This window comes from Pituophis catenifer, unplaced genomic scaffold (assembly GCF_029215685.1).
Source record: "Pituophis catenifer annectens isolate HBS135680 unplaced genomic scaffold, rPitCat1.0.hap2 SCAF_3, whole genome shotgun sequence".
Taxonomy (NCBI): domain Eukaryota; kingdom Metazoa; phylum Chordata; class Lepidosauria; order Squamata; family Colubridae; genus Pituophis; species Pituophis catenifer.
This window is the reverse complement of record NW_027256883.1, coordinates 68,120,763-68,247,488: the sequence shown is the minus strand read 5'-3', so window position 1 is coordinate 68,247,488 and position 126,726 is coordinate 68,120,763. Positions and strand designations below refer to the sequence as shown.

At 37.2% G+C, this 126,726-nt stretch overlaps 5 protein-coding genes across 15 annotated transcripts in view; 2 read left to right on the top strand and 3 right to left on the bottom strand.

The window, feature by feature from the left end:
- Positions 1 to 22,984, bottom strand: part of GFOD1 (Gfo/Idh/MocA-like oxidoreductase domain containing 1) — a 48,086-nt gene extending 25,102 nt beyond the window's left edge. Inside the window, exon 1 of the mRNA XM_070942496.1 lies at positions 22,732 to 22,984. Coding sequence (XP_070798597.1) covers positions 22,732 to 22,984 — 253 coding nt within the window. The remainder of the gene's footprint in view (positions 1 to 22,731) is intronic.
- Positions 22,985 to 39,865: 16,881 nt separating this feature from the next.
- On the bottom strand, positions 39,866 to 50,153 carry LOC139314805 (transmembrane protein 14C-like). The gene is made up of 5 exons (XM_070940706.1): positions 49,908 to 50,153; positions 48,074 to 48,150; positions 43,696 to 43,797; positions 42,704 to 42,791; positions 39,866 to 40,658 (listed from the first exon to the last, which is right to left on the bottom strand). The coding sequence occupies exons 2-5, from the start codon at positions 48,147 to 48,149 to the stop codon at positions 40,601 to 40,603; spliced, it is 324 nt and encodes a 107-aa protein (XP_070796807.1). The 5' UTR covers position 48,150; positions 49,908 to 50,153; the 3' UTR covers positions 39,866 to 40,600.
- A 2,702-nt stretch (positions 50,154 to 52,855) lies between these two features.
- PAK1IP1 (PAK1 interacting protein 1) lies at positions 52,856 to 66,281 on the bottom strand. Its single transcript, XM_070940696.1, has 10 exons — positions 66,132 to 66,281; positions 63,811 to 63,973; positions 62,565 to 62,685; positions 61,905 to 61,979; positions 59,920 to 59,972; positions 57,287 to 57,432; positions 57,101 to 57,198; positions 56,491 to 56,590; positions 53,402 to 53,531; positions 52,856 to 53,314 (listed from the first exon to the last, which is right to left on the bottom strand). Exons 1-10 carry the CDS (start codon positions 66,192 to 66,194, stop codon positions 53,160 to 53,162), a joined length of 1,104 nt encoding a protein of 367 aa, XP_070796797.1. The 5' UTR covers positions 66,195 to 66,281; the 3' UTR covers positions 52,856 to 53,159.
- Positions 65,940 to 82,902, top strand: CUNH6orf52 (chromosome unknown C6orf52 homolog). 9 transcript variants are annotated; one of them, XM_070940698.1, is made up of 11 exons: positions 65,940 to 66,048; positions 67,749 to 67,912; positions 72,089 to 72,149; positions 72,358 to 72,475; positions 73,016 to 73,092; positions 73,185 to 73,306; positions 75,189 to 75,365; positions 77,032 to 77,151; positions 78,202 to 78,601; positions 80,393 to 80,435; positions 82,523 to 82,902. In XM_070940698.1, exons 5-11 carry the CDS (start codon positions 73,063 to 73,065, stop codon positions 82,657 to 82,659), a joined length of 1,029 nt encoding a protein of 342 aa, XP_070796799.1. In that variant the 5' UTR covers positions 65,940 to 66,048; positions 67,749 to 67,912; positions 72,089 to 72,149; positions 72,358 to 72,475; positions 73,016 to 73,062; the 3' UTR covers positions 82,660 to 82,902. The 9 variants fall into 9 exon arrangements, with proteins under 9 accessions (XP_070796799.1, XP_070796802.1, XP_070796798.1 ...); XM_070940701.1 differs by lacking the exon at positions 65,940 to 66,048 and adding an exon at positions 66,523 to 66,590 and having other exon boundaries at positions 73,188 to 73,306; XM_070940697.1 differs by lacking the exon at positions 65,940 to 66,048 and adding an exon at positions 66,523 to 66,590.
- A 4,169-nt stretch (positions 82,903 to 87,071) lies between these two features.
- Positions 87,072 to 125,845, top strand: NUP153 (nucleoporin 153). 3 transcript variants are annotated; one of them, XM_070940693.1, is made up of 22 exons: positions 87,072 to 87,181; positions 94,286 to 94,499; positions 96,460 to 96,708; positions 97,177 to 97,316; positions 97,397 to 97,525; positions 98,400 to 98,516; positions 98,637 to 98,681; positions 98,766 to 98,819; positions 102,097 to 102,243; positions 102,875 to 102,927; positions 104,073 to 104,196; positions 105,122 to 105,259; positions 107,555 to 107,638; positions 107,790 to 107,880; positions 108,227 to 108,331; positions 109,000 to 109,632; positions 110,490 to 110,684; positions 112,006 to 112,836; positions 120,749 to 121,129; positions 123,114 to 123,392; positions 124,122 to 124,275; positions 124,749 to 125,845. In XM_070940693.1, the coding sequence occupies exons 1-22, from the start codon at positions 87,077 to 87,079 to the stop codon at positions 124,828 to 124,830; spliced, it is 4,350 nt and encodes a 1,449-aa protein (XP_070796794.1). In that variant the 5' UTR covers positions 87,072 to 87,076; the 3' UTR covers positions 124,831 to 125,845. The 3 variants fall into 3 exon arrangements, with proteins under 3 accessions (XP_070796794.1, XP_070796793.1, XP_070796795.1); XM_070940692.1 differs by having other exon boundaries at positions 124,746 to 125,845; XM_070940694.1 differs by lacking the exon at positions 108,227 to 108,331 and having other exon boundaries at positions 124,746 to 125,845.
- The last annotated feature ends 881 nt before the right edge of the window (positions 125,846 to 126,726 follow it).

Here is a 126,726-nt window from a genome sequence, read left to right as displayed (position 1 = left end):
GTGCTGTACCCAGGCCTGAAACCCAACTGGAACGGATCCAGATAAACCGTTTCATCCAGGTACTGGGGAAGCTGTCGTGCCTCCACACTCTCAACAACCTTCACCACAAAGCGAAGGTTGGAGACTGGACGATAATATGTTAACACTGCTGGGTCCAGGGAAGGCTTCTTGAGGAGAGGCCTCACCACCGCCTCTTTCAAGGTGGTAGGAAAGTCACCCTCACTCAATGAAGCATTTATAATCCCCTGGAGCCAGCCTTGTGTCGTCTCCCGAGAGGCCAGCACCAACTAGGAGGGACACGGGTCCAATAAACATGTGGCTGCGCTCAATCTACCCAGAATCCTGTCCACATCTTCAGGAGTCACAGGATCAAACTCTTCCCAGATAACATTCTCAAGACCTGCCTCCATCATCCCTCCTGAATCTACCCAGTCAGAGTCCAAGTCTTCCCGAATCTGAGCGTCATACAAATGTCATACATTTGTCATACAGATACTGCACAAAGTCCTCGGCCCTGCCCTCCAAGGGGTCCTCCCACACTCCCTGGTGGAGCAAGGAGTGGGTCACTCTAAACAGGGCAGCCGGGCGATTATCTGATGGTGCAATGAGTGGCAAAATAGTTTTTGCCGCTTTTATCGCCACTAGGTAAGTCTTAATATGAGATCTTACCAGTGTTCAGTCGGATTCAGAAAGGCTGGCCCTCCAACTGCTCTCCAAGCATCTTTTCCAGCGCTTCATCTCCCTCAGCTCCTCGATGAACCAAGGAGCCAGGTGAGACCGGCACCGGGTCAGAGGCCACAAAGGCACGACCCGATCCAAAGCTCCAGCAGCCGCCCTATCCCAGGCGGTCACTAGGTCTTCAGTTGAGGCGTGAGCCAGAGCCTCAGGTAATGGCCCAAGCTCCGTCTGGAACCTATCAGGTTCCATTAGGTGCCTGGGGCGGTACCATCTCATTGGTTCCACCTCCCTGCGGTGGGGGAGGGGGTTCAAAGGTCAAAACGAAGGAGGGAGTGATCTGACCATGACAAAGGCTCAGTCGCTATATCCCCTATCTCAAGATCACTCAACCACTGACCAGAGACAAAAAACAAGTCCAGCGTGTTTTCCCCCCTTGTGAGTAGGGCCATGAACTAACTGGGTCAGGTCCATAGCCATCATGGAAGCCATGAACTCCTGAGCCGCCTCAGACGTCTCACCGACGGATGGCAAGTTAAAATCCCCCATGACCATAAGCCTGGGGGTATCAACCACCACCGCGGCTATAACGTTGAGCAGCTCGGGCAGGGCTGCCACCACGTGGCAAGGAGCCAGGTACATGATCAGCACGCCCATCTACATAAAACATAAATTTTGGGCTCAATTGTTGTCATAAAACGAGGAGTACCTGTATAGATCTTTACACATGTAGCTTTTCCTGGAAGTTGGATTGATTTCAGAATGGGATCAGTCCAGTGGTGAAATCTAAAATTTGTTACTATCGGTTCTGTGGGCGTGGCTTGGTGGGGGGAGGTGTAATGTGACTGGGTGGATGTGGCCAATTTTTTTTTTTTTTTTACTTTTAAAACCATTTTTTCTACAATGAAGAGTAGTAACCTCTTGGGGAAGAGGTTGTAGAAAAAATGCTTTCAAAAGGCTCTGATGATCCTAGCTGAGGTCCCTGATCGGCAGAGGCTCTTTTTCTTTTAAAAGCCTGTGACGATCAGGCAACTCAGCTTGGATCGTCAGAGGCATTTAAAAGAAAAAAAGCCTTTGTTGATCAGGCAACTCAGCTTGGATCGTCAGAGGCATTTAAAAGAAGAAAAGCCTCTGCCAATCAGGCAACTCAGCTGGGAACGTCAGAGCCTTTTGAAAGCACTTTTTCTACAACCTCTGAAGAGGTTGTAAAAAAAATGCTTTTAAAAGTAAAAAAAAAAGCCTCTGATGATTGTGTGGCTCAGCTGGGCATGGGGGGCAGGCAGGGATTTTTGCTACCGGGTGATCCGGTCCAAACCGGGAGCATTTCACCCCTGGATCAGCCGCCTCAATGTTGCTGGTTCTTGACTTGATAGAGACACTTATACATCAATCAATCAAAATCATTATTAAGGTCATAGGCCATAGGAGGGCCATAGGAGGGTGAGATACAAAGAATTATAATTTTTTAAAATGCTAAAATTATTAAAACAAAACACAAAATTAAAAAAAAAACATCAATTGACAAGCTCAGTGTCTTAGCCACTGAGCCACATACAGTTCTCAAAAATTTGCTTTTATGTTTTTGAGACTGCCATGACCTTATTGTGAAAGTCCCCTAGAGTGATTTCATATGCTATAAATACTCCTGAGGAAGTTGCTGCTTTCAATCACTTGTCTTTGAGGACTAAAAGCTATTTGCATATTCTTTCAATAACAGTTGCTACCTATAATTATTTCATCTCTAAAATACTAAATACTGAAGCAAAACCAGGCTGTAATGATGTGGCTAGAGATCTCCACTAAACTTCAGAGATGACGCTCTTTCCGCCTATGTACTTCAGGGATATTTCTGTTTACCTAAGAAGATTTCTGAGAGCAAAATTAGAAGTGAAATCCGATCAAAAGAAAAGAAGAAATGATACCATTTAGATACAGTCCTAGTTCCCCACTTATGCTGATGGAGAGATAACTCAACAAGAGTTTCCCTGAGAGGACAAGTACAGGATTCTAATGTACTTAGGTTTATAAATTCCGCCTTTATTCACGATGCAGGTAGTTCTCAATTTATAACAGTTCATTTAGTGACCGTTCAAAGTTACAACGGCATTGAAAAAAGTGACTTATGGCTGCTTTTCACACATACAACCGTTGCAGCATCGCCATGATCACATGAACAAAATTCAGATGCTTGGCAACTGAGTCACATTTATGACGGTTGGTGTTGCAGTGTCCCGGGGTCATGTGATCCCCTTTTACGACCTTCTGACAAGCAAAGTCAATAAAGAAACCAGATTCACTTAGCAACCGTACTGACTAATTTAATAAGTGCGGTGATTCGCTTAACAACTGTGGAAAGAAAAGTCTCAAAATGGGGCAAAATTCAGTTAACAAATGTTTCACTTAGAAACAGAAATTTTGGGCTCAATTGTGTCGTAAGTCGAGGACAATTCACAACATTTCTGCTTTAGCCTGTTACATATAACCCAGGCTTCTTTCAAGTAATCCTGAATTATACAAAGTAACCAAAAAATGATCTGCTCAATCCAGTATTAACATAAGATTCTGGAAACACCTGTTCCTTGTTTAGGATTGATAATGCCAATTTGTTCTTATTTAACATCCATACCTCCTCTAAATAGAACTTAAATAACAGAATAACAGAGTTGGAAGGGCACAAATAAGCTCAAGTCTTGAATTGAACCGTGAATCACGTATTTTTAATAATGATTGTGACTATTAAAATGGACATTAATGAACACCATTAACAAGCAGGATTTTTTTAAAAAAAAAATATTGACCAATATCTGATTTTCCTGAACCTAATGTATTGGCTGTAATTCTCCCCAGAGACATTTTCCATTATTTGCCTAGCAATACATAGATAATCAGGCGTAAGGGAGATATTTATTTCAAGGTTATAAAGATGAGACAAGTCCAAACTATAGACATTAATGTTATAGCTATAGACAAGCTACAGAATTAATGTAAAAAAAGGCATTTTACATCTTTCTGAGCAGCAGTTCATACGAAGAATATACAAGCGTGCTATTTTGAGCAAGCAGTCATTTGATGATAAATTAAAATGCATGTTCTGCTCTTGCAATTTTGCAGAACAGCTTCTGGGAGCTTAACAGTGAAGAAGCTATTAATTTCTGCAGCCACCACACTGAATATATATATTCATCCAAGAACATATAAGGAAAAATAAGGGTGCTTTTTACAATGACTCAATCTGCGTTTTTTTCCCAAAATTAGGAAGGAGTGCTTAGCTTTGTTTTCTCCTTATTCAAAATCCATGGGACAAATCTACAGGATGCATCTGGGGTGAGCTATGTCCGTTGATTATAAGCACATTAAAAGGCAAACAATAGCGGTGCCTAAATGTGTTCTTTCTTGAAAGGTACATTTCTGTTGCGGGTAAGGCTGGCACTCTCCCTTATCTCTCAAGTACACGATTTTCCTTTCATCGTTACAAGGATGAAAAAAATAGGTTGCTGAGGTTGCTGAGAAAGGTGGAATTTCCACTAAAAAGGATCGCCTTCCTGAAGAAAAAACAATATGAAGACAAGGCCGACTCACGATGAGTGGCAGGGAACACTTTTATAAAAATGCAATTTAAATACTAGCTGCATACATGACCTTATTTAGAGGAAGTCTATGCAATATGTGAAGGCTTACTCAAAGAAGCCCCGGGGAACTGAGATGGATGACAGCTGCATCTAGCTGTCTGATTAGCAAGCCTTGGTGTTAAAAAAAAAAAGGTAATGTTTGGTGCAGGCCAAAAAGAGTGTGAGATACATCATACGATGCTGTCTGCAAAGTTGAGGATTTATCTTGTGTACCTATCACACAATTAGAAGACAGCCTTTTCCCCTACAATGAGTATAGGTCGTCCTCCACTTACGACTGTATTTGACCCCAGAATTAAGGTTCTAAGTCAGTGTTGGTGAACCTTTTCGGCACCAAGTGCCAAAACGGGAGCACATGCGCGTGCCAGAAACCAGAAGAGCAGCTGGGCAATGATCTTCTGGTTTTTGGTGTGCCACCTAGTCTTCTGGTTTCTGGCATGCATGCGCATGCGAAGACTAGCTGGCCAATGAATGTGCACTGGCCAGGTGGTCTTCGCACACGCATGTGCGCCAGAAACCAGAAGATCATCTTCCAGGTGCGCACACGTGCACCGGGTGGTGCTCTTCCGGTTTCCGGAACTCCCGCACGCATGAAGAGCAGCTGGCCAGCGCACTGGAACCCGGAAGAGAAACAGGCAACGGCTCACGTGCCCGGAGAGATGGCTCTGCGTGTCACTTCATGCCCATTAGATAACACATCACGGTTCTTAGTCATAGCAGTCATTAAGCAGGTCATGTGATCATGCTCTGCAATTTTGCAACCATTTAGATTATGGTTGTTAAGCAAACACAAGGGTTGTTAAGCAAGTCTGTGTTATCCAATGGGCATGTTTTTTTGCCAAAAACCACTGAAAATCGTAGTCTTGTGACTGTCAGGAGTTGCCAACAACCATAAATGTGAGCCAGTTGCCAAAATAAAAGTGAGCCAGTTGCCAAAATGTTTGCCAAATGCCCAAAATGCAGTCATGTGGCCATAGATGTGTTTGCATGCAGTTGTCCTAACTTTGAAATTAGGCCGTAAGAAATTGGGATGTAAGTGCCAGGGCAATGGGGGAGGTCTGTCATAACTTTGAACAGTCGTTAAGCGATTAGTCTTTAAGTGAGGACTACTTATATGAGGCATTTCTAGTTCAAAGGTCAGAAAGGCCAGTTTGTAGCAGACTCCTACCTCATCACTCTGATCAGAACTATATCTTCTTTTTCAGCCCCATTAATTCTTCCAGCTCTCTAATCTCTAATCCTGCACCCACTGCCAAGCCTCTATCTCCCAGCATTAGAGATTTCTTGGGAAAGCTGTTGAAGTTCTGAAAAGAACAGGCACTCTCTCCTCCAGTACTGATTGAAAAAAAACATATATACACCAACATAAAAAAATACTGCAAAACTGTCTTTAAATAGTCTCAAATTGAAGTATAACAAATAAAGAGAAAAATAAAGAGTACACAAACTTAAGGGGAAAAAAGTAATGAAAACATTCATGGATAAATTTAGACATATAAAAGTTCTAACAAAATCAATTACAGGTAGTCTTCCACTTAAACAGTTCATTTAATGACCATTCAAAGTTACAATGGCACTGAAAAAAAGTGACTTACGTCCATTTTTCACACTTACGACCACTACAGCATCTCCTTGGTCACATGATCAAAATTCGGATGCTTTGCAACCAGTTCATACTTATGACGGTTGCAGTGTCCTGGAGTTTTGTGATCAGCTTTTGTGACCTTCTGACAAGCAAAATCAATGGGAAAGTCCGATTCATTTAACAAACATGTTATTAACTTAACAACTGCAGTGATTCACTTAACAACTGTGACAAGAAAGGTCGTAAAATGGGGCAAAACTCACTTAACGAATGTTTCACTTAGCAACAGAAATTTTTGGTTCAATTGTGGTCAAAAATCAAAGTCTACCTGTAATGGCACTCAGATTTTATTATAAAAATCCATACTTAATCTATGTTGATGATTCATTTGTAAATTGCTAATAACATCAATTCTGCAAGTCGCTGCTCAGTTAGTTAGTGGTCTGCAGAGTTTGTGTTATTAGCAGTTTTATATTTTTCCATTGACAAGCAATATATATATTTTAGCTGTATAAAAGGCATATGAAAATCGAATTTGTGGCACCTACTTTAAAAATGCATTGCCATTAAAGTTCAATTTTGAGGGCGGGGGCATACAAGGTAATCCTTCACTCCTCAACGCTGCCTGTGTCTCAAAAAAAATCACTGTCCAACAGAACAATTAGACTTTCAATTAAATCTTAAGGTTTGTCAAGGGAGTATCTTTTAAAACTTAATTTCTGAATTTGGGTGTGTTTGGGTGTGTGGTTGTGGGTGGGTGTAAATGGAGAAATCATGTGAATGAAGACTCTGTCTGCAAATTCTGGCCAATTTGTCAGGGGATACATGCATACTATCCTGGATTTTGCCTCACCCATTTTAGACAGTGGCTCTACACACTGTAGTTAATGGCATTACTGTTTTCAATTGATGACATCTGTTCAACTTATACTTGCCTTCAATGCCATTTATTTTTTACATGATAGTATGCCACGGTTCAGGCATTTTGTGCCACATTTTCATTTAACACAGAAATATACATTCCAAGTATATCTGTCAGGCTTGGTTCTGCTAATAACAGCTTGGGCTTTGGATTCTGAAAGTTATAATATTTATCTCATTCTTTAAATCTTTAGCTGCATATGCAGGCCCATGAAAATATTATGCAAGTTTGCTACACTGAATTTGCCAGATTGGTGGTTCATTAAGCTAAGCTTTATTCAGACATTCTTGGATTCCACAAACAGCTGAATGTGGCTTAATGATTAATGTATATTATAAACTCCACTAAGTCCAAATGCATTTCCTTTAGAAAACTACAGGCTTGGCAGCCTCTACAAAGGATTTAATCTATAAATTGTGGGGTTTCCTTTGAAATGGGGAAATAGGGATACATAAAACTGTTAAATACATTTGGGGCAAGACTATTGTCTCTTATGAATTTATTGTTTGTTTTGTTTGTTTTTATTAAATTTATATACTGCCCTACTCCCGAAGGACTCAGGGCGGTGAACAGGCACAAAATAAAATACATAGATACAAAATTTAGAAACATAATTAAAACCAGATTAAATAATTTAGCCTGAGACAATTAAAAATCCCAATAATTTAAAAACAATTAAAATTTTGATTTAAAAGAATTTTAAAACAGGGGAGAAAATTAGGCCGGTTTGCTGGAATAGAGGGTCTTAAGAGCACGGCGGAAAGTGCGCAGATCTGGGATCCTCCGTATCTCTGGGGGGAGCTCGTTCCAGATAGTGGGTGCCCCCACAGAGAAGGCCCTCCCCCTGGGGGCCGCCAGTCGACATTGTTTGGCTGACGGCACCCAGAGGAGCCCCTCTCTATGAGAGCGTACCGGCCAGTGGGAGGCTGTTTGTGGTAGTAGGCGGTCCCGTAAATATGTTGGTTTGAGGAGAGAATAACACGAAACAGTTATATTTTTAAGCTTTTGTCCTATACTATTGTGTTGCCCTTCATTGGCATTACGGTATATTGACAATCCAGAAGATTGAGAGGGCGGAGTACAAAACTAACAACCAGCAATTTCTGCCCATTCCTCCTTTCTTAACAACAAATGAGGAGATGTTTTGGAATCTTCCCAAGCAAGTCATGAAATCAAGAGTCCTCTCATCTGGCATTCACCACCCCTTATCCCCAAGTATTTGCATATGATTCTAGAACTGAAAAGGCATACCTTCTTCTGTCGCAAAGGTACTTTTTCAAGAGGCAACTGGACTTTCTGGTTTTTCTTTGAAGACGTTTCACTTCTCATCCAAGAAGCTTCAGCTTCTTGGACGAGAAGTGAAACGTCTTCAAAGAAAAACCAGAAAGTCCAGTTGCCTCTTAAGTACTTTTGGGACAACCATGACCTGGATGACTGAGAATCTCCATAGACATATACCTTCTTTTAACATGATGGAGATTATCATTTACATATTAAGATTGGGATGTATGGGACTGATTTTCTAAAGTTGCTTCTTACTTTGCTATGTCTTTTGATATAGGTCCTAATCAGTTCAATGCTTCCACCTTGTCACCAAGCCACACCGGAGACAATATTACATTCTCCTCAGCTGTTCTGAGTTAAAGTAGGTTTTTTCCCCTCAAAACAAACCATGGGAAAGAAAAGAAATGTAACATTTTTCCAAATCCTTATGTTTCACCTAATGCTGAACACACATTGAATGCATATCAATCTGGAAATGAAACAGCACCAAAAATTAATAAAGGTATAATTCTTCTGTCACTGGGAACTATCCATTTTTATTCATCTGTTATCCATTTTTTTAAAAAAAATATGTAAGTCAGGGGTCTCCAATTCCCGGGGGGGGAGGCAAGTGTGCATGCACCTACTGCTCACATGGAACTATTTCCTCTTCCCCACCCACCAGTCCACAAAACTGGAAAGGTAGAGGACCACTAATGTAAGTGAATGAACAAAAGTCAAGTCTGGTGTGGACACACAAGCTTTTAGAACTGATCAAGAAATTTCTAGAATGGCTTTCTCTTCTGAGATTTTGAAATGCCATTTGAAGAGAGGAGAGGAGGAAGGAAGACGTTTGCTCAAGAACTTATAGTTAATGTCCTACGAAAAGGAAAATTAAAATAGAGGCAATACATGTTACCATGACAGTTCTTCTAAACAAAAGTATGCCTTTATTCAGTGATATTTCAGAGGGAAAGAAAATTAAAGAGAATCTCTTCTCCTTAGTCTTAGGAAGATAGATAGGTAAATATGTACAGGTCCACACAACAATTCCAGACTCTCAATGCCCATAGGTACTATCATAGCATTAGATTCAAAGATTGGTTTTTCTGGGTCAAAATAGCATAAAGAACGAAAGGAGAACAAAGGAAGAAAAAGAAAAAAGGAAAGAAAAGGGGGAAAGAAAAAAGAAAAATATAAAACAGAGTGTGGGACGTCCCCCCCTCAAGAAGAATGAAATATTTTGGGGAATATTAAAAAAACAACAGGATATTTTATTTCCCCAAAGGGAGAAATGAAGAAATGTGCTCTTAAAGACAGAAAGCAGACTCTAACTTTCTTAATAGCGCTCAGCAGATATTTTGTGCCAATTAAGAAAGACTGGGCCAGTCTATTCACAAAACAAAAGACCTTTACCTCCAGGGATGGGATTAAAATTTACATTCTCCTCCACCCAAATTCTAAGAACAGGACATGACCCTTTAGGACATAATAGGATTAACCCACTACCATTTAGCAATGGTAGTGCTCACTACATTGCACAATCTCCTAAGAGCATTTCAAAGATTGCACAACCAATCACAGCCAGCAGCATTTCAGAAACTTGCACTCATCAAGCTAATTTGTCAGCTGTCCCAGAACTGCATGCTGTGTGTGTGTTGGTTGTGCTCATCAATAACCAGACCTTTCTTTCTTAAGCAGCCTCCATTTTATTCCCAGTTTAGACTGGATATTTCTTCCAACAAGAGTATAATATACCCCGGTGTTGGCAAACCTTTTCGGCACCGAGTGCCGAAACGGGACCACACGCGAGTGTACGGGGGAGCACCGGAAACCGGAAGAGCAGCTCCCCAATGTGCACGTGTGGGAGCGCTGAAAACTAGAAGAGCAGTTCCCTGGCGTGCCCGGGCACGCTAGGAAACTGAGCTACTGGTTTCCAGCATGTGCGCCAGTCACCTGGTCTTCTGGTTTCTGGCACGCATGCACGCATGAAAACCAGCTGGATTTCAGCTGGAAAACCAGTGCATATGCGCACTGGAACCCAAAAGAGCAACGGGTGATGGCTGGCATGCCTGGAGAGATGGCTATGTGTGCCACTTCCGGCACACATGCCATAGATTCGCCATCACTGATATACCCATTCAGTATAGTATAACATATCTAAAGATGAAGCAGGCACATAACCAGGGTGGACAAAAACCAGGAATTTTGCAGACGACAAATACTTAAGTCCAATTAATCAATCTGAACCCACAATAGTATTTTAATTTGAGTAGAAAATAAAGATGAACATCTTATCCTTGTTGTTCTAACAGTCTTCCACGTGTTTGGAGCTGATCATTTATAGGCAGGCAGAGGTCTTTTCAATTCAGAACTTTTAAGTTACCGGAGATGCTACTGAAGAAGAAAAGACTTAAAGTTATCTATCAACAAACACAAATGTATTCTCCAATACAAAAAGAAGAATAGGGGAACGAAAGGAAGAACATCAGTGATGCTAGAAAATGAGTAAGCAGTTATGTTTATTCTATTTTACTTATGTTATCAAACAGTTATTCAGTCATATCGTTTTATGTTTTTATACTGTATTCTGCTTTTTATCTTGTTTTTAAGTGTTGTAACCTGCCCATAGTCATATGTATGTGAGATGGGGAGTTATATAAATTGAATAAAATTATCTTTGTTTAATTTTGTCTTTCCTCTCGTACCTTTGTCTGATGAATCATGAAAGATATAAGTCCTTACTTGATAAACCTTGTTCCTAAAGTCAGAATCAGAGGCCATGGCTTGTTCTTGACATTTAATCTAAGCTTGTTTGGGACAGACAAGCTAGGATGCTACTTTTGCATATCACAGTAGGGAAAGTATAGAATAATTTTTCCTGTTTAATCAGCTGCTTCTCCCTGACCAAAGGAGCTTAATAGAAATGATCCACAGGATGCTTTAATATATTTGGTCATTTTTAGTAAGCCAGGATGCTGGGTAATTCTGATTTACCACTACATGCAAAACCTTATGAAATCAGCTACATTTCAACTACAAAAGCTGGCAGCGTGAGCCAATTTTTATTCATAATATCATTGCTGCTCATAAAAAATGCATAATCAACATTTGCCTTTTATTTTTCATTCAGCAATGTGCCAGTTTTCAGTAAAAACCAGTTCAATCCTCTAATGGTAACTCATCTATTCTGGCAATGGAATAATTACAGAATTGTGGTTCAATAGGCTCCTGGGGTTATAGACCTCAACAGAAGGAAAAAGAAAGCTTAGTATTTTGCCTCATTAGTGCTTCTATTACTGTTAGTGTTTAATATTTCATATGACATCAGCAAGAACACATAGCAGTGGATGATATTATCTAGCAAGACAATCACCCAATTTGCTTGTCAAAAGGTAAAACAAAAAATAGAGGTACCGTATTAAATCAATTAACAGAAAAGTAATTGGAAGTAGATATATATATCAAATCATTAGCCCTCCAGCCTTGTTCAAAACACTATTAAATTTTAACTATATTCAATTGTGCTTTTTCTGTTAAGGGCATTACATTATATTTGAAGGGCTTTTAAAAAAAATCAAAGTTTTTGTGAAAGTTTAATAATGTTGCAAATGTCATAGGCCATATTTTAAGTCATAGTGTGAACAGAAAATAATCTTATTTACATGAAATCTCAGCTCTTTCTGCAGGAAACATATACAGGTAGTCCTCAACTTACAGTTTATTTTAGTGGCAGTTCACTGAAAAAAGTGATTTATGACCATTTTTCACACCTACACTAACTGCAGCACCCCCATAGTCACGTGATCAAAATTCAGATGGCAATTGACTCATATTTATAATGGTTACAGTGTCCTGGGATCACTTTTTGTGACCTTCTGACAATGGAGAAGCCAGATTCACTTAACAACTGTGTTACTAACTTACAACTGCAGTGATTCACTTAACAACCGTGGCAGGAAAAGTTGTACAATGGGGCAAAATTCACTTAACAACTGTCTCACTTAGCATCAGAAATTTTGGGTTCAATTGTGGTCGTAAGTCGAGGACCACCTGTATTGTTGAACATATACATAAAAGCCCTCTCTTAAATTGTAACAAGGAGAGGGTCAACAACGCTATGATTAGGCTGAATTTTAAACCGGATTATTTTAGATGCTGTAAGCCACAAAATGGGAGTGAACTGCATATATTTTAAATAAACAGCATATAAAGTAAATAAAAAAAGAAATCTAAATCAGTGAAGTAGGAGACCCGTATTGAAAAAGATTATGGCTTGCTTAATTTTAGCCAACTGAATTCAGAACTAATAAACAAGATGTTTGGCTGAAAGCTTCGAAACAGAGATCAATTAATTAATTTAATGCATTAGAATATCTCACTTAGTGGTGAAATCAATTATGATACATGGCAGCTCTGAATCCATTTATATAGAGAGCTACAAAACTGTTACACAGCTTTAAATTATGCTTCTAAATAGTGTAACTCAATCAGCATGGCTTTAAGAAGTACTGGTATACTGTAATACCTAAGAATACAAACTTTCAAACTGTCATTCAACTTAATGTCTATGGAGATTCTCAGGTGCTTTTTCATGAGGTAACTGGACTTTCTGGTTTTTCTTTGAAGACATTTCGCTTCTCATCCAAGAAGCTTCTTCTGCTGTTATAGTTTCTTGCATAGGGCACCCTGGGAAGAAATGAATCTCCACCATCCAGTCAGAGCTGAAGAAGCTTCTTGGATGAGAAGCGAAACGTCTTCAAAGAAAAACCAGAAAGTCCAGTTGCCTCTGGAAAAAACACCTTTGGGACAACCATGACCTGGATGACTGAGAATCTCCAGGGACATTTAGCAATGTCATTCACCTTGCATATAATGTCCACAGAAATAAAAGTCTGTGATACTAAACTTTACAGACATTGGGGCCAGATAGAACACTATTGTCTTTATGCATTTTAAGAATGGTATAAACCATCATAAACTATCTTTGTAGTAGAAAATAGGAAGCCTCATGGACAGAGAAAAGAGACCCACAACTCTCTAGCATTAGAGCTATTCTCCACTATAGAGTTCAGTGATCCCAACATTTGAGATAAAAATATCTAAGTATTAAGTATTTCAAAGACTACAGTTTCCAATCAAAGTTAGAATATAAATCCATAGATTTATTGCAGAACAAACAGATTTCAAAATTCTTCCACATAGTTCAAGAAATGAACAACACTGATTTTGTTTTTCTACTTTCACTTTAACTAAAACTATTTGGTTAGTATTTACTAGGCATATATATAAAAATGTATTCTTGCATGAGTTACATCTGAACTGGCATGCAGTTATATCCCCAAACCAAATTAATATTTTTGCATGCTTGCTTCTGAATGAGTCTATAGAAAAAAGACTTAGGTAAGCTTTCCCATATAAAAAGAATGTATACATACATAGCCTATATTTACTAAAGCAAAAATTTACTGCCAAATCGAATTCCAGCTTCTGGTATAACATTTTGAAAGGTCTCCTTTTGGGGCTTTAAGAAATCGTCTCTTGTAAGTCGATGCCCAGCCCAGAATATTCTATTGCTTTTAAAGTTATATTTTTTTATAAATGTTAGATAACATTCAGCAAGAATATCTGAACTAGTGCTGATCAGTGTTGTATTTCTCTTGTTTGTATACTGTAATAGATCAGCACAACTAACAGGGTTTGGTTAAATTGTCTGATGACTTGGTTTTCTCATTCTCATATCTGCAAGAGGCAATAGGTAAAAAAAAAAATTAAAATGTTTTTGCCCAAACATGGAAGTTAAAAGGGGAACAGCAGTCAAAACTGGTAATATGGTAAGTGCAACTTCATTGCAATAGCAAAGATCTGTTCCTCAAAGACATCCTTTCAGTAGAATTCAACTCCTGGGAATTTCATATTTTTCCTCACTCCAGTATAGAAGCTGTTGGAAATTCCTTCATTAGAGATTTATTTTTATTTCCCAATCTAATCTACAGGAATCTAATTTCTTGTGGTCTCCCATCTAGGTGTTATCCAATCCCAGTTAGTTTCTAAAATCAGTTAGATAGAATACTAACACCTCATTGTAGCTGAGAATTAATTCAACCTTGGGAAAGACTAATTAAAAAGAGTTATATCCTGCAAAAAAAATTAATGGATTTTGCTTCACATTTAAGTGATTTTACAGATATTAAAAATGCATCTCAGGGATCTTAAATTATTACAAGCCTCTTCCACATACACAGGCTGTTTGACATCATTTATCTATTATGGATTTTAGACATTTGTAAGCTGCCCAGTTCTATAACAACTCTCAGAAGTTTTATTTATCCTATTTTTGCCTTGATCTGATTGGTACGTCTAAGTTATAACAAAGGGCTACACCATAGCAACTGCACAAAATTATTACATAATTTGGAAGCTGGACAAAAAAAAATATTGAGGAAAAGTGCTCTGTAAGATAATTTAAACATTACATTTTTATTCCAGGAAGTATATCCTAAGAATAATAAAATATTACTGATTCTTTTTTCCTTGTCTCTAGCACAATAAAAATAATAATAAATAAGTTCAAATAATAAATAAGGGAGATTTCATATTACTTTTTAATTAATCATAAAGCAAGAGCTGGTTAGAACAGCAATGTTTGTACATCAAGAGAAACTCATCTGGGGTCAATTTGGGCTTGCAACGAGCAATTAAGAGACTGGACACATGAGTTCTAAGTATTTTGTGCCAGTAGCACATCTGCAATTTTGCAAACACATTGTGTTCTCTTACAAAACAACTGCCAGAAGAGATTTGTCAGTTCATAAAATAACTGCCATAGACAATATAACCAAATTACAGTATAAAAGAATTTACTCCAACTTCCTCAATCATTACCTTCTATGGGATGATCTCTATTATCTCTACTTACCTGGGTTTTTAATCAAATCATTCTTTCAAAGCAAACACTGGACAAGTTTCTCAGGATTTGTGTTTTCTAATAATGAACACATGCATCCCATTCTCAGAAATTAAAATGATGCTGAAGCCTGGCAAGTGCCAAAGAAAGTATCCACACTAGTGCTCAAGAACATTATATTGGAGTTGCCAGATACAGATAATAAGGAAAGGGAACAATGGCAGTAGTATATAGACCAGGTATGTTCAACCTGTGGCCCACATACAGCTCTGGATAGCTAATAATGCGGCCCCACAAGATTGTAAGCTTTTAACATTATCAAGTGATTTATAAACATTAACTATCTTATATATTTTACATGCAGCCTAAGACTCTTTACTCAACTCTTCCCAGGCAAACCAAAAAGTTGGACACCCATGATCTAGACACATGAGCACAAAACCCTTAAAATTCTTTCTTTTAAGATATATAGACTATGAAAATAATTTGGAGGAAGTACTCCAGACTTTACTCATGCATAGCACCTATCTGATTGATACTGACTGTGTGTCATCATGTCAGTTTTGACTCCTAGCAAGGAGATTGATGGATTTTCTCCAATGTAGTCTGTCCCCAGTATAATCCTACAGGGCTTCCAATAGTGGGGTACTTGAGTCCACTCACCTTAATTATCCTTGTCTTCTCTTTCTTTCTACCTTTCTCAAACATTACAAATTTCTCTAGAGAGCTAGATCTTCATATAATGTGTCCAAAGTATGATAATTTGAGTCTGGTCACTTGTGCTGTGGGTGAGAATATTGAGATGATTTGTTCAATGACTTGTTTTCTTGCCTAACCATGGTATATTCAGGAGTCTTCTCCAATACCAAAGTTCAAGAGCACTAGTACTATTTTTATCCTGCTTTTTCAAATTCCAACTTTCACTTCCATAGAGTATCACAGGAAAAACAATTGTCTCCACAATTCTGATATAGGAATTGACATGTCACAGAATCTGGATTATCTTTCCCAAGTCCTTCAATGCTGCTCTACCAGTGCTAGTATGTGATGTGCTTGACTGCTGATTCTTTTACTGTTGATAAAATCAATCCTAAAAAGCAGAAGCTATTTATAGCTTCAATATTTTCACTGTCATCTTAACTCTGGATGCTGGATCTGTGGTCATTAGCTTATGTCCTTTATCATAGTCCCATTTTATATCTGCTCCTTTCATTATTAAAGCTTGCAGATCATTTGTTGCTATCAGAGCAGTATCATCAACATAATATGGTTGACACAATTGAACATCTTTCTATAATCAATGAAGCAAATGCTGATTTCTTTGGGTATCCTTTGGCTTTCTCAATTGTCCAGCAAGGTTTTCCCTGTCCATTTGTGTCTGACTCTAGGGTGAGGTGCTCATCTCTATTTCTTGGCTGATGGAGCCAGTATTGTCCAAAGACATTTTCCATAGTCAAGGGGCCAGCATGGCTCTATGTCAAAGGCACACAGAACACTGTTACCTTCCTACCAAAGGTACCTGTTACCTATTTATCTACTCGCATTTGCTTGTTTCAAACTGGTAGATGGGCAGGAGCTGGGGCAAGGAACACGAGCTCACCCCGTTGTACAGCACTCAGGTCTCAAGCTGACAAGCACAGAGTCTTTAACTGCTGAGCCATCACATGTATTACCAGCATAAATCAGCAATTATGTCTCTCATTCCTCAGCCTTTTCCAAAACCAGCTTGAACATCTGTTATCTCTTTTTCATGTAGCGTTCTAATCTGCGTTTGATGATTCTAAGGATACTATTGTTTTCATGTAAAAATAAAAATATTGTGCAATAGTATACACACTCAATTAAGCCTCCTTTTTTAAGTATTAAAAAATGTAAAACAATTTCTTCCAATCTGCTGGCCACTGTGTTTTTCCACAAATTTGCTGGCATAGTTTTGTTAGAACTATTACTGTTTCTTCTTCTATTGCTTGCCATATTTCGGTAAAAATCCCACCAATTCTTGCAGTCTTGATAATGACCAAAGTGCTGATCTAATTTCATGCTTAAGTACTAGAGATTCTTGTAAGTAAAGAATATCTTCTAGCTTATCTCTAATAGAATAGATGTATCTATGACACAGAATTTTAGTATACTATTTTTATTTAATCTTCTATGAATCAGTTACTATCTGTCCACCGAAGTCTTTTAGCATAGAAACTTAAGGTTGATATTTTCTTCTGAGTTTAGAAGTCTTTTAGAAGACTTCCCTTATTTGACCATGTCTGTTTCTACCTTTGGAATCTTTATATAGGTTGTTTTAATTTCCCTTAATTTCTTTATTAAGTTTTTCCTGATATCTTTGTCTTTTTTGGATTTGGTTTCTCTCCTTTTTTTTTTTTTTTTTTTGGCAATTTCCAGTTTGTTTTGACTTCCAGTTTGTTTACTTCTGTTTCTTAGTCTTTGGCACTGTCTTCTCACATTCATTATTACCAACTTATTTGATTTCACCCCACCATAGCATTTATCTACCATTAATTAAAGTAACATTTTTTCTCAGGTTTCCACATGAATCTGAAAAAAGATGCTTTAATAAACTGAATAATTAAAATAGCACATCTTTTAATAAATTCTTAAAGTAATGGCTTTTTAGTCTGAAAGATATGCATGTTTTGAGGAACAGCAGAAAAATGCTGTGCCTGCATCCACACTCTGAATAATATTCAAACTGTGTACAGCCTTGTTCATTTTATAATAGCTATTAAGGTATAATTGTATCAAAACTATGGCATATATATATAATAGACTATTTTCAATATTTTATCCATCCTTTCCCCTCACCATTAGCACTGCCAGAAGATATGGCAACAAACTTTAAGCATTGAGACCTTTGCTTTAGATACATCCATACTGTATAATTTTCCTCCTGATAGTCATATGAATTGACAAAGACTTCTGTATACATCTTATACCTTTAGATTATCTATGGAGCACCTTTTTCAAGTCCCTTGACTCGTACATTTGAAATGAATAATTCTTCTTTTATTGTGGCAGAACCCCAGATATACAATAATTTGCCAGGAAAGCTGAAACAAGTGCTCTCCTTAATACCATTTGGGAGACAATTCAAAGTATATTTGTTTTTCCAAATCTTTTACTGCCATTCTTTTAATTTATGTGTTTGATGTCCTTTACATTTTTAATGGATCTTTATTTATTTTCTAAATAAATAATAAATGGGTTAAAGTGCTGCAAGTTTAAGCCTTGCTGCGATGCTGTGGGGCACTAGAGGCCCTATCCAATGGATATTGCCAAGCTATCCAAGACAGTAAAATCTTAAATTCCTACATATAAACATTGGTTCAGAATCCAGAACTCTGTACACTCAGTATTCTATAATCCATGAAGACTTTTACCCATGTAGAACTATCCTAAAGTTTCTTGTCTCACACATGAGGCATAAAACTGGGGCCAGTGTAAAAGGAGCAATCCCACAAACCTCTTCAATATAATCTCATGTAAATAAAATATGATGGAAATTATTTTCTCCATGGCCTAATACACAGGTTCCTTTTGATCCAGCCCCTAAAAAAACAATAATCTATATTGTATGCATGATTTGCAAAATAAAGGCTGAGGAAGGAAACATGGACTTCCTGTTAAGTAAATGGCTGTGTACACATACACTGATCCAGCCAGTCTACCAGGAAAGGTAAGAGTCATAGGAACATAAGAAGATGTCCAATATAAATCAAACCATTACTATCCTTGGCAGATTGCTGTTTGAATCTTAATGCCTTTCTGCTGAGATGGCCAAATTGACTTCTTTGATTACAGTAGAGAAAGGACAAAAAGACATTTCTTGCTGACTGGAAACTCCTTATGGACTTTTTGAGTAAAACAGAAGAAATAAATTTATGATTTATGGTTTAGATAAATAGGATAGATGGAGAGCCATCTATCCTATTTATCTTTTAGAGAAAGAGGTAAATTTATAATTGCACATATTGTGGTGTAAAGATCAGAACTCACTTTCTATTTTTTCTTTTTTTTTCCATTTTTCTTTTATTTTTTCCTTTCTTATATTTTTAGCTTTCTTTTTCATTTCTTTTTCTTTTTTCTTCTTTACTTTATACTGGTTTCTATTAGTTTTTGCCTTCCTTTTTTAAAATTTTCAATAACATAAGAACAATTATTTCAGAGGTTTTGCCCAGAATTTTTCTATAAATGGAAGGGATTCAATCTGGAACATTCAACATGCAGGGTTTTACTCCCATGTTCTGTTTAAAATAATGGACACTTCACTATCTCTGGATGTTTCGTTCATTGTCTATTCTTTATGGTAATATTCAAAATGGTTTGTTTAAAATGGAGAAAAACTCTAGAACCGGTATTTTCTTTTAATTTAAAAAATGGGGGAAAAAAACTCTTTGAAGGAGATAGGCAATTTGGAAATATACAAAATAAAATAAAATAAACATTTACTTAGGAGCCAAATACACAAGGGCTGAAGCTCAAAGAACCAAAGCATAAAAAAGATGAATAAAATTTTCTCCGGGATATATGGGATCCAGGCTACAAAGGGCAAATATTTCGTTCAAGTATGCTCCTGAACTCTATTTTAGACATAAAATGGCAGACTTCTGAAAGTCTAAGTGGAACTAATTAATAGTTAATATTAAATAGTACTTATGAGGAGATTTTGAGGGGAAGGAAGTCATGTCTACTGATATCTCTTTTTTTAAAAAAAGAATGAAGTATAATGTTTAGGAATGAATTTACTTTAAAAGCAATTATGGAGAAATAAATCATCCACAGAATTTTTCAGAAAGCCATAAAATCCCAGATTTGTTTACCATTTACTAGAAAAGAAAAGCCAAGTATAACATTAATGAATATCCACCACAAAACATGAAAAATTGTATATAATTCCTATACAATATATATTACATTTATTATATTTTTAGTTATTTTGATCGTATTACCTGGGGGAGGAACCTACACTGATATTTAGTAGAGATTCTGGACATACAGGTATTCAGCACAGTATATAATGTGTCTTAATTGCATGACTATATATATATATATATATATATATATATATATATATATATATATATATTCCAATTGTCAATTGTGTCAAATTAGATGTCTTGTGGTATAAAATATGCATGCCTTTCAGTATCACCACAGTGGTCTCCATGGCAGTTTTGCTTAACTTCAGGGAATCCCTAATTGAATTAGTCACTAATAACAATGGAAGCAATCAGTTGTTTCTTTAAAAAGAGACACACATTGCTCACTGGCAATCTTCAACTTCTAACTGCATCTTTCGGAGACACTAGACTACAATTCCTATCCTCCCCAATATGCTACTCACTCTGTTTCTTCTTAACACACCTAAATAGTATTGGGTATCAGCTTGGGGAGAATCTAGGATTTTATAAAAAGAGGCAAGAGAAATGAGAACCTAGCAAATCCACTTCAGTTGTTTCTCTCTAGCAGCAAAATAACAAAAGAAGTGAAACTCTAGAAACTTTATGATAATTTTACATCATTCATAATTTATATCATTTGCCTAATGAGAGGGTTACTAAAACAATGCAAATTGACTGAAATAACAATCTGCTTCATTTGTATTATGCAAATGATCTACATTATAATAAATGACATGATTTGTGATTTAATAGACATTTGGGAATAATGGACCCGCCCACCCTCTCTCTTGATCTGTTAAATTAAGGTTTTATTGTATATAAATTGATGCAGTCTAAGAAGGAATACAAAACTATCAGTAATTATTATGGGTCAGTGTCATTGTGGGTCAAATTCTTCATGATAATTCTTGTATAATATTTACATGCTATTTTATTTTTGTGACTCATTGAAAACAGTTTTTACCTTTGAAAAATTATAAAATTCTAAAAATTCTAAGGTTAAATCATGATTCTTAACTCTCGTCTAAAAGAACTTTCTCCAGTCTGGCTGTTCTCCAGGTAGATAAGACTGCAACCCCAATGTCCCCAGACAATATGAAAAAGCTGCTGTTTTTCTTGCTGATATTTTTTTTTTAAGAACAATACCACTGGCTATCAAGAGGAGCCAACTGATGAGAGTTGCAATCTAATACTTCTGGAATACACTTTACTTAGGAAATGTTGATCACCACTGATTTCAGATCTCCAAGGTTTTACAAAGTAATTTTCTCCATCCTTACCTGGAAATGCTAGATACTGAAAGTAGGATTTGTTGCAGTCAAAGTATGGCTTTAACATAAAGCTATATCATTTTCTCATAGAAAAATAACTTTCATAAATTCAATCAGAAATTTAACACTGGCTCTTTTTATACAACACAACGTCCTTTCCACAGAGAGTTGTTTATACTGGAAATAACAATGCTTTATTTATAATAAATATTAGCAATAGAGGGAAACAAAGTGCAATGACTATGCTACCCATCAATTTTTTAAAGACTATTGTCTTTTATATTGGACAAAAATAAAAGTGTAGCAATGGAAAGCTCTATGGCATGGTTGTCCAAGCATATGACTTCCTTGGGACACACTGAGGAATTGTCTTGGGCCACATATAAAATATATAATATAGTTAATGTACATAAGTAACAAACTTCCCTTTTTAATATATTTTTATCTTTTGGGCTGCATTGCTAGCTTTCCAGGGCCACATGCAGCTAATGAACTGTAGGTCAGACCTGCCTGGTGTATGGGGTGTTTGAAAAACACTAATTTATTTAGTGAATCAGTAAGTTTGTTTCCTACCACACACACTTCAAAAAAGCAGGGGTGAGTTGTCTGAAAAGCTAATTATGTTCAATTCAAAATGAGCACACAAATCCATTCCAAAGGGGGGAAATATTAAATTAATTTAAAATGAGATAGGCTTTGGAATTTTTTAACCCACTTTCCATCTGCTTTTGTCACACTGCTGTAGCTTGACTATGTCAAACTCAATACTGGGCATATCAAAACCTAGTCCCGTTATTCTCTGATCATACACCATGGAGCACCAGGTAGATATAAGAATTTCAGAAGGAAAACAGCTGGAACCTCAATTTTGTATTGTTTGAGTAAAATGGGCTGACCAGATCCACAGAAATAAAGTTCTCAAAGAATGATTTGATACAAAATGATAATTCAGTCACAGAAGATGCGAAATCCATGAGGAAAACAAAGGCCACGCTGGCCAGGAGAAAAAACACCAGGAATATATTTAAAAAAAATGTGGGCAGACTGTCAATTTCCTTGAAGAATAATTCTGTGCAGGTTTTTTATATTCCCTCATTTCATCACTCTGACAGTTTCTAATGCAACTTGTTTTCAGGATTATAAGAACACCTCTACAGCATATGAAGAGGGCCTTCGCTTGGCACTTTAACCCTTTCAAAAGTTACACTCCTGTAGGCAAGAAAGGACTTTTGAAGCACCCCTTAAGCAATCTGGGATTTGATAGGGAGCAGTATTCAGATTTAGGGCTTGTTATCAAGGGGGAAAGAAAGGCCCTGTGGCATAAGCAGTAATAAAAACTGAGCCTGCACCCCTAAGGATGTACAGAGCCTTTTTTCATTTTCTTTCCAATAAATAGCCAGGCAGGCTGTACATCTAATAGGAGGGCACTCTAGAGGGCATCTAGGGCAGCCAGGGTTTGGGCTTCCAAGCAGGCCTTTTCCATTTCAAGGCGCTGCCGCTTCTTCCCCGGCCTCCCTCCTCCACCCTCGGAAATCAGCTGCCCGCTAAGCTGCCGCGGAGACTCACCCAGAGTTTTCACCGCGATCTGCCTGGTGAGGGGAGGCGGCAGGTTGATGCAGACCAAATCCACATCCTGATGCAGCAGGACCTCGTCTATCCGGCTGGTGTAGAAGGGGACGCTCATCTCCTTGGCCAGCTCTTCCGCCTCTTCCTGAGTGCGGCCCCAAAGCGCCTTGACCGCGAAGCCCTCGTCCTTTAGAAGCGGGATGATGACCCGGGCGGTCAGGCTGGTGCCGAACACGCCCACCCCGGGCAGCATGGTTGCTGCTGCGGCTGCTTCTGCCTGCTTCCCTCCACCCTCACCTTTTTCCTCCTCTTCCTCCTCCTTCTCGCTGAGATCTGGATGCCCGGCGCGCCTTCCTTTCCTCCGCTTCGGCCCTTTCGCGCGGAGCCGCAAGATTATGAGCAATGCGGGGTTGCTACGCGAAGGGCGCCCGGTCCCAACTGGGAACTGCTGCTCCTGCTGCTGTTGCTGCCGCCGCAGGGAGCCAGCGGCACCCGATCCCTGCAGCAGTGGCTGGCTCTGCTCCCGGCCGCGGGCCCCTGCCGCGCGTCCAGCGCGTCTTCATCAGCAAGCGGCTTGCCCGCCCGGCTCGCTGCCGTTGCCCCTCCATGGCCGGGTCATCCCAAGCGCGCACGGCCCCGAGCTCCCCGCGCCTGCCTGCGCTGCGCACACGCGCGGGCATTCAAGGAATCCGGTGATTTAAAAAAAAAAAAAAATCCCGATCAACCCGATCGCTCGGTTTCGAAAGGTTCCAGGTCCTCTGCAAACGCCCTACTGCATCCCGGCCAGCTCCAAGGCAAGGGCACCGAAGGGCAGCCAACAAGTGGCGCGGGAGGTAGGAGCAGCCGAATCCTCAGCAGCCGCCCCGCTTCTAATCTCCATCTGCCATGTTCCCCACAATACACGCCAAGGCGTTGTGAGGATAGGAGGAGTTTTGGCTGTCACCTCGAGTGCATTTTTTCCTGCAACGCCCTCTTGAGCTCTCAACCTGTCATTGGCCCCCAGACCGGCTGAGGGTGGCTCTGGTTTACAAGGGAGGCTGCCCCGCTTGGCTTTCTCTGCCCCGGAGCTGAGCTGGCTCTGGCGAAGGAGATCGATCGTTAAGGAGTAAACAAGCACCGCGAAGCCGGGCTGGTTGTCTCCCGCCGCAGCGTCTGACCCCGAGGCCTGACCGGTCGAAAGGACGAGAGAAGGGCAGAGGGCTCCCGCTGAAGAGCACAGGCCAGGAGACTGCCTCGCTTCAGAAAGCTCCCTGATTTTGTCCCTTTCGGGAGTCCGAGCTGATACAGAACGTGATTAACCCTCCCCATCCCTCTACTCCAGGGGTCTCCAGACTTGGCAACTTTTAAGACTTGTGGACTCCAATTCCCAGAATTCCCCAGCCATTGACTGGGGAATTCTGGGAGTTGAAGTCCATAAGGCTCTACTCTGCTATACTCTGTGCTGGAAAAATCCTGATTTGCAAATAATTCCACTGTTCCCTGCCCCTACTTCAGGGCTATGCTGTAACTGTTTTTTCCTACAACCATTATTTTTTTAAAAAAACCATTTCTGTAATAGACCATGTCAAAAAGTCAAGTTGAAAAGGAGTCGGAAATGAGTCTGATTCTAGTGACTGAAAAGTTGGGATCTACAAACTCCAGGCTTTTTCCAAAATCCATGGATCTCTGATCTGAAATCAAGTAATTTCCCATGCACACCTTTTCTTTGCTCCCTTAATGTACAAGAAGGTATTGAGTGGCCTTTATAAAATTTTGTAAAATTGTAGTAGTTAAAGTATCAGATTGGGGACTATGCGTTTTTAGTTTCACTTTAGGCCCAAAGCCAGTGATCTTAGGCCAGTCATTGTCTCTCAGTCCTAGGAAACAAGCTGCTGGAAGAAATGTCCATCTGGGTTCAGTTCCTAGTGGGAAGAAAGACATTGGAAACATGGAGACTGCTTGGAAAGATGGTTTAATGGTGGACAGGCCACATGGTTTGAGGTCCTGGGCAAAAAGAGCACATGGGTAAGAGAGGGAGAGAGATTTATACCCTCTCTTGGGCTTTGAACTTGCTTCCTGTTCCTGTGGCAAGAAATGTATCCTGATTGGTTGTCAGACTCCCATGGGGCCATGCAGGGGTAACTTTGTAGCTTGTCTTGAGACCTAGGTTTGGTTGAATCTTGCTGGGTGATGTAATCTTCTCAGGTGTCATGTGGTGAGATAGGTAGAGGGCTAATCCTATCATGTCCTGAGGGTGAAGGTCTTTTGTATTGTAGATAAACTGGCCCAGTCTTTCTGGGGCTATTAGCAAAGGTGGGGGCTGCTTTCTAAGAGCATGTTTCTCCTTTTCTCATCCAAGGAGGTATAATATTCTGCCTTTTTAATATTTCCTAGAATATTTCATTCTTCTAGGAGAGCGGTGGGTGCTAACTTCCTACAGGGCAATAGTGAACCACTTCTGAAATCTTGCCAAGAAAACTGCAGGAACTTCTTCAAGACAGTAATTGGGAATCAATTTTTTTCTTGAAAGTAAACACACACACACCATGAGAATGTACACATTTTGCCTACTCCATTCTACTATGAGTGAAAAAATAACTTAGCTGTTATTCCCAATGTTAGAATCATTTTTTTAAATGAATGCATACAGAAATAATACTTTAGCATTAGTGACCTGTGAGTGGTTGACAGACTCAAATCAATGTGTGTAATTCAATACAGTGCAGCAGGGGTTTTTAATTTGATCCAGCCAAAACATGTAAGGCTTCTTCTGATCTCTCATTATCAACCATCTCTCACCCCTTTTTCTGCTTCTTGGCCTATTTCTACTTCCTTTCCTTCCTCCCCCCCCCCCGCCCCCCATGTTTCCAGTTTTGCAGCTTTTTCCACACACATATTATACTGAAAGAACATTTTCATTGGCAATAAATATTTCTCTTGCTCTGTTACTAACTGTTACTCTTTCTTCTCAGAAGTTAAGATATATCTGAACATTTTGCAGTACCTGGCTAAATGGGAAAGGGAGAAGATTTATTAAGAAATAATTTGTAAGCTGCCTAGGGTCACCTAGTAGGGCAAATGGGTGGCATAGAAATTAAGCATACATACATACATACATACATACATACATACATACATACATACGAAAGTCACACCTTCACCTAAGCCACAAGAGGGAGAGGGAGGTGGGGAAGGATAGAGAGTTTCATCTGTCTCAAATATAAAAACTCATTTTCCAGCTACATGAGAAAACAGACATGTGGGCAGCATGTGAAAATACCTCCCTTTCTCTACTTCTCACCTACCGGTAGTAGTTAAAAAGCTCTTAGCAATGATAAAATCTCCAACAAGTGGCCACATAAAACACAATTTTTTTTTAGGTCATAGCAGCAGAAATGGTGCATGTCAACACTTTGTCTCATTTTTTTTTTCACTGCCAGAAAGCATGCCCACTTGAAGAACTGCTTTCTTTACCAAGATGTAAAAATAAAAATGAATTGAGTGGCAGAGAAAGTGAGAAGAGGATGACAGAAAGAGGTAAAAAGAGGTTAACGGGGGAAAAAACATCCTGTTTTATTATAGGCCTGTTTAGAGCTATCTTTGGCTGTGTTTATCTCTGCATGCATCCCAGATAATTTTTCCTGGGGAACACAACTCTTAATATAAAAACTTGAAAGAACTTCCATTTTTTTTAACCTAAAAAAGATATTGCATACTTATTTAATTAATAACAGCAGTGTCTGCTTCCAATGCTCTGAACATGAAAACCATCACAGTTGACCAATTTACTTTAATATCTTACTTTTGTTGGTGTGGTCACCACCTTTAAAGCGCTCCATGGCATAGGACCCGGGTACCTTCGAGACCGACTTCTGCCACCAATAGCCTCCCACCGGCCAGTTCGCTCCCACAGAGAGGGTCTCCTCAGGGTGCCATCGGCTAAGTTATGTCGGCTGGCAACACCCAGGGGGAGGACCTTCTCTGTGGGAGCCCCAGCCCTGTGGAATGAACTGCCCCCGTAAATGCGTAAGATCTCCAACCTCCGGGTATTTCGTTGTGCACTCAAGACCCTGTTGTTCCACCAGGCCGGGATATCAACATAATAATTTTAAATTGGATGTTTTAAATTTTTGGGGTTTTAAATTAAGCTGAATTATTTAATAATTTTAAATAATTTTAATTGATGTTTGTCTTGTGCTTTTAATAGGCTGTACACCGCCCTGAGTCCTTCGGGAGAAGGGCGGTATAGAAATAAAATTATTATTATTATTATTATTATTATTATTATTATTATTATTATTATTGTTGTTGTTGTTGTTGTTGTTGTTGTTGTTGTTGTATTAATATTTAGTATATATTCTTAATTAATAAATAAATATGTATTATGTTATTATTGCTTGATATTAAATTCCAAAAAATGGAGATAATTCATGAAGTAACCAATTGTAAATGTGCAACAAAACTGTCATCTAACCATAATTCTGGGAGCGTGCCCAATATTATATTGTCTTTTGATTTATTTTCCTTGTTTCTGAACTAGAAAAAAACAAAGGAAAACCATAAGGATGGTGTGGCAACTGGTATAATAGGACTTCTTCTTGCATGCAAGCTGGAAGTTTGATAAGCAAACATGGATTTTAAACGCTTTATTTCAAAAGAATTGGAATTAAGAAATGAAAGATGCAACACCATTAAATAAATGTCTGTTGAAACTAGAGAGAACAAATAAGTTAACATTATACCTAGAGATTGTCTTAACGAACTGACCTTTGATTGAATTAATTAAGTTGTACATTGGGCCAATTAAAGGAAATTCATAAGGAATTTTCTAAAGGAAAGTCATTTTCATGAGTGCGCAGTTTATAAAAATGTTATGGACAGAAATTAAGTATTTTCTATTTGGCAGATTAAAGAAATCTGTAATATCCATTGCATTTTTGTCTCACATTTTCCACCTAAGCGTTATATGTTTCTGATTCATCTGGCACCTTTTTCAACAACATTTGCCTACTATAAAGTCACTGTATTTTATTTCTGCTTTGTTTTACAGCTAGAAATAAGGGAGTAGTTAGCAAGAACATCCATTAAGCAAGAAAGGACTAGAACGGTGATATTAGAGATTGCTTGTCAAACCCGTGGAAAATGTTTGGAATTCACTGATGTCTTAAATTACCTGTCTAAACAGGTCGTCATCTGTTTGTACAAAGGAATGGTGCATTTTGTGCAAACCAGTTTTCAAATGCATAACATGGGTCTTCAACAGCAGGTTCGGGTTTATGCAAGTGCGGTTTTACATGACACTAACGGTGATTCAGAGATAAAGAAACTGGTGATTCAGACCTGTCTGGTTCTCCCACACACATCTTCCTATTGAGTCACCCCAGCTCTACTGTTTGCTACATCTACAAAGGATGTAGAGGTTGAGATCTGGCGGTTTGCAGTTTTAGACGAATGGGAAATCATTCCTTTTGGAAACCTCATTATTCATTTCACAACCGCTGTAACTTCAGTTCTGTGAGAGACACCCCACAATGACCTTGTTCTTTCTTATAAAGGGCGCATTTCTAAGAGCTATGAAATAAATGTTTCCGCCTCTAAAAAGGAACCGTATTATAAGAGTCCATACCTGCAGAGTCCTGACAAAAGAAACTTATGCCAGCTCATTATTAGGCTTGTGATGTCTAAAGGTATATACTTAGCAAATGTGAACTTGTCATATATGCTAATTTTCTCATTAGTGGTTTTATTTTTCCCCTTCATATAACTGTGATTGGATAAGAGTAAAAGGATTGATTTATAAGTCAGGTGGCAATCACAGAAGGACAACCCATAGTTGATTTGCTCTTTGCCCTTCCCCTTTCTTGCTGTCTCCATGCACATACTGTATATATCTGGCTTTTTAGGATAACTATTCTTTTTAATTACGTATTTAGTTTTCATTTCGCAGTAATAAATTCAAAGAAAAAAATGAAATTTCAAATTAATGAATGTCAACAGTGGAGCATTCAATACTATTTTTAAAAAGAATTTGAAGAACTTCTTTATAGAAATACAATTGCTAGATCATATCCCAAAACATTACAGAAAATATACTGAGGATCTGTATTTTTTTTCCACATGAGTCTAAGAAAAAGAATCTTCCAAAGATTCTTATGTATGTATGACCTGAAATATAACTTGAGATTTAAATGATAGGAAAGCAGATTCCCGTTGAATATAAGAATATAAGAATAAAACCTTTCAAAAGTGAGGAGAGTTCAGTGGAGGAACCAATTACCCAAAGAAATGATGGCTTTTCTTTTGTTGAGTTGTGTTCAAAATGAGACTTGTAGATTGCATACAAAATAAGTTCTGACAGCCATCTCTTGACAATATTTTCATTTGGATTTCATTTGAAATACCTCAGTGTCCAAAAGGATCCTTTCCAACTCTTAAGAAGATAGGACTTCCTAAAATCTCCTGGGGCAAAAAAACCCGGAAGTTTCTGCTAGTGCATAAATCTGATAATATGTTTTACTACTTATCTCACAGCAGGTGGCAGCATTTGAATTAGGTTTGGAAGCCAAACTGTGTCAGGCTTATCAGTCCTTGGGTGGGAGTCTTCCAGGAATTAAGGCAATTTGTAAAGATATATATTACAAACTATTCTAAAAATACGAGTTCCAGATATATTTGTAAACAAAGAAGCAGACATTCTGCGAACTCCGGAACTATTCATCAGCCAGAGGCAGAAATCTCTGTAATGGTAGTTTAATACTCTGATGATGTCAGCAAATTTAAATTATTTTAGTTCCGGAGTTCGCAGAATGTCTGCTTCTTTGTTTACAAAGATATATATACAGTATATATATATACATATGTTGGTATGTAAGTACGTACATACATACATACGCTTATTGAAGAAGACAGTGACAATCATTTCCATATTATTGGAATGGAACCAACTAAATATCTCCATGAAATAACTAGAAGTAAAATTTGATTTGAATATTTTGTAGGAAGTTAGCACCCACCCCTTTCCTGGAAGAGTGAAATATTTTAGGAAATATGAAAAAGGCAGAATATTATATTTCCCTGGATGAGAAATATGAGAAGCATATTTTACAGACAAAGCAGCTCCCACCTTCCTGCCCCCCACCCTTTGTCAATGGGCCATTAAGGCCTGGGCCAGTCTATTCTACATAACAAAGATCTGCCTCCTTCAGGCAGAGCCATAGTAGGAATTGCCAAAGATAGGATTAGCCCACTACACAATAGCAGCAGAAACTCACCACATGTGACCTGGGAAGCACATGTGACCATCAGCCAGCAAGGCCCCCACCCCCTGGGAGTCTGACAACCAATCAGGATACTCTTTTGGGGCCCCAAGAAATGCAGAGCCAGAGAGCATAAAAACCCTAGGATTTACTGTATCTGCCCTTTTCTGTTCAGGAATTCAAGCCATGTGATCCTGTCCACCATTAAACCATCTTTCCAAGCAGTCTCCATGTTTCCAGTGTCTGTTTTCCCCACTTGGAGCAGAAGGATGTTTCTTCCAACAATTTTTAAAAATTTTCCTACATTTAACCAGTGCCTTTAGTAGGCCAACTTAAATGTTACAAAAGGCACCAGCCCTCTGGAATGAGCTGTCCCTAGAGCTTCGTCTTAGCCCCGACCTGCGTACTTTTCGCCGCGCCCTTAAGACCCTTTTGTTTGTTCCAACAAGCCGGACTGGCCTAGTACGAATTTTATAATGGGTGTATGTGTGTTTTAATTCGTGGGCCAAATTTTATATATTCGATTTTAATTGGTTTTAAATTTTATAAATCTATGTGTTTTAATATGGCTATACACCGCCCTGGGTCCTTTGGGAGAAGGGCGGTATAAAAATCTAATAAACTTCAAACTTCAAAATAGCATACAAGCATTTAGATTTTTTTTTTTTAATTAGGCAAGATAATTTTCAGAAACAGAAAGAAAAGAAATCTGGATTTGTCCTTATGATTTAAGTCCCAAGCTGATCTCAGGAGTAGATCATATTCATTGAAGAAGTCTTATTCACAGAGGGTAGCAGATTTTGAAGTGCACCCAGATGTTGAACAGCCTGCAAGCATCCCAGCAGAGTGCTGTCCATCACACATGTGATGTTAAGTTATATTAAAGTCATTTACAAAGATTCCTATGAAGAAGAAACAGGTGAATATTTATTTTCTTATTCAAAATAATAATTGGTTCCCCATTTTAGGCAAAAAAACCTGCATAAGAATAAATGTTGTTTTCATTCTTGGATAAGTGAAAAATGTAATTCATCCATAAGTGAAAAATGTAATTCAACTAGACATCAGTTGCTATATTCCTTCCTCTTTCTCAGATTAGGAAACTAGCTGTTTTACTCTAGCTTTTTTTTAATGCAGAGCAAATCCTAATATTTATCATCAGATAAGCTTATATACCTCTGAAAAAGCCTGTCCAAAAAAAGCTGACACCTTGTTTTTTAGTATCCGAATCCTTCAGTATGAAAATTAGATTTACTAAAGAACAAATTTTACTAACTTCAGAGTAATTATGGCAAGACATTGAATTAATAAACAACTCACCAGAGAGCAAAAAAAGATTGATAATGGTATGTAATATCATTAAATAATAATATACCACCTATGGAAGATTGGCAAATCAAGTTGTAGAAGTATGCATTTGTGTCAAAAACAAACTCAATTTGATAAACAGCACTGATTCTACAGTTCTACATATATATACATTTGTACTACATTCAAAATTTGGGCTTGTTTTAACGTAAGGCTTTAATACCCAAACTTTTGTTTGATTCAATGACTATGGACAGAATTCTTGAATTTGACAGAAATTTCTATTAACTCTCCTTTCTGACTTGAAGCTCATATTTTACTGACTATTGTTAAAAGTCGATTTGATTTTTAAAATGTTCTAAACTCTTAAATTGATGCAAGAGACTTTAAAGGCAGCACTAAGATAATGTTATTTCAAATTATATATTTAACCTGATCTGGCTTATAAATATCTTTTCTCTTTTTAAAATTGCATTCTTAAATATCCACTGAAACAAACAAACAAACAAATAAATAATGGTGTAGCATATAAAGCCTTTCTCCGTAGTGCTTCTTTGATAACAGTATCCCAGACCTCTGTAGCTGGGCAAAATGCCATTGTCTATAGCTGTGTCAGCAGCACTGCAAACCCACATACTTCATGCTGCTTTATGTCTGTCTTTTCAAAGAGATTCCCACCCACCCCCACCCCCGTGTCTTCCTTGCACATTCTCATCTTGGGCTCACAATCAAGGTTTGAAAAAACAATATTCAAGTAAAATGTTAGAGAAATACTTGTCTTTCCTCAATTTGATATGCTGAGCTGAGCAAACATAACATTCAAACATATTTTTATTATTTCAATTATTAGGTTAATCAGGGGAAATTATTACATAATTGGAATTACATGTTTTCTTTATAAAATGAGATCTGTTTAAAGTGAATGATTGGTGGCAGTGGTGGGTTTCAAAAATTTTTACTACCAGTTCTGTGGGTGTAGCTCAGTGGGCATGGCATGGCTTGGTGAGTGTGGCTTGGTAGACATGGTAGGGGAAGGATACTGTAAAATCTCCATTCCCTCCCCACTCCAGGGGAAGGATACTGTAAAATCTCCATTCCCTCTCCAATCCAGGGGAAGGTTACTGCAAAATCCCCATTTCCTCCCAATCAGCTGGGACTTGGGAGGCAAAGAATAGATAGGGGCGGGGCCAGTCAGAATTTTTACTACCGGTTCTCCGAACTACTTAAAATTTTTGCTACCGGTTCTGCCGAACTGGTCAGAACCTGCTGAAACCCACCTCTGATTGGTGGTTATTAGATATGGCAGCAAAGGTACAACTCCCTTTTGAGTTCAGAAACCATGTATCTCTAGTTGAAGTCAATAGAATTGCAGAAGGATACAGAGTTTTGAGTGGTTTTCATATGCTCCGTTAACAGAAAGATTTGATATGGATAAAAAACAATTGGAACTAAAACCATAAAGCACAATTTGAAATTGAATTATGCACAAATGATGAATATGTAACAGCAAATAGGTATAAACTTTTATTAAGATTTGAAACAGTAAATGGACAGGTGAAAGATTGCATGACAAAATGGGTTATTAATTTTGGATATACTGTACTTAGCAGACAATGTGGGTAACTGGTATCAAATTTACAGTATCATTTTTAAGAGAATTTTTTTAAAGAAATAAGATGTATCATTAGTATATAACACAAGATAAAAATTATGAAAAGTGTACAAAGGTATTTCAAACCAAAGTTGGCAATGGGAAAAACATGAGGGGACTAGGCATGATGGACTTGTAAGTAAGCTAAGAATTGTCTGATGACGCAAATGATTTTAAAGATAAATATTCTGAAGAAACCATAACTTTTTAATGGGGCCTATGAACTAGAAAAGATGCATGGACAGTTGATTTTTGTATATGGCGGGGTGCCAAACTCAAGGCCCACGGGCCGGATCCAGCTCCATTTTTGCTGACAGAGTGCTCAGGCCACCACAGGCATCCCTGACACAAGTGACATCAAGCTGGCCACGCCCACCACCCAAGGTCAAAAACAACCCTGAGGCGGCCCTCAATGAAATCGAGTTTAACACCCCTGGTATATGGTAACTGCAACAAGACTATATGCTCAACAATGAAAGAATAATGAAATTGTCACAGTAGAGGAATGGATTGTGAAAATGTCAGAACTTTTGCTGAGATGGCAAAGTTGATTTGTTTGGTCAGAAGGGAAAAAACTTTTTTTTCTTGCACCTTTTTCTTTCTTTTCTATATTTTCTTTGTATTTGACTTTTACCGTATGCAAAACTCTCAATAAATATAAATGAATTAAATAAAGAAACCATGTATTCCTGTTTATCAGATGCAGATTATTCTAAATTGCAAAACGAAATAGTTATTCTTGGCTTCTGAATTTTCCAGATATTATTCAATAGGTAATGACCTGCATGTTGCAGATCTCTATTTGCTCTTTATAATTGAGATTTGTTGTTATACCACAATAGCCTAGGTTTTTTTTACACAGTTATAAGATGCTTACACACTTGAGCCAGCTTTTCATGTATCACTCAACAATTTCTAATCTGGTTACTGTCAGTTACAATTGAGAGAGAGTTTTGTATAGATCTGTGCTTGAGTTGCATCGATGATGGATTGCTGAAAATGCTGGTTTATTTAAAGTTCAGGGGTATCACACTGAGATTTCCTCAAGGTCTTTACAATCAAAATAAACCTATGTTGTAGTAGAGAGACCACTTTTGATCTGAGCAATACCAGTGTTTGACTTGAAGCCAGGGAAGAACATTTGGATAAGCAAAGAGAGGTGACCAGCAGATTCTAGGGATCAAAAAATAATGCAAGGAGGAATAGTTTTTCTCTTCTGCCCTGCTGTATCTCTGATGGGATAATGCAGTGGTAGGATTCAAATAATTTAACAATCGGTTCACTGCCGTAATGAACGGCTGGGTGGGCATGGCCATGGTGGGCGTGGCCAGGGGTGTGACAGGCAGCACTCGGCCTCCTGCACCTCCCTGGGAACAAAAATTGGCCGCGGGGGGGCACTGCACTCCCCACGCCCCGTTTTGGGCACTTGCAGCCCCCTGGAAGCAAAAACAGGCAGCGGGGGGTGCACTACATCCCCCCCCCTCCGTGCCCCATTTTGGGCCTAGAAGGCCTCCCTGCACTTGCCTGGGAGGCAAAATAGGGAGCGTGGGGACTCCTGGGAGGGCCAAGGCTGGGAGGGGAGGGGCCAGCCAGCAATTTAACAACCAGTTCACCTGAACCATCCTGAACCGGCTGAATCCCAGCACTGGGCTAATGTCTATGTGGTTCAAACATCGGAATGGAAGCAACCTCCATTATTCTATTGCTGTAACTTTTTTGATATCTATAAAACAGAAATAGTTCTGAATGTAGAATATTCTTCCAATACTCCTTGCAAGACAGATGTAGCTTTACTGGGCTTGCTTATAATGCTTGAACGTATCACTATAACAGAATGGCATGGCGTTAGTTTGGCCTCTAATGTCTGTGTTTGTGAACAAAGAACATTCTTTTTCTCTACTTTTTCAGTCTTTACTCTGAATATTGATACACAGGAATATGGAAAGCATTCATCAAGCTATAATGGGCCAGGATGAAGGGACCAGTAAAACTGGCACATTCAGCAGCTCTGATCAGGAGAACACCTGTAAGAAAGGGACAGGGCTTTGATTGTGTCATCATGGTCATCACCTTTTTTTTTAATCCTTCCTGCAATCCCCCATTTCTGATACCATGTACCCTCAAGATAAATTTTTTGTATAAGATTCCTGCATTTTTGAAGAAATAGTTTCATCATTTTTTCCTGGCTGCACACCTTGGAAGAGTATAGGCCTACTCTACTTGTACTTAAATCTTCTCTACACACACACACACACACACACACACACTTAACATCAAGATTTCTTCCTTACGTTAAAATTATATTGCAATTCTCTGTCCATTTTTTAATGAAACGAATCCACAAAATCAGGCTTACAGTGTTTGCAGATCAATATGTTCCATATGCTATGATTTCTTGGAGAGAAGACATGCAACGTTTTGCTAAAAAAAATTAAGCGGCTGAAGATATTTTTGCAAACAGTTTATTTCAGCTGTCTGCAGTTCATAAGATGTCAAGGCATTGCTCAGCAGTTGTTCTTACAGATTGTAAGAACAGCAAAGGTGTCATGTTGAGAAGAGCAAATTAAACACTGGATTTACTTTTCCCTGAGTTACCCTGTCAATCTAACCATAGAGAGCTTAACACGAAGGCCTGGTTGTCACAATTGGGTGTGCGATTTAGAGGCATTAAAATTATGAAAGCAGCATTGCAATGCCAGCTATGCTGCTTTTTGCAAGTGCACAGTGACACTGTACACACAGATGAAAGGAATAGAACGTGTCTCATGACAACACAAAAACTTTGTGTTCAAAAATTTTGAACGAACCTTGAATCTTGTGGATATTCTTAAGATGTAGTAAAGTATTATGGGAAAAAACAAAATAGCTTAACTAACCTAGTCAATTAAACACCAGGCAGTTAAACTCGTCATGTTGCTTTTTTTCCAAAAGCATACAGTACATAAAACTCTTCTCCAATTTTTCTCCTGTAAAAATAGCTTGGTTGAATGAGAATGGCTGGTCTGAAGGTACCTGCTCAGCTTCCATGTAGCCAAGGTATTTATTTATTAAGAAAATTTATACAGGTAGCTCTCAATTTACAATCACTCATTTAATGACTGTTCAAAGTTACAATGGCCCTGAAAAAAGTGACTTACAACTGGCCTTAGCACTTAAAACCAACACAAGCATCCTTATGGTTGCATGATCAACATTTGGATGATTGGCAACTGGCATGTATTTCCGATGGTTGCAGTATACCAGGATCATGTGAATGCCATCTGCAATCTTCTCAGCCAGCTTCTGGCAAGCAAAGTCAATGGGGAAAGCTGGATTTGCTTAATGATGAGTCACTTAACCACTGCAATGATTTGCTTAACGATCGTGGCAAAAAGTTCATGACTCACTTAATAACAGAAATTCTGGTCTCAATTGTGGTCATAAATTGAGGACTGTATGGTTGCCCAATTCACTCTCAGTGACTCCGTGCAGGAGCTTAAAAAGATAAAAATCCAATATAAAAATAATTAAAAAGCAAAGATCGACCTAGAATTAAATTAAACCATGGGAAATCCTGGTTTCCTGCTCCTAATCCAGGGGTTGGTTCTAAATTTTTTTACTAAATTTCTGTGAGCGTGGCTTATTTTGTGGGTGTGGCTTGGTGGGGGGTTATGTGATGGTGGGCGTGGCCAACTTTTTTTTTTTACTTTTAAAAGCATTTTTTTTGCAACCTTAAGAGGTTGCAGAAAAAAATGCTTTTAGAAGCCTCTGACGATCAGGCAACTCAGCTGGGATCACCAGAGGCTTTTAAAGGCATTTTTTCGTACAACCTCTTCAGCTGAAGAGGTTGTAGAAAAAATGCTTTTAAAAGCCTCTGACGATTCCAGCTGAGCCACACGATCATCAGAGGCTTCTTTTTTTTACTTTTAAAAGCATTTTTTCGGCCGAAGAGGTTGTAGAAAAAATGCTTTTAGAAGTTAAAAAAAAAAGCCTCTGATGAGGTGGATGGGGTAAGTGAGCGGTGACCGGGCTGGGGACAAGTTTGGGGGCGTGGCCAGCCAATGTTATTACCGGTTCTCCGAACTACTACAAATTTTTACTACTGGTTCTTGCGAACCGGTGCGAACCGGGAGCAACCCACTACTGTCCTAATCCAACACTTTATCACCTATATCACTCTGACTCTCAACTTCTCGATTTCTTTCCCCTATTCTATTTCATAAACACATGATTTCAATCCCAAATTTGTTTTATTCTTATTCCTTTTACTTCTCCTTTGTCAAACTTGATCCATAAGTCATCCCGATAGCATGCAGATAATTAGTTCCATGTGCATCAGATATTCTTCTTATGGATGTATACAGTTTTTTAGCCTCCAGGCAGATTTGATTTAAGAGGACCCACTGGAATATTTTGGAGGGTGCTGTTTGCATTCTACAAGTTTTTTCTGCTTAACATTTTTAGTTCTTACATGTTTCTAAGATGATGTCATGACATTATTCAAGACTGTATGAAACCAGTTGGCATCTAAAAGAGGATCTATCTCAGAGGTGTCAAACTTAGGGCCCGGGGCCCGGATCAGGATCACCCTACTGGGTGCTTTGATCTGGCCCGCAGGGCTGCCCTGGAAACAGCGAAGGACTGGCCTGCGGTGCCTTTACCAGCAAAAACGAAGCTTGGGAGGGCCCTCCTGAGCTCTGTTTTCGCTGGCAGACAGTTGCAGGAGGCCATCGCAGTCAGAAACGGAGCTCAGGAGCCCGTTTTCACTGACAAGAGCGCTCAGGCCACCACAGGCACCCCCGACACAAGTGATGTTGAGCTGACCATGCCCACCCTGGCCATGCCACCCCCCAAGGTCAAATACAACACTGATGCGGCCCTCAATGAAATCAAGTTTGACGCCCCTGATCTATCTCATCTGATCCAGGGATTCTGACCAGAGGAGTTAATTCCAAATATGTTCGTTTGTGGTGTATTCAGTCTAACTATCTGTGAAAAGGGGAAACAAGTATGAAATTGCTTACAACATAACAGCGTAGCCTAAGTCAATTATTTAATTAACATCAAACAATGCTAATAAAATGACTTGTATGTGTTAATGTCTGCATGCATTATCTGGAACCCTTGAAGTCAAGCAAACATACACTGTGCTCAACCCTGCTTCCTGTAAAATCAGGCCGGGGTTGTAGTAGAGACACAATTAGAAGGAGTGACTGCATGGTGACTCTTCATAAAATTAACCACTTTGTGTGGTAGCTTTGTCAACCAAAAATCTTGTCCTCTAAATGTTCAAGACAGCAATAACAATACCTTTAAAAAGTATTTTTACTTTGCTAGGTTCATCGTTCCTACACAACTTGCTTATGAAGCATTGTTGCGGACACTCTACAAATCAAAGTTAGCATTTTTGTTGCTTTAGGATAATGCTTGAATGTTCTGTAATTCAGCTTGCTGTGAAATGCAGTCATGGCTTTTGAGGGGAATCACAGTATAATCCACGCTTTCTATTTGCATGTCTTAAATTCAAAGTCTAGTCCAGAATACAATGCATTCCATGTCTTCACTTAGTCAAGGATAACGTTAAGAAGTTGCCACCACCTCTATATTAGCATTTCCAAAGTGGCTGCCTTCTAGATGCATTAGTCATGCAAGGGGAAAGTTATGAGAGCTGAATCTGAAATACCTAGAGGGAGGATAACAGGCTCTGGTTCACTGTAATATAGACTCAGAGTTTCCTCAAATCACAAAATGGGTGGCAAATACGTTGTTGTTGTTGTTGTTATTATTATTATTATTATTAGTATTATTATTATTATTAACCTTATTCATTAAACATGAAACTCAGTCAACTGAACATTAAAAAATGCATCACAAATACCATTGACTGGTGCTAATTGTTGATACGTGTTGCTGCCAGCATCCCAGGTATCAATCAAGTACCTTCTTAAGATGTACGATGTTCCAAGTAGCGCAGGTTTTTTTGCAGTTCCGCTGGTGTTATTGCAGGAAGCTGTAATTTGTTGATGTATCTTATAAAATTCTTGGACATGGTACCAAGTGCCCAGATGACAATGGGTATCACTGTTACATGTTTCATCCATAGCCGTGTAGTTTTGATGGCCAGGTCGTGATATTTCATGATTTTTTCCAGTTTTCATCATCATCATCATCATCATCATCATCATCATCATCGTGCCCTCAAATTATAACCACAATTTAGCCTAACATTTTTGTTGCTAAGCAAGACAGTTGTTAAAGAGTTTTGCCCCATTTTACATCCTTTCTTGACACAGTTGTTAAGTGCATCACTGCAGTTTTTAAGTTAGTAACACGGTTGCTAAATGAATTTGTCTTCCCCATTGACTTTGCTTATCGGGTCACAAAAGGTGATCACATGACTCTGGGACACTGCAACGGTCATAAATAGGGGGCAGTTGCCAAGCATCTGAATTTTGATCATAAGACCATGGGGATGCTGCAATGGTCATAAGAGTGAAAAACAGTCATAAGTCCTTTTTAAAAGTACTGTTGTAACTTCTAATAGTCACTAAACGAACTATTGTAAATCAAGGAGTACCTGAGCCTATTCTGAGCTGACAGAAATCCTCTTTTCTTGGCTTGCAGGATTTCTGAAGCATTCTGTGGAAGAAGACCGATCTGAAGTTGTTTGCAAAACAAGTTTTGATCTTGAAGACTGCAAAGTATTTGTACATGTTACAGCAAACTCCTACAATTTCTAGACCATGTCAGAAATTTTCTTTAAAGAAATCACAGTATGATTGAAGCTTTATGTAATTTAGGAAGGTTTTAATATCATGAATAACTCATAGATAAGAACAAATTCAGTGGTTTTAACAAGGCACAGATTCATGATTAAAGATTGTATTTCAGCCCCTTCTTGTAAACAGTTGATAAACAACAACTTAAGAAGGAAGACAAGAGTACAATGTACCATAGAGACTCACTCACAAAAGACAATTTATTTTAGGAGCATTTTAGACAGGGGTAAGAGGATCTCCGTTTCTTCAGGGACAAATCAAGAGCTCAAAATTCAATCTATTGTTCCTTCATTCTGATTATCTTCCCTGCATATGGATCTGGAAATCCCTTCATTTCTAGCAACTGACCATCTTGGTTGAGAATGATGAAATGGTGTATTTCCTATAAATCAGATCAACACCAGGTTATGGTAAGCTGTTTTAAGGCAACTGCAGAGACCTAAGCATCTGGAGCACCTCAGGCAAGGGAAAAATCATTGGCTCCTTCACACTGGATATGTTTACACAAGTCATTTTGCTCCCTGAGTTGGGTGAGATAATGTGTCGCCAGCAAATAGTGTCAGAAACCTGCCCACACAACTCTATAAAAGACACAGGAGTAGAAAGGAATATTAGGTGACCCTATTTTCTCTCTCTCTTAGCTCAGCCAACCTACTTCTTTGTCTTTTTCCAGCTACTTCTCTTGTTACCATTTTATGGTAATGGAATGGAATATGACAAAGAATTTACCATACTAAACAATAGTTCCTATTGGAATGGAGAAAGAAATGCTTGTATAGAAAAGAGTGTCTATATTCACAAACACATTTACTTTTAATCTGGTCACTTATAAAATCAGGATATGTGTTTTGCTGATCTTAGCATGGCATATTTGAGCTGATGTGTGATCTGTCTTCTTAGCCACAGAGGACGTCCTGTTATCCATTGTGCGGTTTGTCATACATCTTCAGCCCAAGTCTTCCAACCATCACCAGACTTGAAAGAAAAAAAACCACAGACAGTTTATGGGAAATAAAAGGAAATGGAATATTTTTGACAGTAATGCCCTATCCCAAACAGTTTGGTTTTGGGTTTAATTAGAGACAAAAAAGGGAAAGCAAATACATTGGTGGGGGAGAATTTTGTCTAGTGGTTAAGGTATCAGGCTATAAACTGGGAGACTGTGAGTTCTAGTCCTGTCTTAAAAGTCATAAAAGGCAGCTAGGTAACCTTGGACCAGTCACTCACTCACACTCTCTCTCTCTCAGCCCAAGCACCTCACACGGTTGTTGTTGTGAGGAACATAGGAGGAGGAAGGCATGGTGGGTATGTTCTCCACTTTGAGTTATTAGTAAAAATAATTAAGTAAATACATAAAATCATGTAAATGCCACATTGCTACCAGACATCAGATAGGAACTCATAATGACGGTACTGCAAGAAGACATAGTTTTGGTATCGCTGTGGCTTGCTGCAGATACAAACAAGAAATGTTCTTGATAGAGATATTGACATGCAATCATTGTGGTTACTTTACTCTAGAGCAGTGTTTCTCAATGTTGGTAACTTTAAGATGTGTGGACTTCAACTCCCAGAATTCCCCAACCAGCATATTGCCAAGGTTGTCAAAATTGAAAAAACATGGCTTAGAGCAGGGGTGTCAAACTGGCAGCCCGCGGGCCAGATGCGTCACGCACAGGCCACTCCTACCCCAGTTCCGTGAAGGGAAAAAACATCACAATACGTCATGTAAGGGCAACGTGATGCCACAGGTTTGACACCTGTGGCTTAGAGTAAGGCAGTTGGTTGTAAAATGGGAGGCAGACCCATGGTGAAATTCAGCTGGTTCTATCCAGCTCAGGACCCACCCGGACGTCATCACATCCCGTTTTTGACCCTCTGCACATGCGCAGAAGGCTCTCCGCATGCGTGGAGGAGACGCGCGCACTCATATTTGCAAACTGGTAGCGAAAGTAAGTGAATTTGACCACTGCTAAATTCTCATTTTTAATGTGACAGAAGAGAAAAAATTATTAAATACATGGAATCAGATGAATGGTATTAACAGTGCTAACTGAAAGCTAATTTAAAGCTAACTTAAGCCTAACTTAGTTTCTGTTCCACTTTCTTCTCCTATTTCTGATCACATGCTGACACATCATTTAATGGCCAAGCATGGTCCTCAGCCTGAAAATAACGTACATACTTGTGGTCAGAGTAGGTAGAAGAAAAAGAAAGAGAAACATTTTGGATATACTGTAGTTCAGTCCCACAGTTTCCAAAATTATGGGACTGTTCAATGTCATTTTGGTCCTATTTGATAAACATGTTATTTAATCTAAAACTATTAAAATTTAAAAAGGCTATTTTTACTAATTGTCAGTTTTTGAAAAACACAGTTGTAGCATGGTACTGTATCCTTAGACATAAATCCAGTGGTGGGATTCAAATAATTTAACAGTCGGTTCTCTGCCCTAATGACCGGCTGAGTATGTGTGGCCAGGGTGTGTGACAGGCAGCACTTGGCCTCCTGCACCTCCCTGGGAGCAAAAATGGGCTGCAGGGGGGATGCACTGCACCCCCACGCCCCATTTTGGGCCTAGTAGGCCTCCCTGCACTTACCTGGGAGTCAAAATGGGGCGTATGGGGACTCCTGGAAGGGGCGGGAAGGGGAGGGGCCAGCCAGCAATTTTTTTCTTTATAAAAGATTTTTATTTTTATTTCTCATAAAATATATATAAATGTACAATCTCTTTAACCATTCTTATCACACATATTATCTTTTGGTTTCCATATTGGTTCATTCTTCATCTTAAAACTTTAAAATATATTTGGAGTTGCTCTTCTATCATTCCATATCTCCCTTCTTCCACAACAACCATTCCTCAGGCCAGCCAGCAATTTAACTACCAGTTTGCCCGAACCAGCTGAATCCCATCACTGCATAAATCTCAGTACCTTTAATAAAACTCCCTCAAAAGTTAACACAAGATCACACCCTTAATGCAACAGTGAGAACATAAAAGCATACAGCTTAATACCTTGCCCCAGCAATCAATCCTGCAGGCATGAATTTCCCCGAGTTGTAGAATCTCATTCCCATAATGCCAGCTAAGGTTCCAGAAGCAACTAATAAAAAAAAAGGATATATATATATATATATATATATATTTAAAAAACAGAATACATGCGATACATTATTATCTCATTGGTGTTTCTGTAAGGAACTGCCAACATGAAAAGGATGATAATGAAAAGCCAACAATGTTCACTTAATATCTTATCTCTTAAAAACTCTCTGAGTCAAAAGATGCGCTCCCTACATTGCAACATTCTCAACTGAACAATTTTTAAGAATACTTGCACTTTCACCTCAAACATATCCCAACAGTCCTCTTTTTTATTTGGTTTTTAAAATTATGTTTTATTTCAAAGACATATTTTCCCCCTTTTTCTATATCTCTCTTTTGTATTTTTTGGCCTACAATGGTAAATTGAGCAAACATCCCAGAGGTGCTTTTTCAAAAAGCAAGTAGACTTTGTTTTTTCCTTGAAGACGTTTTGCTTCTCATCCAAGAAGCTTCTTCTGTTTTTTGAGCAAACCAAATCATCCCAATAAATCTGAATAATAAACTTCAATTTCATTTTATTTAACATCTAATATTTCTTGGGGGAATGAGATAGCTCATTGGGATTAATGGTTAACATAATGGATTTGAATTAAATCTATTAGCACTTTTATATACTTTTTTGGTAATGTAATTTTCATCCATCAAATGGTTTCCAAAATAGTATCTTATACCAGTTTTTAAAATCTGCCCTAATTTACTGCAAATTAGTGCCCTTATTTTTTTAAAAATGCATAGGATTTTTGCAATTTCCTATGGAAGGAATCCTATTGGAGGATTTTGCTGCTATTGAGCAAAATCAACTGTACTCTTATGAACAAATGGTATTAAACACATTGAAATCAAAGGCTTGTAATAATTATATTTATGAGTCTTACATATCTATTTGTTTAAGACAGACTTACTCAGAGAAAGCCAAATGTTCTTTGGGTCTTGAGACAGTTGGTATGCTCCAAGTCCAGCTATCCCACCAAAAAGAAGACCAGCAGCTAAAGATGGGACACTACCTTGAATAAACAAAATGAACTGTGATTGTTAAGGAGAAATGGACATTGGACAGACAATAGTATTTTGTTGTTGTTATTTTGTTGTTGCTTGGGTTTGTTTTTTTTTAGATTTCATTGGAATGTTAGTTTCCTTCTAAAATCTATTAAACAGGAAGCATTAAGTACCACTAGTCAGGGACATCATTTACACCACACACAGTATTAAAACACTTAATTTTTACAGGTTAAAAACAATTAAAACAATAAAAAAGCAGTAAGAAAACTTAAAAGGAAAACAGAAATAACATTTCAAAGTTTAATGTCGAGTTTGGAGATCCAGTCAGTAGCTGCCGTTGTTATGCAGAGGAAGTCCCTAGAATCTCCTGGATACCTTCTGTTAGGGCATTCCCTCACTATATGCTGGATAGTCTGTTGAGGGGCCCCGCAATCACATTGTGCTGAAGGTACAATACTGTGTGTGACCAACCATACGCTAAATAAAATCATTTACACCATCTTTTAAAAGATGTTGTATCCAAAGAATTATAAATGGAGGGAGAAAAGGAAAGGAGGATAGCATGGAGAACAACAGAATGGAGTACAAAGGAAAGGAATAGTGGAAAACTAATTAAAGTAATGAAAACATAAAGAGTATTGTAGGAAGTTAGCACCCACCCCTTTCTTGGAAGAGTGAAATATTTTAGGAAATATGAAAAAGGCAGAATATTATATTTCCCTGGGATAAGCATGTTTTGAAGCAGCTCCCATCTTCCTGCCCCACCCTTTGTCAATGGGCCATTAAGGCCTGGGCCAGTCTATTCTACATAACAAAGATCTGCCTCCTTCAGGCAGAGTCATAGTAGGAATTGCCAAAGATCCAAGAAAGATAAGATTAGCCCTCTACACAATAGCAGCAGAAACTCACCACATGTGACCTGGGAAGCACATGTGACCATCAGCCAGCAAGATCCCCACCCCCTGGGAGTCTGACAACCAATCAGAGTACTCTTTCTGGGCCCCAGGAAGTTCAAAGCCAGAGAGAGCATAAAACCTGAAAAACTCGCTGTATCTGCCCTTTTCTGTTCAGGAACTCAAGCCATGTGATCCTGTCCACCATTAAACCATCTTTCCAAGCAGCCTCCATGTTTCCAGTGTCTGTTTCCCCACTTGGAAGGAGATTTCTTCCAACAGTATGGTCTTATATTTTTGTGTGTGCGCCTGCAAAATGTCTTGATCCCTGGCAACTGCCTGGACTAGTCCCTGTACTTTTCTTGGCAAGATTTTTGGAAGTGGTTTGTCACTGCCTGTTTCCCAAAGATGAGAGAGAATGACCGGCCCAATTGGCTTTGTGCCTAACATGGAACTAGAACTCATTGTCTCCCAATCTCTAGCCTGGTGCCTTAATCCCTACACCAAGCTGGTTCTCACAAACTTATCCAGAATATTAATTGCTTGCAAAAAAAAAAAAGTATTTTTAGTTCTATTAAGGAGTTTATATATGGAGCAGGGACGGGTTTCAAAACCCATTGCTACCGGTTCGCTCGTGGGTGCATGTGCGCTCGCATGTGCGCCGCTTCTGTGCATGGGCAGAAGCATCCGGGCGGGTGGGCGGAGTCTCCTGCTGCCGCCACTACCGGTTTGCCCGATCTGGGGCAAACTGGCAGCAACCCACCACTGATATGGAGAGGTGATTTTAAAAAACTGAGGAAACATCAATATTTTGAATTATTGTTGAACAGTCCTATTAATCAAATTGAAGGGGCTTTCAATAATGATTGTTAATGTTTCCTGTTCTATTTACAGGAACTGAAGCATCATAAGCTCTAGAGCCTTGGTGGCACAGCAGACTAAAGCATTGTTAAGATAAGACCAGCTGCCTGCAATTATTGCAAGTTCAAATCTCACAAGGCTCAAGGTTGACTCAGCCTTGAAGGTAGGTAAAATGAGGACCCGGTTTGTGGGGGCAATAAGCTGACTTTGTATAAAAAAGAAACCGCTTGGGGGGGGGGCGAAAGCCCTACTAAGCAGGTATATACAAAAGTATGAAGGCTATTGCTTAACACATTGTAAGCCGCCCTGAGTCTCTGGAAAAGGACGGCATATAAATCGAACCAATAAATAAATAAATATAAATAAATAAATATTGAAAGACCTTAAGATTTCCTTTTATGGAGCCATTTCTTTTTCATCTTTACAAGACTATTATGAAATTGCAAAAAGTCTGATATCATACAAGTAGTCCTTAACTTGCAACTATAATTGAGCCTGGAATTATGGTTGTAAGTGGTAGCAGTCGTTAAGTGGGTCACCACATAACCATGCCAAATTTACGATGGTCTTTTTGCGATGGTCATTAAGCAAACACTTAATTGTTAAGTGAATGCTATAGTCGTTAAGTAAACACTATGGTCATTAAGCAAGTCCATTTGATTCAATGGCTGTTTTTGCTAGAAACTGGAAATGACAGAAACCAGCAAAAACCATGCAAAATCATGGTCTGTCAACCCTGAAGTGAACCTGGCTGAGGCCATCTTTGTGGCTTCAGGTTTGCCACAAGGCAGAAGAGGGGACAGGGAGGGGGGAATAGTTAACAGGCTTTGCAGTCAAAGCAAAAAGTTTTCTTGTGGGAACCAAGGTCATTCCAACAGGTGACTAGGAGAGGAGGAGTGAAGTAACCAAGCAACTGGTCAGCACCTCTATTGGACAATGACTGATGACTTGAGGGACGGGAAAAACTTTCACTTTTTAATTAGGTGAAAACTGCGGGAACTTTCAGAATCATTTTTCACCAGTTGTGCCAATATGATGTATCCGATAAACTGTTCTTTGAGGAATCTACCTGCCTCAAAGTTCTACTTTCAATGGGTGCATTACTTGGAACGCTGACAGGTCACATGATCATGGGACAATGCAAAAGGCCATAAATGTGAGCCAAACAACCAAAATACGATAACATGACTTCAGGTTGTATGTGTGTGTGGGGCTGTCAGACTCCAGAACCAGGTCGTAAGTACCTTTTGGGGGGGCTCCATTTTAACTTTGAATTATCACTAAGCAACTGGTAGTTAAACGAGGACTACCTGTAATTACAAATACACTTCAAAAGGCTCTAGAAATACATGTCAGTATTAGAACTCAAAAGTCTCTTTAAAGTTCTCCAAGCAGTTGTATTAAATGCATGGCTGATATCATTGCTTTTATTTTTATCCATAGGATCTCTAACCCACAGTGGAATGACAAGAACAACAAAACAGCATTTGAATCTGTTCCCCCAATTCTCACTTATCCTCAGAGGCTAGGATGAGCATCCTGCCAGAGGACCAGATGGAAAACTGTATATGATATGAAAAAGTCTTACCATACTGCAAATGTACACATAACAGGTTTTGAAGGCAGATGGAATTTATACAGATAAATTTAGAAAAGAAGATCGGCCAAGGGAATTTTTGTTGCAATACTCTGATTTTCACAGTTACTCTGATATTCACAGTTCCGTATTATTTATTAGTAATAATGTGATTCTTAATTATTTATTAAAAATGCCCTTGTGCTAGTGAGGGGAAAACATATAGCCTTCTTCCAAGAACACATAAATCAAAGTTGCTATCTTCATAGAATCTTCTATTAGACCAGTGTAAAGACCTGGAAAAAACATTGCATTCCCTTTCAAAAGCACTCCAGGAAAGGGAGAAACTTCAATTAAAAATCATGTTATTTTTTTTCTCTTTCAAACTTAAAATTAAAATACATTAGCGTCATTTATTTTCAAGAAACCATTAGTCATACTTCATATATCAGTTTTGAAATTGAAAGTATGCCATGAACTGATGAAAAAAAAATTATTTTAACTTCATGAATCTTAGACAGAATATGGATCTTTCAAACACTAATTAAAGCAATAAATTGTAGTGCTTGTCCTCAGCACTACTTATCCAGAGAGCTTTTGGCTTGCTTTTAACTCTTCAGTAGATCAAAATGCAAGACAGAAAAAAAAACAATAAATTAATAAAGACAAAAGCAATATCACTTGTACCATACAAAATTGGGTGGTACAATAAGATATCAGTATGTAGCAGCAGAGGCTGTTTTGTGAGATTATCACCCCAAAAGGAGTATCTCAAGTAGGAGGAATTTATTCCCTGCAACAGTTAAACACCATCTTATCACAAGCATAATAACGGCAGCTTATTATCAGAATGCAGGTTGAAAAATGCATGTTGGAAAGAAAAAAAACCTTCTTACTTCACAACTTTCCATTTTAAGAACTCTATGATCAAGGAGACACTAATACTCTTACCTGCTTTTGCATAGCCAATTATTCCACCAGAAGCTACTAAAGCTGCGTAGCTGAAGCCAATCCAGTCCAATCCCATCCTGGAACAAAACACAACATTTAAGCTGGATCATATTGATGGTGATCAGAATCTAAATCCTACTGAGACTAATGCTCAAGTTAGAAATGCTTTAATTAGTGGAAATCCTGAGAGCTAAATTATATTATCTCTCATCTTCTTAGCTCTTACAATTATCGCCTGAAAATTTACCTTTGCAGCTAAGATTACTTAAATTATTGCTCTGCCTTTTAATTGTCTATAGCAGGGGTCTCCAAGCTTGGCCACTTTAAGACTTGTGGATTTCAACTCCCAGAATTCCTCAGCCAGCTTTACTGTCCACAAGTCTTAAAGTGGCCAAGGTTGGAGACCCCTAGTCTATAGCATATAGAAAACCTAAAAAAAAATATTTCTAGAAATGCTTCCATGTTTAAGATGGATATTTAAAAGCCAGTCTGTATGTCTTCGCTTGCTGCTTCCCTACTTAAGGGTAAAGTCTTTGGACAATCTCAGATTCACTAACTATTCTGGAAAAAAAAATTCAGTCGGTTTGAGTTAGCGTTTTGCCATATTGTACATGGTTTCTGTGGAGAGAAATAAATTTTGTATGATGAAAAAGCAGGATAAACTGTGTAACTATGTAGGGTTGTTTTGAATATGCTTTACATATATGCTTGATTAAATACAAAACACTGGAATTGTATTCTTTTAACCAATTATTTTTCCTAACTTTTGGGCTGAGTAAGAAACAGATACAATAGAAGAGAAACAGAATAAAAAACAGATGTCAGGAAAACAAGATTCTCAGCCTGTATTATCTTATTAAGTTACCTTGAGCTAAATTTTGCAGTTCAGGGAGGAAGGATGAATACAAATGGGGGGAAAACATATACATTCCAGAGATCATTGATGTATGAAACATGCAGTTACTGTGCGTCTCATACAATCTCTATGTTAAATTGAATGTATTATATGTACTGTATAGGTAATCTGAGGAAAAATGCTACATAAATCAAGAGAATATAATCAGGGACCTTATTCTTATTCTTATTTTATTTATTTATTTATTTATACTCTGCCTTATTTTTTTAAATAACTCAATAAACATACAGTAAACATACCTAATACTCTTTCTGCCTCCTATTTTCCCCACAAAAACAACAACCCTGTAAGGTGGTCTGAAAGACAGTGACTGGCCCAAAGTCAAACCCTAAAGGCTGGCTTGAACTCAGTCTCTCCCGATTTTTAGTTTGTAGCCTTTAAACCACTAGAGCAAACTGGCTAAATGTAACTGCCGATCCTGTGACATTTTATGGGAAAAGTGAATTCAATATCCCGAAGGTGCTTTTTCAAGAGTCAACTGGAGTTTCTGGGAGTTTTTTTCTTTGAAGATATTTAGCTTTTCATCCAAGAAGCTAAGGAAGGAAGGAAGGGAGGGGGGAAAGAAAGGAAGGAAGGAAGGAAGGAAGGAAGGAAGGAAGGAAGGAAAGAAAGAAAGACCCATAAAGTCCAGGTGCCTCTTGAAAAAACACCTTTGAGACAACCATGAGCTGGATGACTGAGAATCTCCATAGACATTTGCTTTCAATAATATCTGATTTATAGCTGCAGGCATGCATTGCCTCAAAACTTCATCATCTATCAAACTATACTTACCCCGGGATACAGTGCAATAATATACGCAACCTGAAAGTCTCTTACCCTTGTCCTTTGCCGTACTATAATACGAATCAAATGCAAATGCATTAATGAGTCATGAATGCAAAAGCTCAGGAATCTCCATTAAATGTGGTTACTTACTCTCTGGCGCAGGAACAATTGCAGGGGGCTGCAGAGCAAGAATAAACAAGCCTGCTGTCAAACGATCCTTTTACTATCGAACTAACCCGGGTGTTCAACAACTGCAGGAGAGCAATACACGTGACACGGGCCGATCAGTACAACGCCCGGAGTTGCGGGCTGGGTTTTGTTTTTGTTTTTTTCGTTTTTGCAAAAGCGATGGCCAAACGGCGTATTGCCCAGAGTTTTCAGCCCATCTCTTACAACAGAGGTCTTCAAACTTTACAGCTTTAAGACTTGTGGACTTCAACTCCCAGAATTCTCCAGCCAGCTATGCTGGTTGGAGAATTCTGGGAGTTGAAGTCCACAAGTCTTAAAGTTGCCAAGTTTGAAGGCCTCTGTCTTACAAGAATTGCAGGAAGCAGATAAATTACAATAAGTTAAGATGCTTTCAGCAAGATCTCAAGTATTGGAGATTACATCTTTAAGAGTTTCTCGGCAGTGTTGCCATTGCCTTATTCCCGGGTGTTCAGTGTCGGGATGTCTGAATGAAATACAACCGTCTGTCAGAAGCGGAAACATCAGAACAAAGCTCCAAATGTGCTTTTTTCAGAAGGCAACTGGACTTCGTTTTTTTTCTTTTCTTTGAAGACGTTTCACTTCTCATCCAAAAAGCTTCTTCAGCTCTGACTGGATGGTGGGGAATGGAAGCATTTATATTCCTTGCAGACAGCTAGTCATTTGCATCATTTTTTTATATTCAAAGTATCTCCATAACCCCTCAAACATATTTTCAAGTAAAGATAATATTAACTGGAAGCAAATAATCAGACTTGGATAAGTTAAAATCTTTCTTCTGCAATTCCTAGTTACTTCTATTAAAAATCCTTTACCTTGTTCAATTTTTATTTTCAAGAGAATTGTAGTAAAATGGGATATATGTGTTTATGAAGTTATTGAGATTTATCCTATTCTAGGTTCAACATTGAAAGCACTGCTAATTTTACCACGTAGCAGTCAGGAAACATCAGGTTGGGTTCCCTGAGAGGTCATTTTATTATTTCATGTATTATTGAACTGCTGATATAGACAGGGGAGGATTCTAGTTATTTTTTATCTCAGATGCTAAAATAAACTCTTTAATTTCAATGCACCACGAGTTGGAAGCAGAAAGGGGTTGGGGACTTCTTAGGAAGATATAGAGAATTGAAGATGTCTCTGCAAAAGTGGAGCTGATGACCATGGCAAAGACGGAAGAACTGGTGAGTATACTGGTTCTTCAAAACCTCTGTGGATAAGGCATGGGCAGGACATTGTGAACATGTGCTCCAGATGGCTGCTCCTTGCAAGGAAATTGCAGGTTAACGCTCTTCCTTGAGTTTAAGCACTGGGGGACAAGGGATGAGCCACATTTTTTGCAGCCATGATAGAGCCTTTTAAAGGACACCAAGTACAGGTAGTCCTTAATTTATGACAATTGAGCCCAACATTTCTGTTGCTAAGCAAGCATTTGACCACCTTTCTTGCCACAGTTGTTGTAAATCATTCCAGTTATTAAGTTAGTAACAGTTATTAAGTGAAACTGGCCTTTTCACTTTGAAAAAGCACTTTGACTTTGCTTGTCAGGTCATAAAAGTTGATCGCATGACTTAGGGACACTGCAACAGTCATGAGTCAGAAGGGTTACTGAATTTGTTTACAAGCAGGATCTATGTATGTATGTATGTATGTTTGTTTAAGCATAACTCTGGAATGCCTCGAACAATTTCAACCAAACTTGGTACACAGATGACTTATCCTCTGGAGGCAAGCACTGTGAGGTAACCAGGGCAACCCCTGGTGTGTATGTGTGTGTGTTCCAGCATAACTCTGGAAAGCCTGGGTCTTTAAGGAGTGAGTGCAGCGTCCTAGAGACATTTGTTCGTTATGTCATGGGAGGGGGAAGGGATCCTGATTAGGCCCATACAGCAATAGGTCTATGAAGAGAGCCTGATTAGGCCAGTAGAGGCCTTTGATTGACCATGCGCCCTCACACAGTGGGGGTCTAGGCCTCCCTCACACAGTAGGCCTATGAAGCGAAGGGAGCCTAATTAGGCCAGTACAGAGGACTTTGATTGAGTGCGCCACGCCCTAACCAGATCATCCACCCCCACTTCCGGCCCGTTTTCCCAGGATCGTCCTTTGCCCCAACTCATCGAGCAAAGGACGGGACCACATCAACTGAGGTGAAACAGGTATGGAGGCCACAGAGGAGACCCAGCCTATTTCAGCGGGGTGGAGGAGGCGCAGCATGGCCCAGGTCAGGAATTGATGTTCCAGGCCCAGTTTAAGGAAATGGTAAAACAGATGGTGGCACAGGTAGGGGGGGTGGGAGGGGGAAGGGATGATGGGCATGGGAGTAGGGGGAAGGAAGCCCCCTCTCGATGGCTCCCTGTCAGATGAACACTTTGATGTCTATAAATACCCGGGCAGTGCCGGGTTATTAGCTAGTCCTTAATAAAAATTATATGCAAAAGAATAAAATAAGAAAGCAGAAAGAGCACTTGCTTCTGTTCTACTCAATGGCCTTGGCACACCAAAAAGGAAAACCCTATAACCAATTATATTCCTAGATAGAGTTAACAGAACCAAGAATCCTACATTTCAAACAATGTCACCTAAACCTACATGAACTGGGATGAAAAGAAATTTGCTCTTCACTGAAACAAATAAGACAGACTTCTCTTGAAATGTGTCCTACTGATGTGCCCGAAAATATGGGCACTTGCTAATTTCTAAAGTATAGGATCCATAAATGAAAATTTTAATTTAAGGGCAATATTCTGTTTCAATTTTTAGCCACTCAGGATGTATATGAAACAGGTGGCCCTATAAATGCAATCAATCAATCAATTGACCAACCAAACAACTTTGAAGAAATTAATGTGTAAGGTAACAATTTATATTGTTAGCTGTACATGAATGCCTCCATGAAAAGACTTTTAAGAAAACCTAAAAGTATGAGTAAATATCAAAATATATTAGCAACTTGGAAATAAATTTAAATAACAATAGAATAGGACATTTCACATACAATGTAAGATAATTGACTTATATTTTCACACTTAAAAACAAGATCTGGGTATTGTTACCATTGAAATATAATAGCTATTTTGTAGAAACATTAATATATAAAATATTCTTAAGGTACTGAAAATGAAAAATGTCTTAAAGTGAAAAACAAATTGGTTCTTCATTATATATTTAGTATGGAATATGATAATGACTGCATATTTATTTTAATCTCTGTAACTTCTTCTTCTTCTTTTGCTGAATATTTCCTGATTTTCTTTTTAGAGCGGCTTTCTGGCCATTTTCCTCTGAAGGTTTATTACTATCAGTCCAACAAATTTTATTTTTCTTAAGTGGCTGCTGCTCTGCTTCATGTACTGTAAAATAATTAAAACAATGAAACAATTATATAATTTTAATTATGGTTTACTTGACAAAATGTTAAGAAAATTCTACAGTAATACCCTGAGATGAAGACGGTGTGGCTTCATCAGGGATCTGCCCTGTTTCAAAATCTTTTTTGAGCCATACTGCTAAGCAGGTAAGCCTGGCTTTGGTATTGATTTCACATAGCAACGATGGGGCATTCTCAATCTGAAAAGAAAAAAAAATCAAGACATTTATTCACATAAACTCCAGAAAAATAACCATGCCATTTTATAACCGCTAAAGCAATATTCATCACATTGAAGATCATTAAGTTCTGCAGCATTCTCTTCCTCAGACAATATTTTATACCAGTTATGCAAATCTATCAGTATTTATCTATTTTTTTATTTATATCCTGCTATTTTTTTTACAAAGAACTCAAGGTAGTAAATTTGAAATTTGAATGGCGTATGAAGAAATATGGTGACACGACAGAAAAAATCCCAAATGCACTTGTGTAGTCTTATCTTAAAAGAACTAGCTTGTTAACTGACCTTGTTTCTTAGAAAGCTGATTTAAGGATAAGCCATGCTATAGCCATTTACTTAGGACTAAGATCCATTGCACTGAACATTTCCGAAAGGATAGGTTAACAATTGATTGCAAATCTCACCATTTTATTGAATTTGATACAATTTATTTACAACGCTTCTAATGAAAGATCCAATGTAAGAAATATGCTTAGATGAGGTATAAATGTAAACAACCCAAGTTGTACTTATAGCAAAAATTGAATTTCTGTAGTATAAAGTTAAAAAGAATTGAATTCAATTATTCAGAGGCAGATTGTACAGGTGAATAAAAGTGAAGGCTTCCATTATTCCTGCAGAATTTCATTTGGATTACTGAATAAGAATTAATTCAGTGATTTTTGAACTTTCCAATATCATGATCTCCCAACCCAAAATAAAACTAATTATTTCTCTGAGGTTAAAGAAAGGGCAACAAAATATACAATACGTAATTATTTATTTATAAATGTACGTTTAATAAATATTTCCCACTATGGGCTTGTTAAGAGAAAATGGAAAGCAAAGCCCGGACTGAATTCTGATGATGCTGTTCCTCTCTATGCAGACCTTTTTAAAAATAAGAACAATTACAATACCATCTCCTCTACACCTTAAGCTGCTTGCAATCCCCCTGAGTTTGAGAATGCTGAATTAGTTTATAAAATATAGTCAGGAATTATTTGTGAATGATTACAGTGAATTAACTGTAAAATAAGCAAAGCAAAACTTTCAAACCAGTGGTGAAATGTAAAATTTGTTATTACCAGTTCTGTGGGCGTGGCTTGGTGGTGGTGGGGGTAATATGACTAAGTGGGCGTGGGCAACTTTTTTTTTTTTTTTTTTACTTTTAAAACCATTTTTTCTACAACCTCTTCGGCTGAAGGTTGTAGAAAAAATGCTTTTAAAAGCCTCTGATGATCCCAGCTGAACCACGCGATCATCAGAGGCTTTCTTTTTTTAAAAAAAGCCTCTGACGATCCCAGCTGACTTGCCTGATCGGCAGAGGCTTTTTTCCTTTTAAAAACATTTTTTCTATAACCTTTTCGGCTGAAGAGGTTGTAGAAACAATGCTTTTAAAAGCCTGTGATGATCCCAGCTGAGCCACGCGATCATCAGAAGCTTTTTTTTTTAAAACTTTTAAAAGCATTTTTTCGGCCAAAGAGGTTGGCCGAGGTTGTAGAAAAAAATGCTTTTAAAAATAAAAAAAAAAACGCCTCTGATGATTGCGTGGCTAAGCTGGGTAAGGGGCGGAGGGAGCAGGGATTTTTGCTACCGGTTCTCCGAACCACCCGCCTCCATCGCTACCGGATCTGAATAATACATTTCACCCGCTTCAAACCCTAGCATGTTTACCTTTTCAAATGACAGCTCCTCTCTTTGAGTACACCACTATTTTCAGACTTACCTATGTTGCAAGTTCACTCTGATGCAGAAACAATTCATATGTGAAATGTTTTTGTAAAGCAAGTGAAAGAAACCCTTTATGCATTAGTGAAAACAAAGCAATCTTCCTCAAAACATGAAAGCAGCATGGTGAAAGATTTTCCCCAGCTGAACAAACATAGCCACATAAGTTTGCTGCAGTCCCTTTGAGACTATCTGTGTACAGAAATGGACACAGCTGCTTTAACACCCTGAGAACACGTATTCTGTTTATTCTAATACATTTCACAAAGCATTGCTCAAATGCTTTGCACAACCCTAAAAAACCATATAACTGCCAGAATCACTCTGAGTAAGGTACAGGTATACAGGTAATCCTTAATTTACAACAGTTCGTTTAGTGCCAGTTCAAAGTTACAATGGCACTGAAAAAGTGACCTATGATCGTTTTTCACACTTATGACCACTGTGGCATCCTCATGGTCACATGATCAAAATTCAGATGCTTGGTGGTTGGTTCATATTGACAGCTGCAGTATACCGGGGTCATGTGATCATCTTTTGTGACCTTCTGATAAGCAAAGTCAATGGGGAAGTCAGATTCACTTAACAACCATGTTACTAACTTAACCACTTTGGCAAGGAAGGTCATAAAATGGGGAAAACTGACTTAACAAATGTCTCACTTAGCAACATAAATTTTGGGCTTAATTGCAGTTGTACATTGAGGGCTATCTGTATACATTTATTATTATTAAACAAATAAACAATCAACCAACAATGTAATAATATAACAGAGGAGGACAGATGAAATATGTATCATATTAATTGTAAAATCTTGAAAATCACATCTAAGCAAAGTGCAACATAACCCTATCCATATTTATTCAGAAATAAATCTGACATTAAAGCAAGCCAACTGACTTCACTTAAAACTGCAGCTTTAAGTATCATGGAAATCGTGAAATAAGTTAGATACAATTTTAAGTTTTAAGGACTATATCCAGAGGGTTCTGTATCCAGTGGGGTTCTTCCCCTCATCCTTGTAAAAAAGCATTCTTTTATGAACATTCAATTCAATATTTTTATATAGGCAAGCTGTATAAGCCATTTATCTTCTATTAGACTATTTGCTCTTTATGTAATTATTAATGGAATGTCATCTCTCATTTTTCATACAATCCTAACTATTCTTCACAATATTTTGAATAATTTGATAACACACGAACCTTATCAATATCCAGATTCCATGCCTTAATGTAACCATCACTTGATGCTGTTACTAGAATATGTAAGCCTTCCATTTTGAAATTGTACAGTGCTTTGATTCTAAGGATCAAGAGATATTACATTTTTAAATTTAAATGAATTAAAAAAATAAGAACATTCACAATACTCAAAGTATTGCAAAATGCTAACAACTATTACTTAATCAAATTCTATCCCTATGTGAAGAACAATTAACTTTGAATCATGCAATGGTATCTTAATCTGATCCCTCTCTGCTGTACTCCAAACACTATCTGACAGATTAAAATGTGAAAAAAGTGCAAAGGAAACAGAGAGCCTGATTTACCAATGGTATCTATTTTCACCAATAGTCAAAATAAATAAGACAGCACCAGAGCTATAATACAATTCATCCAAAGGTGAGCTCAGAGTGATATGCTCAGAGAAAGACTGATCTAAATACTCCAACATTGAAAATTTAGTACTGAATTTTGATATCAACCTTATGGCAACTACATGTACTATCACTGAACAAAACTCAGAAGTAAATAGTATGTTAAAAATAAAAGTTTTTTAAACATATGCAATTATTTAATTATGAAAAAATACCTGTTTTCGTGAGCTTTAAATTCACAAAGGCATTTTTGAGATTCACAATCAAATAATCGTATGAATTCTTCATCTCCTGCAATAGCAAGTATGGAATCCTTTAAGAAAACATGAAAAAAAAGTGCATGTATGAGATTGGATTCATTTACAACATTCTAAATAATTTGATATTATTTTTCTACTTACAGTGATAAACTTTATTGAAGATATCCTTTTTTCTGTAGCAATGGTACCACTGATAGAAGCTGTTTCCAGGTCGTATATATCAACTTTGTTAGCTATAGCCACCACGTATATCTCACCACTTGGCGACCATTTAACAAGATGAGCATCTAAGAAATATAAATCATATAGATTTTGAGAAAGAACAATTAAATCACAGGAGTCATCTAATGCAGATGAGATTTGGCTCTACGTAGTAGTGAATAGATGTTTATTTATTACTATTTTAAGAAAAACCTGTCTTGAATTTAATGCCTTTACACATTTTATACTCCTGGAATTCAAGATTTATTAGCCCGTTTCTCTTTTGATGTTAAACAAAAATTCTTAAAATTAATATTAATCATCCATTAATAGATTACTATGTATAATCTATTAATAAGGATCTAAATGTTAAAATTCAAGAAATACATCACCACCAGCACTTGGTAGTAGAACAGCTATGATAGCCTTGGAAAAGATATTCAAAGACTTTGATGACTATTCTTATAAAGGTTAGAATTATGCAAGCAATGGTATTCCCTGTGATACTCTATGACAGGGGGTTCCCAACCGCTGGGCCATGGCCCACTACTGGGCTGTGGCCTATTTGCAATTGGGCCATGTGAGTGGGTGCATGCGTGCAGCTCAACTTGTGTGAGTGGTGGGTCAGTGGGCACTCGTGCATGTGCTAGCCTGATGCTTGTGCAAATCAAGCTTCAATTGTGCACACCAGTGCACTTCTTGTGTGGCCCAGTTCCCCTCCCCCACAGCTGGGCCACCAAGCTGGAAAGGTTGGGGACCAGTGCTCTAAGAAACTAAAAATTTGGAATTTGAAAAAGCATAATAGGAAAACTTTGGTATTGGAGAAAACCCTTGAGAATACCATGAAGAGCCAAGACAACAAGCTAATGAAACAAATCAACTCAAAATTCTCATTCAAGGCCTAAATGACCAGTCTCACATTATCCTACTTTGGAAATATGTGAAGACTTAGTTCTCTGGAGAATGCCCTAATACTAAGAAAAGTGCAAAGAAAATGAAAAGAATGAAAAACAGAAAGAAAAAGGATTCTTTCTGTGGTGGTAATGAGTATACTGTTGTAAGATCTGAAGGACAGGGTTAAAGATGGAACGTCATGGACAAAATCTATATATGTGGTTACTAGGAGTTGAAAGCAACTTAATGGCACATAATTAATTAAAAAATTTTTTAAAAAAAGAAATGTTCTTTTTAAAAAACATTTGATTAGTGAAATATAACCAGAAGATATGATGAAATACAACCAAAATATAAGTTCTAATAAAATTAAAAGAAAATATACAGAATAGTGATTAAATGTGACATTTGAAGAAATTAAAAGTATATTCATAAAGTGTTAATATAGCTCAATCCATATTATTAAATCTAGTCTGTAGATTTATCTATAGACCATCAATTGCTCCATCTTCTCTGTTTGGTACAATATGTTATTTCAATAGGTAGTATTTATATAACATACTTAGATTCTTAATATTCTATTACTTAGGTTACTTAGAGGATATGGTTAAAAGAAAGTAGAAATGATATTCTATCACTACTAATTATAATTTCAGATATTGTCACAAATGTTACAATTCCTTGACTTTTTCTTCAAAATTAAATATATGAAATGAAATTAAAAAATGAAAGAACATAGATCAAGGTATTTGTTTTATAAAAGATTTTGGTTCTAAATTAAATTGCTTGATATTAAATATCTTTGAGTTGAATAGAAGCTAATTCCATTAACAGAATACAGTAGAAGACAATGATTTCTTGATTTGTTTACTTAGAGATTTAAAGAATGTCTGATTCCAAACAACTCTGAGCACATTACATAATAAAGAACTAGAACAATAAAATGAAGAAATGGATGATAAGAGTCCCTAAAAACATCACAAAAAGTGCACAATTTTACCCCAACCATTCTGACAAAAGAACTCAGAGAACAGCCAGATTTTCAGTGCCTTTTAGAACATCTTCAGGATGGCAGCTATATACTCTCTGGAGAATTCTGTTGCAAAGGGCAGACAGGATCAATGAGCACATTTGGAACTCTAATGAGTATTGCACAATAATGGCTATGATCATGGAACTTGACCATTCACAAAGCATCTGCCATGGTGGATATGGCTAGTCACAAAGTAACAGGAATGCTCCGCTTTAGCCTCTTCAGAATGCAGTCTACTATGCCAGCTTTCTTTATTCTGTAAATATTATTAAAGAGCAATAGGTTGAATATGGAATAATAACTCAACAAATTTTAAACTGCCATACCCAAACAATCTTTCAGTTTTCAAAGGTTTGTTGAATTCCTATCGTACAGTTTAAAATTCATTGAGTTCTTATTACTGCACATTCAACCTATTACCAGTAAGGGTAGTTATCTGCAGTAGAATTTTATAAAAAAATCTGAGATGGTCCTTGACAAAGATGGCTTAGTGCATTTTTGAACAAGACTGACTGAATGAACACACACACACACACAACTATTTTCCAAGTTTTACTTTCACTAGACAGTGAAAGCTAATGTAAAGGTTTGATAAATTTAAATAATGGAGAATAAACAAAAATAAATAGCAAAGGAATATACTTACTTTGTTTTATGTTTTTTATGAATGCAGATCTTCCTTCTACAAGATTCCATGTTCTAAAAAAAATACCAATACATATCTTTTGAAGATAACATGGTTATTTTAAAATTTAAGAAATATTTAAAAGTAAACTCTGATTTTTTTTATCTTGAATTTTAACTTCCCTATATTAAAGGGAAATATTTAAAGAGTTAAAGCTGCTGATAAAATATTTATCCATGAACCTGAATCTACAATATTAACTTGTCCATTACTTCTTCCTAATTAGCAAGGTTGTTGTACACCACTAAGGAAAGTAAATCATTTTCATTTTGGTAATTATGGTAGAACATAGATGTTGGTACAAATTATAGGCAATATGGTTTCCTTTTGAGGAAAACCTTGAGAGTGCAGAGAACAGAGATGGTAAAGGGCTTAGAGGCTTATACTATAAAGCAACTTGGTATGTTTAGCTTAAAGGAAAAAAAAATAAAATGGAGACATGATAGCAACCTTCTGACACATGAAGGGCTATCACAAGACAGAGAAGTAGCACCTAGGATAAGACAAGAACCAGCTGTTGGAAGCTTGACTATGAGAGATCCAAATCTGAACTAGGGAGGAACTTCCTGATCGTGAGAGCTATTAAGTGAGTGAAAAGATGAGAACATATTTAAGTGACTTAATTGGCAACATTTAAGAGACATATTCTTAGCATTAGCATTTTATTTTTCAAAAAATAAATGCATTCACAGTATTTTGATATTAAAAACTCTGTTCTGGGTTATGTCTCTTGATCATATGTAGCATTACCAAGAGAGATACAGTGATTATTGTTCAGCCTTAAGAGTCGGACTGAGCTACAAAACAACTATTTCGTTCCATAGGTAATGTTACTGTAATTTGGCAGTTAGTTAAAATGGGTGACTATTAAATGACTAGCTGAGCTTCTGGTTTCTGGCGTGCACATATGCGCCGGGGAGCTGTTCTTCCAGTTTCTGGTGCTCCTACGTACGCGAAGACCAACTGGCTGGCGCGCACATGCGCACTGAAACCCAGAAGGGCAACGGGCAATGGCTGGCATGCCCGGATGGCTCTGTGTGCCACTTCTGGCACACATGCCATAGGTTCACCATCAAAGGTATAGGATGTCTGTTCTTCTGAAAAATTAAGCTAAAATAAATATAAGGTCTTAGTTTATGTAGCACCCTATTTATTAGTCCTGGATCTGAAAAGCTTGAACATTTCTGTACGTATGATTACCATCCCACCAAACTGGAATATGTTTGTAAAATGCACTTTAAATGTGTGGGTCAGTCTGTGTGTATTTTTAAAACAAGAGCAGTTTCAAAATCATTAGATTTAATTCTAAGTGTATTTATTTATAAAATTGATTTTGTTAGATTATTAACAGGCAGCCTGCTGTAAAAGTCTGCTAGAATGGAAGCTTTCACTAAAACATTCCTAGAGGGACTACTTTTTACAGGCTAATATATTAGATTTCTCTTTAGCACCGCATCCTTGAGAAATCTTAACAATATTTTTCTGTAATCTTGACCTTATCAAGTAAATTCACAAATTCAAATTTCTGATAAGATTCCTGTGAATGGGAAGCAGTTTCTTACATCTGAATATTGCATTGTGTGCAAACTGGTTTTCAAATAACATTCTTGATTTTAGAAAGAATCATGTTCCACCAGAGAAGCTTTAAGGCATGTATGGAAGTTGGAAATGGAGATGGCAAGACAGCAAAGTAGAGAGCATAAAACTTCATCTGCATAGTTTTGGAAGCAGCCATTATCAGCTTCTTTTCATGTATACCCCTTGTCATTTATTAAATTAGATTATTTTTATTCTTGATACTTGTGTGTCTTATAAATTTGTTAACTTGTTTAGCAATAACATCTCTGATATTTATTCTCACAGCCTGGAACAGCTAATTGCTTTGAAGTTCTAAAAATAGTATTATCTTAAATAAAACTAAGGCCATTTGCAGTATTATGACATACCTTAATGTTCTGTCTGTTCCAACTGATAAAGCCAACTTTCCAGAAGGATGAATAGAAAGAGATGTCACATGGCCCCTAATAAATAAAAAGCATCAAGATTTTTAATACAAATAGACCATTATCAATATATTCAATCATAATATGACCTCCAAGTAAATGTAAGTATTATATTAAGTTTATGTTAGACCTTATATGTCAGTCCTGATGGTAGAAACAGGGAAATTAATTTCTAGCAATTGTAATTATAGTAGTTTCCTTCTCCAATATTTTGAGATCAGTTTTGATTTTAACAAAAATTAGTGGTTAGGTCCTTAGGTTTTTGTTACTTTATCACTTTTCTTTGTGTTTTATACTATATTTTTATTGTTTCTGAACTTCTACATACATGATACATAGTCAACACAAGCTTTAGTCGTGGAGAAGCAAAGAAACATAATGAAAAATGAAAAAGAGGTTTAAAGCAAAAGATGGGGAATTTAGTTTTTATCATCTATTTCATTTTTTCCCCACTGTATACAATATCATTCTGGAGAATTTTGAATTTTTTGAACATTTTTTTCAGACAGGAGCAAACAAGCACTATTGTGGAAATAGAACTCTGCTTACATAGCTATGGATCCAAATTATTATAGAATTATTATCAGAGAAAGGAGAACATACTTATGGGCCTTAATTGACTTCAAGCATTCCCATTTTTTTGTATTCCAAATACATATGAGACCATCTTCAGCTCCACTCAATAGATGAGCATTCCCATAGAATTCCAAGCAGGTTACAGTGCCTGAAAATCAACGAGAACAATTCTATTCAAGCCTTTTGGTTTAAAATGAAGAATATTTCAAAATGGTTTTATAGCAAAATCATAATTTTTATATCCCTACAAATTTACAAATGTCTTGGCATGCTTTTAAATTTTATTTATTATCCTGCATTTATTATTTTTTGTAAATAACTCGAGGTGGTGAACATACCTAATATCCCTTCCTCCTCCTATTTTTCCACAACAGCAATCCTGGGCTGAGAAAGAATGACTGGCCCAAACCACCCAGCTGGTTTTCATGCCTAAAGCAGGACTAGAACTCATGGTCTCCTGATTTCTAATCTGATACCTTAACCCAAACTAGCTCTCATAGTAGGGCAAAGACAGGAATCTATGGTATCAGCAACAGGGATCCCTGAAATGACAGTCCTTTTATCAGCAGGGGTAAAAAGCAAGTTAGCCACAAACACTGCATAGATAGTTGTTTCAGGCTCTATTCTCCGGTAAGGATATCCTTTTAGGCCATGTTCATGTGCACTGCTTCCTCAGGAGATTGCTCCTTCTCTCAACCTGTGATTCACTATTTTGCTGCATAGGACATATTCTTGGTAGTGAGAACCTTAACAACTGCCCCTTTTGAACCCATTAGGGCAATTCCTATTAGCATTCTTACTTGAAAGTCTAATAAGGAGGTACTTGGTTCTATTTCTCTTTTGAAGAGGCATATTTGTTGTTAAACTTCTCAGTTCTTGGCATCAAGAAAGACATTATTTTTGAATCTCAGAATAGGAAACAAATGCTTGTCAATATAACCAAATACTAGATTATATTATTAATAAAAAAAATTAATATACAAATGGAGCCTTTGCCCCTTCTGATGTTCCCGTTCATTAACATAATAGTTCTTTCTGCCAATGAAATTAATAGGAACTGCATAACGTTAGATAAATGACACAAATTAAAAGCGAGATAATTTTATAATAATGTGATTATGCAAATTACAAAGCTCCACAGGTTACATACCCTTCAATTTCACACATTTGTGAAAAATGGAAACTTCTCAAAATGAGTTTTCACTATATTGCAATCCTGCTGAGAACTATACCTCACTTACCCAACTTAAAATGAGAAGCATGAACTTCTTACCATTGTGGTGTACCAATGCTCCATGTTCTACCTTCTTTTTCATGTCATAGATTTGTATAGTTTCATCCTTGCTCCCAGTGACTACATATCTTTCATTCACAGCTACTGCCGATAGCGAAGCACTGTGTGCATGATGAGTAAAATCAGGAGCAACTGCCCAGTTCTGAAAATAAAAAATATTAGGAATAAAATTTAAGAATCAGTTGAATCAGCTACTCTGATTTTCCTATTAACATTCCAGTGTACTGTTTTTAAAAAGTAAAAACTTGTTTGAAAAGCACTTATCTTCACAGATCTTCATCTAGCACTTAGCATCATATCTTCCAAATGCTCATCAAACATTTTGATGAATGACATAACCTGACTCAAATGCTTGAATGGAAACATTCAGTACTAAGCTTTAAGATTCTTCTTCAAAATAAAGGATGACAGATTATTTTAGTATAAATTAGTAGAATTGTTAAAATAGAAATTATATCTTTAGAAAATGCTTTTGAAGTAGATTATTACATCAGATTATCCTGCTGTGATTCCAAACTATCTACTTTACAGATACAGGCATTTTTCAGTTTGAAAGTAAAAACAGACCTCATGAACCAAACCATGATACTTTCAGTCTTTTCCCACTGATCAGAAACCAATTCCATCTACTTCAGTTAGCTGCAGTTATTGTCAATTACTGCCATTATATCTAGTGGGCTATTTCATATCTATTTCATGGCCTCTGGACTTTAGAATATGCAACTAATTTCAGTTAAAACGATATCTATGTAATTTAACTGCATTTCTACAAAATGAAAGCTTGTGACACATATTTATTTTCCAAAAGAACACTGGATTTTGTTAGCGATTTCTGGATGAAAGGTCTCTCCATAACTAAAGGATGTTGTTTTATGTAGACCACTGACATTCTTCTTGTCCCACAAACCTTTTTTTTTTTTTTTTTTTTTACAAAATATTTACTTTTTAAAGGCTTAGTTCTTAATTTTACTTCAGGCAATCAAATTGCACTTTTAAATAAACAAAAAATGAAGCATACCAACAGCTTTTCTAGACTAACTAGCAAACTTAATATCCATTGATTTCTTTTGTATCCATTACATGAACCAATTCCTCCTCAGGCTACACTACTAATGGTGGTAGTGATGGCAAATCAATAGGTTTGCATTTCTTTGATTGATTACTTTTATTGAGTTTTAATGTAAGCTGCCTTGAGTCTTTCCACTTTGGAGGCTATGTAAACCTAATAGAGGAGGAGGAATACAGAAAAAGTCCTGATGCAAGTTATGTTAAATTTTGCTTCCTTTAGACACACACACAAACATTAAATAACAATACAATGGAAGTCTTGCTATTAAGAAATTAGTTCAAGACTATTATGCAACCAATACTTTGATGTGAACTGCAGTGGTTTTTTTTTAAATCATACAGTATACAACTTTGGATGTTTAAAACACTGAGATTCTAAAAGAAAATTAACAGATATAATTTTTACTTTTCTTTTTATTTTCAATATCTTAAGCTTTTAAAATACACCGCCAATAATTTAATTTTATTATAGAAAATTCACTGCATTGAAATCACACAATGTACTAACACGTACAGCATTTCAATAAAAGGGGTGGGGGGAATCTTGTTTCCTTCAGGTGACAACCATGAGCTCCGCGGAAGCAACGAACCCTCCCGTGTTATGGTTTCCCATAAAACTCCAGCCACGTTTAAATTGGGAACCCACGTTTTGCGGTTTTTTTCCTGTATGGAGGTTGGGAAAACCCGTTGCTTACAACCACCAAGTTCAGAGGAGTTAACCCTTTATCGAACCCGCTTTAGACCGCCCTCTTTGAAGCTGGTCTGAGCTAAAGGCTGACATCACATTGCCCTATTTTTTTAAAAAAAAAAAAACAAAAACTGCTGCGAATGACGTCGTCCCACACGGACGACAACGCTCGCTGCCCGAAAGGAGGAGAGGCAACGCGAGCCGTGAGGGAAAAACGTGTCAGGCCGACTGGGCGGGAACGTCCCACTTTTTTTATTCCCCGCAGCTCCCCCACCCCCACCCCTCGCGAGACCACGTCCGGAACTCACGAGGCGGAGCCGAGCACGAGCCAGGGCCGCCAAGGCTTCTGGGAAGGAAACTGAGCAAGACGAAGGCGAGCTCACGCGCTTCCCCCTTGCCCTCGCGCACGCGTTTGGTAGCTCGAGACTCCGGCGGCGCTCGCGCACCCTGCGGCCCTCGTGGTGAGTATAAAAGACACGTCAGCGACTGAAAACTCTATCTTTTTCTGTGCCTCCCCACTTCTCCCTAATTTAAAAAAACTTACCTCGGCCGGTTGTATGGAGAATCCGAACAGAATCTGTTCGTAACATCCCCCCAGGACCTCCATTTCTCGGCCTTCCTTAGCGACGCCTACTTAGCGCGGGGTCCTTTTCTGTCTTGAGTTGTAGCGCGGCCTCCTGGCCGCCTGTCCGTTTTTGCCTCGGCGGGGGGAGGGGGGAGGTGTCTACTCCACCGCCTGAAGCGAGGAACCGCGAAGTTGGCGGCCGCTCCCCGTTTTCAGACTGAATCTTTGAATTTCTTTTGTCGCTTGGGAGCGGGAGGGAGAGGCCAGGAACGATTCGGTTAAAAAAAAAAAAAAGGGAAGAAACGGAAACAGGCAGTCGCGAAGACAACCCCGGGCGGAAGTCCGTGGAGGGGAGGGAAGACGGGGGAGGGGAGGACGACGACGGCGGAAGGGAGCGTTGCGATCTCCAAACGGCTGGTGATGGCGGCTGTCTGGAAGGTGATGTTAGTATTCGGGGTTTGAGGGGAAAGGGACGGGGTCCTTCGCCTCATGGGCAATTAGTATTAAGATATTGCTAATTCCCAATGCTTCCCCGGCTTTTTTTTCGCTAAGCACCGCGTGAGTTCTGCCCCGCCCCCAATAGGGAGGCCTAGCACGCGCTGGTGCCTTTTCTCCCTCCTCTTTTCCCGTCCAGTCCCTTTGGAATGCATTTAAGCTGTCTCTGGATAGACTTTCTGGAACTGCTTTTAATGATAACTGGGATATAAGCGGGGCGAGAAGCCTGTTAGCATATGAATAGGTTCGCATGTATGAGACATGTTCATGCCTACCTCTGCGCATGCGCACAGCCCTCTACCTTTTGAATTCCCCTTTTAAAAAAATCCATTGCAATTTGGGAGTTTTCTCATTTAAAGATTGTAATCTTCCAACGTCGGCGTTTCAGAGTGAGCGTTATCGAAATGATTGAGGTTTATTATCCAACAACGAAGCTTAGCATTACAACTGTGCTACGTTTAAAAATAGCCTTTTAATTTTAGCTGGTGTTAAGTAGGCACAGCTCCATTGGTAGTGAAGGTTTCCTCCCACCTCAAAATTACATATTCCAAATTAAACGTTGGCAGATTAAAAATAACAGAGGGCTTAAACAGAGAAAGAGAAATAAGGACACTTCTGTCTAAAAACCGACTTTCCCTAGTTTTGAATAAAAATATATTTAAAAACTAAAAATATACAGAAATGAATAGCAACCATTTAGAGGCCAGGCCTGTTTTTCTCAGAAATTCATACTCCAATTATTTTCTAATTTAAAAAGAATGAAAAATTGCCACTTATTTTGCGCCATTGGGATTTGTATTCTTTAAATGTATTTGAAATTTGGCAGATAAAAAAAAAATAAACACACTTTTTCCTTGATTTTGGGTTGGCATATTCCAGTGATACTGTGGTACCACCAGCTGTACTTTCTGCAGACATTGGAAGCTGGGACATGATCACAAAAAAGTCTGTCCCTTTGCTAAACTAAATCATATTAAGGTGCATGTTTGAACCAAATGTGCAAATATTTATTATAATCTATTTTTTTACCTATTAAGTTCAATGCAGATTGTGTTATGAAACATTTTTTTCTAATCCTTATACTATTTGTTTTTATTGTAGTGAAATCACAAGTTCTTGAACAACCTTAGCGGAAGAAAGTACTGCTGTTACTTCAGTTTAGATGATTAAAGTAACTGGAGGCAAGGTCTCACCTTGTTCTGGTACTTGCCACCTTCTGCACCTAAATTCTTTTAATTTCTTAAGTTTGTATATTTGACACATTGGTAAGTAAATAGCAGAAATTGTATTTATAAAATGTGAAACTGATGGCATTTACCATTTCTGTCCAGTGAACCAATACCAAGCTGTCCTTATCTGGAGAAAATAGATCTAACTCGGTTATAATTTTACATTTTAAGAACTGCAGTTTTATTGTAAATGAATTTTTGTATGTTTTAATGTATTTAGGCTATATATTATTAAATACCTTATTTGGGGATTGTGTATTAAATGAATATAGAATTACAGTTCGGTTCAGAGTTAAGTGTTTTTATAGAAAGCAGGGTACAGGTAGTCCTCACTCTTAATGACCCAATTGAGATTGGAATTTCTGTTGCTGTATGAAGCAGTTGTTAAGTGAAACATAACTGCACTACTTAGAGATGACAGTTCTGGTGGTGCAGTTGTTAGTCCAGGCCTCATTCTTCTCCTGCCCTGCAACTCTTACCTCCACTTCCAACTCCCCTCAACTGTCTATGTCTCCCCACCCCATCTCTTGTCTTTTGGTTGCCCTGGACTCTGGTACCTTCCCGGATGGCTACACCTAACCTTCACTGCTTGCTGAAGGGGAAGCTGCATGAAAGCCAGTAGCTACTTTGAGCATGCCCTTTTCAGCAGTGGTAGGAAGAATATAGTTGAAGGGCGGGGGGGGGGGGGGGGGGGAAGGGGACAGAGACTGTAGGACAGATGGGGAGAGGTCAACTGCATTTGCAAATGCACATGGGCTGCCAATGCCAAACCTTGATCACATGACCTCAAGGGCACTGAAACAGTTTTGACTACCATTTCAGTTTAATATTTTTATTAAGTTGTAGATAAAATACAAAAGTAAATAGGAAGACACTGGGGGGGAGGGGGAGAAAAAAGTGAGAAACAGGAAAAAAGAAGAAACATTGACTTCCAACTCCTTCTGTTGCAGTAAAAAAAAGCATTAACATCAAACCATAACTTTTTGTTTTTCGATAATAATATAAACTAGCCATTTCTATAAAAACGTACCAATCTAATCAGTAAAATCCAAAATCAAAGTTTCATTTTTTTCCACTTCAAGTACAAAGTTCATGTGGAAACAAAGGTACTTATATTCTTTAACCAAAACAGTCAATTTAGCCATTTCTGCCAACTCCATCAGCTTCTTGGCCATTCATCCATAGTGGAAATTGAAGTGTCCTATTTTTGTGTATATAATAGTCTTGCTGCTGTCAACATATATAAGAGCAAAGTTCCAATTTTTTCCTCCAAAGTCTTTTTTGATTAAACTCAAAAAGAAAAATTTCTGGTTTCATTTTTATTTTCTTTTTAAGAATTTTCTATATTATAATATGAATCTTACTCCAAAATTATCACATGTCTACCATAAATGGTAAAAAGTTCCTTCTTTGCTTTTACACTCCCAAGATTCATTTGAAATACATTTATACATTCTGGATAACTTATCTGGTGTTAAATACCAGTGATACATCATCTTATAAATTTTTTCTTTTATAGTTTAGTGTAAATTTTAAACCTTTCATCCACATTTTCCCATTGTTCAAACATCACATTATATCCAAAATTCCTTGCCCATTAAATCATACAATGTTTTTCATGTTCACTTTCCAAATTCAATGTCAATAACATTTTATAAATCTTAGCTCATTACTACCATTACTCTTACAGTAAGATTTCCAATTCATTGTTAGCAAAATCAAACCCACAACTCTTTTATCTGATATAAATCGTTCTTTCAGTTGTTGATATATAAACCAATGGCAAACATAACCTTCTAATTCACGTTATTATAATGTAGGTTCACTAGAGTTAAAAGATAATATATTACCATATGTCCACCAGTCTGGCTTCGCCATATTTCTTTTCTAAAAATAACTTCTTGGGGGGGACACCCAAAGAGGCAGCTTCATAGAGAATCTTGTTTTATATTTATTCCAAACTCTTAGTATGGCATGTCAGTTTTAAGTACCATTTGTTCAGTGTCGTAAATTTGGTCACTGAATGGTCATTAAAAAAGGACTACCTGCAATGATATTGAAGCATTAGGGCTGCTGTTAAATTCTTAAACTTTGTTTTTAAATAACACTGCAACAAAGAACAATTAAGTTATATAGATACTTGTAACTGGTGAGTTAACTGTAACTAGCAAACTGCATTACAGGTAGTCCTTGACTTACCACAGTTCATTTAGTGATCGTTCAAAGTTACAATGGCACTGAAAAAAGTGATGGGTGTTTTTCACAAGACTATTGTGGCATCCCCATGGTCACATGATCAAAATTCAGATGCTTGGCAATTGACTCATGAACACTGCAATGTCCCAAGTTCATGTGATCCCCTTTTGTGGATTCAATGTGGAAGCCATATTCACTTAACATTAACAACTGTACCAAGAAAGGTTGTAAAATGGGGCAAAACTCACTTAAATGTCTCACTTAAAACAAAAATTTTGGGCTTGATTATGGTGGTGAGTTGAGCACTACCTGTATCTTTAGCAGTTTACTAGTTATAGTTCAAGCAAACTGCATTATCCTCAGCAGAAATTGAGAGTGTTTTTATTAAACACTACATGATCCTTTTCAACACAAGGAAAATGCCCAGTTGCACTACAATTTTGCAAAATGGAGTACTTGCTGATAGTGGCTTGTCATTCCAAAATGGCAATAACTTGTTTTACTGCATAACTGATGCCAAAGATTATGATATATTAGCATAATACTTATGTTCATGATGAAATATATAATGATTGCATCTTAGTACTTTAAAAATTAAGACAAGGCTATATTATGTAGAATGACTGAGATGGCATAGTTCATTGGTTGTGATATATAAGAATTTCCATGATAAAATTGTTTTTAAGCAGCTACAAGCTTATTTATTGAATCATTTTTGATAATGTTTAGAATGAATTCAACTGATTAAATAATTCTACCAAAAAGAATGAATGCAGAATGCATTCCATGAATTCAAATGCTACCATGCCAGGACCAATTGCAATGAATGCTTATTATATTATAATTTAACAAAAATTAAAGATAAGGGGGAAAAGATATAGTTTGCATAATATTCATTTTGTTTATGAAAACCAGCTTGAGATAGTGGTTAAGGCACCAGGCTAGAAAGTAGAAGACTTGAGTTCAAATCCTGCTATAGCCATAAAAGCCAGCTGGGTGACTGCGCCAGTCACTCACTTTAAAGGGTTGTTGTGGGGAAAATAGGAGGAGGAAAGTATGTTGGATATGTTCACCACGTTGAGTTATTTGTAAAAATAATAAAGGAGGGATACAAATAAATGTTTATAGTAGACCAGTTCAAAGTATAAGACTTCAAAATTGAATAGTGTATAGTTCCTGTATATTTTTTTGAGTTGTATCCCTGCTCTTTGTCATCAAGATGCCATCTGCATATTGACTGATATTCTTCTATTTGCCCTCCTTCCATCTATATTTGCTTTGAAGGATGGGGAGATTTTTGGAATCGATTGACCCAAAAGGCAGGGAAAAAGAAGAAATTGTGAATGGCTATCTGCTCGAAAGAAAGAAAGAAAGAAAGAAAGAAAGAAAGAAAGAAAGAAAGAAAGAAAGAAAATAGATAGATAGATAGATAGATAGATAGATAGATAGATAGATAGATATTTTATATCTTAAGAAAAATCAGTATTCAAAGTTGTTTTAACTACTTATGGACAACATGGAATATTCTGTCTTTGTAATGTTCTGTCTCCTTCCTGAAACAGTTGTGGAAGTATATTGTCACTTTCTGTTCCAGATCTAACATTTCTAGAAATGTATGTATCCCCAAATTGTGTAGATTGGCCTGTTGTAAGAAAAAAGTGTACATTGTGAGCAGTGCTATATTGCATACCCTTATTTTAAATGTATTAAGGGAGAGCATCATTAAATATTTTCTTCCTGTCTTTACTTCCTAGTGACAATAATTTGCAAAAATAACTTCTATTTTAGGATTGCACATTTTAATTAGAACTGGAAAAATGAATTCCACAGATAGAAAAAATACAACCTTTCTTTACTGAGGGCAATAAAATCAGAGGAAGCAGACATCTAGTATGGAGCATTGTGGTTGTTTCTGGTACAGTGACATAATGAACATCGAGGGTTGCTTTGCTGATCTGCAAAAGTGTGTATCTGTGGCTTATTTACATGAAACCTTATCTTTTTTTATATATACAGCATCAGAACAGCTACTACAGACTTCTTCTTGCGAAGATAGCTTTTTACAATGGCTAGCCAGGTAAGATAATTTGATAGAAATGCGGTTGCATTATTAGCTAATTTGGGGGAAGCGCAACCTTGTCCATAATTCTTGGCAAATGGCAGACTTGAACCCAGTACTCCTGGGGAAGGGATGATGGGTTTTTAGCCATATATTTCCCTCAGATAAATTTCTGACAAATTGTTCTCCCCTGCTGTGAAATCCTTAATCACGCCAACTGAAGCAGCTTGGGGACAGAACACGAAACTTTGCTTTCTGCACTATTGCACAGTGAGTTCTTGTGGTGGGACTTTCCTATAACACTCACTATTTAAGATGCCTTCATTGGAACTACTACCATTCATGTAAGTAAAACTTAACAAAAACGTTGAATGTGTATCCCTGAGGTGAGATTACTGTCTACCTTTGGTTACGGCCTCCTTCCCTTTTCCTTCCCATATGCCTCTGCTGGCTTTTATTTTTTATTTTTTTTTTTGAATGTGACACTTTTGTCACTTGCATGTTACTGTTGTGAAAACCAGACATGAGTTCCTTCGGCTGTGCTGTAGACTTATTCCAGACAATTTTCTTGAGATACTGGCCAACAGCCTACTACAGAAGAGCCCCAAGTCCGTTTTCTGTATTTAAATAAACAGAAAGAGTGACCTGGCTCTACACCTTATTCTGCTGTAGTTTCTCTGAATGAATAAGCAGGGTCCTTTTGGAAAACAAAAATCTTAAATGACATGCTCAGTCAGCCTCTAATGATTAACCTTTTTTTTAAATGAAGGAAGCCGAGGGAGTCAAAATGTTGGCGTGAAAAGCAGTAACTCCGATAGCCAGCTTGACTAAGTCAGGGGAATATGGCTTTTCATACAATCCTTTGGCTCTGTTATTTTTGCCAGGCATTTTCCCCAGAGGCTGCTTTCCCTCATGGGAGGCGGAGGGAGAGATGGGACCCCAGGCTTCTGTCAAGGGAAAGGTGAATATGGGGAAATCACCGAGGTGGTGATCGGGAGAGGGAGGGAGGCATTTAATTGAGATGAAATACTGTATAACTGTTTTTCATTCTAGCAGGATACAGTGGGAAAGGCCAAAGAAAGCCTGCCTCTGTGGTGGAGATCCCCCCACAAAAAACGGAAGAAAAAGAGTAAAGCAAGAGCAGGAAGACCAGATTTTACTAGTATTCCAAGCAGGTGAAGAAATCTTGAAACTGACAAGAAAAAAACTGGCTCTTGTCTGTATATAATACCTAAATCAAGTAGTGAGAAGTTAATCAGAACCGACACATTCAATAGTCCTCAGATTCTTTTTAAAGCTTTGTGAATTGAAAAACTGCTCATCACATAGCTAAAAACAAACAAAAAATAAAAAGGCAGTTGTACAGAAGTGTTAAATTTAGTTAGTAACTTTCAAAGGTTCAGTGGATACGAACTGAAAAAATGTGAAATGAAGTAAGTAAAAAAAAGCACTAGGCAATTGTTCGACAAGCATCTGGAGAACTTCTCAGCGTGATGGCTGCATTTGGCCCTTTGGGGTTGATTACTGCTTCTCAGAAGGTTTCTTAATTTTACCTTCTTGGTGTTACATAAAATGTGATTTTCTGTTGGACGTTTTTTCTTCGATGCTGAAGGTTTGCTACATTCTGCATTATATAAACTTCACTTGGGAGGATGCATGCTGAAAATTCACAACAGCCTTGCCAATGTTAGAAAGCCAAGAAGCCTATTGATAGCATCACAGTTGGTATCTGAATTACAAATGAAGGTTATTGCAAGATATTGGCAAGCATCATTTGTTTCCATAAATTAAGCTATGGAGTTTTATTTAATGTCATAGAAACAAAGAAATATAGTTTCTAATTAGATTCAAACTATCACAAGTTAGTTACTGAATTTTCTATTTGCCAGGAGAATTAATGATAAAGCTATTTGAAGGTTACTTGTTATTCAGTCTTCAACTGAATGGAGTATGTAGATAGGATGTATGTATTAAATTGGCATTGTTTAGTATGTTTGCTGACATATTAAGCTAAAATGTATGTGTATATGTGTGTGTGTGTTTACTGTTTGGTTCAGAACAACACTAGTACTTAAAACTGTTTTGGAGAATGGTTAATCTGAAATATAAAAGGGATGGTTCTGTTGTATATGCTTCTATTGATCACTTTGTCTTCTATTTAACAAAGTTAGAATTGGGAATGTAAAACTACATCTTTGTGTTAGATACACACGTGCTGAATAACTCGTAAAAAGACATCAAAATATTTAACAAGCTGATAGGACTAGAAAGTTTCAAACAGTTCCAATTGTATAAGCAAAACAAAATAGAATTAGTAGATAACTTAAAATGTAGGGAGGGAGGGTTTTTTTCTTTTTTTTAATTTTAAGGGGTTCAGATTAAATGCATTTCCTGCTAATTTTGAACTGAGAAAGTTGAATCTCTTTACTATTTTAATGACGTAGCCATCAGAAAATCCTAAACTGTAGCTAAATTTGAAAATTCAAAAGAAATTATTTTTGTATAATTTTAAGACACTTCATGGATGAATCCATTTACCAGGGCATAACCCCAATGAGCAAATAAAAAGAAAATGCAATTTCATTAAGTGCCCCAATAACCTTTAAATTTGTTGTCTTTGGTCATTCTGAAGTAATTGTTGAGAAGCAAGTTTTTAAAATGGTACTTTCTCTCATAAATATTGGTAGAAGTATTTGGATTAAGTGCATTGAGGAAAGCTGTTTTGAGTTACAGAAAGTGCAAGGCCAATTACATTATCCATGATCTGCTTGTAACTGAAATTAGCACTAGCCAAGTTTATTGCATAGGATTAAGTAGATTTCTTCAGTCTGGTTACTTAAAAAAAAAAGAGGAATATTGTTCAGACATGACCAAGATACTTTTTTCTGTGTATGGTGCTAGTGATGCACCATGAATAAGGACAAACAAGTATTGGCTGGATCAATCCTAGGTAGGTATTCTGAGTTACATTCACTGGAAAGTAATCTAGTGGAGACAGGGTTCTGAGGTTTACATTGCAAGATGATTAATCATGTTTTTTCTTCTAATTTCTTCCAGGCCAGAATTTGTAAGACAAGAATTTGTTAGGGCAGAATTTTCCAGGCCTGAATTTGCAATATTTGTAGGAGAGTTAACTCCTGAAGTGGATGACTTTTTGCTGTATGACTATTTTTTTAAAAAGTATCCATCATGTATAGACTGTAAAGTGGCCACAGATCTGCTGGGATATTCCAGGTAGCACGTTATGAATTAAAATGTGTGTGTGTGCATGTGTATGCAATACAGATTTCTCAATCACATCAAAACCTAAATGTTGTGTTTTCTCAAAAAAATTTAAGTCAATCAGAGATAGTTGAATCAGCATTGTCCTGTATTCTTGTTTTTTAATGTTATGTGGTACACTGTGATATATGAATGAAGGATATAATTGTTGTGACCCAGGCCCAAGTAAGTAGTAGGAAAACCAGTCAGTGAAAAAACAAACAAACTTTATTCGAACAGTTGAGAATTACTTCATTCCCAGCGTCATTCAACTAAATTAAAGCAAATTCCTCCCAACACAAATTCCTCAGTCCTATCGCAAACCTTAGTCCAATTAGGCAAATTGCCAAAGGCCTTTCTTGGCAAACGTTCAAAAGTCACAGATACAAAAATAAATACAAGACGTAGACGAAGAAGAAGCTACCAACGTTTTCCGGCAAAGCCCAAACGCCGTTGCTGGTCTGTTTTAAGCCTTATGGGAGGGGCCAATCATCTCTTGGACCTACTCCCGAGTTGTTTTCTTTGCTTGAGCTGCTCTTGCCTTCTTGCAGCTCTTCTCATGCGTGCATTAGGAACAGGCTCCTCCTGTTCCTCTGCCTCACTCCTATCAGTCTCTGGAGGCTCTGGAGTCCGCACCTCACTCCCCGATGGCCCTGGCCCCATCTCTGCATCTGACGCATTGCCCTCATACGGGCCTTCCCCAGCCTCCAGGACTGGCCCATGTTCTTCCTCAGCCTCATCGTTGTCCGACTCCGCTGCCAGCTCCGCAGGCTGCTAGCGGACCACAACAATAATTTTATTGAAATACATGTTTTGGGATATCTGCTTTATATCAGTTAATGCTTTAGAAAGAGGCTCTGTCAGACCTGCCCCAATCTAATTCCTTAGGAAAGAAAGACACTTGATTCCATTTGGTTGAAGTGATAGGCTCTTTTACTAAAAGATGCTGGCTGTATTAAAGTCAGACTAGAACTAAATTTCCCACACTCGCTCAAAACAATACAGAAAGCTCCCCCACATCCCAGCCCTCCCCCCTTGTCTTCAGCCAATAAGAGTCTGCCTAAGTGTTTTGAGAAAGCTGAGATGTTTATGGTAATCCTCATTTTTTTCAGGGTGCATGGCCTTGGGTGCTGACACAAACTGGTTCTGAGCTCTCTTGTCTACCCTCCCAATTTTCCTATCACGTACACATGCAGTTTGATTGCCCATTTGTCGTCATCCCTGATGTTCCTCTCCTTCCCCCCCCCCCAGCCTTTGATGGCTATATAGGCTCTCCTTCTAAAACTCAGATGAGATAATTTTATAACTGAATGCAAAATGCATAAGAGAATAGTTTCTCATATTTGAAATGGTTCAGATATATTGTAGAAATGGGCACGTTAATTGGGATCAGGTACAATTAAATGGTATTTTTGTTTATAGATTGTATGAAATAATTTTCTTTAGTAGAATTAATGTCACTGATGGTTGAAAATGTGGGCACTCTTAGACTCAGGTTGGGTTAATATGCCCTAATGTGTCATTTAAATGATATTCTAAATAACCATTCACAGTGCAGTGAAAATATAATTGATAATAAAATATGTGTGCTTTTTTGATATTAAAGTATTATTAAAGTTTGTCTTTTAAAACTCCTCAGAGGTTATGGTTTTGTCAGATTTTCTGATGAAGGCGATATGATGAGAGCACTGCAAGATTGTCAGAATGCACCTGGTCTAGGTGGAAAACGAATCCGATTGACTTTAGGAATTTCTAAAAGGTATTTGATGCGAAATTAACAAATCTTTTGGGTTTCAAATGTCTTATGAAATTGCAAGTGTATCTGATTACAAAAATTTAAATTTCTTAAAAATAATGTTTCTCAAAATATTTTGTTTTCCTTTTCTAATAATACAGTTGTTATGAAACAGTCAATATATAAGCAAGTCAATTTCTGGTTTTCTTTAAACAATATTGAATTAATACACTTTAATTCTTTGCAAAACCACATCGTGTCAAAGCATGCATATAAGTAACCGGGGTCCATAACTTGTTCCACTAGGGGTTTGGATGTTTTAAGTTGTTCTACTGCCACTTGGATTCCCCTCTCTTCCTTAATGATATTTGAATTTCTTTGCTTGCTTGTTTTTATTGGATAAAAGTAAAATAAAATTGTAGCGTCATATTTTTATGTATATATTATACATATAAATTTTCAAACTTCGTTATTTCCTTTTAAAGTTCACAATAATAGAATTAATTATATGATTACCTTTTACATTAAGGAAACAATATATACCTAAACAAAACATAAAGCCCTTTTTGTCCCAAAAACTCAATGAATACTTTTCATTTAAGAAAAATACAGCATATAACTATAGTTCTAAAACACACTGTGCTGCACTCCAGGGCACCACAGCAAATTCCAAGGGTACAGCGGGATATTTTAATGTAGTACTTAATAAACAGAATTGTTAGTTTGCTGTGGCATCCAAGTTGTTGGAATGCACAATTTGGAAACCTTTAGAGGTACAGTGGATCAAGAAAGTTTGGGAACCTCGTATAATGTTTTTTCACAATGTATTCTCTTAAATGTGTAATTTGATTTGCATAAATAGTTTTACTTATATGTATGCCAAACAAAGTTAACCTGGATGGATGAAAGTAAATGGAAACAGAAGAAATACTTAGGAGAAAGTAGGATTTTTGCTATTTGAAGTAACGGTAGTGTTATCGGTGGCAGCTTTTTTAAAAAATAGGATTTTCACTAGTCAGTTGTAAACAGTGCTCTTAAGAAATTCTAACTTAATCTTTTCCCTTTGCATTTTAGACTGAAAGCAGAATTTCAAAGGTACCAGGCCTATAGTTATAATGACTATTACCAAGACTATCAAAACTATTACCGCCAGTACAATTATGATAGAAATGAACGCTATGACCGATTTGATCGCTATGACCGATTTGACCGTTTTGATCGAGGTAGCCGTTTTGGTGATCGTTTTTCTGAACGTTACCCTGAGCATTTTGGTGATCGTTTTCCTGAACGTTACTCTGAGCGATTTGGTTCTCGTTTTGGTGAACGCTATGAATATCCCGAGTATGGAGATTATCCTGAATATGCAGATTATAATGCTGACTACAGTGATTATAATTACAGTTACGCATCTTATGAAAGGATGCAGCCTACTGGAAATATGGGACAACAAGCAGTGAATCCATCTTTATTTCAGGTATTCACATAAATTAAAGTCAATTTTTCTTAGGGTTGCCTTCATGACCCTTTGCCTTTCAGAGCTGTTGGAGTTTAACTCTCATGATTCCTAGTTTACTAGTTGAAAATTACAAGTTCTGAAATTCAATATTTCTGGAAACGCCAGGGTTCATAAGTATTTTTTTTTATGTTTTAAATGTGTTGGCTGCTTTTCAGTGTCTTCAGCTGCAATAACTTAAAATGGAAACATAGAAAAGGTTCTGGATCAATGGTTGTTAGGCCTATATTTCTGTAAGATGTTTGAATTTAAGATAGTGATGTCCATTTCTTCTTTAAAAAGGGTGGTTTTTTGCTCATTTTTGTAACTGTTACAGTATGAAACAGCTAAAAAAATTGATAAATTGTCGAAAGTCAGAGATAAGCTCTTCATAAATAAACACTGCTCAACATTTTCCCTCATCTAGGCAAAATACTTCCTATACTGCAGTCTCAGTCCACCCAACACACAAGCCTTTCTAAAAGGTGTTGAATCTTCTACAAAAAGAACACACACACCATATTGCTTCATTCATTGAAACTTTTTCTAATCCTAATCCCCTCAAAAGTGGTGCTTCAGTTTTTGAACATGTCAGCTTCCCTCACTCCCTCTCATTTAATTAAAAATTGTTTAAAAAATCAGGAGAGATTAAGGTAAGGAAATTTGGCACAAGTCAAGGGAAGTTTCTGTGATCACTGTACAATTCTAGATTTAGTACTACATTTGTGAAAATTTCTCCCAGAATCACTGTTTTTATATTTAAGATTACAAAAAATAAAACAATAAGCAAATATCAAACACTAAAGGCAATTAAACAAAAACAAATAGAAATAAGAAAACCCTCAGAAATAATACAAAACTTCTAAAACATGTATAAAACATATAGATGGTTTACCAAAAAAAATCCCATTGTGCTATATTATCAATAGAACAAAGATTACCTAAGAATGCTACTATCTTGTTGTAAAATATAACATCTCTATCAAAAAAGAACATTCATTCTCTGGTTAGTGTGAAAATGTTGCCTTTCCAAAGAGTATAAATTACACATTTCTCTTGCTATCACTTTTCCAATTTTTTGATGAACCAATTTTTAGTTTCAAATCTGTCAACATCACTTTAACATTTTTAACTATTTTAATGTGGCATTATTGGAGAGTTAGTCCATGATTAACAAAGTTCATTAGTATCCACTTTAAAAACGTTAACTTTTGGACTGGTTTACCATTGTTGTAGTATTTTCAACTTCAGCATGTTTTGATGGTCCAATATGGGCCAAATGCCTTGGCTACTTCAAAGATACCTGAAGTACTTTCTCATGTGATAGAATCTACAATGGAACTTAAATTCACAACATATATTTACAAATCTAAATTTTCTCTTGAATATTCCCCCCCCCTTCCAGATACATTTATTGATTTGTTACCTTAATGTTTTGCTCTGTTGTTAGTATGATTTGGAGTTGGTTTTTAAAGTAAGTTAGATCCGTAATCTTTGCCTCAAAAGCTTTTTAAGAAGTAAATAATAATTTTTTTTGTCTACACCCTGGTTCTATAAAGTGACAAGCCAGGATTAGTGGAAAATAAAACTGAAAAGTGAAATGCCTCTGAATATGTAGGAGGCAAGAAGAGCATAAAAGTCAAGAGATGTGCATAAATGTGTATATTTGTTCCCTCTCCATTGAAAGAGTGTAAATGAATATGTATGGGATTTGTTTTTTTCTTCACTACAAAAAGTAAAAAAAAAATGATAAATTCTTTTTTCCCCCTCCAGGATACCTGTGGTATGATTTTAAATGATGATCTAGTAACAGAAGGTAATGTTTATATTAGTATTTCCATATAGAATTAGATCACCAAATAGTTTCACTGATAAGATCTTTGAAAATGTAGTAATCTGGAAGAATATCTTTCAAATATTGTTTGATATGGTAGCTGTCTGCTGTGTTTAAAATTAACTGTATTATAATCTATCTGACTGAAGTCTTATGTATTTGAATCTTGTTGATAACATAAAAATGAGCATGAGGTTGAGCATAGGTTGTAGGTTGTCACATGATGCCCAAGTTTACATGGCATATTAACAAAATTACTTGATTTCTCTTCACTATTGTATGTGAATTCAGCTATTTTAGCATAAGCCATAGATAATTGTTTATTATTTATTATTATGAATGAGGGGGACTTAGGTCCTTGTAGTTACAACCATCATAGTGTCCATGCTGTCACGTGATCGTAGTTTAGAATCTTGGCAACTAGCTTGCAATTACAATGTTGCAATGTCCCATGATCCTGGGATCACCTTTTGTGATTTTCACTGCCATCTTCCAACAAGCAAAGTGGGGAAAACAGCAGAAAGTCACAAATGGTGATCATGTGACCGTTGAATGCTGCAACTGTGTTGAATTCACTTTATGATGACAATGGGGGCTGTTAAAACTGTCACACGTTGGCATATCTTATATCCGTGTCACTTTGTAATGATTTCCTGATCCCAGTTGCCATCCATAAGCAAGGACTACTTGTATTACTTATTATATTAAGTAATAGATTAAGATTATTATAGATTACTATACTAAGTAATATATTAAGATTTTCTTTACTTAATAAACTATTAACAATTAAAGAATATATAAACTATATTAACAATTAAGAATATATAAACAGTGTGCCTTGTTTTCTCCTTGAGGGCTCTTGGCTTGTCTCAGGATGGGCCAAATCTGTGTGTTCTTTATTGGTTCATGTGTTTCTGAAACAAGTAATGTTCTGGGTGCTCTTTGCTCCAGGCAGTATATTTCCAACAGGTCATAACATCCTCAGTTGCATAAATTAACACATGGAGGAAACTATAGAGGAACTATTTCATTTTGCACATTAAAAAAATACTTAAGAAACATTTCATTTTCCATTAGCTACATAATTTGTTTTACAATTCAGGTTTCCAAGAATAAGATTCATTATCCTTTACAGATTGACAGTGGGCCAAGTAACATTGCATTGAGCCCACTAAGGGTTTTGGTGGGTAGTAACAGCATAATAAAAACCAATACATTTTTGAAATTTGTACTGCAGCAGGAGAGACGGCTATGGTACTCTATTGACTATAGTCCGCCTTTTCATTTTCTGTCAAATATGCGCATGCCGAATCTCCTCCAAATCATGTGGGACAGGGAGGCAATTTTAGATTTCTGGAAATAAGTCTTCTGAATGGGAAGCAATCTTAAGATGTTCAAAACATATCTTGGAAGAAATAAGCCTCTTTCAGAGCTGAAACAGCTTAGAAGAACCTTAAACTACTTCATGTTTGAAGATTTATTTCGGAGAATTACTGAAATGCCCTCTGGAAGTACATGATTTGGAAGAAAATTGAAAATTTGGTTCCTGGATCAAAATGTTTTACGTATTGTTAACATGACGAATAGGATAAGAATCTGTTGCATCCGAAACTACTGTAGCTATAAATCACTTTAGATCAGAATGTTTTCAGGGCACAAAAACTTTTTTTAGATTTCTAATTCTTTTCTCCATGAACTCAAAATAAAAGATGTTTCTAAATATATTGTTTTCAGAGGAGATAGCCAGATAGTCTTTAGCAACAAAAACAACAAAATCTAACAATGCCTTAAAAAGTGAATAAGGTATTTGTTAAGTGATAATAAATTTGTGTTTCAGGTGCCCAAATTTTTTTGTTGAATATATTGCAATATTTTTGGTACTTAAAATGGAACAAAGTATTTGGTAATCTTCAATTGCTTTAGATTACAATTCTCATAACTGGTCATGTTCATTCAATAGTCTATTGTTTATAACATCTTAAGGGTATCAGAAAGTTTATATTACATTTAAAGTGTAGTGTAGCAGTTCTGCCGGTGATTTGCTTACTGACTTTTGTTTATTTGAACAGATCCACAACTCAACATAGATGTTCATAGAATGAACAGAGAATTTATGGTGAGAAGTGAAGAACTTTTTGACACACTTATGAGCTGTCATTGGCAACCTCTGGACACAGTCACTTCCGAGATCCCTACTGCTTTCTAAAAGTGTCTTATGTTAACACCATAGCATGACTATTTTGACCAAGGTGCTAAATTGACATTTCTTCTACATTACTTTAGATCCTAAATTTTAAAGCACAGTGTTGGATTATTATTTTTTTTGCAATGCTTTGATGGCCTTTGTAATTTTGTTCATCAGTATCTTGAAATCATGTAAATATTCTGGAAATGTAAAGAGTTAAATATGGACTTGCTTATGTAAATAATAAAACCTTGTTTCTGCAAACACACTTGTAAAACCTTATTCTTTTACTGTAAAGAATATGCCTACTTGGTACTTAGATCCTCAGTGGCACATTAACCTAACTGATTTCTGGTGGAGGTGGAATTAAATTAGGTAGACTTTTGATTCATCTGATTCATCAAGTTGACAATCGTAAGACAATATACAGAACAAAAATGCATGTATTTATTGGTATCTGATGTCTTGCTTATGGTATTTTTTAAAAATACTCATTTCAAGAGGTAATAACTTCAGTGTCTGGAATGCACTTTTATTGGATTATACTTTCACATGTTGCAGAAATGGCAATGGTGGTAGAAACAGCTTCAGTATGCAACATTACAAATTTTAACACTGAGTTAGTAATCCTTGAAACTAAACTTTATATTTTTTTCTAGTGATGTAACTGTTTCACCCAGAAATCTAAATTGTCCTGTAGATAACATCAACTACAAGATTGCTATTTCACCTGCATCTCAAACCCATTTTTAATTTATAAATAATGCACAATACTGCTTAGTGCAACCTGATTCTATGTGAATGTATGTAATTGTGTATTGTAGCTAAGAGACTAAGTGGGGCCTTAGAAGAGTTGTGGAATAAATAGAGGGAATGCTACCTTATGTTCAGCTCCTGGAAGAAAGTGTACAAATCAAATCCTAAATAGCACGGGGCCAGGTTATCTACCAAATTACCTTTTCCTAAGGACAAATATCCATCCTACCATGTCAGATAGAGTGAGCATGCTCCTAGTCCCTTTCCCTAAATTATGCCTTATGTGAGTTAGGAAGCGTGCCCTTTCTGTGACAATGCTAGTTATCTGTTCTTTGCAACACAGATTTGTAAAAACCAAATTATGCCATCAAAACCAAAATCTGGACCTCAGAAAAAGATTCTTTGATCCTGATGAAGTCTACAAAGCTGGAAGTCTACAAATTGTAAAACAACGTAACTGAATTAGTATAGAAATTGGGAAACAAAACTAACTCTTCCCATGTGTGCTCATCTGACAAAATTGCTCCTCCCAAAAAGAAATGCAATACTCTGGGAGGTGGCACCCCAGGGTAAAAGCAAAAGATTTCTAGATCATTCTTGTATTCTCCAGTGCCAAGAGTTCATGAGTGCACATAAAACCTGAACGAGAGTAGTGTACCTGGGAGTATATTAAGCAGAAACCATTATTATAGAAAACAATGCTGTCTATGGTATGAATCAAGCTCTGAATAAATGGGGCAAAAATGAAACTTCTGGGTTTTAATGAGATGTTACATTTGGAGAAAATGAAAAGTACAAGGAACGTTGGAATGTACAGATGGCAAATTTACAGGAAAATGTTTTCCATCGATTTACAGAAGTTTAACTGATGTAGACAGTCTAAAGGTATGGTAGGTCGTGAAGCACAAACCATGGTTCTATATACACAGAATAGGTGAAACAGAAGAAATGTATGCTGGGAATGGCTGTGCTAAAGTCCTGATTTTAACCTATGTGGTATGAACTAAAGTGAGAAATTTATGCAAGGCAGTCCTAAAGTATCAATAAATTGAGGCAGTTATGTAAATAGTGGTGGCCCAAAATATCTCCAGACTAATCACTGACTGATCAAATTATGAAAACCTTTGACTGAAATTCTTTTTTTAAAAAATGAATGTTGACTATATATTCAATAAAGCAATGATACAGTGCATGTTGTTTATCTAGAATTTCGGTACTAATTTATAGTACTTTGATGAATCTCAGATCATATTATAGATCACAGTACTACACAATTGTGGCTAGTTGTAAAAGGTTCTCAATTGTGGTATTGTTGTTAAATATGTAATATTATCTTCAGAACACATTTAGATATTAGATCATCCCTCCAAACTATTGCAGTACTATTTATACAAATTACACTAGTAAATTTATTATTTATTCAATTTATATACATGTGCTCAATGTGATAATATTGGAGGAAATCAGTAGAACATGGGTACTCTTTGATAAAGATATCACTTTCTGAATTTCAGTCATTGCAGGCACCCAGATTTTGACTGAAACAAGATTTGAGAGTCCCAAAGATGCTTTTTCGAAAAAGTAACTGGATTTTTTTCTGTTTTAAAAAAAGTTTCATCCATAGACAAGATTCCGGAGTGTATTTACAGGGCAACTAGGGCCATTCTATCATTCCCTCTCCTGCTTTCCATGGTTTTTGTGCCAGTCTCCCTGTTCCACCATCTTTCCTCCCTTTCTACCTTCCTCACTGTGCCTACTATGGATTCCATGTATGGATTCACATCGTAGAATCTCATCAATTGGCTTTGTCCATCCCTGCTACCTTCCCAGCTTCCTTGTTCTATGATTGCTCTGTTGGAATCAACTTGGCGGGCTCATCATGAATGGTCCAGATTAGAGAATACACAAACGCAGGTGCTTCTCGGGATGATGGAGCAGCGAACAAAAGCCTGCCATCTCTTATTAGTTATCAAAATACAGCGTCATCAGAAGGCGTTATTATGGCTACACATCTCATATTACATACAAGAGATAGAAAAACATCCATATTTTCTCCAATATAAGTTTCACATTCTTACCAATTACAGTAAATCACGTGATTTCTAGGAAAGCGATACTTAAGGTGTAAAAACAAAACTTAACTCTGGCTATTTGGTGTCAGTTACTACCAGGCGAGAGGCCCATCTCCTCGTCTCCCCGCTATCAGAGATTACCTCAGCCCTCAAGAATGTAGCAGAAAGAGATATCTCTGGCTTTGCAAATACAGTCTATGTTATGAACAAAGAGAGAACAAAATAGGGCTCTTTAGAGAGTATCCAGCTGAACCCGCATTCCCACATTGCTCCCATACTTATTCTCCTGACTTGGGCTATCCCCATGATTTAAAGTAACCAACTTGGTCCAAGTTAAAATCTTTCTGGGATGTGTTAGCAGGCTCAGGTTGAGCAACGAGCTCATGATATTCAGCAGTAGGAATAAGGCCCATCCAGCACACTTACCAAGCTGGAGAAGAAGGCGGAACTGGAACAAAACTGGTTGTTGCCTAATTTAGGTAACACTTCTATGTTTATGTCTGCATGCTTTATCATCAAGGAATCCCATCAACGTTGGCTTTTATTCCACACAAAACAACCCAATTTCATTTCCAGGCACGTATTAAAAACACATAACCATCTATGCACAGACCAGGCGTTCTACACAAAGAACCTTCGCGGAAGGAATCATTTGCCCATCTTTAGTTTCTCTTAACCAGTAGAAAAATAGTTGAGAGCTAGAGAACTTCATACCCCCCTAGGAAATACCTTGCTAACTCCTAACACCGCAATCAAAAGCATTTAGATTAACGATCCCTCCGTTTTTATCTACCAGGTAGGTAAACCACTAGAATAATAAAGATCTTCAAAAGTGTATTGGAAGGATAGTTTCAAAGAGCACCGACCGATTATGCCTTCAGAGTTAGGGCTTCTATTCCTAAGAGTGACAGCACAAGAGAACCTCACTAGGCTGGCGATGAAACAAAAAGAAACAAAAATGACTTTTAGTTTCAGAATATCAAGCGCCAAGCTCTCCTACAAGAACGTATCGCGAGATTGCGTCACCGGCGCCTAGCGCTTCATTGGTAATCGCAGAAGTCAGGTCGATAACTCTGTTTCTGCGCAGCCCCTCTCAAAAACTACATTTCCCACTAGAGCTTGGCGTTCAACGCGGGATGATGCACCAGAGGAGTCGCTGCTTGGTGACGAAAATCGGTGCCGATGCGTGCCCTCTGGTTGGTCGGGAGAGAAGGAAGGAGGGGGAAACCTCGAACAAGCTAGACGGTGACGGGAAAGGGTGGAGGGGGGGGGTGGAAAGGGAGGAGAAAGTGGGGCGGTAGGGACGGATTCGGCGCGCGCGCGCGCCAGCCAAATCTAAAGGGAGGCATCCTGTGAGGGCGCGAGGCCGGCTGCGTGGTGTGAGGCATCGCCATAGAGACAGTGACAGCACAGAACAGGATTGGGGGCGAGAGGAAGAGGAGGAGGAGGAGGAGGAGGAGGGAGGGGGGAGAGTGTGAGAGGGGAGCCCGCGCGGCGGGTGGGGGTGGGGGTGGGGGTGGGGGCAGGCCGGGCCAGGCCGGGCCTTGCCTGTGTTTGCGCCGCGCGCCGAGGGAGGGTGGGTGGGTGGGAGACTCGGAACAAGTACCAACATGGATTCAGGGGAGAGCGGAGTCGGCGGGGGCGGCGGAAAGATCCGGACGCGACGGTATCATCTGGCAGCGGCCTCCTCGAAGCCTTATCCAAGAAACAAGCAGGTGAGAAGGCCGCCGCGGGAGAATGGAATCCGTGGGGACGGCGGGAAGGGAGGGAGGGAGGAAGGGGGGGGCGAAAGGAGGAGGGAAGAGGAAGCCACCGTCGGCCCCCGGAACTGCCGGGGAAGCTCACTCACGCGCTTTCCCCCGCCCCGGGTGGGGGTGGGAGTCGGCCTGAAAGGGAGCCAGGCCACGTTCTGGCTGGACGGGCTACGAGCGCCGGGAGTCGAATGAGCCGGGGGGGGGGGGGTCTTCTCTCTCTCTCTTTTTTTCTTTCTTTCTTCCTGCCCCCTCAGTGAGAGGACGGGGAGAAAAAGGCCCCGAGCGAAGGAGCGTGCGTGCGTGCGTGCGTGTGTGAGAGAGAAAGATCGTGAGGGAAACAATTAGAATGGTTAATAATTCCACGTACTGCTGTGGAACGTTAAAAGCCGGGGAATGGAGAAGCCTGCGGGAAAAGGGATTCCCCTCAGGGGTGATGGGATAGCACGAAGGAGGAGAGAGAGAGAGAGAGAGAGAGAGAGAGAGAGAGAGAACAGGCCTCCTCGCGATCACTTTTTCCCGCTTTTCTGCGGATTTGACCCGCTTTTAAGAAGGCGGTCGAGGCTGGCATCATTTTTCCCCTTGGCACTTTTTTCTTTTTTTCTTTTTTCTTTTACCCCCTTTTTGTTTGTTTGTGCAAAAGCCTTTCCTGCACGTGGTATAGGGCAAAAAAAAAACAAAAAAACCCCAACCCGTGTGCGTTATTATAGTACACACTGATCGCCGGAATTGGTTTGATTTTATTGGTAGGTGGGGTGGGTTTTTTGTTGTTTTAAAAAATATAAATCCGATTAAGGTAGTTCTATCAAAAGAAGACGCAGCCTAGTAATTGTAATCTGCGAAGTAGGTTTTGGTTTTCAGATTTAATGAAAGCAAACCGATTTTGTGCCGTTTTTAAAAGATGGGGGGGGCAGAAACCACTAAATGGGCTTTGCATATCCAAAAACAAATTAAATTCAAATGAATATCTTGTAAAGTTTATAGAGTTCTGGGTTATATTTATTGTGTTAAAATATATGGACAACATGACTTTTTTTATTCATTGTGTTGATAAATGAATAATGCTGATTTGTAAACTAGAGCTATTTATTGTGTGTGGGTAGTCTAAATTGAAACATTTAACCTGATTTAACAAAAATAATTTAGTTGTCCATTTGAATTTAATTGGCAGGCCTGGTCTATCCAATTTCTACTTTGTTTTTTTAAAAATGTGACTGACAGGAGTTATGAGTAAATTAAATAATTATGTAAAAGATTAAAAACTATATACTATGAAGAATTTGGTAAGAGTCTTTTTCCTGGATTCCAATTACATAATTACTAGAGGAACATATCTCTTCCTTTGCAATTATTTTCTTTATTACCATTATTTAATGTATTTAATCATCAGGAACTGACTACTGTGTTACTTTTTTATATATATCTTGTCAATGCACACATGCTGTTTATTATAATTGGAAGTACCAGAGCTCAACAGTACGACTCATGCTTGCATACAAAGTCCTAGATTCAGTTTTCTGATGTTTCTAAGTAGGCCTGGAAAAAAATCTCACCTAAAGCCTTGGAGCGCTAATAACGACCTGTCAGAAGTGCTGGACTAGATTGACCAGTTGTTGGCTTGATTTGATATGAGACAGCTTTCTGTCTCATATCCTGTCATCATTACAATCTCTGAAATCTTTATACAACAATTAACAGTTTATGCCTGTTTCATTATTATGCAGTTTTCTTAATTGATCTGTTTTAGACTAATATTTGGTTTGAAGTCTGTAGGATTTTTTCCCTATGAATTTAACTATGAACTGTAATTCAAATGTTACCTTTATTATTATTTAGATGTTACTTTTATTGGGAAGAAAACAAATTCATGAATACATGTAGTCCTCAACTTACATCAGTTCAATTTAGTGACTGTTCAAAGTTACGACGACACTGAAAAAAGTGACTTATGACAGTTTTTCACACAACCATTGCACATCCCTCATGTTCAATTCAAACACTTGGCAACTGATTCATATTTATGAGGGTTGGAGTGTCCTGGGATTATGTGATCACCTTTTGTGACCTGATAAGCAGAATAAATGTGGAAGCTAGATTCACTTAACACCTTGTTACTAATTTATCAACTGCAGTGATTCACTTAACTGCAACAAGAAAGGTTGTAAAATGGGACAAAACTCACTTAGCAAATATCTCACTTAGGAACAGAAAATTTGGACTCTATTGTGGTCATAAGTCGAGGACTACCTGTACATTTTTGCAAATTTCCAGAGGAAAAAGTCCCAGTAAAAACTCAAAATTATTTCTTATTTATTTCATAGAATTATAACCTGATTTTAAGAATAATTCATTTTGAAATGCATAGCATATTTTTGAAATACATAGGCAATAATCATGTTATAAGAAATATTTCTTACATGTTAATTATTAAATATAGTTAGCAGGAAAAAAATACTATGTAGAGTCTGCCACAAAGGTTACAGATACTGGTTTCCTCCTATGAGGTTTAATTTAGGTCTCTTGAAGATAGTGGAACACATTAGTCAGTTCCAATGGACCCAAAGTCAAATTAAATATGCACATACAATTTTATAGAGTTTGATGGATTTGCATCTACTTCATGGGAAGTTTAGATTGCTTTTGATATAGATCCAATGTATTTATTTAAAGCTAGTTGGTTTTAACTTACTGAGAGTGATATTTATTTCCTACATGTATATGTAACATTTCCTATAAGTATATGTAACATATTTACTAAAAATGGTCAGCATTCAACTGAGAGAACCTAGGTGAAGAGAGGCCACTAGTATGTTTTTTTTAAATTTTTTGATTTATATGCCGCCCTTCTCCGGAGACTCAGGGCGGCTTACAATGCGTTAAGCAATAGCCTTCATACTTTTGTATATTTATACAAAGTCAGCTTATTGCCCCCACAATCCGGGTCCTCATTTTACCTACCTTAGAAAGGATGGAAGGCTGAGTCAACCTTGAGCCTGGTGAGATTTGAATTTGCAATAATTGCAGGCAGCTGATGTTAATAACAGTGCTTTAGTCTGCTGCGCCACCAGGGCTCTTAATGTTCCTTACACACCTTAAAATGGTTTTTTTGGATTTCACTCCAGGATATAAAAATCATGCTATCAAGTAACTACAAGATAGTAGCGTGCCAACCTTATTATAGGCAGTAGACTCTTCCTTATTATCCATGAGTAGCTGACCAAGTCTCTAATAGGAAGGGAGATGTGTCAAGTACTCTGATCTGTGGTGGTTGGCATATTATCTGAAATTAGTAAAAGATCTTCCTGTTCATGGGGATCCCTCAGGTATCTAGTGATACTTCATAATTGACTATCAGAACATCTCTAAACTACATATTTATCCTTTTGGTAGGAATTTCAATCACATTTAAAACAAAAACTCTTATCCTGGAATAACCTGCACACAGGATCTCATTCTCAGATTCAATCTCAGTTTATTGTGTGCCCAGCTCATTATTTCATCCAGAGACTTAGTTCAGGGGCTGCATCACTTTTGCTATTACTTTGAAGAAGGATAGCTGAGTGTCATCAATAGATTCATTTCATCTATTGCCCTAAAATTCTTGATAACTCCCTCCAGTTAATTTTTATAGATGTTAGATAGCATTGGGTATAAAATAGTGCCTTGTGGTAGCCCCAGTAAGCCTCTATAGTGCAAAGGTTTAACCCATTGAGAGACCTTTCTTGGAAATAGAAGTCAAGTATATTGTAGCAGGGTACCAGCAACTAATAAATTATCCAGGATTGTTAAAATTTGTGCAAAGTAAAAACACAAAAAAATAATTACCACGTTTCCCCGAAAATAAGACCCTATCTTATATTTTTTTGAACCCTGAAATAAGTGCTTGGCCTTATTGCCATGTGCTCAAAAGGGGATGTTTTGGGAAAAACGGGGTATATTAATAAAGGCAAAGGAGCATAAAGGTAACGGAACTAGGCAATAATAATTAAAACACTCATATGTTACTTGGAAGGACTTGAATCACATTAGCCAAAAACCTGGGCAAAGAGGTAGATCTTTAAGACCTTCTGAAACACCAGCAGGATATTTTGGATACTCAAAATCCAAATCTCAGAGGGAACTTCATTCCAGAGGACAAGTGCAGTGACAGAGAAGGTGTACTTCTGATAGCATTGTTTAGAGAGGAACACAGAGCACATCAACTTTACTATATCAAATGGCCAGATGGATATTATGGTGATAGGTGGTTCCTCAAGTTATCAGGCTCTATATCACATAGACGCTTATAGAAAATAACCTGGAAGCAAGCTTGCACTCATGCAGCTTAGGAAGTAGGAGTGTTACACAAGCAATCCAAGGCATGCCACTGCTTGCATTGCTGCATTCTGGGGGGTTTACAAGGGCGCTCCTACTTAAAGCATGTTGCAATACAGGTAATCCTTGACTTACAACCATTTGTTTAGTAACTCTTCAAAGTTACAACAGCACTGAAAAAAGTGACTTAAGACTAGTTTTCACACTTGTAACCATTAAAGCATCCCCATAGTCATGTGATCAAAATTTGGGTGCTTAGCAACTGGCATGCATCCCTGACAATTGCACTTCCTAAGGTCATGTGATCACCATTTGTAACCTGGCTCTGCCACAATTCATCTACAAGCACAACCAAAACCATCTGTTCTAAATTTATTTATTTATTTATATTTATTTATAAATCCTGTCCTAGAAGATAAACTGCTTTCCTCCAGATAATCTGCAAAGAATGATGGTATCAGATGTACCTCATGAATCAATAGGGCCACATTGCTTCTGTCTTTCTCCCACAAAAGATCATCTGTAAGGGTTCTATGGCTGATTCTGGCCATCAACCAAGCCTAAAGCCAGACTATAAAAGATTGAGATAGTGGATGTTTTTTTAAAAATCTACAACTGTACAAACAACATCATCTCAAGCATTTTACCCCAAAAGTGGTGATTCGTTTCTGGGCAGTAATTTATATAATCATCTGGGTTAAGGGAGTGTTTCTTAGGAGTGGGTTGGCCATTGTCTCTTTCCCATAAGAACCTTATTTAGGCTATATTTGCACTGATCAGTAAAATACTTATTTCAAAAGGTTTTTCAATTTAATATTTTTTATTAGAGATGGTTTTGGGCAGCATATGCATGTGATTGCTTAGTTCCTAAAATTAATGCATCTAAAGCAGGGGTCTGCAACCTTAAACACTCAAAAGAGCCATTTGGACCCATTTCCCACAGAAAAGAAAACACCAGGAGCCACAAAACCCTTCCCATGCCTGACTATTTCTTGAGCGGCCACAAAACTAGCATATGAAGTTGAATTAAATGTTCTGTTTTCTTCTGAAACTTTTCTTTTCTTGGATTTATCCATGGTTGGCCTATCGGGGGTTGAAAAGCTCGATAAATAGCGTGTCGGCTGGTGTCGTACACTGGCGGTTGTGATGCATATTTTGAATGACAGGGAGCCGCAGAAGAGGGGTGAAAGAGCCACATGCGGCTCCAGAGCCACAGGTTGCTGACCCCTGATCTAAAGCATAAACAGGAATAAAATATCTTGAGGACCATCTTCTGAATATGCTTAAATTGAATTCATTCTGTCAATATCTGAGAAGCCATTAATGGGGACATAGACGAGAACCTGTAACTCCCTGCCTGTGGAGGCCCACTTTCTCTTTTAATATTTAATATCTTGTGAAGGTCACTTTCATTTTAATTTTTATTAGCTGCTAAATATATATTAACTGTTAACTTAAATAAATTTTGAATTAACAAAAATATACTGTTTAAACAAAAACATGTTCATTTGCTACTAAAAGAGATACTAGCTGGGATACAAGCAGGCTTCCCTTGAGAGATAAGTCAAAGCCAGGTAAACAAGTATCCCACCCATATGAAGTCAGGGAAAGAAATATAGAAATATTCTGATGTTTTTAAAAGTTTCATTTAGAGCAGAGGGTTACTTAAATGAAGATGTGTGTCTTTTTTCAGTGAACAAAAATGGCTTTGTGTCATGAAACAGTTTTTTATGTGTGTGTGGGGGGGGCAATATTGTTTAAAATCTTTAGCATATAACATTCCTCAGTATTAATAGCCCATACTAGAATTAATAAATAGAAATGGGAAATATGGTAGGATGAACTAAACAAATTCATAAACTCAGTAGTCTACTAAGAAATGCAGCATTCATTTTTCACAATCTGACTATAATGGCCAGCAAAATATTTCAACATGTTTCTGTTCTAAATCACAAACTTATTCTTGATCATGTATTATGTCTTTTTCAAATATAGGCAGATTGCCATGGTTCCAAGATATTGAGGAGGGCTGTGGGAAATAAGTTTTGAAATTATGCTGACTAAATGGAATCCCCAAAAGGAATCTTAACTCCTATCACAAACTTGAACCCAAAAGAGTTCCAAAGTCTTTTTGTTTAGCATATTAAAAGCAGAAGCAAAAATTCACCCTCCCCATACTATTACAGAGAGGAAGAAAGACGATCCATAAAAATATCATTGAGTTTGAAGTTATCTCGCTATGGGAAATACCATTATTCTTCCCAATTCTTAAGAATGAGAGGAAACAATATGTATCTAACAGTGTAGTCGCTTAGGCACTGGACTAGGAATAGGGAGACACATTTAGTGAACCATGAAAGTTACCTGGTGCATTTATACCAGTCATGCTACCACATAGAGTTGGGAGATAAAATAAGAAAAAGGAATGCTATATATGGTAACTTAAGTTCCCGAAAGAAGGGTCAAATATAAATATAATAAATAATTATGATGAGGAATTGTTCTGTACATTAAGAGTATTTCTGTGTTCGCTGTTGAAACATCTTTATAGGTATGGCAGAATTTGAAACATTGTTTGGATAAAAAATGTAACAGACTGCTAAAGATGTTTAGGAAATAATTTTGGATTTGCTGCCTCAGGTTTCTTGGCACTACTACAAATAGCTGTTAACTAAAGGAACTTTTGTAGTTTAGTCGTCTGAACTATGTAATAAAGCTTCCAATTTACAACTGTGTTTTCTTTATTTTCAATAGGGAATTATGACTATTGTGAAGGAATCTATAAAAAACATTGTTCCAACTTGGCTTCAAAGATACTTTACACAAAATGAAGAGACATCTCCAAATGAGCAAAGAAATCTGGAGGGGGATATAAACTACCATCCTGCCTTTGCAGATGATATCACTGAAAATGCTCTTGAGATAGATGGTCGAATCACTCCTGAGCCAACCAGAATTACTTTAGGAGGTGGGTTTGTTTATTTTATTAATCAATTAATAAGGGTAATCAATAACATTGCAAATTTTCTCCAAACATCATGAATTATGATAAAGATTTTGCTAAATTTTCAGGCTCATATTATGGAATGCTTTTTTATATAATTGCTAGCATTTTTATACTCTTAAATGCCTTCCAAGATGATCAGATTAAATTCAATGGCAGATCTCATTTAATTTAATTTAATAATCATTACCATAAACTACTTTTTATGACCAACATTTTATTAAGCAACAGAAGAAGATAGTAAGACTAGGTCCTTTCTTGACTTGTACATTTTTGTATTCATTATTTAATCAGAATAATTATTTGGTAGATTTAAATGTCCAATTCATTCTATGCCAAGAAGTAAACAAAGAAATTTGGCCTATATGTTAGTTGACTTGAGTTTTAAATAGAAATGTACTCCTATATCAATACTTGCCAATAGTATCATTAATTGCCATTATCAGAAGTCTGCACACACAATGTCCTCTAATCCAGTGGTGGGTTGCCCCCGGTTCTATAGAACTGGTAGTAAAACCGTTGGGAGGCTCCGCCCACCGACCCCAACATCATCAAAACACTTCTGCGCATGCGCAGAAGAGTGAGCACACGGGCGTGGCCCCGCTGCGAACTGGTAGTAAAGGTAAGTAGAACCCACCCCTGCTCTAATCGTAAAAAATAGCTTACTGTAAAATTGAAGTTGATAGGTAACAGAAGAAATTAGCTCATCCTCCTTTTACACAAAAAGGTATATCTGTAGTCCAAACTAAATTGGAAAATTTATTTCTCATTATTCTACTCTTCCAGTTAAATAAATGGTTTGAATGTAAATTTTAAAAGCAACAACAATTGTTGAGTTTATCATTTCCTATTTCAACTATTTTTCACTTAATCAGTTGTCGGAACTGATAGTCCTTTGCTTCAACGTGAAGCATAATGGACCTTCCTATTTCCACTATATCTTTGGATGTTTCAATATACCTTAAGATTACTGGAAAGAGAAAATAGTACAAGGAGTCCTCAAAACAGCAACTAGAACCAGAATTTTTGTTGTTAAGCGATGTGTTTGTAAAACATAACCATGCCACTTAGCAATGGCAATCCCTGCGTCCAGCTTCCCACAGCCAAAATGAGGTTAGCTCCATTCCTCTCAGCATTCTGCAAGTCCCTCAAAACCTAGATGTTATCTGGTCTTGTGAAACCTGGGAGATTTTTCTGTGGTTAATATCCCTTCCTGTTTTGTGTGCCTTTTTTATAGTTATTTTTTAATTATGACTGATTGTATGTATGTGTTTGTCTTGTCTGTGTGTCTATTATAATGATATACTGTAGGATACCCTGAGTCACTTACTTTCATGTGAGATGGGCGTCTATATAAATATGATAAATAAATTTTAAAAATGTTATATAATTTGTATTGCAATGCTTGTAAGCTGCTTTAAATGCTTATATAAGAGAAAAGGCAGGTATAGAATTACTCATAAATAATATTTTTAAAAATCTAATCACTCAATAACTCAATTGAATGTACAACCTACTGGGCATTTAGAATAGCTTATATTGTGTATTAGTCTTTTAAAATTATTTAAATTCTATGCTGCAGGGCAGTGTTGAAAAAGAATCTTTTTATTTGTTCTTTATATACAATAGTTTTGTTATAATAGTATAATTCTTGGCAGAAATATAATAGCTATTCTCATAAAATTTCCTTTTCTCAATTTTTGGAGCCAGAGAGGAATGGAAAAATTGAAGTATAGTATGAAGTAGGCAATGTTTATTATTTAGTATCCTTTATAAATAATTTAAAATTTTCTTGGGTTTTCCTTTTTTCCCCTCTACATCACCTTTACAGAAGATTGGCTACTGATATGAAATTGTCCTTAATCTTTTTCTACACATGCTTGCTACTTCAGATAGTTATGTGATTTTCTTTCTTTCTCTTTAGAGCCATCAACAAGTAGATCCAGCTTAAATTTCACAGATATTTTAACACGCCCCTCTCTTCATCGGAGTCATGTTAATTGCAACATTTTGGATTCCCCATCATCATTCTCTCAACCATCCACATCAACTGCATTTCCAATTAATAATTCTCGACTTTCACTTGGAAAAGAAATGAAAGATTCTACCTCGCAGCATGAAGACGATAACATCTCAACTACAAGTGGCTTCTCTTCAAGGGCATCTGATAAAGGTAACTAATTTGACCGTAATTTTTAAACTAACACTAAAAAATTATCTGGGACCTATAGTGTTTTGTGTGTGTATATATATAAATGTGTGTTTTTTCTTTTGTTCTTTGTTTTACTTAATTAAAAATGGGAAAACAGCATATGCACCTCAGGAAAACTCTTTTTACTCATGTCTAGCAACCATCCTAGCTTACCTTTTTCTACCTTCAAAATAAAGTGCTGAGATTCAGTCAAGCACTGTTTTTATTTTTTAATAATATCTCTGGTTCCAGAAGCATTTTTGAAAATGAAAATAGTGCTAGAGGATTTATTTTTACAATGTGCCAGACCCTCATGTTTTTTAATGTAATAATTATAATCTAAAATAAAAAAAGAATCAAGAGGGCAAGGTTAAAGTTTTCTCTATACTATATTTGTTTTAAAATGCATTTTATAATAAGATATTGATGCAGTTATATGTATATTTTTAGACATAACAGTTTCAAAAAATGCTTCAGTGCCACCTTTGTGGTCTGCAGAGAGTGAAAGACCTGTTTCCCTTCCTCAACATTTAGCAAATAGTTCTAAAAAACCTGGATTCAATCTGTCTGCCTTTGGAGCACTCTCTCCTGTAAGTACTGCATAATAGCTGCTTTAGCCCTATTACTTGTGTTTCCAGCTTCCTAATTAAATATCTTTCTGTATTTCCAGTCACTTGGTAATGCATCATTTCTTAAGGCAAGTCAGCTAGGGAATTCTCCATTTTATCCTGGCAAAACTACATATGGTGGTGCAGCTGCAACAACAAGGCAGTCCAAACTACGAATTACTCCATATCAGGTAAATAAATGCTGATGATTTCAGGAAGTCATAAGGGTTAGGAAATAATTTCTATGTTTTGTGTACCAGTTCAACATATTATTGTCTTAACATGTATTTAAGGAATGTAATATTTCCAATGACAGTTCAGCATTGGGAGCATGAGATATATTAGTTTTGGATTGTTTTGGTCATGATTTGGTATTAATTGCATAAACTTCAGGCTCATGTATTCCCATCATTTCCCTCTCTTCTGGGCAAGATTCAAAGATTTTAATGTCAGTAAAAGTTTTCCAACTTCATTGTTTTCCTACCAATGCTAAACATGTTTCAGTTTAAACCTAGTAAAAACAAAAGTGAAAGCTACAAATTATGGTTTGTTACAATAGCATCTCATAGTGATACTTATTCTACTATACTTCTCAACAATCTTACTGAAAGTGTTATTCTAGAATCTGCAAAAGGTTATGGAATATGATCCCATGTCTCCTCCCCTCCTCCGTGAGTCAGCTAAAAGGAAAGTGCTACAGTGGTTGTTGCCTTTTTCTTCCTAAAATATCATGTTACCACATGGTGGCAAAGGAAGAATTGTGTGAAGTGGAAGGTTACTACTGTAATTGCCTATTTTGATGCTTCTCTTTTCAATGCCAGATCCTTCCCTCCCTCCCTCTCATCATTCCATCACTCCATAGGTCTTGATATTATTTCATTATGCCAAGATGCTAGAGGTTTCTCTTGTCTTATGTTATATCATACTGAACATAATGATTTTTCTCAAACTTGTAGAAATGTTCAAACTTGTAGAAATTCAGGAGACAGTCTGACCATTACTGTGTCTGCTATAATAGGAAAATTAAAAATAAGGATTATGATGTTGATTGTGTTGATTTTTCAGACACCAATAAGACGACAAATGAAAGCCAAGCAAGTGAGTGCACAATCCTATGGAGTGACAAGTTCCACTGCAAGGCGCATATTGCAGTCTCTGGAGAAGTTATCAAGTCCATTAGCAGTAAATACTCTCTTTTAAAAGTTATTTTCAGTACCTAACCCAATACTATCTATGTATTATCATTGCATTTGATAAATGTGTCTATACCTGCAATTTAACAGTGTCATGCTTATTCAACAGGATGCTAAAAGAATCCCCTCTTCAGTTTCTACTTCATTGTCCTCTGTAAGTTAATTTTCAAACTTTTGAAATTTCCTGACAAACTTAGTTTCAAAACCCAAGACTTAATTTTTGTGTTTTATGTTTCAGCCTTTGGAAAACAGTATGCTGAATGTTAGCAATTTCCATTCATCAAGGAAAAGAGTGAGTTAATTTACAAAACCTTACCATTATTTTTAAGCTGTGCAGAATTTATTTAATTCTTTGATGTGGAACTGTTATGTGAAATCTGACAGAGGACTTATAGGGCTCCAGTAGAAATTAGGAAGGAGAAGAATGTTTTGATTTGGCATGGAAACTCCAGGGAACACTGATGTTTTCCATGTGTATCTTTGGACTATACTGATCCAGCCATTCAAATAATGCTCGAGCTGTTTTCTGAAAATATAAAACTCTTTTCATTCCAAACCACACTCCAACACCATGAATCAGTGACTGTTCTGGAAAATTGGAACAGTCGGATCAATATGGTCCAGAGAGGGAAAAGCCCCTCAGAAAACTCTAGCATTCTCACAAATACTCTATTCCTCAAACAACATTAGACTGTCTTCTGTTCATGTTCGAAATTTAGATTTTAGATTAACATACGTGATATAGTAAATTTCATCTTATACTTTGTAATTTTCCAATTTCTTCGCTGCATTGGCCATGTATAAACAAATACAATTTTATTTTCAGTTCTGGGTTGTAGACTTTTGCGTTGAAACGTTAATTCCTTGCTAACTGACAACTGAAAGAGATGTCAGATAGATAACTGATGCTGTTTTCCTTTTGGCACATGTCAGATAGATGCAGCCACCTGTCATTAAGTGGAAAAAGAAGGAATTGTCTATTCATAGTATAATAAATTGTTGGCAGTAATAATTGTTGGCCAGAACCAGTATGTTAATGGTTTGTTGCCAAAGCAAATGTGCTGTCTACTGTCCATAATTTCTTGTGTAAAATGAAATTGATATAATTTATTAATAAAATTGGCTGAAATGGCTAGCTCAGATGGCTAAATAACTATGCATCATATTTAAATTTAATCAATATTTTATATTAATCTAGCACATTGTTTTAGGGTGTAAATCTTATTAAGTTTAATTGGGTTTTCTAAGTATTAAAATGTTTAGGTTTAGCGCACTAATCTATTTCTTTGAGTACATTTCTAACGTCTGAATTAAATATGCAAATGAATTAAAGATAATTTTAGATTTTGAAAACGAAGTATTTTATCATTTTATATACTCCTTATTTCTGAGTCTTGAGGTGGTTGATAATAGACATAAGGATTTTTTTAAGTATTTCAAAATTATTTTAAATATATACAAATTGCAGCAAAAGCTTTCACATGTGTAGTCAGGGCCGGATTTTCCTATAGGCTAACTAGGCTTCAGCATAGGGCCTCAAGATCAAGAGGGGCCTACACAGTGGTGGGATTCTGGGGGCGGGGGTGCGGGGGAGCCAGCAATTTAACAAAGGGTTCGGTGTTTTTTTTTTGTAATTTTATTGGCCCACGGAGCTTCAGCATAGGTTAATTGGCCTCCTGGCTCTCAGCTGATTTGTCTCGGCTGTTTTGCTCAGGGCTCTTCTGCTTCCTTGCAAAGAAACAAAACTGAAACTGCTTTGCTGTTGCTGCAAGGTTGGAAAATTAGGCAGGCAGAATTCTTTTCTTTTTCCTCACCAAAAAAGGTACGTGCAAACAATGGGAAATTTAGGGAAAAAGAGGAGAGTTCAGGATTTTAAAACACAAAAGAAAAAAAGCTCTATTTAACTAGGGAATTGTAATAATTGAGATACTATTAATTGTATATTGTGTTGAAAGCAGAAATGGTTAAGTTGTGGTTTGGAGGAATATATGGGGGAAATTATTTGGTTTATTATTATTGGTAAATATAATTAATTGATTTGTAAGAAATTGGATTGCATGGAAATAATTGGAATATTCATGTTCATATTGATTAATATACAAAAAAGGTAGTTAAATAACTAATTGATTTATATTAAAATGTTGAATTTATATTAAACAACTAATATTACATAATTAACCAATGTGAGGATGGATATAAAAATAGATGACAATGGGAAGGGGTATAATATAGAATAGAAGGGAAAAATTGAATTTGATTAAGATTAGAGATGAGGATGAAGGGTAATATTGGTTTTTTTACAAAAATAGATGAGGAATAAATATGGCAAAAGGAAATATAAAAATTGTAAATTTAATTGAAATGACTAAACACTGTTTAAATTTGTGAACCGGCCAAATACTCTGTTCAAAGAAAATACATTGTATGTTTGTATGTGTGCTTCTAATTATTGTTATTTATTCATATTTGTTCTCTTTTATTCTTTAAAGTTTAACAATTCATTCTTTATCTTAATATCTTTATATTTGTTTGGGGTTGGCTTTCTTCCCTTTCATCTTTTTTATTGTACAGCAATCTTTCTCCTCAAACCTACCACCTCTCTCTTTTCTTTCCTTCTTACTTTCTCTTCCTCCCCCTCTTCTTCTCCTCCCTACTTCCTCTTCCTTTCTCCTTCTCCTCCTCTCTTCCTCCCTCTCTTACCCTCACTCCTACTCTAATTTCCCTTCCCTTCCTTCATCCCTCTCTATTGCTGTATCCTTTTATGCATATGGACTACTCAGAGGGCTGAAAAAGTTATTTCTGACTGGTCCTCGCACTTTTGACCAGTCCTCGAACTTACGACTGTCCTCACGTTTTATGTTTTTGCCCTATCTTGTCACCATGGTGAAGAGAAGCAGTTGTGAAATGAGTGACATGGTTGTTAAGAATGCTACAATGGGCATAAATGATGACCAGTCATAAGTGCGAAGACCAGTCAAAAGTGCGAGGACCTGTCAGAAATGACTTTTTTCAGCCCTCCGGTTAGTCCTTTTGTGCATATGGACTACTCAGAGGGCTAAAAAAGTTATTTTTGACTGGTCCTCGCACTTTTGACCAGTTCTCGAACTTACGACTGTCCTCACATTTTACGTTTTTGCCCTATCTTGTCACCATGGTGAAGAGAAGCAGTTGTGAAATGAGTGACATGGTTGTTAAGAAAGCTGCACGGGCATAAATGTGAGGATGGTCATAAGTGTGAGGCCCAGTCAGAAATGACTTTTTTCAGCCCTCTGAGTAGTCCCTATGCACATAGCCACGCCCACCCGGTCACATGACGAGCTACCCACGCCTACACAGTCATGTGACCAGCTAGCCACGCCCACACAGTCACATGATTGCCAAGCCACACCCCCAACTAAGCCACGCCCACAGAACCTGTTGTTAAAAAAATTGAATCCCACCACTGGTGAAAGGGCCTCATAAGTGGAATAGCCTAGGGCCTCTTTTCATCTAAATCCGGCCCTGTGTGTAGTGATGAATTAGCTTTCTTCTGGTTGCTTTTGGTTCAGTGAATATTTCTTATTTTAAAGGTTGAAACTCATTATCCACCAGTTCAGAAGCTTGTGACACCCAAGCCTGTTTCACGGTCAATGACTCATTCACAGTTTTTTAAACCTTCTCTCGTGTCTGCTGCTGAATCAAGCAGGGTACGACAGAGACTAGAGATCAACCATAAAGTAAGTATATGTCAAAGCATCTAACTATACACTTAACTGTTATATACTCTCCATTCCTCTCCAGTATTTTATGTCCTGATTTAATTTGAATTAGCATTCTTGGAAAAATCTATTAAATATTGCTTTACCAGTAGTTTGCCACATATAGTTAAAAACTTTTGGAGACTGAAAACATAGAAATTGCAACCTTGCTTATTTAAGTCTGCTTTTGAGATATGATTTGTGACCAAAATGGATTAAAAAAATTTTTTGTTGTTAATATAAATAGTGGGAATCTGGTTTCTTTGTTGAAAAGTATGTTGGCTAGTGTACTAACGGAATTAATTATGAGGTGTGTTTTTGTTTTTATTTTGGTGCCTTTAAGTCGATGATGTAGTTTTTTCTTGGCAAGGTTTTTGGAAATGGATTACTGTTATTGCCTAAAGGAGAATTATTTGAATTATTCTGGACAGCAGGAGGCAGTAAGAAAGTATTATTGAAGAAACACAAATAAACAAAAAAAGGGAGTTTGAGAAATGTTTGAGTAAACAAAACTTGTGTTTTTCATTTATTAATGCAATTTTCATTTTTTATAAAACAATATATTAGAAAATAAATGGACTAAAATTTTAAGCATAATGTTTCTTTACAGGCAGGGCAGGAGCAAAGGCTCACAATGGAATTGCAAAGTGAACAATCAAAAAGGTATGTAAAGTTCACTGTGGTTCTGAAGAAATTGAATATATTACCAACCTAAAAGGTAATAAAAATAATCCTCAAGTTATGACCAGTCTCTTAGCAACTGTTCAAAGTTACAAAAGATCTCTCCAGGGCTTCTTACAACCCAGATTCAAGGTTTCAGTGAACATCCCCACAGTCACATGAACTCACTTTGTCACTCAGCAATCAGCTTAGTCATAACATGACCCATTTAACAACCAGAACAAGCTACGATCACAATTCTGGGTTCAATTACAGTTATAAGTCTAGGACTATCTGTAATTATAGAACACCATTTACCTTTAGTAATGTTCCAACTTGTTTGCTAGTTTCCTTACTCGCCTTCAGGCCCATGTGTCTTCTGAAAAACCTCTCAGAAGACCTAGTACATATTGTGAGAGTAAGGACTAAATCTGTCACAATGTTTCTAGTTTTAGTTGATTTTCTCTGCAACAACTGACCAACAGGAAACCGCTGTAGGGTTCAGGAGGTTCCCTCATTGAATTTTTCTGGGCAAAGATGTGTAGAAGACAATGGATAAGAGCAAGAGAAAATGGATTACGTGAAATTGGTTTTTACTCACATTGTTAGATATTGCAAAAGAAAAAGAGCTATTCATTACAGACACTGAATTGGAAATGCATAAGATAGGCCTGTAAAATACTGGTGAAAGTAACAGAACTGTAATGAAACTGGAAGGAAATGTTCCAATCTCCTTCACAAAGGTCATCTGAATCTTTAGGTAGAAGAGAGGAAATAGTGAAGTTGTATGTTTCAAAGGAATGTAGGACTCACTATTTATTGCCTGCTTACTTGTTTTCTGTTAAGAAACTAACATTTTGTGCTCTGTAGTCAAAAACATGAAAGGGAATTTTATAGATAACTTTTTAAAAATTTCTAAAAATTAGAAGTTCTGTAAAGTTTGCCATCCAAGACAGGATGCACCTGTCTTTTAATGGTAGTCCTTGAGAAGAAAGATGGCAGTGGAAAATAAAACCTTGAGGATTTTACACTTTTTATTAACTTCTGACTGGAATAGAAACATAGTTATGTTTGTTATTTATAGGGTATACCAACTGTTGCAGTATATGTGAAAAATTTTGCAACATCTATTGATTCTGTCTCAACAGTGTCACAAGCCCTACATTCACGACTTCTACAGCCAATGGATTACCACCTGCAATAGGAACTGGTGGAGGCAAAATGAGAAAGGGAAGAGGTATACACTATGTACCAAAATCCACACAAGATGAGGTAAAAATATTCATTATTTTGCAATATACTTTTTTAGTGGAGAAGTTATGTGAAATATTAAACTTTCCATAGATTACGGGCCCACGTAAGACCTTTTATTCTTATTTTGTTTGAATAACATAATAGGCAGAAAACTATTTAGTATGTTTTAAACCAGTGGTCCCCAACCTTTTTATCGCCGCGGACCAATCAGCCTTTGATAATTTTACCATGGCCCGCTGAGCGCGCGCAGGGGTGGGGGCTTTGGGCCACACGTGCATACCTGCGCAGGGCTCTCTTCCCTGGAGCCTTTGCGCACGGCCCAGGAGCTTTTGCGCACGGCCCAGGAGCTTTTGCGCACGGCCCAGGAGCCTTTGCGCTGCAGCGTTCATGTCCCCCGGCCGCTGCGCGGCCCGGTGCCAGGTACTCCACGGCCCGGCACCGGTCCACGGACCGGGGGTTGGGGACCACTGTTTTAAACCACTTAAATACCAAAGCTTATATGCTGCCTTTTTAGCACAATTGGATTCCTATTTCCTCTGTACTGCAACAGAAACGGCAATTAGAACCTGGGAAAGAATCTGCACAAGGCAATGATGATCTGTGGGATGGGGCAGTGGTCTTTTAATGGCTGAATGAGCCTATTCAGTGGGTTTACAGAGGCAGGTATATCATATGGAATATTGTAAGCTCAGCTTATCCCATGATGGATAAAAGAGACGTATAAAAATGTCACACCTTGCAAGTTTTAAATTTTCTGTCATGTATATATATTCTTTTTAGATATTTTTTAAATATTTGAATTATCTTGTCACTTAGATTAATGTTTTTTTTTTCAATTCTTGGCTAAATTGCTTTAATTTTTCTTTAGAAATAAGCAAACCCAAACTTAAAATATAGATTTCTCTGGAATTTGAAAAATAACAACTTGACTTTTCAATTTTAGGAGATGGAGATACCAGCACTACCAGAAATTTCTCTGCCCATTAGTACATCATCACTGCCAAAATTCAGCTTTGGCCCTCTGGCTAGTTCTTCTGGTCCATCCTTAACTCCCAGTGCTGCCCAACCAGTGACTAACAAGGTAAATTGTGTATAAAGTAGTTATTTTCTGCCTATCCTTTCTACCTTAATCTGATTTGTACCTCCATCAAGCTTTGGAGTTTTGTCATTTCACATTTTCTTTAACTAGCTGATTTATATTTCCATAATAAACAGTATAGACTAATACAGGTAACTGGTACGCTGCAAAAATGTCAGCAATCCATAATTTGTGAACACTGGCCTTGGTTGCTGGAGCCTTTTGTATTCCCAAACAAAAGGAAAGCAGCAGATTTCCTAGTTCTAGATTAAATAGACTACTTGTGTGTGATGTACTTCGACTTACAACTGTTCGCTTAGTGACCGTTCAAAGTTATGTCACTGAAAAAGTGGACTTATGACCATTTTTCACATTTACGACCGTTGCAGCATCCCTATGGTTTACATTACATGGTTTACACCCTCACGTGATTTACATTCAGATGCATGACAACTAACTCACTTAACAACTAAGTTACTAAGTTACTAATTTAACAACTGCAGTGATTCACTTAACAAATGTGGCAAGAAAAGTCGTAAAATGGGGCAAAACTCAACAAATTTCTCACTTAGCAACATAAATTTTGGGCTCAACTGTGGTCGTAAGTTGAGGACTACCTGTATTTTGATTTTAAGTTCATGACAGTAATAAGGTTATCATGTCAGTATTTAAATAAAAAATAGATTACTTCATAATATTCGTATATATTGGCCACAATGATAAATTTGTTATCATTTGGCCTCTATACATTCAACACATTGAATTTGAAATGAAACATTCAAGATGTGAGTGAAGTGAGGACTTTCAGCTTTAATTCAAGGAGTTTAACAAAAGTGACTATATATTATATAACGTATGAGGTATGTATTCCTCACGAAGATGTGTTATTCTATGTAACTGATACACTCTATATTTTCAGCACTGTGTGTCTATTAAGGTTGTGTAAAGAATTGCTTTAATTATGAAGGGGTACCTACAAAAAATTGCTCTTCAGATTGCTAAAAGCAGCTGCATCTTTTTCCAGATTTACATAGCTGCTTCAGAAGCTGCTCCTGGCTGACAGCCTGGTGCTAGTCTTGAAAAAACATGACTGCTATAATTACAGTATTTGAAAATAAGTGCCTCATACAAACCTCTTTTGAAAGATATGAAACCTTAGTGTGAATGCATATAGATTGCAGTCCTGCATTGTTGACCTGGAAATAAATCTCTTGTATGGGATTATGCTGCATTCTATAAACCCTGGAAGATTCATACTGATTTCTGTGAAACTTAACAAAACTGGAATGGTTGTATGAGGATTATATTGCATAAAAGGATGATAAATTCATAGATATGTTTCTTTTTTATTATAAAACCTGCCAGTTCATGTTTTGTTTGACAGTTGCAAAAGCTTAGGAGGTAAGACAGAAATAGAATAGATGCTGGTAGCATTACCTATTGTCATTCCCTTAAATAGTAACTTCTACAATTTCAACCTGTTTTTGAAAAGGATTTGACATTAAACATAGTTTGTTCCATATTACATACTACTTTTGAAACTTTCCTTTGATGCACCAGAAAAGGATACATTTTGTTTGGGAATGCAGAGCATCATTTGTTTCAAACAAAATCTCCTATTTGTATGTGTACATTTCTAATATAATCAAATAATGACTAATTATATTCTTTAGAGCAGGGGTCTCCAACCCCTGGACCTCAATCCACTACCAGGCCGTGGCCTATTTGGAATTGGGCAACTTGAGTGGCTGGCTAGAGCGTGCGTGCATGTGCACACAGCTCAATTTGCACAAGTGGCTGGTGAGCACTATTGTGCATGTGCACCAGCCCACCACTCACACAAGTCAAGCTGTATGCATGCACACTGGCTCGCCACTTGCGCAAAGGCTGCATCACACTTGCGCAGCCCAGTTCCCCTCCCCCCCCCAAATTGGGTCACCAAGCCACAAAGGTTGGGGACCGCTGCTTTAGGGTAGCTCCGTGATGGTGAACCTATGGCACACAGGTGCACGCAGCATCCTTTCTGTGGACATGCAAGCCATTGTTCCAGTTCAGCTCTGCTGCACATGTGCGTGCGCCTTCCATCGGCCAGCTGGTTGTCGGGTCTCAGCCGTGCATGCACAGGGCGCATGTATGCGCAGGGGGTGCATGCACGGGGGCCATACATGCATTGCATTTTGGGAGGTCGGGTGCACATGCGGGCATTCACGTGCATGCATGCATGCTTTGGACACTCGGTCCGGAAAAGGTTAGCCATCACTGGGGTAGCTGTTTAATATTTTGATTTTTTTAAATTAGGTACAGCCAGCTAGCAGTCCTGTATTCAAATTTTCATCTCCAATTGTAAAATCTACTGAAGCAGAAATGCTGCCTCCAGGATCTGTAAGTAATAATGCATGTGTGATTTTATGGCAAGGGAAGATGGTAATAATAGAAAAGAAAATGTTCAGAAGTAGAGGTCTGCTTGCTATTCCTGTTTATAGAATAGGTCTATTCAACTTCTCTTTTGACATTTAACGTTTATTTCTGTCAGATTGGTGGATTTAAATTTAGTGCTCCTGTTGCAAAATCATCTGATCTTTCAGGATCCAGGAATACTTCATTATCACCCCAGATTAATTCAGGTAATTTTATGCATTTAATATAGAATTTTTCTCTTGACTGGGAAATCAGGTATTAATATTGCTAGTTTAAAAGAAATTGAGAAAAATAATGGTTAAAGTTTATTAACTATTCTTTCAAAACTGAAAATCTCTTCCAATTTTAAATAGTTTTTTAAGCATACATTCAGTTTGGGTAAAACTTTATTCCAGGCTTTCATGATCTTCTAAGAAAGATTATTTAATTTGTATGACAGTTTGAAACAGCTGATTATAAAAGCTTCTTCATGAAATCTCTTGTAATAATTAGTCCATTATCTAATGTATATTTGCTCAAGGCAAATGCTGTTCAAACTTTTTCCATCAACAGCTGTCAACAGCATAAGCAATAAGAAAGAAAATGAGTATGATGGTCCTTTTAAGCCTGCAAAAATCCTAAAAGAAGGGAGTGTTCTGGATATTTTAAAAAGTCCTGGTGAGTCAATAGTTGAGATTTTAATTATATGGATTTTAATTGTTTTTTTTCTAAGCATTCTTAAGAAAAAAAAATTTAACACATGAAGAAGCTTTAAATGTGTACTGATTATAAGATTATTATTATTATTAAATCAATCACATCCTATATAATACAGGATGTATTTTATATGTTTATTCATTTAAAATGTGTTTTGTTTCTTTTCCCAGGTAAGTATTTTAAAAGAAACTCATACCAGGGGTGAAATCCAGAAGATTCTGACAGGTTCTGGAGAACCGGTAGCAGAAATTTTGAGTAGTTTGGAGAACTGGCAAATATCACTTCTGGCTGCCCCAGAGTGGAGTGGGAATGGAGATTTTGCAATATCCTTCCCCCAGGAGTGGGGAGGGAATGGGGATTTTGCAGTATCCTTCCCCTGCCACGCGCACCAAGCCACACCATGTCCACCAAGCCATACCAGTAAAAAAAATTGGATTTCACCACTGGCTCATACCACATATTTTTAAGGACATGATTTTAATAAAATCTTAGTTTCAGGACAGTGGTTAGCAAAGGAAATCTTAGGGAATTTAATAAGTACATATTGTTACTAAAATGTTTTAAAGTAGTTTGTTTCAAAAGAATTTTTGCTGGAAACCTAAGGTTCTTTTCTGGTTTTTTTTCCTTAGATTTTGCTTCCCCAACAAGTATATCAACAACATCTTCATCAATCACACCATATGTTGAAACAAGCACAGTAGTTTACACAAGGCCTGCAATAAGTAATTTTTCTGGACCTGTTTCAGGACTTGGAGATCCTATGAAGCAAATGCCAACACATTGGCCACATGACACATGTCTTACACAGAACAAGTTGGCAGAAAACAAATGTACATCCTGTCAAATTACAAAAGTGCCAACATCCAGTGGTACTAAACAGACTGAGGCTTTGGCTCAGAACATCATCAAATCAGTAGTTTCTTCAGCAGAAGCACAGGGGTTTGGATATAAGTTTAAGGCAGGAGTTGGAACTTGGGACTGTGATACCTGTTTGGTCCAGAACAAATCAGAAACTGCAAAATGTGTGGCCTGTGAAACACCAAAACCTGGAACAGGAGTAAAACAAGCTCTGGTGTTGCCTTTTGTCACAGACAATGCAACCACAACAGTGTCTTCCTCTTCTAGTTCTACTAATGTTACAAACACTTTAGGATTTGGAGACAAATTCAAAAAGCCGAAAGGTGCTTGGGAGTGTTCTGTGTGCTTAGTGTCAAATCTGGAAGAGAACAACCAGTGTGTGGCCTGTCAATCAGACAAAGCAGGTGAGTTTGCAGTATTTGAAAATTGTATTAGAAAAAAGTATCTGCCCCAAATTAGAATCCTAAACGCAGTTACTGGAAAGTAAAACAACACTGAGTTGTATGGAACTTTCTTGTGAAAACATGTACAAGACTACACTATTAAGTAATTTATTTAAAAAATAAAGCCTAGGACACCGCTGAAAATATACTGGAATATTTTAATGTTAAAAATATGTGTATCCTGCTTTTAGAATTGTAATTATTTTATTCTTTGCCCTTATAATCATGTTTATACATGTCTATGTTTAAGTATAATACAAGATTTTATTACACTGCCAAATACCAAAAAGATAGGCAGTGGTGTACAGATACAGATAATTTGTATGCCTGTTTTTTCAGTTTTGGGATAAGGATGATAATCATGTAATAATGCCATGTATTAGAGGCATAGATGATAAAAATGATCTTTAGAAATCACTGCCCAGTTGAAATTGGACATAAGACTTGTTCCTCCTCTAACAGTTCCTTAGTTAATATGTTAACCAGTTTCTCAAGAATTTTAGATTCACTCTGGATTTTTATTTTGACAGTAAAGCAAAACATTTATTATTTATTTGATAGTTGGCACCACCTATTCTGCATGAGTTTTAAGTTCGTATAAGTAATTTTTCTTAACTTTTCCCCTCCACTCATGTATTTTATTGTAACAAATCTGGAAAACTAATTTCCATTTAAAATTATGAATATTGATTCTATGCTCAAGAGGTATTTGTAATTTCTTCCTATGAAGCAGCTATTAAACTTGTTTAGTTTAAATTAGCAGTTTTCTGGAATGTGCCTTTTGCTAATCGTTGCTTTACATCATTTTGTTTTATTAGGGAGTTCAGTACCTGTGGTCAGTGGCAGTGCTTCATCTTTACCTACCCTTTCTGGAGGATTTTTGAATTTAGACAAATTCAAGAAGCCAGAGGGAAGCTGGGACTGTGAAACCTGCTTAGTACAAAACAAAGCAGATGCAACTAAATGTATAGCTTGTGAGAGTTCAAAACCAGGCCACAAGACTGAATTCAAAGGTATGTAAATAAAGTAAGCTTTTGTATTATTATGTTATTTATTCACTAGAAATAATAAGTTTAAGTCAGATAAGTTCAGATATTGGGTGCCCTTATTGTATTATTTCTAGTAAAATGCAATGTTGGATTTCAATCAGTGTGCATTTACTTCTAGAAAAGCAAAGTCTTTTCAAATCAGCATTGATTTCCATTGTAAGCAAATATCTTACTTTTTTTTTTTGCTCCTCAACCCTTTAAATTAACTTTCTTGCAGTCAAAACCAAAGGACTGCCTTCTCTGAAGATCTTTGAACTGCAAATGAATATTTATTTCACAGTATTAAGAGATAATAGCAGAAGAGGAGAAAGGAGGGTAAAATGGACTTCGGGAGTCAAGGATATAATTTAAAGTAAATCGTTGTGGGAGTTAGGTTTGAAGATCTACAGAGGACAACAGATAGTATATGGCTAAGCCTTGAGTCAGGTCAGGAAAGAAAAGATTGCAGACCTGGGTGCATGTGTGTGTGACAAAGGGAGAAGACAGTTGTGTAGATAGATCTGCAATGAGACAGTTGATTCTGAGGGGAGCAAAAATAAATGACTAAGTTGACTATTATGTGTTTCAGCTGTGAGGGAGAGTGATTTAAGCAAATGGGGATTGATTTTGAATAAAAGAGATGTATATTCTCATAGAAAAAAGTAGTGAGAAACCATTGCCAAAAATGCCAAGAAGACTGCAACTCAATCGCTAAGTGACATGGTTATAGAGTGAAATGGCACGTGACTGTACCCAATTTATATTGTTAGTTCCACTTGCAGTTAAGTGAATCACCACAAGTTTTTAAGGGATGTTACATTACCATGACTTACAACTCCCTGTTGGTCTTCCCATTGGGTGAGTTTGTTGGAAGTTGGCTGTGAAGATCACAAATGGTGATTACGTGACTGTCGGATGCTCCAACCATTGTAAATGTGTGCTGGTTGCCAAGTGACTGAATTGTGATCATGTGACTGGGGACACAGTAAAGCAGGGGTCCCCAACCACTGAGCCATGGCTCACTACCGGGCCATGGCCTATTTGGAACAAGGCTGCCACTCTTGCGGGCTGGTTCCCTCTCTCCCCCTTCCCCCCCCCCACGCCAGGCCTCCAAGCTGCAAAGGTTGGGGATCACTGCTGTAAAGCCTAGAAGTTTGTGGACCGGTCATAAAACTCTTTTCAGCACCATCATAATTTCAAATGATCATTGAATGAGTGATTGGTAAACAAGGATTATCTACACCAGATTGTTCAAGACTATATTAAAACTTGAAATGTATTAAATTAAAATTCCATTTAATTGCAGTTTTTAATACAGCTACTTCAGAGCCATCTGCTTCTTCATTTAAATTCGGTATTCAGTCGTCATCATCAGAATTATCTCAGACTGCAGGAAAAAACTTCAAATTTGGAGAACAAGCAGGATTCAAATTTGGTACTACATCAGATCTGGGTTCTTCAGGAGGCTTTAAATTTTCTAAAAATGAAGGCTCCAATCCAGGAAGCTTTTCTTCAGAGTCTAAATCTGAGGAAAGTGTGAAAGAAGGAAAGAACACCACCACTTTCAGTTTTGGACTTCCTGCTGGAGCTAGCAGTTCATCTTCTACTTCATTTCAATTTGGAATAGCTAACCTTGGACAACAAGAGAAGAAAGATGGAGCTAACAAGCCAGTTATAGGAGGTTTCACTTTTGGCACAAGTTCTATAGGAGCCACAACTGCATCTGAGAAAAAAACTGGAATAAGTACTTTCAAATTTGGAAATGTAGAGGAGAAGGAAATTGCAGAAAGTCCCTTTTCCTCTAAGAAATCAGAGGAGAAAAAGGAAGCACCTTCAGCAAAAGGTGGCTTTACTTTTGGTAATATAGACCCTGTGAATGCCCCACCGCTTACTTTGGGAAGGACAGATGAAAAGCAGGAGGTGGGTGCCTCTTCTACTCCATTAGTGTTTGGAAAGAAAGCAGAGAGTGAAGAGTCAAAGGCACAATCCATGTTTTCATTTGGGAAAACAGAACAAACCAAAGACAATGGCACAGTAAAATCTGCATTTAATTTCGGCTTGGCAAAACCTGCTGAGAAACCAGCTGAACAACAAATAAAAACAACATTTGCATTTGGGGCACAAGCAAGCTCTGCAGGTAGGTGGAAAAATTCATTGAATTCTCAAGTTTTTGTTTCATGCTTTTTATTATTTTGATTAAGGGTAATATTAAATTGGCTGATTATTTACAAGATTTACCTCTGAAAGAAAGACCTTGAGAATATTGATTCACAGTTGCAAATTCATCACTAAAAGAGTGATGAACTTCAGCAGAACAAAGTTGAACCAAAGTACAGTACTTACTATGAAAAGCCTAATTGAACCAGAAAACAGTGTTATCCAATAAATGAATTATCTAATGGGAAGAACTAAAATTAAATCTACAAGCCACTGTTTTCCATTCAAGTTGCAATATTAAAATTGAAAGTGATCCCTGTGTAGGCATGGATGCCCATACTTGTCAAGATTGTTTCCATATAATAGAACATGCTTATTTTTCACCATAAACATTGTACTATTTTCAGAATTCTTAATACTGTAGGCAAGAGAATCTAAAGCCAAATTTTAAAAAATAAGGGGAAGGGGTATTTTTGATATACTATGACATAAATTTAACCTAAGGAGAAGGCATATTTTTAATAATTACTTATTATTTAGAGGTTGAATATATCATGGTATGCCAAAATTTCCAAGAAAGCATATTGAAAGCTTTCCCAACGTTTAGAAGCTGGATTTTGTTTTGAATTAAAACAAGTACATTAATGCTTGATAGTATCTGAATACCGTAGCAATATACAAAACTTACATGAGGTTGGAATATTCTGGAGAACTTTTGTCTGAAACCCCATATCTGGGACACACTGAACTCCTAGTTTCAGAAGTTTTACTTTCAAACTGCCCAGAACAATATGGTTTGGAGCAGTAATAATCCAATTCTTAAATTGTAAGTTTTTCAAATTCCTACAGTACATCTGAATTTGATGACTTTCAATAAATTCAGCTTGAGCTGGATGTCCAATAGGCAGAACAGGAAGCTGCAATCTAGGGGTCAAAGGTGCTGTTAAAATGTTAGTATCTACATTGATAAAGGAAATAATTACATGATTAGAACACATAGTTTTTCCTTACCTGTCTTGAGAAAAAAATGTAATGTTACCTACCATGTTTCTCCAAAAAGAAGGCTGGGTCTTATTTTCTTTTGACCCCTGAAAAACAGGTAGGCCTTCTTTTTGGTGGGTTCTAATTATTAACTCACCTCGTGGTGGTGGCACCAACAGCCCTGCCCAGTAGGAGCCTGCTGCTGGCCCACTTCTGCAGCCGCTTGCCACCACTCGCACGCATCGCCCTGGCCTTTGTTTTGCCTTTAGATGCCTGCTGGAAGGCATCTGAAGGCAAAATGGAGGCCGGGGCGATGCGTGCGAGTGGCGGCAAACGGCCGCAGAAGAAGGCAAGGCAGGTGTCGGGGTGTGTGAAGCCTGGTAAGTAGGGCAGCTCCACATCCCCACCCTAGCTTATTTTTTACCTGTATGCCTCGCTCCATCCCCTACAGCCTGGGTGGGTAGGATCTTTATTAGGGCTAATTTTGTGGGTGGGGCTTAATTTGATTGCATGTGCTCAAAGACATGATAGAGCTTCTTTTCAAAGTGGGTCGTCTTTTTGGAGAAACACAGTATTAAAATTAAAGGGTAGGACTTATTTGAAACAGCATCATAATAAACCTTTAGTAAAATAGACATCGAAACCCAAGAAGAAAATGTTGTTTTGGAAAGGACCAGTACCACATAAATATGCCAATGTAGGTTGCGCACCAGTAACACAATTATAAAAACAAATTCTTTCTTCACTTGTGTGTAATAGTAGTAGTTCATTGTCTCAAGCATTTTGTTCTTTGGTATTATAAGAATCTGATGCTTTGATTTTCTAACTGAAGTCTTAAACATGCTTTCAGATGACAAACCTCAAGTTCTAACCTAATAACCATAGGTATCTGGAATTCTACAGAAGAAGAGTGGATTTTTCTTTTTGTTCACCAACATAAAAATTCAAAAAGTGAATTGAAATTTCTCCCAGTCTCCTAGTGGTTTTTTGTTTAAAAGTTTGAACATTTTATTTTAGACTTGTATATCCTCCCTTTTCCAACGGACCAATAATTACAAGATTATCATTCCTATCAATTGTGCAAGACTGAATGATTAAAAAGAGGTAAAATTGTCACCAGTGCAAATTAGAATGAACATATGTTAAAGTTGGTGAGAACCTTAACTTTTTTCTTTTAACAAAATGATTATAGAAATTGAATACCAATCAGCATTCACATCATAATCAATATAAGTCTGAGGCCAACCATCAAAAAAGTTGGTAACCCAGAATCAAGTAAGGAAGCATGAAACAGTAGTAGGGGAGGAGCAGTTGATAAACACAATTTAAAATACAAGGGATGTTGGGATATTGGCAGTTAAAAAGCAGAGGAAGTAAAGATTATTATATGGACTGGAGGGTAAAAACCGAAGCAAGGATAGGAAGAAGTGAAAAGAGAAATATATACCATGTTTCCCCAAAAATAAGACCCTGTGTTATATTTTTTTGAACCCTGAAATAAGCACTTGGCCTTATTTTCGGGGAGGTCTTATTATTTTGGGGTGTGTGGAGCAAGACAGGGCTCCTCTTGCCCTCTTACCTGATTTCCAGCTCTGTCTCTAACCCTAACCCAAAGAAATGGCGGAGAACGACTGCACATGCGGTTTAATATTTTCGGGGAGGGCTTATTTTCGGAGGGGGGCTTATTTTAGCGCATGCGTTCAAAAGCCTGATTGGGCTTATTATCCAGGGAGGTCTTATTTGGGGGGAAACAGGGTAAACGAAGGAAGAGTGCTGTGCTTTACAGCATATGTAGCGGAAAGGGGAATCCAAATAAGAGGGTGGGGAATATTTTAATGTTAAGAATAAAAAACAACTTAGTAAAAGGAATTTAATAGCTAGATGTCAAAAGTGTTAAAATAACAATATTAAGGTATTGTTTGTCTATTTAAACATTAATGCAGCTGTAACTGCATTTAGTTTCTTACAGTTTCTATGAACATTGAATATTTTCTCAGAGTAATGGATTAATGGATTGTAATTCTAGAATTCAAAGTAATTAAGTACAATTATGAGCTTTTGAACTTCATTGACACAACCTTACAGGTGCATAATGAAATCTTACAGTTGAGGCTTTAATTTTCATTAGTAAAGTAATTCTTTAAGTAATTGACGATTGATCAGAAAAACAACCAAATATTTTTTATATTAAAATAGTAACATTCATTCCTTATCCCAAACCTTTTAAAAATAGTGTATTCAGATACTGATAAAATTGGAGCAGGGAGAATAATTGAAAAACACAATGTTTGAATTTCCTTTTTTAAAAGAAGAGGAAGAGAGCCCCCTCAAATATTCATATTTTTATTAACAAAATGTGTGTGTAAATAAATGTCAATTAAATCATTGACATTTGAATCACTTTATTTTAACAAAAGTAAGAGTTATGAAACATAAGTAGGTACTATATATGCAATTAAAATTCCTAAATTGTCCTCCATATCGGACTCCTAGTAATAAATTTTTGTTCAGTTAAAAGAATATCAGTTCTTTTTTCCATTGTATAATATTAAAAAATGGATATTCTTTCATCTTTATAGTAAATATTTCTTTTGTCCTTCTGTTATTGTTGGTATGAAGTCAAAAGAAGCAATAGAGTGTTGGAGTTGAATGAGAATGTGTAGTTATTCATGCTTGGGTATTAATGAATGAATTACCTCTTGAGCTGAACTTATTTAAGGAATTATAGTGGAAATGACTTGCTAAACTGAGGTGTTGCAATTATAGCATCATTATTATTATTTATTACAAGGGAAAAGAGATAGCAAGGAGCAAGCGAATGAAGACACAAAATTCAGTCCCAACTTAAAATAGATAAAAGATGGAAGAGGAACTCAATGTAGAAACAACAAGGGGAAAACATGATCAATTACACTATTGAGAACAAAGATTTTTAAAGGAGCAAGAAGACATATGCAAATTAGTGAATGAAAAAAATTCATTATGTGGGTAGTAAGAGGTAAAAGGTAAAGGTAAAATTTTAGTCGTTGCGAACTACGGAGGGCGGTGTTCATCTCCGTTTCAAGGCCATTGAGCCAAATGCTGTCCAAAGACATTTCTGTGGTCATGTGGCCAGCATGATGTCACAGAATGCTGTTACCTTCCCACCAAAGTGCTATCTATTTATCTACTTGCATGTGCATGCTTTTGAACTTCTGGGTGGGCAGGAGGGTACAAAGAAGAGATCATAAATATAAGCTGTATATCTTGAGGATTTGTTTATTTATCCTAATTTGGAGGCTGCCCCAACTCCTCCATGTGTCAAGGCAGCTTCAAATAGAAAAAACACACATGGAGATAGGAGTAAAAAGAACCTTGGCTTACTGGGAAAACAGTACACCAAGCCATTTATTAAACATAACAAATGGTTTCCCCAACCACTCTATCCTAAACCTCCAGAGAATAACCAGATTTTAAAAACAGATTCCTAAATGTCACAAGGGTGAGAGCTACGCAAATCTCCAGGGAGATTTCATTCCAGAGGGCAGGGCCTGCAGCAAAAGAGGCATGATTCCTGTGGTGACAAAATAACACTGTTTAATTGATGAGACCTGGATTTGACCCACTTTGCTGTTATCATAAGAGACAGGCAGAAACAATTTGAGATAATCCCTTAAGATAGCCAGACCCTATGCCATGAAGGGTTCTAAAGGTAACGACCAGTGCTCTGGGTTCAAATACAAACATTAACACAGAACATTTTAAAGTCCGACGTTCAACTAAAACCAGAGCTTTACTTGCTGGGAGTAAATAACTGAAATGGGCAAATAACTGAAAAAACATGTAGACAAGATAACACTGTTTAATTGATGAGACTTGGAATTGACCCACTTTGCTTTATCATAAGAGATGGATAGAAACAATTGGAGATAGTCCCTCAGATAGTCATGCCCTATGTCATGAAGGGTTACTGAAGGGAAAGTGATAAATAGTGCTCTGAATTCAAATACAAACATTAATACGAAACATTTTAAAGACTAATATTCAACTAAAACCAGAACTTTACTTGGTTGGAGTAATGGACAAACAACTGGAAAAGACTTATAGACTTAGGGATAATTGTTTTTGTGCATGGTAATTGCAGTGAGATTATTAAAATACCTGAAATACTAAAATAGAGGAATGGTTGATGAAGATGACAGAATTTGCAGAGATGCAAAATTGATCTATTTAGTTCGAGAAAAGACAATAATTACAGTAGTTAGGGATGGGAAATCCTTTCTGGACTTTTTGCTGAAATTGGAACAAAATGCCCTTGTGATTGATAAGTTTAATGATTAGAAAAGATAGATAATGGAAAGGGGGAATTATGATATAACCTTAGAAAAAGAAGCTAAAATTTGAATTCATTTATAACTGCTATAAAAAAGATTAGAAGACATTTAACAAAAAATATGTATTAAAAAAATGTGATAACCAATACTTTGAATTGCACTTGGAAGCCAACTGGTAACTACTACAGTTTGCAATATGTGGGTTCATAAGCACATTTACCATGTTTCCCCGAAAATAAGACCCTGTCTTATTTTTTTTGAACCCTGAAATAAGCGCTTGGCCTTATTGTCATGCGCGCAAAAGCCCAATTGGGCTTATTATCAGGGGATGTCTTATTTTGGGGGAAACAGGATATATATATATATTATAGAATTATATAGCCACCAATCTGTAATATGTGATTCTGAGTGGCTTACATAATATGACCTTCCCAATGTTGCCTTTGCTACTACATTTTGGATTAGCTGTAACTTCTAGATGATCTTCAAAGACAGCCCTAGCCCCATGTAGAGCACATTTCAGTATTTCAATTAAGAGGTGACCAGGGCATGAGTGATTTATCTAAAGGCACTCTGATCCAGAAAAAGGTGTAACTGGCCATCTAGGTGTACCTGTGCAAAATCTAGCCTGACCACAGCTGTTATCTGTTCTTTGATCAGAAGCTGGGAGGCCAAGAGGACCCTTAATAAGAAAATGCAGCTCCATTGAGGATTAATAATCTCTTAAGATAGGGGGCTCAAATAAGATACTCCATCTTTTCAGGGTTGAGCTTGAGTCTGTTCTACCCCATCTCCACCCAGCCTCCAGGCATTGGATTGTCAAACCCTGCAGGAGCTAAGATAGGAATTAAAGGGCTGTAGCCATGATCTCTTCCCCCTGTCAACATCGATTCAAACCAGCTGCAAGAAAGGAGGAGAATTACCACTGAGCAATGCCCACTACTCCATATGCAGATTGAAAAAGTTACTGTGGTTGACGCTATTAAAAAGTGCTAAGAGATCAAGAAGCAGTAGGAATGGATGCACCACTCTTATCCCAGCTTCATCACAGGTCATCAACAAGCATGACCAGAGTTTTCTCTACTAAGCCCTGGCCTGAAACCCAACCAAAACAGTTCCAGATCAACCACCTCTTACAGGGTTTTCTGGAGCTGAAGCCCAATCACTTTCTCTATCACCTTCTCTAATAAGTGGATGATCAAGACCTTTTTTGCTAATAAGGGAAGATTGGACACTAGACAATAGTTGTCCAGCACCGCTGTGTCCATCAATGGTTTCTTGAGGAGACGTTACACTACAACATTCTTCAATGATGAGGGATCACTTCCTCATTCAAGGTTACTTCCCAGGCAGCTTTCACCATTCAGTAGGGGTCTGTATCTAACAGGCAGGAGCCCAACCTAACAGATAGGAGAACCCTCTCCAGTCACAATGTCAAATTCCAGTTAACCCTACAAGTTCTTGCCTTGGACTCCTCAGGTGGACCTGTCTGGAATCTAGCTCTGAATGAATCCAAGCACCCTCTGCCAATTGGCAAAACAATAGCCCTGCTGCTCATGGTCCTGCTGCTCATTCCTGGGTCACCTTACATAAAGTTGCTGGGCAGCTAAAAAACAGACTCAATAAGGACAACGTTTTGCTGTCCTTTTGGCCATGATGTAATCCATAATATGAATTCCTGCTTAAATTTAGATACTGGATGCGAAGGTAGGGAAGAAAAACCGAAAAAATAACCTGTAAGATGAAAAATACTATCACGGATCAAGAATAAAATATGAAAAACAGAAGAGAAGGGAATTATTGTATGTGGCTTTGATTAAATTTGCTGTTAGGGAGCATCTGACTACATAGAAGCATTTAAAAAGAGCTGAAAAGGAAATAATATTTCCTTTTCTAATAATACTATGAGGTTGCTAGGGTAGAAGTAATTTGGGAATCTATAAGTCTTTGCATCTCATTGAATGTATGTGGGAGTAGAATGCATTAAAATGTGTGAAATATAGTTGTGCATAGTGGGAGAGCAATTTAATGATTCAGTCTTTGGAGTTTTGATTATGTCCTGTTGTGTGGATACCACACATCAAAAATAAATGTTTTATAAAGGACATGAAGTGAATAGGTTTTGCTTAAAAGTGGATTTAGCTACCTAGGTCATTGTAATCTCTCACCTCAACATTGCTAGTACAATGAACCATCTGTTGCGTTTTCATGAAAAATGCTTGTGTTCTATAATACCAATTTTCTGGTCCTACCTGACTGAAAAACCATGGTTCAAAAAAAAAAAAAAAAAAAAAGAGGAGTGCATGTTTTATTAAACCTGACACTAAGAGACAAGTCGACCAAGCATGTAAGTACAGCATGTTTTCAGTATAGTAAACCATGGTTTGGATAGAGATTTTTAAAATTAAACCATATCATTAAGTTACATGATTGCAAAGTACTCTGTATAAAATGCGTTTGGAATTCTTCACTAAATGAGTTCACAAAGAGGTGTATAATCCCTGGTATCCTTTCTTCCTTAGATCCCTTTATCTCTTCACAGCATCAGTAACAATCTTCATTGTTTATTTCTAACTCATAATTTATTTTACTTTTTAGATCCAGCACCAGCAAAGGAGGCTTTCACCTTCCTGAGCTCTACTTCTTCTAATACTCCTGGGCCAAGTGTTTCTCTTGGTGGCAGCAGTAGCAGCAGCAGCGGCGGCACGATATTTAGCAGTACCACTTCTTCCTCAGCTCCCCCGCCGGCCTTTTTATTTGGACAGGCCAGCAACACTGTGAGCAATTCAGCTTTTGGCAATGCTTCTGATTCAAATACCACACAGTCTTTTGGGTTCGCTCAAGACAGCAAGCCGCCAACAACCACTTCCAGTATAAACACTCCTGTTCCATTCCTGTTTGGTTCAGTCGCCCCCACTAACATCACAGCTAACACTGGCTTCAGTTTCTCAGCACCTACCACAACGGCACCTCCTACAGGTATGCTTGAACATTAGAAAAGTGACCATAAAAGAAACTAGATTTCCAAATAAAAATTGCATGGAGAGTTCTGAGACTGTATTAAAATATACAAAGGCTGAATTTACAGACTATCTCTGGGATGATTAAATTGTTTTTGGTAACAATTTAAAACTATTAGTGAAAATATTGTAAGTAATCATTGCTTTAGTGTTATATCAGCTTGTTAAATCCTATTGATGGCATAAGAATCTATGTAAAAGCTATTACAACAGCATGAGCTATTGCAGTAGCTTTTACATTAATCACATCAGGTTTTAGAAATTATTCTATTTACTCAACTAGGTTTTTTTCGGCTTCTTTTTTTCTATCTTGCATTATGCCTGTTTCCAACTAGCTGTATGTTCTTTAACAGCATGTTTATTTTTTTCAATTGCTCTGTTGCACTTACTATCGCTCTGTTGGTCTAATCATAGAAATGAGTTACAGTATTACAATAATTAACATATTTATGCATTTTTCAATAATGGATAGAATAATGTTTGGATGAGATATTTGTTGTTTAGCAGATCAGTGAGTTAAATGTGAACATGAGACTGAAATGTTATATCTTTGTTGACTTTATAAAATCTATGATAAAATGAATAAGCTTGAATTATGGTATGTTTTAAATGAATATGGAGCTGAAAATTTGTTGCTAAAGGAAAAACTAGCTGTGTACTATGGAAGCAAATGTGCAAGTGTGATTGGACACATAAGGAATTTGTCTCCAGTGCATAAGCTTTCAGTGTACATACAAATCACAAAATTATAGGTCATAAACCATAAAATACAATCAAAAATCCTAAAATACAAACAGCAAGTAATAAATCATAAGATACCAATAGGAGAAGGTAGTAGGAAAGATGAGAAGAGTAGATGAGAAAGATAATAGCAATACAGCCCTATTACAATACATGGGTAAGTATCTTTAGGAACAAGACAGTGCTGTAAGGTTTAGGTGTTCAGCACAGTGATGACATGGGGGTGGGAAATGTCTTTGTGTCTGGTTGTTTTGGCATGCAATGCTGTATAGCAGTATCCTGAGGGGAGAAGTTGAAACAGTTTATTTTATGTCCAGGTTGTGAGGGATCTATAGATATTTTCTCAGCCCTCTTTCTGGCTCGTGCGCTAGACAGGTCCTCAATGGAAGGCAAGCTGGTTGCAATTGTTGTTGTTTTTTTCCCTGCAGTCCTAACTATTCATTGAAGTCTATAACTGTTCTGTTTGCTGTGCCAAACCAGACAGTTATAGAAGTACAAATGACAAAATCAATCATTCCTCTATAGAACTATATCAGCAGAACTTTGGCCAATTTGAGCTTGTGTGACAGTATTTAGCAAATGGTTCAACATTGTATTGTATGTAACATTGTATTCAACATTGTAAAAAATGATCCAACATTGAGGATATTTAGTAAATGGTTAAACATTGAGGAAGGGGCATTGTTTAATGTATATTTTAGTAAAACATTTAAAGATGGGGAAATTGAGAAATTGTAAGATGTACAAATGCTGATGGAAAGAAGTAGTTCATTATGAAGAATTAATGTCAAAAATAGAAAACCTGGCTGGGTGTAAGAGTGTGCTAGTTATATGGAACTGAAAGTCGAAGGTGTCAGAAGAAATAGGGTCAAGACTGAATGGATGCTGAATGAATATGGACTGAATTCAAATGTGAATATTCAGGCACGTAAATGAGGTGGTTGAAATTGCAAAACGGAAGGAAGGGAAAATACGAAGAAAAAATGGATACTGTAGGTCAAGAAGAAGGGTGAGGAAAAACAAAGTCATGGCTGGATGATGTCAGACTGTAATGTTAGAGAGATTATTGTCTTCTGCTTTCAATTTGTTTGAATGGTTTGCACCTCTGCCCTTTGCATAACTCTAGAACCTGAAAGGGAATTGTTGATAGGCTTAAATGTATGTGCAGTTCCCATGTTTATTTTGCTCATTTGTTTTTCTAGGCTCCTCTTCTTCCTTTGTGTTTGGCTCTGGATCTTCAGTTTCTACAGCTGGTCCAGCTTTTGGTGCTAGTCAGACACCAACGTTTGGTCAAAGCCAAGCCTCCAATCAGACCAGTACTCCAACCTTTGGATCACTTTCCTCATCTTCATTATTTCCTGCTAGTTCTCTGCCTGCTCCTCCAGCTTTTGGGACTGTTTCAAGTAATGCCCAGCCTTCTGTCTTTGGACAACAAGCTAACCAACCACTTGGTTTTGGTTCAGGTACAGCTCCCAGTACTGGTAAGTTCAAACTACAATTTTCATTCCGTAACTAGTTTATCTTCTTTGAAAAAACTCTATGTTTGGTTTTCAACTTCCATATCCAAAACTCCCAATAGGTGAAGATCAGAGTTAGTATATTTGTTTTAACTTCCAGATGCTACCTTTGTAAGATTTGAGTCAGACATGGTGGCATGTTTCCCTTATATCTGAGTATTTTTGGATGCAAAAATCCTTTTTATTCCTCTCATTATTTCCAGCTGCTTTCTTCATCCATGCATGGCTGAGGCCTCATCCTCTTTGCCCTTGTCTTCTGCATGGTTGCTTCATCCATATGTGGCAATTATTATTAGATCAGTTCAAACTGTAACAATATACAGATTATGAATACCAAATTTCAGATTATTAGTTTGGAAAAAAAATTTCTATGAGCAAAAGAATGCTGAGTTATATGATGTCAGGACTCTTTGGCAACATTCCTTAAGTTGAACATTAATTCCCTTTGAATGTTCATTTCAGATATATTAAAATCAGAAATGTGATTTACAGCTAAGTTTCATATTGACTTCCAACACAAAGTTTTGCAGGAAAGATTTAATTAGATACTGAAGTTCATATAATAAAGATTTATTTGTTGTGATGGAAGTGATGATGTGGAAGATACTAAAAAACATTTTCTGTCAAGAGAGCTAATTATTTCAAGGAAAACATTTTTTGGATATATTATTAAATCCCGGGTTTACTCTTTAGGTCAAGTATTCCAGTTGGGAAGTAGTACTGCTAATTTCAACTTTTCAAGCAGCAATCCAAGAATATTTACCTTTGGTGCAAGTTCAACTGCACCAGCACAGCCAACAGGTTCTTCGGGATTTGCGTTTTCTCAGGCTTCATCATTTAATTTGGGGTAAGAAAAGGGTTAAAGCAGATTTACATACTATTAGGTTATTTGTTGTATTTGTTTGGCATGGAAATTATTTTCTATGAAATGCTTTTATACCATGGAGAGCAGTAAGCAATGGCTTGAGAAATGAACATGCAATTTGTATGAAATGAATGAAATTAACTTCAGCTTTATTATATTTGCTGATATTAGAAATACATTGTTAATGTTATGCTTAGAATATTAGTATTTTAAACTGGTCACATAGAGCCCAAAAGATAAATGCAATTTTTGAAACAGAAAGGTTGAGAATCAGATTCATTATCTGGAAATTATACAATTCATTTAACCTTTAGAAAAGTATTTTTTGGTAAAACAAATGTTTTTATCTATTTTATTTTACAGTATACTTGTTTATGTTTCTTTAGCAGTACTAAAAATTTTAAAATATATTATTCTACGTTCCTTACTCTTGATTTTTCCACCCCCCAAAGCAGGAATAATGGGAAAGGTATAAACTCCACGGGATCTTCAGTGCCTGGTCGGAAGATAAAGACGGCTGTTAGACGTAGAAAATAAAAATATTAATGATTGTTACAGACAGCAACTCTTACCACAGTTGGTTGCCCTGCATTGTTCAGTTCCTGAATTGTACCTCATGTTGGGTTTAGCTGAAGCCAGGTCTGCCTAAACTCTGCTCGCTTTTTTCTTCCCATTTAGTTTTTTTAAAAAATAATAAGAAGAATTAGAATTAGAATTGGTGGTAGGGAGGATCTTGAGCAAAACTACTTTAGAATCCAGCAGTTTTTCTTCCCTGACTTGGCATGGTCTGGCTATAGATATAAATATAGCCTACACAGCGAATGGCTTTATATAATACCTCTGTTTGCACCCACTTTGTGCGCTCTTCTGCGTTTATGGACAGTTCAAAATTGTAATTATATTAGAGAGGGGAGTCTGTATAGAATAGAGAATGTGGATAATGAATTTTCTTTGCCGAGTTTGTGCTGATGTATGTGTGAAGTGAGCGAGTTGTGTGTATAGTGCACTAAAATTTTCTGATAGAGGAAGAATGGTTAAAGAATAGTCCATGCTAAGGACTAGTTAGATCAGTAGTATTTCATTCAATAATTATATGCTCTTTCTATTTTCATTCTTCTTATCACCTGTCTCGCCTTTTCATTATTTTATTATGAAACAAATGTGTAAATACTATTCTGTTTCTCTATGTACTTTGACATAACAAATCTGTGAACTTGAAATTTTAATTTTGTGTGTTACTGCATATTTTTGTTTAGTATTGTCTCAGATTTTATTATGTAAATCTCATTATTCAAAGTTGCCTAAATCCATTAAAGACATTTAAAATTGGGAATTCTTAAAGTAAATTTATTGGCTTTTCTGATCCATTTTTGTTTGGACCAAAAACCAGTATTGTACAAAGTGTTAAGTATATATTTTTATATTTACAGAAATGGACTCTGGTGACTTTGGATAATAAGGAAAAGTTTAATATTAAAGCCATGTTTATTACAGTATAATTAACATGTTAAAACCATGGGATAAATGCCATCAATAAAAATTAAGAAATACACTGGTCTGAATTTTAATGCAGACATACATATTGTCTAAGTCAATCAGTAATGTTTGTATGTTCTCGATAGATTTATGTCTGTGGTGTAGAAATGTTTCTGGCATCCCCCCCTCCCCCGAGCCTATACTAGCTCCCCCCTTTGCCAATTTCCATTTCCAGCTAAGCATTTCCTGGGTCTAGAACAACTCACCATGAACAACTTGCCATGGCACAACTCACCGCAAGACAATTCAACGCTGTACTAATCATTTCATTCAGTTACTTTTATTATTGGTGACCACGTTTTGGTCAAAATTATTGTAACTCTTGTATTTCTGGATTGACTTTCTTTATTATTGACCACAGCTCTGTTGAAATTAATTTGATTTTTGTATTTGTTCAATTGTCCTGTGGTGAGTTGTCCCACAGCATGTTGGCTGTGGCGAGTTGTCCCATTCCATAGCCATCCAGCCACAGGGCTCTATCTAGTGCTTGATAGCACCCCCACCCCTGTTATTTTCCCCTATCAGTACTGCGCACTAAGATGTTTTCCAGTCTGTTCTCGCATTGTCCCCCAAGACACTGCCCCAGATTATTTTTCCCAGCCTAGCCATCTGCTCAACACGCCAAAAACTGCAACTTTATTTTTTTGGTGGGGAGGGGGGAGAGGTTGTTTGCTCCCTGTGAAAAACAAAACCAAGTTGCTCCTTTAAATAAATAGTGGTTACTGTGATACTGAAAAAAATAAAAAAGTGCTATCATATTGAGTTGTGGCTATACCCACTGTCAGGATATATTCTTTAACAGGCAATTGCAACCAGTGAAGATTGCAAATTCCTGATAATTTGTTTAAGTAATACAAAGCAATGTACATTTGTTTTTTTGCTACTGGTATACTTGTA

Excerpts from the sequence above, each read along its gene's own strand:
- LOC139314805 (XM_070940706.1), bottom strand. The coding sequence starts at position 48,149 with ATGGGATTGGACTGGATTGGCTTCAGCTACGCAGCTTTAGTAGCTTCT. Across the intron at positions 43,798-48,073 it reads AATTGGCTATGCAAAAGCAG|GTAGTGTCCCATCTTTAGCT; the intron begins GTAAGAGTATTA and ends TGTTTATTCAAG. Across the intron at positions 40,659-42,703 it reads GGATTGATTGCTGGGGCAAG|TCTGGTGATGGTTGGAAGAC; the intron begins GTATTAAGCTGT and ends TTTTCTTTCAAG.
- PAK1IP1 (XM_070940696.1), bottom strand. The coding sequence starts at position 66,194 with ATGGAGGTCCTGGGGGGATGTTACGAACAGATTCTGTTCGGATTCTCC. Across the intron at positions 59,973-61,904 it reads GGAACAGACAGAACATTAAG|AACATGGAATCTTGTAGAAG; the intron begins GTATGTCATAAT and ends TATTTTTTTTAG. Across the intron at positions 53,532-56,490 it reads GGAATCTGGATATTGATAAG|ATTGAGAATGCCCCATCGTT; the intron begins GTTCGTGTGTTA and ends TTTTCTTTTCAG.
- CUNH6orf52 (XM_070940698.1), top strand. The coding sequence starts at position 73,063 with ATGGGACCCCAGGCTTCTGTCAAGGGAAAG. Across the intron at positions 77,152-78,201 it reads ACTTTAGGAATTTCTAAAAG|ACTGAAAGCAGAATTTCAAA; the intron begins GTATTTGATGCG and ends TTTGCATTTTAG. Across the intron at positions 78,602-80,392 it reads TGAATCCATCTTTATTTCAG|GATACCTGTGGTATGATTTT; the intron begins GTATTCACATAA and ends TTCCCCCTCCAG.
- NUP153 (XM_070940692.1), top strand. The coding sequence starts at position 87,077 with ATGGATTCAGGGGAGAGCGGAGTCGGCGGGGGCGGCGGAAAGATCCGG. Across the intron at positions 87,182-94,285 it reads CTTATCCAAGAAACAAGCAG|GGAATTATGACTATTGTGAA; the intron begins GTGAGAAGGCCG and ends TATTTTCAATAG. Across the intron at positions 124,276-124,745 it reads GCTTCATCATTTAATTTGGG|CAGGAATAATGGGAAAGGTA; the intron begins GTAAGAAAAGGG and ends CACCCCCCAAAG.